General features: G+C 44.2%; 3 protein-coding genes and 4 long non-coding RNA genes across 16 annotated transcripts; 6 read left to right on the forward strand and 1 right to left on the reverse strand.

Moving 5' to 3' along the window:
* Positions 1–17,487: 17,487 nt before the first annotated feature.
* On the reverse strand, positions 17,488–77,970 carry Irak3 (interleukin-1 receptor-associated kinase 3). Of its 5 annotated transcripts, none has more exons than NR_152856.1 (12): positions 77,167–77,437; positions 58,366–58,548; positions 54,536–54,639; positions 53,908–53,962; positions 52,071–52,222; positions 46,158–46,222; positions 42,245–42,359; positions 40,881–41,051; positions 22,271–22,469; positions 21,738–21,800; positions 21,486–21,650; positions 17,488–19,031 (listed from the first exon to the last, which is right to left on the reverse strand). NR_152856.1 is itself a non-coding variant. In NM_001359184.1 (12 exons), exons 2-12 carry the CDS (start codon positions 58,403–58,405, stop codon positions 18,555–18,557), a joined length of 1,554 nt encoding a protein of 517 aa, NP_001346113.1. In that variant the 5' UTR covers positions 58,406–58,548; positions 77,849–77,970; the 3' UTR covers positions 17,488–18,554. The 5 variants fall into 5 exon arrangements, 4 of the variants coding, with proteins under 4 accessions (NP_001346113.1, NP_082955.2, XP_006514291.1 ...); NM_001359184.1 differs by lacking the exon at positions 77,167–77,437 and adding an exon at positions 77,849–77,970 and having other exon boundaries at positions 40,933–41,051; NM_028679.4 differs by having other exon boundaries at positions 40,933–41,051.
* Gm34545 lies at positions 50,321–64,901 on the forward strand. 3 transcript variants are annotated; one of them, XR_001779654.2, is made up of 4 exons: positions 50,321–50,458; positions 58,915–58,961; positions 63,803–63,879; positions 64,746–64,901. It is a non-coding gene; the product is annotated as a predicted gene, 34545 (long non-coding RNA). The 3 variants fall into 3 exon arrangements; XR_872116.2 differs by lacking the exon at positions 50,321–50,458 and adding an exon at positions 58,543–58,624; XR_380868.3 differs by lacking the exon at positions 50,321–50,458 and having other exon boundaries at positions 58,543–58,961.
* Positions 66,582–71,565, forward strand: Gm40781. 2 transcript variants are annotated; one of them, XR_872114.2, is made up of 4 exons: positions 66,582–66,921; positions 67,628–67,929; positions 68,597–69,256; positions 70,357–71,565. It is a non-coding gene; the product is annotated as a predicted gene, 40781 (long non-coding RNA). The 2 variants fall into 2 exon arrangements; XR_872115.2 differs by having other exon boundaries at positions 66,582–67,929.
* On the forward strand, positions 77,430–80,008 carry Gm38500 (predicted gene, 38500). Of its 2 annotated transcripts, NR_166660.1 has the most exons (4): positions 77,430–77,689; positions 77,942–78,035; positions 78,353–78,547; positions 78,788–80,008. It is a non-coding gene; the product is annotated as a predicted gene, 38500 (long non-coding RNA). The 2 variants fall into 2 exon arrangements; NR_166661.1 differs by lacking the exon at positions 78,353–78,547.
* Positions 80,009–84,665: 4,657 nt separating this feature from the next.
* Tmbim4 (transmembrane BAX inhibitor motif containing 4) lies at positions 84,666–100,737 on the forward strand. Its single transcript, NM_026617.3, has 7 exons — positions 84,666–84,782; positions 91,381–91,489; positions 93,344–93,449; positions 96,591–96,624; positions 97,846–97,963; positions 99,677–99,722; positions 100,460–100,737. Exons 1-7 carry the CDS (start codon positions 84,686–84,688, stop codon positions 100,664–100,666), a joined length of 717 nt encoding a protein of 238 aa, NP_080893.1. The 5' UTR covers positions 84,666–84,685; the 3' UTR covers positions 100,667–100,737.
* On the forward strand, positions 97,970–99,369 carry Gm40782. The gene is made up of 2 exons (XR_001779655.1): positions 97,970–99,029; positions 99,119–99,369. It is a non-coding gene; the product is annotated as a predicted gene, 40782 (long non-coding RNA).
* A 2,150-nt stretch (positions 100,738–102,887) lies between the features above and the next one.
* Llph (LLP homolog, long-term synaptic facilitation (Aplysia)) lies at positions 102,888–107,911 on the forward strand. 2 transcript variants are annotated; one of them, XM_006513954.2, is made up of 3 exons: positions 102,888–103,389; positions 103,814–104,043; positions 107,043–107,911. In XM_006513954.2, exons 2-3 carry the CDS (start codon positions 103,821–103,823, stop codon positions 107,210–107,212), a joined length of 393 nt encoding a protein of 130 aa, XP_006514017.1. In that variant the 5' UTR covers positions 102,888–103,389; positions 103,814–103,820; the 3' UTR covers positions 107,213–107,911. The 2 variants fall into 2 exon arrangements, with proteins under 2 accessions (XP_006514017.1, NP_079707.1); NM_025431.2 differs by having other exon boundaries at positions 102,900–102,963; positions 107,043–107,910.
* Positions 107,912–143,490: the final 35,579 nt, after the last annotated feature.

Below are 143,490 nucleotides of genomic sequence, written 5' to 3' on the forward strand. Positions count from 1 at the left end.
CCACCATGATGATAATGGACTGAACCTCTGAACCTGTAAGCCTGTGCCAGTAAAATGTTTTCCATTATAAGAGTTGTCATGGTCATGGTGTCTCTTCAGAGCAGTAAAACCCTCACTAAGAGAGTTGTGTTGCATGGATCAGGACTGTGGCTCACTTAGGAGGTCATGAGGAAGATGTCACCCTGGTAACTCCAGGTTCCAACATGGTCTTTCCTTGGAAACATTTTCTGTTATCCAATCTTTTCTATATTAAGCACGCAGATTTGCCCTTTTGGAAGCCTATTTAAAACAAACAAACAAACAAACAAAAAGCTCACCACTTCAAAATCTTTCTACTGTATTTCTGACAAGGGTCAGGTTCCAAGTGTAGGTGCTTTGGGTTTAGCTATCTTAGGGTTTTAATGCTGTAAAGAGACACTTTTATAAAGAAAATGAATTAGGACTGGCTTACCGTTTCAGAGGTTTAGTCCATTGTCGTCATGGCAGGAGTCATGGCAGCATGCAGGCAGACATAGTGCTGGAGAAGGAGCCGAGAATTCTACATCTTTTAGATAGATAGATAGATAGATAGATAGATAGATAGATAGATAGATTTATTGTATGTACACAAGTACACCAGTAGAGGGCATCAGATCTGCTACAGATGGTTGTGAGCTACTATGTCGTTGCTGGGAATTGAACTCAGGTCCTCTGGAAAAGTAGACAGTTCTCTTAGTGAGCAATCTCTCCAGCTCCCGAGAGTTCTACATCTTGATCCACAGTCAGAAGTGAAGAGTGAGACATACTGGCCAGACTAGGGCTTTTGAGATCTCAAAGCCTGCCCTCAGTGACCCACGACCTCCAACAGGGTCACACCTACTCCAGCAAGGCCACACCTTCTATAATGCTACTCGGTATGGGTCAAGCATTCAAACACATGAGTCTGTAGAGGCCATTCCTACTCAAACCACCACAATAACAATGGTTTTATTTTGTTTGTTTGTTTGTTTGTTTGTTTGAGCAAACTATGTCCTAGGTTTTCCAGATTTTTTTTTTTTTTTTTTTTTTTTTTTTTTTTTTTTTTTTTTTTTTTTTTTGCTGATCTGAATGCTCAGTAGTTTTTAATCCCATGGTGCTTAGGGCTTCGACTGGCCTGACTTCTTAAACTAGGACAGTGCTGTCATGCCTCTGCTGCCCCCTGCTGGTCATAATTGGTAACTACCGCTCCAGGGAAAAGGCCTGACTTCTTGGTTCTAAAAATAATCCTGCAGGATGTGGGTAAAGTAAGTTGGTTTTGTAAATGTCTGTGGGACATCATTTTAACGGTGCTGTAGTCCCTGCAAAGACTAGCCACTACTCCATGTTTCCCAGAAGATTTTAGACTGGACGGAGGGGAAAACTTGGACCTAAAGTGGATCGAATGTCTTAGGGGAAAATGGTTCTTCTACATAAAGTCTGTCACCAACAAGCTCTGCACCTTTGTAGTCCCTAGGCTAAGAGCGTCCTGTTTTCTCATTAGAGGAAATGCTAGAGCATCGATAGCAGGAAGCGAAACGCTATTTGAAATCCTGATGAGCTGCTGCCGCTTCGGGGAGAGCCTTGACTATGCAAAGGCCAGACCCAGGAAATGAGAGATTATAGAAAGTTCATAGAAGAAAAATAGGAGTGAAGCTTGATGACTTTGGACAAGGCATGCGTTTCTTTGACATAACGCCAATAAATTAATTAATTAATAAAGTAACGAAGGGAGAGAAAAATGGAACTTCATTCTCATTTCAGGTTGGGGTGTCGATAGGTATTGTCAAGAAAATGTAAAAAACAAAAATCTAGGTGAGGAAAAAAAAAGGTTTTGCAAGTCATCAGCAAGGAAGTAGTGTTTCAGGCTGGAGAGATGGCTCAGTGGTAAAGAGCGCTGACTGCTCTTCCAAAGGTCCTGAGTTCCCATCACTCAGGAGGGAGAGGCAGGCAGATTTCTGAGTTTGAGGCCAGCCTGGTCTACAAAGTGAGTACCAGGACAGCCAGGGCTACACAGAGAAACCCTGTCTCAAAAAGAAAAACAAAAAAAGATTTATTTATTTATTATATATGAGTACACTGTAGCTGTCTTCAGTCACCCCAGAAGAGGGCATCAGATCTCATTACGGATGGTTGTGAGCCACCATGTGGTTGCTGGGAATTGAACTCAGGACCTCTGGAAGAACAGTCAGTGCTCTTAACTGCTGAGCCATCTCACCAGCCCGCTGATGCACGTTTCAAAAGATGCTCACATCATTTGTCAGAAAAATATCAATCAAAACTACAGTCAAAAGCTACTTTCGCACCTAATAAGGTTGTCAGTTTGAACGGACACAGCGTAACTACTGCAAGAAGCTGGAACACCCCTGCCCGGGTGACAGACTTGCACATGATACAATCAACTGGCAAACACTTTGACAGTTCCTCACACTGCAAAACACAGAGGAGTAAATGGAAGATTCATTTTCTCAGCAATCGAATTCTTTAGTATATGCCCAAGAGAATAGAAAACATATCCACACAAAAACCTATACATAAGTGATAATCATAATATTGCCAATGATACTGAAATGGCTAAAACAACCCAACCATTCATCAGCTGATGAGTGATATATCTGTGCAAGGAAATACTACTTTGCAAGAAGAAGAAGAAGAAGAAGAAGAAGAAGAAGAAGAAGAAGAAGAAGAAGAAGAAGAAGAAGAAGAAGAAGAAGAAACTGTCCATTCATGCTACAATATAGACAGACCAAGAAATAAGCAAGGTGAAAAAAATCATCACAAAAGATCACTTGCTGAGCTGGGCAGTGGTGGCACACGACTTTAATCCCAGCACTTGGGAGGCAGAGGCAGGCAGATTTCTGAGTTAGGGGCCAGCCTGGTCTACAGAGTGAGTTCCAGGACAGCTAGGGCAATACAGAGAAACCCTGTCTCAAAAAACAAAAACAAACAAACAAACAAAAAACAAATCTCTTGCTGCACAATTCCACTAAGGGAAACAAGCGAGCACTGCTGTGGTCATGATGTCTCATCACATGTCACAGCAACCGAACCCTGACTAACACAAGGGCTGAAGAAACATTGTACATGGTGACGGTTGCCCAAATCTACACCAAAAATCTCCAACTATGGACTGTCAACAGACGCACTGTCTCATGTCTGAATTGTGTGTCAATGATGCTGCTAAAATTAGCAATTGCTTACTGGGAAACTGCAGGGTAGTTCTTTCCTTTGGGGTCAGGATGGGAAAAGAACATTGGGAACTTTCGGGGTATTAGCTATGCAGTCCTTTTAGGTGTAATGGTTGGTTGTGTGGGTGAGGTTTCACCTAACTGATTTATGGAGAGTTCCATGGGCTTGATTACACAACAACAACATTTTTAAGGTGTCCTGGGAACTGGAGAAACAGCTCAGTGGGTAAAGTTTGTGTTGTAGAGGCATGAGGACCCGAGACTGCACCCCCTGCACCCTCAGAAATGCTAGACGCAGCAGCACTGCCTGTAACCCCTGCACTAGCAGGAGAGGCTGTCTGACCCTGAGGGTTCACTGTCCAGCTGAAGACGTGAGCTCTAGGTTCAATGAGTGACCCCAGGTCAGAAAAGAAGAGGCTGCCAGGGAGTGCTTTCTGCCCTCAGTCACCATGCTACACACACACACACACACACACACACACACACACACACATTACACACACACACCACACACACACACACACAAACATACATACACACCACACACACACATATATACATACATAGATAACACACATACATACATACACACACACTACACATACATACATACATATGGGCATACCACACACATACCACACATACACCACACACACAGGATGTATGTGCTTGCCTGACATGCATACATCCTTGCTTTGATCCTAATGATGTGTGCATACACACAATTTGTGCCTACACTCGGTGAGTGTGTATGTCTACACTCAGTATGTGCCTACCCTTGATGTGTGCCTACAATCCTAGCACTTGGGAGATGGAGGCAGAAAGATCAGAGGATCATGATCAGTTTTGGACACATAATAGGTTTGGATTTATTTGGCTTACTTGAGACTCTGTCTTTTAAAAAAAAAGTCTAGAAGGGAGAAGAAGAAGAGGAAGAAGAGGAAAAGGAGAAGGGGGAGGGAGAGGAGGAGGGGGAGGAGGAGGAGGAGAAGGAGAGAAGAAGAAGGAAAAAGAAGAAGAAGAAGAAGAGGAAGAGGAAGAGGAAGAGGAGGAAGAAGAAGAAGAAGAAGAAAAAGAAGAAGAAGAAGAAGAAGAAGAAGAAGAAGAAGAAGAAGAAGAAGAAGAAGAAGAAGAAGAAGAAGAAGAAGAAGGAGAAGAAGAAGAAGAAGAGTTATCTCCTAGAGGAGTAGGGAGCATTGTTCTGAAAGGATGCTCAGAAAAGTGAGCTTCTCTAAGCAGAGTTCAAAGTCGGAGACCTCATTGCATCCTGCTGCGAAAAGCAAACACACACTTATTATCTTCTTTTGCATAACACCTCATTAGTGTTGAAACTTAAACATTTTTATTCATTCTTTGGGACATTCACGCATGTATTTGCATTATTCAGCAAATAGTTATTAAATGCCTGTCTCATGCCAGCTGCTCCTGGGGCAAAGGTGAGCTGCCTGGAGCTCTCCTGGAGAGTTTCTCGGCACCGGAAATTCTGGGACGGTTTGCTGCGGGTGTGAGGAACCATGGTCAGTTCACTAATTACCAGGAGAGCTAACTAAACAAGGACAGGTGGAAAGTATTCAGCTCTGAGGGAGCCCCTGCAATAAATTTCCCCCGATCCAAGATGTGTGGGAAGGCTCTGCTCAAAGAAAAGATGGAGCTAAAGCGCACACTTCCCTTTCTGTTTAAAGGGAGAGGAAGCTGGCTCTGTCATGCGCAGCTGGAGCAGTCCGGGCAGAGGACACACAGAGGGTTTCCCGGTGTGTGGGAGAGCTCATGTCTTAGAGATTCACAGTAGAGTATATGCAGTCCACAATTGTTCCAGCAATTCTTTCCAAAATTGAGAATTCTGAGAGAGGCACTAAAATCAAAGAGGCAGAGGTTTTCTGGTTTCCTGAGCGTCTTCTCTCCCACCCCCGCTGAGAACATCCCTAATGCAAATGTCCCCGTGAAAATCGCTGTCACCCAGAGACAACCTTTATTTAATAAGATATCCTTTCTGTGTCGCACTGTGGAGGAATTAGATCCACATCAGATAGTCCGTTGTGAGGGAGGCTACTGAGAAGGATGGACACCTGACCTGGTTGTCCCCAAACCATGGGAACACCCTTCCTCATTCATCGCCTGAAGTAGCTGCTCCTGCCATTTTTTTCTGAGACAGGGTTTCTCTGTGTAGTCCTGGCTGTCCTGGAACTCACTTTGTAGACCAGGCTGGCCTCGAACTCAGAAATCTGCCTGCCTCTGCCTCCCGAGTGCTGGGATTAAAGGCGTGCGCCACCACGCCCGGCGCTCCTGCCTTCTTACCCTATGCGTTTAACCACTGACTGGTGTTTCTGTTCCTAAAATGGTGGCCGCAAGAGCTCCAGTGTTGTGCTTTCCAAGAATAATGTCACAAAGAACTGTAGCTTCCCTTAAAAGCATTGGTGTCATGCTGTAATGGCTGGTTTTCTGTCAACCTGACACAAGCTAGAGTCATCAAAGAAGAAGGAGCCTGAATGGGGGCGGGGGGGGGGGGGAACGGGGAGACTCAATATGATCTAGCTTTAAGGCTTTTTCTTAATTGGTGATTGATGGGGGAGGGCCCAGCCCATTGTGGGTGGGGCTATACTGTTTGGTGATTCTGGGTTCTACAATAAAGCAGGCTGAGCAAGCCATGGGGAGCAAGCCAGTAAGCAGCGCCCCTCCATGGCCTCTGCATTAGCTCCTGCCTCCAGGTTTCTGCCCCGTTTGCATCACTGTCCAGACTTCGTTTGGTGATGAACAGTGATGTGGAAGTGTAAGCTGAACAAACCCTTTGGTCCTCGACTTGTATTTTGGTCATGATGTTTCATTACAGCAGTGGAAACGCTAAGACACCTGGCTACTTTGGAAACCAGGCAAAAATATTGCATCTGCAGAAATAATGAAATATTTAAAGGTTACACCTGTGCTCACGATATTTGTACTGCATTAAAGTGGCTATTCATTACTACTAAAACCAACAACTCACTGTTCCACTCCCCTTATTAAAATCTCCGCGGTATTAAGCAGAGCGACATGTGTGGTCCCAATACGTCATTGATTTTGCTACTGGGGTTAAACAAGAGTCAGTGCTCAAAACATAGGTTTGAAATAACAGGTCTTTGAGACAATCACAAACGTATTTGAGATAAACTAATTAAATATTAACTTATCTAAGAACAGTCACCTAAAAATAAAAAGAGAACCTTTTCAACGTGGGCAGTAATCTGAATTCTTAATGTTCAAAGCTAAATGCCGCATTCAGCTTCATTTTTTCCACGAGCACGAGTATTGACGTTATCCATAAAATCAGACGGCGCTGACAATCGCACAGCGCTTCCAGGCTTGTACGACATGGCAGAACTTCGGTTTCCATTAAATAAACAACAAATGACTTTAAATTTTAAACAGGAGGCTGAATTTTTCATGTAGTTGATCCACAGTATCTGTGCGGTCTTCCGAAACTGTAGACAAGGCGCCCCCTAGTGGAATTTTGACGAACCGCTTTCTTCAGCCTGAGTGTAGTAGGTACCGGTGTCAGCTGAGTGCCATGGGCTGTGGGGACCAAGATGCCATGAAATGAACAGAGAAACTCCGATGGTTGCAAAGAGAGCATTGGTGGAAAGTCTCGTCAGCGATGCTGAATGGAAGGAACTGATTTGACTATGGGCTGAGGAGGAGGAGGGCGTGCCAGTGGTCGGACAGAAGTGGATGGAGAAAGGCCAGTGTCTTCCCGCATCAACAGCAACTTTATGTGGTGAGATTTGGTGAAGCAGGACACTTAGAATAGTGTTAGTGGGTTCACATTCACTGCACAGAATCCCACCGAGACTGCCCGTGTACATGACTCCTTACCTATGGGCAACTTTCAAGACAGACTTTTTGAACTTAGCAGGTTATAAACATAAATGTATATGTATATATGTAACAGTGATAGTTAAATAATAAGAGGCCATAAATTTGAGATGTGAGAGCACAAGAGAAGCTGGAGGGAGGAGCGAGCAGGGAGAAATGATGTAAATACAATACAATACAATACAACATAACACAACACAACACAACACAACACAATACAATACTCATGAATTCTCAAAAGCAGAATAAAATACATTTAAAACTAAGACAGACTTCTTTAGCTATTTGAAAAGCTATGTCTGACAGAGCAAACATTGAGCTGGGAAGCTGGATAAACTAAAACAAGCCCATGTGCATCTTTAGTTTCATAGCACAAGTGAAGAGTCAGAGGCTAAATTTCCCAAGCCCACTTAATGGGAGCCTTGTGGGTAGCTGAGCCTGCATTGCTCCTGGCCATTAGTCCAACATGAGAGGATGCATCTGAAAGCAGGGTGGTTAGAGTCACAAGATGAATTCATAAAAGGAAGATGGGACGGAGAGAAAAGGGAGCAGATGGAGGGGGTGGGGCGGTGCCTGAAGAGTGAGAATCTCTGAAGGACAGCAGAGGAAGATGGAAGGCTTGGAGGGGTGTGGTCAGGAAAGGGCTTTCCTTCCAGGAAGGAGGACCTGAGCAGATCCCCAGAATCCACTTAAGAAAAAGCTGGGGGGTCTCAGGGCTCAATGGGAACAGTGCTTTGAAAGCATGGAGACACAAGTTCAGATCTCCAGAACCCATATAAGAGCTGGGTGTGGTGGCATAGAACCACACCCTAGCACTGGCTTGGGGCTGTGGCCTAACACTGGGGGGTGGGGATGGGGGACAATGACAGAGAGATCCTAAGCCTCACTGCTAGCTTTGTGAGTTCCAGGCCAGTGAACTATCTCTCTCTCTCTCTCTCTCTCTCTCTCTCTCTCTCTCTCTCTCTCTCTCTCTCTCAAAAGAAAAAACCTGTAGATAGCGCATTCAGGAACGTCAGCTGAGTTTGTCCTCTGACCAACACACCACACACGTTCACACACACACACACACGTTCACACACATATACACACATGCACACACGCACACAAACACGTTCACACACACATACACATGTATACACACGCACACACACATGCACTCACACACTCACATGTTCACACAGATACACACACTCACACACACGTTCACACACACACGCACATGCACACACACACTCACATGTTCACACACATACACACACTCACACACACGTTCACACACACATATACACACACACACACGCACAAACACATGCACACACACACACACATACACACACACATACATGCACACACACACACACTCAGAGAAAAAGATAGCAAAATGCCGTAGATGTAGCAAAGAGAGGATATTCTGGAGAAGAGAGAAATGTAGGAGGTGAGGAAGGAAAGAAATTGGAGGGGAGAGCAGGACGGGAGGATGAGCAGCATCTGATGGGGCAGGGAGCTGAGCAAGGCAAGACCTGAGTGCCGACACTTGCGCTTATCCCAGGAGGCCACTGCAGGACTGAGCGAGCAAAAGGTTTAGAGGGAAAACCCTTTGTCACAGGAGCAGAAAAACAAAGTGGAAAGAATAAACCAATATGGTCACTCTCAAAAGCTGAGCGACAAGACAGTGAAATTAGGTGATGATAGTGTTTAAAGGGGGAAGTTTTAACTCCCAACACTGAAAGGCTGAGGTGTGGGCTGGAGACAGACATAAGAAGTGAGAGGGAACGTTCACCTGCAAAGGGAAAGGTGAGAAGCAGAAACAAGAAACCGTCGGGACTGGCAAGACTAGGTAGATAGATGATAGGTAGATTATAGGTAGATAGATTGATTGATTGATAGATTGATTGATAGATAGATAATTGATAAATAGATGACGGATAATAGATGGCAGATGATAGAGATAATAAATAGATGATACATAATAGAGATAATAAATAGACAATAGATAGAAGATAGATAGATAGATAATAGATAGATAGTAGATAAATAGATGATAGATACAGATAATTGATATGCTAGAATAGATGGATAGATGAATAGATATGATAGGAATTAGATAATTGATGGGTAGATGGATACATAGATGATGGATGGACAGATGACAGATAGATGATAGTTAGGTGATGGATGGACAGATGACAGACAGACAGACAGATAGATAGGCGACACATTAGTGTGCCTCTGTCTGCAAGGAAGAAGAGTGAAGGAGAGCCCTGCCCTTGCATACTTTTTGCGTCTGGGTTTGAAAGTAGGATCTACTGTGTGCCAGGAGCCAAGAAGGAAGCTGAGGAGGCTGAAGAAGCCTCTAATAACTGCTGGGCTGTGCGAGTGAAGAGTCAGGGAGAGTGGCAGGGTGCTGGGAGGATGAATCTGGGTGGAGGGACAGGATGTAAGGTGGCCTGAGTCAGCACAGTACCTCCTTGCAAGTGAGGCACTACCCAAATGCAGAGGGACTGCCAGCCTTGGAAACAGAGTGGTGCTACGGTGTCACTACCCTGAAAACACTTCAGAGCCTTCAGATTCCATGTCTGCCTATCCACGATTGTAGGCAGACGTCTGGGAGATGCAGAGCCCTGTGTTCTAATTAAGGCGCCGTTTATGTCTGGCAGACTGTGTTTACGGTGGGTTCACTGTATTTGTGGTGGGTTGACTGTGCACGGTGTGTATCCTCTAGTGCTGGCACGCAGCCTGCTCTCCCGCACTGAGCCAGACGTGATGGTTGTCCCAGCAAGGCAAGTGCTGTAACAAATTAGGCCTCATTTCCTGAATTCTTGCTTGGGGGTCATTATCTTCAATATCTTATAATAATCTCTCCCAGAGAACAACGACCAAAAAGCCTTGTCTGCATTTTTTATGGCTAGCAATACCAGCAGTTAATAAATGTAAAGAGCTACAGTCGTGAACTATTATTACAGGAATTAATATGTTAAGTAGAGAGACAGCAGAACCAGGCTCCTTACATGGGAAACTGTCAGACAGATACGGTCCTCACTGCCTCATCAAACCCCTTCACAGAAAACCACGAGAATTAACCTTTACGTTGTTCTAGTAATGACAGTCATTTTAGGTAGGAGTAACACATGCCAATTATACAGAATTTAGAAATTACAGGTAAGCAAAAGGAAAGACATCTCTACACCCACTTTCTTTGAGATAGTTATATTTTCTTCTAGTCTTCCTCTACTGTCATGCATTCATATGTTTTCTTTTTCGCAAAAATAGACACTGATTTTACACTGCAGGGTGCAGGCAGACCTGGTGCTGGAGAAGGAGCTGCGAGCTCTGTCTTTGATCCACAGGCGGCAGGAAGTGAACTGATTTGAGCTTCTGAGACCCCCAAGCCCATCCCCCAGTCATGCACCACGCACCACGCACCTCCTGCAACAAAGCCACACCTCCTCTAAGGCATTTTATCACGGTAATGGGAAAGTAACTAAGACGTAAAGTAGTAAAATATTGTGGCTCCCCATAAAGGGCGCAGACCTTCTGGAAGGAAAGCTCAGCGCCCTCCCACAGGGGAAGGAGATGAAATAACTGAAGGTTAATCTTGTGTGGGCTGGACAGTGATAGCTGGCAAGCCCTCCAGCCATGCTTGTGAGGAACTTTCTAGTAGACACTGAAGTTGAACGAGGACACCATGAAGAGGCGATTCCCCTCATGAATACAGATAGCCATCACGCCGACGGCCATGATTGAACGGAAGTAAAGGAAGGGGAGGGGCAAACTGCTGAGTCTCCTCAGCAACGGGACAGCCAGCCATCTCTCCTGTCTTCAGGTGGAGTATTTCTATTTCTCTGTCCTTCTGAGTCCGGGACCGGTGTCTTACCTGTTCTCAGAGCCCAGACTGAGTTACTCCACTGGCTTGCGAGCGTCTCACTTTACAGATGTCAAATGATGGGGCATCTTAGCTTTCCTAATCATGGAAGCCAGCTACTAAAGGCCTTTCCTCTTATTTATCTATAGATACTCCATTGGTTCCGCTCCTCTGGAGAGCACCGACTAATATGATATTGATTTACCAGCTGAGAGAGAAAAGGACCAGGAAGGGCTGATGAAAGGAGCCGGCTAGAAGTAGAATTTTCAACCAATGACAATGTAGTGATGTTCTGTAGCTAGAGCAGCCAGCCATACATGCTTACTTCTGATTTTCCTTGTACTTACTTGCAAAAATTAATCTGGAAGATATAACTTAAAAAAATAAAAGAAAAGGTAATGCCATCTAGAGGTAGAAGCTAATGAGAATTTGTGTCACGTTTTTCATATATATATGCATATATATATGTGTGTGTGTATATATATATTATATGTGCATGTATATGCATTCCCATCCATAGGTGTATGTACATTGCACATGTATGTGGAGATCAGCGTTCGATACGGGGTGTCTCTCTTGATGCTCTCTGTTTTATTTACTGAGGCAGTTCTTTTGTTGAACACCTATGTCCCTGATTGATGTGCTTGCCCAGAGTCCTCCTGTCTTTGCCTTCCAGTTGGACTACAGAGAGGTCAACCTCATTTCTGAGCATTTTTATGGGTACTTACTAACACTCCAGTCTTCAGGCTTGCAAAAAGGTTTTATCCACTGAGCCACCTCTCCAGGTTCATGTCACCTATTTTAAGAGAACGTGAGCCTCGTCCTCATTCAAAATTGCATAATACAATTACCACCCCTGGAAATTTAAATATGTGGTAGACAAGCACATTTGAGTGCTTAATAAGTTAAAGGGCCGGAGTTGTCTGTTGGGCCATGTGATAGCTGCTCTTGGTTGTCAACTTTGCTACATCAGGAATTAACCAAAACCCAAGCTATTGGGTATACCTGTGAGGGAATTTCTTGACTGGTTCATTCCAGGTGGGAAGACACGCCCCCCTCCGCCCCCTTTAGCCAGGCCACACCTTCTACCGGCAGCCAATGCAAAGAACATGGACCAGGAAGCTCTTGTTCGTTCCCCACTTCCCCACACACTTGCCAGCGCGTTCCTTCCTTCACTGGCACTGGAATTACTTCTGGATTCCAGCCAGAGGCTCCCCTAGGCTAGCAGGGAGAGGCACTGTTAGGAGGCGTGGCATTGTTGGAGGAAGTGTGTCTCTCAATTCACTTCCTGCTACCTTCGGATCAAGATGTACGACTCTGAGCTCCGTCTCCAGCACCATGTCTGCCTGCGTGCCACCGTGCTTCCTCTTTGAGAATAATGGGCCTCTGATCTGTAAGCCAGACCCAATTAGATGCTTTCCTTTATGAGTTGTCATGGTCATGGTGTCTCTTCACAGCAATAAAAACCCTAAGGCATAGTCTATACACATAAATGTTAATCAGTGTTTGATTCATATGATCTAGAGCCAGTGGGGACTACGATGGCTAAAGAAACTCCATTAATGCTAGGCAGCCATCTTGGTACCCATCAGCCATTTGTCTCTGACTTCAGTCCCTGGAAGATAAGTTCCCAGTAACCTGGCCCAGTGATCCCACCCAGTCTTGTCCATGTATAAGCCTTGACTATCTACTTGCTACAATATGGCTAACTGCATTTTTGGCTTCTGTAATTTGCTTATACAGACACCCAATGGTCATTTTGGGGTCTCCTTGATGGAACAGACCAGTTTTTACTTGCTTTCATAGATAGTGAAGGTCTTCTTGTGGTTTTTGCCTTTAAAAGACCTTTTCCCACACCCTCCTTCATGACATGTCTGAGATTCAGCTTTAAGCCTGTCATCCTGCTAGGAGCTAATCAATAGATCCCTTAATTATAATTGAATTGAGTCTGTGGTCTTTTCCCAGGGGTCAGGACATGACATCATGACGTCCAATTGTTTCTGCTCATTCCTGTTCCTCCCTTCTTTTGTACTTTAGGGAAGAATTCTATTTCCTCCATGAACTTGACAGCCGGCTTCTCCTTAAGAACATGGAAGGGATGGCGATACCTTTTCTTCTTCTGCTTCTAAATGAGCCCTAACAGCGATGATAGGGGCATAAAGAGCGGCCAGTTCTTGCTTCCTCCTCCGCAGAAGCATTAGTAGTTGGCACTCAGCAACACAGCAGCCCCCAGCTCTTAGGTCTGCCTATTTCCTGTCATCCTTAAAAGTAGAGAAGTGTCAATAATCTCTGGGTAAATTCATATCCTCATTTCTTCTAGTTCTAGATATTTTACCACTTTAATAATTAATTCCTAATCTTCATTTCCTGTTTGAAATACCAAGTAGGTGTACTATTTCTTTGAAAGGCCAACCACTAATCCAGACAAATGCAAACCCCAATTCAGGCAAAGGGAAACTTAGAATAGGAGGGAATCGAAAGGGACTGTGGGTCCTCGATGAGACCTTTTCCCTGGGAAACAATGAACGGTGCCGTTCAGCTCATTCAAATGATTACTGACGCCCAGATGATAGCGCCGGGATGCGAGGTGGAGAGAAAGATGGGGTAGCGCCAGCAAGTTCTTCTAAAATTCAGCGGTTATTTTTTCATTAGGTAAATGCATTTTAATAGCCTATATAGGCTGTGAGTAAACACATAAATTATTTTCCTGTCTTCCGAGTGCTAGACAAATGCATGATGAAAATGTCAGTGATTGCTCTGCCTCCTGTCTCCACCAAAGCCTTAGCGCTGTCAGCAGGGGATTAATATAAACAGGCATATTGGCTTCGTACCCATGGCCTGCTGCAATCTTATATTTTTCTGAAGGCTATATAAAATAGAAACGGTAAGAGGTCAGAGATTAATATTTACCCTTGGCTGAAGTCAGTACAACTCTTTTTTTTTTTTTTAATCTTAAATTAAAAACCATAAAAGAGAGGTAAGACAAGATTCCGTGTCTGGCAGCCCCACTATACAATTTGCTGCTTACTTTCAGGATGACATGAAATTATCATCAGTAGTAGGATAACCAGAGACTATTTATTTATCCCATGCTTCAGCACGCCATTTGGAACTGGTTCCATTATGAATTACATTTCCCTAACTCCTCTCTTGGGGACATTTGCCCTGATGGTGCAGTTGGTATCAAGGGGCATTTCCCTTCCAGGAAATACAAAGTAACGTTGGCACATTAATTTGCTACAGGAACAGCATAATTTGTGGCTGTGTTATACTCTTTACAACTAGAAACAATTTATCTTTTAGCTAGCAGCTGCTTTGATCACCTTTACACATGAAGTAACTTACTTATGTCTACAAAACTGCCCCTGGAGACAGGACTCCTTAGACCTGGTTACCTTCCCCTGGGTTTAGCTTGCATTTTCCCTTTAGAATTAACGCTTCACTGTGGCTCCATCTGCACTGTTCCAAACGCCATCTCTTCCTGAGGCACATAAGCACAGTACTCCCTCTCAGTTTCTCTTCACTGTTGCAAGATTCCCCACCCCTTGCCACCCCAATTGATAACTGCAGCCTAGAGTCTACTAAATTCAGTGGTTAAAATCCTTATGTCGACTAAGAATGGATAGTGTATATCACAAGTCTGAGGAATGGGTACTCTGTGCTGGAAAATGGATCTCTAACGATCTTTTCACTCATCTGTGAGTAACCCTCTGGAGTGGAGTGCGGGCCTGCAAGTAGCGGAGATCTGTGAACGCTCCTGTCTAAATCGGCCACCACTTAGTCACAAAAAATGCTCGGCTGTGCCCTGCGAGCTGCTGCCCACTCTCGCCTATTTCAAGTTGCTGGCTTTTGTCTCTGAAAAATATTCAGGAGATGGGCGATGAATCTATTCAGGAATTCCATTGCGAGGTGAGACATTAAAAGCAGCTTGACATGGTCAGCTCTTTCTTAAATATTATGTTATCAGATTATCAGTTCATATAATGTATTTCATTATTCACCCCTTACCCCGACTCCTTTCAGATCTGCCTTCTTTTTCCTATGCACCCACCTCTCTGTGTGCTCTTTGCCCCCCTTTCTTGATCTACTGAGTCCAATTTGTACTGCTCAAACATTCTTGGGTGTGAGGACTACCCCAGCTTGGTTGACCAGTTGGTTACATCCTTAAGACTGATGCTTCCTCTCCCAGAGATTTATTACCACCATTTCTTCAGTGAAGAATGGACTTCATGCCTACACTCCCTCCACGCTGGGATTTCCTCTGACTTGAGCTTTGGAAGGTCTTAAGTGTGCTGTCACAACCGCTGTGAGTTCATATGTGCAACTGTGCTGTCATGTGGAAAATCCACTGTTTCCCTGTAGTCAGCTGTCACTACCTCTGGCTCTTACAACCTCTCCCTCCCCTCATCGCCAAGGATCTCTGAGCCTCAGGAGGACGGCTCTGATGTAAGGGTCCCATTAAGGCTAAGTATTCTGCAGCCTCCTGTTCTCTACAGGTTGACTAGTTGTGGATCTCTTCATTACCTGCCACCAACTGCAGGATGAAACTTCTTTGCAGACAGTGAGGTGCACTACTCTGTGGGCATAGAAAGAAGTCACTGGGAGTCATTCTAATAACATAGTCAATTCCTTTTTATTATTATTATTATTTTGGGTTTGTTGTTGTTGTTCTCCGAGATAGGGTTTCTTTGTGTAGCTCTGGACATCGGGGAACTTACTTTATATACCAGGCTGGCCTCAAAATCAGAGATCTGCCTATCTCTGCCTCCTGAGTGCTGGGAATAAAGATTTGTGCCACCACCACTCCAAAACATAGTCAATTCTTAATGATCTCTTGTGAGTTGTTCTGCCTTCAGGCTCAATCTCTGAGGTAAGCCAAATCAATCTCAGGATGGCTTGAAATAGGCAAGGCACAGGCTGAAGACTTTTGATTCTTCTTGTGGGGAAGTGGAGAGTAATGGGGATTGAACACAGGGTCTTGTACATGCCGGGTTACTGCACTTCCACTGAGCTATAACCCCAGCTTTCATTTTGCTTTATAGCCCAGGCTACCCTTGAACTTTGTGATCCTCCTGCCTCAGTCCCCTATTGGCTCAGATTACAAACTTGTGCCACCAGGCACAAGTAATGTTTTTATACACACACACACACACACACACACACACACACACACACACACAATGCACTTTGCAAGTAAGTTGGAAAAACAGCTTGGGGTGCTCTGGGCAGGCAGATATGTTCACATCGGCCTGGGAGAATAAATTCTTCTAAGTGCTCTCCTGAGGTCTGTTTCAGGCTTGTCAAGCAGACTGAAGCTTCTTGTGTTTTAACCACACCCCCTGCCTCTTTAGGGAGACGTAGCTGTGTGTGTTTTTAACTTCTTTATTTTCCTGTCCTGCTTCTTATTTCCAATTACTTCCTCCTTCTCCAAGTTGCTGTTCTTCAACCTCGACTCCAACCATCCTGCCTCTCCAAAGACAAAAAGAAAGCTTGGTGCTTTCCTCGAAAGGGCAGACTCTGCAAACCCACTGGAAAAGGGTTCTTTGTTATTTCTATCCATAACCATAAAAAAAAAAAAAAAAAAACAAAAACAAAAAACAAAAAAAAAAAAAAAACCTTTGCTAATTTACTAAGCAATATTTACTACAGTTGGATTTTTATTATCTAAATCTGTAGTTATAGCTTCATGAAACACAATTCATAAGAAAGCACCAGCTCTGTGGAAGCTCTCGTGCTAAGTCCTGAAGAGATAGCCCCTAACACGCAGGAAGTGTGATGGAGTCATGGCCTCCAAAGAAACCTATGCTCCAAAGCCAGAAGAAACCTGTGAGTATTTTATAGCCCAATAGCATAGGAGGTTTGGGGTCAGAAGTAGTGATAATTTGCGGATCTTGAGAAAAAGAAAATGTCATCACCTCTTTGAATGGACCCAATGCAATCACTAGGCCCTTTATAAGAAAGAAGCAGAGTGTCATAAATGAAGAGAAAGAAGAGGAAGACCCTGGAAGAGAGGGGGAGGAGCCAGAGGGAAGACGAAGGGGGAGAGCCTGCAGCCTGGAGATATATACACTGGTTGCTCTGGTGGAGAAAGAGTCTACAGTCTGAGCAGTTCAGGGATAAAGGTGGCTTCCAGAGCTGCAAAAGACAGGCAAAGATTCTTCCCTGGAACCTCCTCGAGAAACACTCGAGCCTTCAGACCTCCAACGGTGTAGAAGTCAGTTGCATTACACCGCTAGCTTTGTGCTCATTTGTTACAGCAACAGGAAATGAATATTAAGATTTCGCAATCCAGTAAGTGGGGTGACATGAGCCATTCTGATATAATTCAGGAAGCAGACAGCACAAAATTAATACAAAGAAACCGCTGAGATCATTTATGCAGCAAGTCCTTCACTGAGGAGGTGAAGCTGAGGGGAGAAAGGCTCCCTGCAGGAGGGCTCCTTCGCAGAGCCTACAGCTGAGCGCAGAACAGGACCAACTGCAAAGTGATCCGGACTCTTATGATCACTTCTTTACCCCAGGGGAACAAAGAGGACTTGATTTAAATTTCCCACGTTCTACTGAGGATGTAGCAGGTTTCTGAGTTAACAAAACAACAACAGTGCTGTAATTCTTTAATATAATTTTTTTATATAACAATTGGAATGCCACAGGCAACTCTTCTAAGAATTTAAATACAGAGAAGCAGACTTTGGACTGGAATTCCCTCTCTACACAGAAAAAGCCCTAGCAAGGATGACTTGGCTCACTTCCGGACAGACCGGTTAACCAGCGATAAACAAGAGTAGCAACTGGCTGTAAAAACACAATTCCTTCCAAAGGCACCCGACGCCATTTACAAATTAGACATTCCCTACAACCTTTGCATTTGAGCAACTTCCCTATGACCATGGGAAGCAAATAGACTGTCAGTATCCCTAGCAGAAAGACTAGCATTAAGTGCCGGTGGTAATGATGGTGGGCTTTGTTGTTGTTTATTCGTTTGTTCTTGTGCAAATGATCTGACAACCAAGTCATGCCACAAAGTCACACTACGCAACAGATATCATATGAGAGATATAATTGGGGTGGGGTCAGGGAATGTATACAAAAGGCTGCCTCTGAGCAAGGATGGAAAAAGAAAGGGGTGGGCCCTGAAGACCTGGGTTTTATAAAGGACGTAGGGCATGCGCAGAGGGAGAGTGACACTGTATCATGATTGGCTGCTGGTGACTACTGGCTGCTGATGGTGAGTGACTGACTGCTGGCTTGGGGAAAAGGTGGTTCTGGTTCTGGAAGGTGGGTGGTTCTCTGTTCACCTATACCAAGATCTCACTCGGATGATGAGAGAGAGTGAGAGACTTAAGAGAGAGACTTGTCCTGCTACTCTTTGCTAGGTTTTGGTTGTCAGAACCCGGAATCTTGGATAATTCTGATTGGCTCCAGTTTAGCTTCTCAGGTTTGACTGAGAGGCGGTCACTTGAATAAAGCATCTCTTGAAATTATTCTGTTTGGAGGAAGGAATAGACTTCCTTGCTGCTAATCTGCACCATTCAAATTCTCCATCAGTTGGTCCCTTGGCTGTACTCACGGAGCTCAGAGCTCGTGTCTTTTCACGGGGATGCTATTTGCTCAGTGCCTTCAGTGACGTTTGCTTTTATTTTTTGCTTGATCTTCTGGTGGATTCACTGCTTTTTGGACTGTTCATGCTCACTGCAAAAGAGCCCAGAGGAACACCTCTTCTCCATTGGCTTGCTCCCATAAGAATGGCCTGGTACTTCCCAAGACGAGCCCAAACTGATCACAGTAGGACTTAAGTCCTGGGATGGCGCCACAAGCTCTGGGGACCAGCATTCCTCATGAGAAGAACTGGGCACGTTGCAATCCGCTTCACTTCCCCTGTTCCCTCTGTTTCGGTCCAAGCCTAGAAAGGTGACCTCAGACTGGCTGCATTCAAAGGGGGTTTTCTGAGTCACTCTATCTGTCCCCAAAACTTCCTTGGGAGGTACTGAATGGTTATTCTGGTTTTCATCATCTTCTACTGGAATACTTGGGACATTATCCAAGAACAGTGGAGAAGGACACCTGAAGGACTTCAAGGACGTGGGAGGGTCTTCTGCAAAATACAAGCTAGGCTGGGTGCTCTCCAGAGAGGACAGGACCTGAACGGCAAGGAAGCAAGCACACAAACACGGAGGGAAACTTCAGTGACAGTCCCGTTTACTTTTCTCTCTCTACATCATAGAGAATGTTCTCTCATTTTCCTAATAAGTAAATTAAGTAAGTAAGATAAAAAACAATAAAGTAAGTGCAAACATAGAATTACGAATTAGAAAAGATATTAGATATTGGAGAAGCCCCTTTATTCCGAGAGCCACATCAAGGAATTTGAAGGAAGGAATAAAAGAAACTATAGACTATCAAGGCACCTGACTTCACCCGTGAACTAGCCACTGCCTCTCTCTAGGCTGTCAGATGGGAATGGGTGGATTTTCAAACACAGAAAGTAGAGGATTCTCATGGGGCACACCAAGGGTGACCTGGCCTCCAGGTGCCAAATGCCATGACTCTCCAGTACACTTGGGATAAAACCCAACTCCAAGCAGAGAATGAATGTCCCTCTCTCACCTGGAAGCTCCTAAAGTTTTATTTCCTCCTGCTTCCTTTACCTCATCTTGCCTACATGATGCTGGATTTATAACTAAGGCTCTCCTCCATGATGCTGGCTTCCCAGAGTCTTACAGCTAAGGCTCACCTCCATGATGCTGGCTGTCCAGGGTCTCACAGTTAAGGCTCACCTCAATGATGCTGGCTGTCCAGGTCTTACAGCTAAGGCTCACCTCCATGATGCTGGCTGCCCGGTGTCTTACAGCTAAGGCTCTCCTCCATGATGCTGCCTGCCCAGGTCTTACAGTTAAGGCTCACCTCCATGATGCTGGCTGTCCAGGTCTTACAACTAAGACTCACCTCCATGATTCTGGCTGCCCAGGGTCTCAAAGCTAAGGCTGACCTCCATGATGCTGGCTGCCCAGGGTCTCACAGCTAAGGCTGACCTCCATGATGCTGGCTACCTAGGGTCTTACAGCTAAGGCTCACCTCCATGATTCTGGCTGCCCAGGGTCTTACAACTAAGGCTCACCTCCATGATGCTGACTGCCCAGGTCTTACAGCTAAGGCTTGTGACCTCTGAGTCATCCCTCAGGAGTGCTGATCACCTCTTCGGAGGATGTCCTCTCTCCTTACTGTTACCCATATCTGACCTGTTCCCAGATCATAGCTAAGCCATCACCTTCAGTAAGGATCTTCTGGTTGCCACAGACTGGCAACCCAACTCTATTCTGACTCTACCCTTCCTGGTCATCCTGGAATTCTGACTGCCATCATGCCTGCCTACTGGACTGAAATATCATGTCTATTGATCTGATTTCGTTGTATTGCAAGCTTGAGAATGGTCACCATATCTTGACCGCCATGTGTAGCAGGATTTCCCCTGTCCAATTAATTTAATTATTTATACAACAAGAAGTCTGTGATTGGACAGAGAAAAAGGGAGGCAGCTCGAAGAGCTGCAGAGATGGGGACAGAGAAGACAGGTAGGGACAAGGAAGCAAGATAGAGGGAGATGAACAGGGTGATACAGAATCCAAGTAATTTTAATAGCCCCAGGTAGATGTGTTATCATATAGGGTTAAAACAATTGGGGCAACTTGTCTAATCTAGGTGGGCAGCTTGTACCATTATCAATTGGTCCTGAATTGATTGTGCACGCATCCTGTGAATTGAAAATTTACTGAGATATAAATCTGACTGATTAATTATAAGCTTCTAGAGTTTTGTTTCTACCAGGTTGCTAGGTGTTGTGGTGGCTGACCTCAGTGTGGGCAGTTGTTGCGCGGGACTGGCATGGCCACGACCTGCCAAGGGAACTTAGTGAGTCTGGTACATTTCAGGACATTTCAGGAGCTCCAGGTCAAAGAGATCACCGAGTTCAGAGCACCCCACTGGAGCCATGTGTCCCACCAGTCCCTGGTGTAGCATGAGCTATTGATAGTTGTTTTAATATTTCCCACAACAGCTATGTATCCCTGGTACCCCAAATATAATATTTGCTTATAAATGAACAGATCACATCTATGACAAATACATTTTAAAACAATGAAAACAAATATGTACCCTTTAAGGGGTCAGACTGTTAAATAAAATGCCCCTTTCAAACTACTTTTCATTAGATTAAAAAAAAATTATCAATGGAGGTGGGAGTGTTCTGGGGAGCTCACCGGGAGGTGACAGGATAACTTATTGTTTGCAAGCATTCTGGGGGGTCAAACTCAAGTCAGCAGGCTTGCCTGGTAAACATGCCTTTACTTACTAAGCCACTTTACTGGCCCCATATTTGATATTTTATAACACTCTGGTTTTACCTAGTAATGGCTTCTACAACCACAGCAGGAGTGTGAGGTGTTTGTTTGTTTTAAGCTAGAAAGGTTATCTATTAGTCTAGAATTCTCTGTGGGAAGCTGAATTTGTCACACTAATGAAGAATTCACTTGGATGCACAGTTTATCGGACTCAGATTCCCCATGGCTCGTCTTTCAATAAAACCTCACATATCTTACTTCGTCCATCGTGGGTCTTAACTTGGCCTTCGTTGCCACACACCGGCCCGCCAGAGAGAAGAGCTTTGCAGAGAAGTTCCGAGGACAGGGTGGTATCTTCCTGTCTAAGAAGGACAGGCAGGAGTCTAGGCCTCTTTTCTCCATCAGTTCCATGAGGAGGTCCCGCTAGGAAGAGGAAAGGACAGAGTTGATTCCTGGGACTCTATCAGACAACTAATTGGCAAACGGTGCCCGCATGAGCGCAGTTCTTACCAGCTGAACGTGTTTCGGGTCATCCAGCACCACTTTGCAGCCCGTTAGAACCTCCATGATCACCTACGAGGAACATCCATCCACCAAGTCAGCCACAGAAGTTGAGAATGAATACAGAATTAGTTTCAACTATTTGACATGACAATGGATTTGGTTCTAATTAATGTGCATGTATTTTGTTACTTCAAGGATTATGCGAAAATTAATGTGTCGGGTAATGAGTAACAGAAAATCAATAGGTGTAAAAGTTAAAACTCTTAAAATTTTTCCTCTAAGCCAGTGGTCCTCAACCTGCCTAATGCTGTGACCTTCTAATACAGTTCCTTGTGTTGTGGTGACCACCAGCCATAAAGTTATTTTTATTGCTACTTCATAACAGTAATGTTGCTACTCTGATGAATCTTAATGTAAATATCTAATATGCAGATGACCTTAGGGGATCCCTGTGAAAGTTTGAGAGGCACTGCTGTCGGGATTTAGAGCCCTCATGGCAGTGAATACTCTTCCGTAGCTAGCCAGCAGGCGACACTCACGATTCCGAAGCTGTAGACATCAGTTTTAACGGAAAGTCTTCCCTGTCTGATGTATTCTTCTGGCATGTACCACAGATGTTTCCTGCCACCGCCGGTCATATTTATGGTAGAACTCTGCTGCTCTAGATTGGGTCGGAAGTGCGCTGCAGCAAAATCCGTTAGTTTGGGTTGGAGCTGGTCATCCAAGAGTATGTTTGCACTGAAAGTGTGGACAAAGACAGACAGGACAAAACATCACAGAGGCTGAGCTACGACATGGCTGAGTGATTCAGAACACTGTAAGATGAAGTCAAACATAGATCCCCTTGAGCGAGTACAAATTCAAACCTTTTTCTTCAAGCATAAACATAAATTTAAGTGAAACCTAAAGAGAAAAAAATCTGACCCATGAACAGTGGGTATTTCAGATTTTGAAACATGTGTAGATGCTGTGCCAACAGGACAAACTAAGATTAACCACATCAGGTTGCTTGTACTCTTATGGGGACCATGAGCTCAGTTTTAAGCAGCTAGTAGTGGAATCTGTTATATGCAGAGAGGTGTGTTATGGAACGCTAGGCTTCCTAGAACCATTACCCTAGAAAGACTTGAGGAGTCTTTGACAGCCCCTATTTCAATGGTTCCCAACCTTCCTGGCACTGCACCCCTTTAATACAGCTCCTCGTGTTGTGCTGACAGCCGGCCATAGAATTCTTTTCATTGCTACTTCATAACTGTCATTTTGTTACCGTTATAAATTGTAATGTAAATGTCTGATGGGCAGGATACCAGATATGTGACCCCAAAAGAGGTCACGACCCACAGGTTGAGAACCACTACCTGATTTTACTACTCATCCCACCTCAGAATTCCATCTCTATGAGTTTCATTTTAGCTTTGAGACTCACTCGAAATGTGGAATATCGAGGAAGCAAAGGCAGAGAGCATAGAATTCATTTAGGGGGACTGTCACATTAAAAATAATCATGTCACATTTTAGATGGGATTAAGTATTGGTTTACATTATGCCTCAAAAGCCTGTCATAGGACAACAGGAGAGGAGAAGCCCAGAGGGACATACATTCCACACAGCAGAAGTCCTTCCCCAAGTTCTGAGACCTTCAGTTCTTGCATTTGAGGCCAGAACAGCAGAATCCATGACACTGCTCATGGAATATAAAGTCCATTGGCTGTCTGGGATGGCTGTCTGGGATGGCTAGATACACTGTAGCAGGAATGGCTGGATACATTGTAGCAGGGATGGTTGGATACATTGTGGCAACCATGAAGACTGTCAATCAGCCATAAGGGAGCAGGCAGAGGCTGCCACAGTGGTTGGAGGCCTTGAGTAAGTAAGTGACCTTCTGTTTCAGTTTTGCTTAGGGCTCTTCAGACCTTGTTTGTATCCTGATGTTGAGACATTTTCTACTTAGCTTGCTCATCCAAATGTCAAGGCACAGATTTTGCAGTACTATGCGCTATTATCAAATGTAGTAGCGGCCAGTGGGTAAAAGGTTCGTAAGCCTGAACAAACACCAAATCCTACAAATGTCCCAAAGGCCTCTGCTGTCCCAGTACAAGAACATGACTAGGCAGGGCAAATTCTGAACTGTTACCCTCCAGAGGAAGACAGGACTGAGAGACTATGGTGGGATTCATAGTGGATTTGAGCACATTAGTTCTGTGTTTGTAACTAAGGTTTCATTCCAGACTTTGCTAGGACCAAGTTGACAACAGATGAAATGAAGTGATGTCCTAGGTTCTTTTAAGAATAAAAACGTGAAGAGGAAGGAAGATGGCTGCTGACGTCAACCAGTGTTACCAGCCACAAGTAGCTGTAGTATCGTAAGGTTAGATTATTGGGATAAAGCTTTTATCATTATCAATTGGCTCTGAAATTATTGTATTGGCATCTTGTAAATTGTGATATTATTGGTACATAAATTTGATTGGTTAATTTTAAAAAAGAATTAAAATGTATTTTAAACTCTGGCTCTTCCCTCCACAGAGTGGAATAAAGAAAAACAGTTAAGTGCCAAGGGCTGACTTTATTATGCCCTGTTTGCTCCGTGTGATAGTCTCAGCTGTACGGGAATAAGCCAGGGGCTGTGTCCCCAAGGTTTGTACCAGTGATCACAGTCCTTAACTTTTTCCTTCCCTGCCTTTTCTTGAGTGCCCAGCAACTGCCAGAGGCAACTTGTATCTCCCCCATGACCCACCTCTGTGCCATTCCCCACCCATTCTTTCATTGTCTCAGTTGGAGAACAGCATTGGGCATCCTGCCATTCCTCTGAAGATGCCTGACAGGCGAGCATCAGATCCTACCTTCTCTCCAACACTAAGTAAGAAGGCATGCTTAAAGCCGTGCAGTGGTGGCGCACGCCTTTAATCCCAGCACCTGGGAGGCAGAGGCAGGAGGATTTCTGAGTTCGAGGCTACCCTGGTCTACAAAGTGAGTTCCAGGACAGCCAAGGGCTATACAGAGAAACCCTGTCTCAAAAAACCAGAAGAAGGAGGAGAAGGGGGAGGAGGAGAAGGAGGAGGAGGAGAAGAAGAAGAAGAAGAAGAAGAAGGAGGAGGAGGAGGAGGAGGAGGAGGAGGAGGAGGAGGAGGAGGAGGAAGACACGCTTAAATCTCCTGTAACTGCACACTTCGGTTGCTCAAATCTGGGGCTTCTGGACCTACCCTTATGCTTTCATAATTTGGGAGAATATGAACGTGTGGGTTTGTCAGTTGAGTTAGGAGATGAGACAGACAGAGATATCTCCAACCCTTATGGCAGGACTCATACGACAAGATGGAGCTGAGGGTGAAGTCCGGAATGCCTTGGGGAAAATCTGCAAATTTCTACGAAAGAAGCCAGAGGCAAAGGGGGGCAGTAGAATCCCCTACCCTGTGCCTAGTAAATCTGTGACACAGGCACACATGCTCCCGTGTGTCTGAAGGGGACCTACGGCTCATTATAATACTAAAAGGCACCTCCCTGGGTGGAGATTTAAGATGCTGAAGGGACACATGAAGTTGTTTGTAGTAGAAGTACATGGGAGGTTGTTGGAACTTTTGCCCCTTTGCCTGCCATGACCAGCTTCCTCCCGTAGAAACATAACTTCTTCTTTTACCCAGTTTATACTACTTTCTATGTCTCTGTCCATTGCCTAATTCCAAAACACAAAATAGTAGGAAACTCTCAGAAGTGACCAGCCAACTCTCCTATCCTATGACATCATGAGTTACTCTCCCCCATCCCCACCCCACCCCCACTCCAGTTTTTACTACTCTGGGAGGCACTTCTGAGTACCCCTGTGTCATCTCTGCACAGAGGAAGATGTCAAAACTCTAAACACCACTTTTTTTTTTGGGGGGGGGGGATATCTGTATAGCCCTGGATGAGGTTAGCCTCAGATTTAGAAATTCATTTGCAGCCGGGCGGTGGTGGCGCACACCTTTAGTCCCGGCACTTGGGAGGCAGAGGCAGGCAGATTTCTGAGTTCGAGGCCAGCCTGGTCTACAAAGTGAGTTCCAGGACAGCCAGGGCTACACAGAGAAACCCTGTCTCGAAAAACCAAAAAAAAAAAAAAAAAAAAAAAAAGAAAGAAAGAAATTCATCTGCCCTGCCTCCCAAGAGCTGGCGTTAAAGGTGTGTACCATCACCATCTAGCTGACTGCCACATTTTCAATGTCTTCCTCCTTCACCCCAGTTCTCCAGCAGTCATGGTATTCTGATTAATATGTTAGGCAGTTGAAAATGACAAACCTGAATCTAAACACCACATAGGATTCCCTGGAGGGTTTTTTTTTTTTTTAAATATGGGAAAGATGTGTGGGGAGAGGGAGAGGGACAGCAATAACAACAAAATCCATAATCCTAGCCATGAACTTGACCTAGAGCAAAACAAGTTGGAAGCTTGCCGCAGACCCTCTGGGCCCCTTTGTCTGTGTGGAACGGGTCTCTAGTCTCAGGTGGACAAAGCGTAGGATGAGTGACAAACAGACACACACAGGAGAGGTCATGTGGAATCTGAGTGTAATTTTTGAATCGAGCATCAGACTTTTTATGCAGAGGACAATAAGTGAAGGAAGATGGAATATTGTAACTTGTTTAGGAGCCCACAGCCCCGGCCTGGGACTGAGAACAAAGCAGAACAGCCCTCAGGCATGCCAGGGCAGGGCTGTTGTTAAGGCATTCCTAAGAACATCTTGGCTGTAAAGATGAAAAGGTATTCAAGGACAAATAGGGCTACATTATCTGGGTTGACACCATCTGGCCGGAACCTCCCCTCAATCCGAGGACTAGCAGGGCTATCTTGTCTGAGTCAGCACCACCTGGCCGGAACCTCCCCTCTGTCTATTACCCCTTGGTGTCCGGTAAAGCCATACATCAATTGATTATTGGTTGTTATGTGAACAAAGATAAGCCCCAGCCCACAGGATCAAAGCCCTGATGCCCCTTTTTGCTGACCTGTAATCTTTCTGTTAAAGAACCAATCCCATGCCTTTGTCAAAATTCCTTTGCTTCTAGCCCTTTGCTTCTTTAAAAACCCCTAGCTTCCGAGCCCCGGGGTCGACTCCCCTGCCTCCTGCGCGAGGTACGTGTCGGGCCGGAGCTCTGCCAATAAAGCCTCTTGCAACAAGAGAGGATTCTTGTGTTCGTGGGTGCTTCCTGTCCCTGGACTAGAGTGGAGGTCCCCATATTTGGGGTCCAACATAAGGAAGTTGGGTGACAAATTCGCAAGGTACAATTGAGGTAACCAGAATCTTACATAAAACAGAGCAATGCAAACACAAAAGGTCTAACGGGAACCACCTGGGATAGAATACATTGATAACAGCTGGGATCAACAAGGGCTCTGCCTAAGATTCACTAATCTTAGAAGCCAGGGTCAAGGGCTTTGCGCCCTTTCCATAGTTCCTATTTTAGTCTCTTGTATAGTCCACCTTCCCCTTAAATTTACACATTGTAAATACGTGTGTATGGGTGTAACTGCTATAGTTTCTGGTTTTTCCTTTGGTCTGAAACTTCCTTCTTCCTTAGTGATGGTAAATTCCTGTGTAAGGGAGTGACTTAGCTTTTACAATCTTACTAAATTCCAAGCCCTTGATCTTGGTCAAGGACCTTCTAGAACTGTTGGAACACTGGCAGAAGGCTTTAGCCATGTCAAAATTCAATTTTAAAAAGCACTTATAATAGAAAAATACTGAAAGAGAGCACGTGGATCCATACACTAGGCTAACTCGGTAATGGAACGCGGGAATGAAAAATTAATGTATGGGTAGAGAACACTAGACTCCAGGAGGAGAGCTTCCTTAAAACTCTTTTGCCTCATAAGTGACTTTTAAGCCTTTCGGCTTGTCCAGCTGACTCAACCGGAGAGCGTAACAGAAGCTGACAGCAACGGGTGAGTCACATGACTCTGAGAGCAGAGGTGATCTGGGTGACCACAAACCATGCCACCCAAAACACCCATGGAGGTCATGGGGTCAGCGAGGGGGCATGGGTCAGACAGGATGACCTGAGGACACTTCCCTTACACATTGAATACTGACATCTGGTGAAGAGGTGAGTTCTTGCCAGCAGGCCTTAGGGCTGAGCGCACATTTTGAAACCAGTGATTTATTTGGTTCAAAAGAATGGTTACAAGGAGGCGAGAAAGAGGAAGGCTCAGGTTTAGGAAAGTGGGACTTGTAAAAACTTGTAAAACCTTGTCAGGCTCTACACGAATGCTTTCCCCTGTCCCCTACTTCAACCTAAAATAGAATCTTCAGTTATCAAGTGCCTCTAGCTACCACTCAGTATGTTTGTTCTGCAGCGTGAGAAGGGACTGACAAAAAGAAGAGACAGTTGAAGTCGCACCAACACAAAGCCAAAGCGCAGCGTGCTGATGCTTCTGGCCGTTACAGAGGCAGGCAGTGCAGCTTTGGCCCACACCTGCACCTCATGTTTCTACTTCCCATTCCCTACCCCTTACTCTAAAAGTATTTGCTGTAACAGAGAGGCCAATGGGATTTGTAATTCTTTAGATAGAAGGATCCCCGACCGAGACCTTGGGGCAATCCTGACCAGGTGGTGACATTGTACGTTACTCAGGTGTAGTGACTTAACACTATTTTTTCTTTAAGGAACATGACTCCCCAAACATACTCATACTAAGAACATCTTTCTCTGCTCATCACTAACTTTCCTGGTTTAGTAGAAACAGGCCTTAAAAATTAGGATGATGTATATAGATTAAAATGTAAGATTTGAATGATAAGTTGTGTCTAACAAGGTTGCGTTTGACCCAGAGGATAAGAACTGATCTTTAAAGACATTACATATATTTAGAGGGACTTTTTTGAGGCTCGGTCAATTGTCACATTCTGGAACCAGGTTTCTTTTCAACTTCAACAACTCAGTGCCTATAGGGGCGGGTATGAGAGGATTAAAGGATCAATCCATCCAGCTGGTCTTGCATCCACGAGGTGTTCTATTAAACAGTAAACTGACTCTCAGCCTTCACAAGTCTGCAGCTCTCAGCTGACTTGCCCAGGAGGACTGGGATAAAGACTGAAAGAGGCAGAGTCACCAAACAAGAGTGTCCTGTGGCCGATAGACCAACCTGCGGCTGTCTATCCACCCTACCGGCCTCCTCCCATACTTATAGACCGGCATATAAGAAACGCTGTGTGTGCTCTCTCCCGCACTCTAATCTTGTGTCTCTGGTCAGTTTCCATTGTTCAGACATCCCCGTTGAAGCTTCCTGTCTCCCTCCTCTAATGCAGAAGCCTGTTTCACCAATGGCAACACCATCCTAGGACCTGAGTTTATAGGACCTGTTGGAAACACTCACTGAGGTTAAGTTCCTGATTTGGAGCCATTAGCAGGAATGAACGTCTGGGATGGGAACTGCTGTGGGTAAAATGTCTCTCAATGTAAACTTATCTATAAATGTGAACACGCAAGGTCTAGCGCTATCAGATGCTTTAAGAGATCCTGTAATTGGAAAATATCTTCACTTCCTAAAGATAAATGTGAGTCTTCTGCCAAAGCTACAGGCTGCATTCTGGATTCTCTCTTTGGATCCTCTCCTTCTCAACTCCCCACCATCTGGTAGTGGGTTTTGTTTTTATAACATCCTCTTAAAGAGTTCAGATTACTAAGATATTTTTTGGGCTAAATGAACTGCCAGAGTTGCTGAAAACACCTCTGGAATGTGGGCTTCGCTTCCTCCTGTGGGTGTTCCTCAACCGCAAGCCAGACATTTTGTTTGCTTGTTTGTTTTGGTTTTTATTGTTTTTGTCTTTCGAGACAAGGTTTCTCTGTATAGCCCTGGCTGTCCTAGAACTCACTTTGTAGACCAGGCTGGCCTCAAACTCAGAAATCTGCCTGCCTCTGCCTCCCAAGTGCTGAGATTAAAGGCGTGCGCCACCACGCCTGGTGACATTTTCCTTCTTAGAAAGAGAAATCTCTCTCTGCTGGAACAAACCAGACTAATGGCATGGATCTTCAGAACTAATCTCTCTCCCCACAAGAGTCTGACATCATCATCTCAGAGAGTGCCCATGGTGCTTCTCTTTCTCAATTCCTGTGTCTGTTGATGAGGCCAACACACCCCTTGTAAGCCCAGGCCTTTAAATTCCCTAATAAGAGCATGGTTGTTGGGAATACAGAGACATAGAAAGGCACCTTCCCTTTCTCATCTGTAGCCATGTGACAGGCAAGTCATGTGACAGACAGGTCACATGACAGGCAAATGCCTGGTTTTTCTAAGCCTTAGCTTTCCTCCTAGAAATTCATTTCAACTACAAATGATAATGTTCAGACCTACACTCGGGGTTAGTGAAAGACTGACAAGGGTTTCTGTGGGATTCTGTATGGGAGCTGAAGTCCTTGGCTTAGACTGAACCCCGCAGTCCACCTGCAGTCTAGCTCCAATCCTTCGCGGATAAGTATTTACCAGTGCCATAGGACGAATCGCATGCGGCTGTCTCTGGTGACCTTTGTGCTGCTCCATGCAGAAGGCCTCTTCCCGTGTTATTCTTACCCAACACCTCTATGTGCCACCAGAATCACTGTTGCCATAAATTCTCCGCTGAACCTCTCTGAAGCCCACTGTGCCTCCTGCCTTTTTTTTTTTTAATTTATCTATTTAATGCATGTGAGTTCACTGTCACTGTCTTCAGACACACCAGAAGAGGGCATTGGATTCCATTACAGATGGTTGTGAACCACCATGTGGTTGCTGGGAGTTGAACTCAGGTCCTCTGTTAGAACAGCCAGTGCTCTTAACCACTGAGCCATCTCTCTAGCCCATGCCTCCTGCTTTTAAGTTACTATTGGACACCTACTGTATGCCATTTGGTACTTAATGGAGCCCACCTTGTATTGTTTGCACAAGCGTAATGATGAGCCTACAACAGATACCAAACATCTATTCGTGTAACCATTTCCTCAAGGGGATGTGAAGCCCTCGAGTAGTTTAGACTACCAAGCACGGGAATGATAACTATATGACCCAGACGTTGTTGAGCATCCTCCTGTATTACCTACGGACATCGTTAATTGAATTCCAAAAGCACTCGGACAAGATTCTCTCTCTCCCCTCTGTCCTTGGGAAGTCATTACTAATCAACCAAAGACAGAGTGTGAGTTAAAACATTCCGTTAGCTATCTGCAGCCGTGACTTGTTATGGCTGCTCTAACACACCGATTCTTGGACTTATTCTTTGGAAAAAAAATAGTTAAATAGTAGAGCCAGGACTGAAAATTAACCTCCCATTTCCATGTTGGGTACCGTTTTGATTTACAACAATCAACTGAGAAAAGTGTTCATTCAGCTATCTGAACAGAAAATTAAAATCTATTGATTACAAGGAGACAAAAAATGAACCTCTCCCCCCCCCTCTCTCTCTCACACACACACACACATGTGCGCGCTCATGTGTGCATGTGTGTGTGTGTGTGTATGCATGTGCATGTGTATGTGTGTGGCCCTAAAGGCTTAGCGACAAGATTTTAAGTCAGTGTACAAAAGTTTTGATAATTGGATCTCCTCTCATAGAGTTCAGGGTCTCCCCAGAAAGCCAGAGTGGAAGTGAGTCAGATGGAAGTATTTGGAGTTTGAAGACATGAGACTCACATGGGTAGAATATGATGATAGCTTCTGCCAGGCCCTAGGCTGCTCTTACCGTTTAGTAACTCACTTCATCCTCAGAGCCCTGGAAGGCAGCACCTTGGTATCTAGTTCCAGATGGGAAGGAGAGAAAGCACTGGGGACTAGGGGCTTATCCCAAAGTCTAATGCTGGAAAGGGGTGGGAACAGAGGCATGATCTGAGGGCCGCACTCTTACCCAGTGACAAGTGGCTGCAAAAAGGAGGGCATAGAAAAGTATAGGGGAGAGTTTGTAGAAAGAGGGCATTTCAGAATCACTCTTGAGTGTGGCTCCTCTGTAGGCAGAAGGACAGAGGTGCCACCCTCTCTCTGTATGAATCCCACACAATGCAAAAACAGAGAAAAAACCAAGCCAGGATTGGAAAGAATATGAAACTATATACCACTCTTCTGTCACCAACTCCTGGTTCGTGGGCAGAGCACAGAACAAATGTAGATAGTTTTACAAAGTGAAAGAAATATAAAGCAAAAAGTCAGCTCGGCTGGACTAGACATGGAAACAGGAAATGGCCAGGTAGTGTGAACCCAACCTTGACGATGGATGTCCTGGGCACTGGCTATGGTGTCATGCCTGATTTCTCTCCAGGGACTGTGTGAGCATCATTCCATTTTGTTTAAACAAAAGGAGCCAGACACCAGGCTGCTGAGTACTGTCTTCATGATCTTCACTGGGTGTGTGTGGGGAGGGGATGCTGGAGAGGCTAAATGAGGACCTGGCATTAAATCATGACCCGTGGTGTTTAAAACCATGCAGGTGGCCAGAATTAATTTTTTCTTCTTCTGTAAAGGTGAGTTAAGGACTGGTCCTCAGAAGTCGCTCAGGCTTGGGAGCCACCTCTGACTCTTCCACTATTCCTTTTGTCAGGTGTTGCATCCAGGTGGGAGCTGGTCAAAAGCTGTTTGATCATGGCTTGTTTGGGAGCATTAAGGAGATTCTTCTGAGCTGACCCTCCCCTCTGTACCATGGACATCAGTTAGAGTCTACTCAGGGGTGTCTCCATGGCCTATGTAACAAGACCATAGCAAAGGACTCAGAAGTAGGAGACAGGACATTTTGAAAGATGATCCACAGTCTCCTGGGACTTCATTGATCTTAAGGGGCAAAAATATTTTCTCTTTTAACCCCTCTATCTGAATGACAGGCCTCCAAGAATGGTTATTAAACACCCAGGAGGTCAATTATACCAGTTTGGTATAATTTCTGTGTCATATTTATATAAAGAGTGGGTAAAAACCAAATGCTCTTAAATGAATTCTGGCTAGATGTATATATTTGTTCTTTTAAGTCCGTACTTTAACTTTTACCAAGGGCAGATAAATAAGAGAATGCTGTAGATCTGAGAAGAGGTTTGGTAGCACTCTATTGAACTTGACCTTAGAAATTTAAAATCATCGGTGTATAATCACTAAATACATATAATCACATATATTATAATGTATGATATAATGATAGTGGGTATATGCAATCATATTTATTATAATGTATATGATACATTATAATAATGTATTATAATGTATAATAAATGTATTATAATAGAAATGATATAATCATATACAAATATATGATCATATATAATGGTATTGATGATATATAATTATATTATCTTTTACATGCATGTATAATTTACCCAGACCTTTATGACTTGCCTAGACTTCTCAGTTCTGTCTTTATCTTTAAAAGTCATAAGGATGAAAGATATTGAGCCTTTTAATAGTAGAACTAATTAGAGACAAGGGAATTTTTTTCATATTAGTTGGATTGAGAGAGAAAGGATGATGACAGATTGTTGGGGGTTTTGTCCTAAATTGTTAATTAATTAATTAATTAATTAATTAATTAATTAATATTTGAGACAAGTTCTTACAATGTAGCCCAGGCTGGCCTGGCACAAGGTAAGACCAGCCTGAGCTTGAACTCACAGATATCCTCCTGCTTCCTAGTTCCTAAGACTAAAGGCATGCACCATCACACCCAGCATAAATCTTATTTTCACTTTTAGAGTATAACATAATCTAGAATATTTTTGAAGTTGGGCTATTTGTTTTTTATTAGAATGTATTGCATGTACAAAAGATCAGATTTCATTACAAGTTTCCTGTATATACATGATCTACTACCGCCGCTCCATCTTCCAAGTTTACTTCCTCTTCCTTCATTTTCATGTTTTTTTAAAAATATAGATTTAACATATGAGAGAAAACATAACATATTTTATTTTTCTTAGTCTTAACTTAAAGCATGTTTTTTTTTAAGATAAAATGGAAGCAAATTATCGCCATTACAAAAATAAACCACAGCAATAAAGCCTGATAGACATTTTGGTGGGCTTCACTTTTAATATTTAAAAAAAATGTTACAGCTCTACAATTTTACAATTGTGTTCTATCTAGGACTTAGGTTTGGCTTTGTTTGTCTGTTTGATTTTAAACCATCTCACTTTTGTGCCAGGTTGCTTCATGCTACCAATATGAATTAATGTCGACTGGTCTCTGACCCATTAGTCTGCAATTCAGTACAGAAAAGGATATGGAGATTTTTTTCCATTTTCACTACTCTGACAAAAAAAAAAACAGCAGAGTTACTCATGGAAAATGATTCCATTCAACACAGATCTTCGAGCCAAATGTCAAGAACACATATGGCTTCCTTGCTAGAAACTGTCTTTCCTAATTATGACTTTTCAAACTGCATGGCAAACACAGGAGAGTCGGTGACTTGGGACCCTCCTAAGAGCAATGGGCTAAGAATCAGGGGGGTCTAATTTTGCGTGAAGGGAAGGGGTCTCTTCAGAGATGCAGGAAAGTGACTTAGGTCAGCCAACTCACTTGGCCAGGACTCCCACAGACAGATGCTGTCACCATCTGACAGATGTTTGGCGGCCTAAGTGAACTGAATTGGTCTTGTTCCAATTCCTAGACAACAGGTGTGCATATCACCAAGTAAGAGGGAGATGCCTATGGCTGAAGTTGGCACCAACGAATATTTTTGCTGGCAGCTCAGCAGAAAGGCTAAGGCTCTGAAGGGGCTTGGTTTGTGCTGGAGCAGGCAGGGATGGTGATGAAACCACCCGAAAGCATGATTCCTAAGTACAGGTCCACAGCCCTGGGATTTACATCTTACACACTTGCGTGTGTGTGTGTGTGTGTGTGTGTCTATGTGTGCATATGCGTTTGTGTATGTGTGTGTGTCTGTGTATGTGTGTATTCCTATGTATGTGTCTGTGTTTATGTGTGCGTATGTGTGTATACAAGTGTGACCCACGCTACCATCTCGCCAGCAAAACGCATGCAGGCCACTCGGATCTTTCTGCAGTACAGCTTTAATACATCTCGAGAGATAGATGATCAGCTTCAGGAGAGGAGACCCAGAGAGCAGAAAACCCTTCCCTTTTATAGGCTGCGCAAAACGGTTAGAAGTACGGTTGGAGACGTGCACCACCGGGATTGGCTGCCCACTATCAGTCAGTTAACGCCAAGAGAGAGGCAGGGCTCGGGTAATGGAAAGATACCCTGACGCCTGAGCACATTTTACTACAAGCAACGGATGTCAGCGCCATCTTGTAACGGCGACTGTGAGTGCCGCTCCTCACACAAGTGTATATGTGTTTCTTTGTGTGTGTGTGTGTGTCTGTGTATGCGTATCTATTTGTATGTACATGTGTGTATGTGTGTGTGTCTATTTGTGTCTGTGTTTATGTGTGTGTACATGTGTATACGAGTATATGTGTGTTTATGTGTTTGTGTGTATGTATGTGTGTGTTTGTGAATGTGTGTCTATGTGTACATGTGTGTGCACATGTGTATATGAGTGTATATGTGTTTGTGTGTGTTTATTTGTATGTAGCATTTGTGTTTATGTGTTTGTATGTGTGTGTATATGAGTGTATGTGTGTTTGTGTGTGTGTATGTGTGTTTGCATATGTAGGAGACACTGAGCTCCTTATTCTCATAGATTAAAACTAGGACAACTTGGAATATTAAACACACAGCATGGTTCCTTCAAAGGAGGGGATGCCCTGTGGTCCACACAGAAGGCTGGGAGCTGACGTGGTTAACAGCCTGGTGACCTTTGTACTATCTGTGTGCCCAGAGACCACACCAGACCCTCCCTCCAGATCTTTATCAGAAGCTTGCTTCTCAGTCTAGCTATAGATCTCATCTTCATGGCTATGACATGGACTTTGCAAAGTCTTTCGATGCAGTCATGTCCGATCTTTAGTTAGCCTACACTGTGCCTCAAGTTCCTCCAGCAGATTTATGTATGTTTTATCGCAAAGACAAGATCGAGTTAATTATCCACAGGAACATTTTCATCAAATCGTGCCTCGCTCAGTGATGCCTAAAACAAACTACTCCGGGTCAGACTCCTGAAGCTGGAACCAACACTGGCTACTTAAGTCATGTAGAACTGAACTGCCTTCTTGCCTCCTGCAGATCATTATTCTGCGGGCTGTGGAGGTGGCGGAGACCCCTGCAGGTGCAGCCTATGGATGGGCTGCGTTAGAATCCTCAGACCCTGGAAAATCTGTCATGGTAGCCAGCTTCCCCCCCCCCCCTCACAAAACACCCGAGAGAAACAATTTAAAAAGAGCGAACGATTTATTCTAACTCGTGGTTTCAGTCCATGGTTGGTTTGTCCCATTACTTTGGGCCCATGGCAGGAACGTACATCATTGTGTGAAAGCAGAAGAGGTCAATCCTCCCCATGTTGGCTGAGAAGCAAAGACCAGTAGCAAGGTCCAGGGTCCTAATATCCCTTCAAGGAGATGCTCCTAATGACCTGAGTTCCCATACCAGAGTCCACTTCCTAAATGTCCCAACGCCACTAATACGACCACTGTAGAGACCGTCAAATCTTCAATGTAGGATCCTTTGAGAGATATTTCCTTGGGGGAGTGGAAGATCTCATCGTACATCTCATACCTGTTGGGATAAACTTCTTGTCTGCTGTGTACAGGTTTTCTTTGTATTATTTAAATGTCGATTCCTGTACCAGCAGAGAGTGGAGAACAGGCTATCATTTTTAGGAAGCATCACCTGTCCCAGTGTTTCGTGAACACTCTTCTCCATCACCTTCTGATTGGTTTAATAAAGACCTATCACAGAGCAGTAGAGGAAAAGCAGGACTTCCGGGTAGAGCTAGGAACTCTGGGAAACAAGCAGGCATGGGTGATTCGCAGCCAGACACGGAGGAGGAAACAGGCGCAGGGACTGACGGAGAGGTAAGGGGCCATGTGGCAGACGTAGATTAGAATAAATGGGTTATTAAGTTACAGGAGCTAGCTGGGAACATGCCTAAGCTGTAAGGCCTAGGATTCATAAAGAAATAAAGCCTCTTTGTCTTTATTCAGAAGGTGGCTGGTCGAGACAGTCTGGCAATGCATACTGGCTTCAAACTCATGGCAATCTTCCTGCCTAGGCTCGCAAGTGCTAGGATGAGCCACCATGCATGTTCTTTCAGATACACATAAGATCCAAATGGTAACAGCCAGACAGGGAACAATCATGAGTTCATCCCCTAACTATAAAGTAAATAAGCGACTCGCTGTATTTCCACACACTCTGCTCTCTTACTGGTTGCTTATCTGTCAGCTTCTGCGTGTTTATCACCCAGATTCTGTCTAGCTGGGCTATTAAACAGTGTTAAATTTAGCATAGCAAGGTAAGTACCTGGGCTATTGTCTTGGAAACTACGAATCTTTCTACTCCTACTTGTCCTCAAGACAAGCTTGAGTCTCTCCTTTGAGTTTACTTATCAAACCTAGTTCTCTAACCTAGTCACCGCTTAAGCCCCGTCAACCCCTTGACCATCACGTTCTGTCTTTGTCACCTCAATTTACTTTATTTCCAAATTCCATCTGTTCTCCAGCCAACAAGCCAACCTTTTTCCCTCCCTCCCTCCCTCCCTCCCTCCCTCCCTCCCTTCCTTCCTCCCTTCCTTGGCTTCTGCTGTATGTGAGGCAGTTCTTTGCTTTGACCCCCTTGAACAAATTTACTGCCTCCACCAGGAGTATTCTCCCTGCTACTTTCAATTACTTTGTGTTAAAACAAAACAACAACAAAACCCCATAGGGCTAGCGAGATGGCTCAGTGGGTAAGACCACCTGACTGCTCTTCCTAAGGTCTGGAGTTCAAATCCCAGCAACCACATGGTGGATCACAACCATCCTTAACGAGATCTGACTCCCTCTTCTGGAGTGTCTGAAGACAGCTACAGTGTACTTACATATAATTAATAAATAAATAAACTAATAAATAAATCTTTAAAAAAAAACAAAAAAACCCATACTTCCTCTAGGACTTGGCTTGGGCTTCTTTAGCTCCAACTCAGCCCAGGCACACACTGGGTGTTAGCACTCTCTCTAAGCTCCTCCATACAGTTACCTGGCAACAGCCAGGTAGGCTTGACCCACTATAAAAGGGGCTGCTTGCCCCCCTCCTCACTCTCTTGCTCTTGCTCTCCCTCTGCCCTCTCATCCCCTCTCTCCACATGCTAATGGCTGGCCTTTATTCTGTTCCTCCCCTCTCCTCTCCTCCCCTCCCCTCCCCTCCCCTCTCCTCCTTCCCCCTCCCTTCCGCTCCTTCCCTCCCTCCCAGCCCCTTCCCCTCCCCGCCCCCTGCCTCTACTACCCTGTTCACTCCCCTCCCCATGCCCTGAATAAACTGGTCCCTCAGGAGGAAAGGATGCCTCAGCATGACCCCCCCCCCGCACCCCTTTCCCCCCATACCTGACTACACCTCCATAGAACATATCCCCCCTCTCTTTATCTTTTTATAAACACATCACTGGGTATGTGTTAATGTGACATATTTTCTATGTTTGGCCTACTGTGGTCTCCATTAAACTTTGCACACAACAGATTTTGATCAAGTAAGAACTTGACTCCCAACGTGTTCCACCTGCACTCACTAAGACACAAGCAACTCTTTCAAAGGCAGAGCTTGTCTGCTGACCCTGGAAGTGTGTGGAGGAGTGGTGAGCATGAACACTCACTGTCCCTCCCATCTCAGCCTCTGCCACTGCCAACACCTCTGGACCAAGTACAGGAGGTAGCATTTGCTGAGTGTGTGCTCTCCTTGGCACTGAGACACTATATGCCATTTAACCTTAAGAAACGAAGTTATTGGTCTATTTGGACTTTTTTAAGAGACAAAGACAGAGGCTGTGCTGTCCCCCAGGGTCGCAGCTTAAAAGGAAGCTCTGGTCCCTCAGGTCTTCCTGATTTAAACATCGGGGAACCCTGAGTTGGGAGGTAGGAGAACCCAGGTGAATGGTTTCGGTTCTCCTCTTTCAGAACTCTCTGGGACTGACTCTTCTGTGCTCCCATCATTGCTGCCCCATTCCCAGGCTAGCTCTTGCTCCCTACCTAGCTGGAGACACGAACATAACCGAGTCCCCATCTGGTACTGAGCACGGAAGAAGGGAGATGCTGCCCTCAGGTTACAGCCCTGCTCCAGGACGGGACACAGCGCAAGTCCTGGCATGCCCTGCCCTATTTGTTGGTGTCTTTGAAAAGCCACCGCGGCTTCAGAGGCTTTTCCATGACATCAGTTAGAGCCGCGATAGCGCCAGTACCCCAACAGCCCCTCCTCCCTCCTTTACCCATGTGTTTGGTTCCTTTAATTTAATTAATTAATTTGGTTTTTCAAAACAGGGTTTCTCTGTATAGCACTGGCTGTCCTGGAACTCACTCTATAGACCAGGCTGGCCTCGAACTCAGAAATCTGCCTGCCTCTGCTTCCCAAGTGCTGGGATCAAAGGCGTGTGCCACCACGCCGGGCGATGGTTCCTATTATTTTTATCTGTACTAGAAGTGGAGCACACAGCCCCACATATGCTAGGAAAGTACTTCATGCCTAAGCTGTATCTCTAGCCTTCTTTTTACTTCATCCTGACCGAGCCTCATTAAATTGTCCCGACTGTCTCACGGGATGGACGAGGCGCTGGATAGATGCTTCCTAGTCTCCTTCCCTAGTGTTACCTGGAAGAAGCCTTAGGAAGTGGGTGCGCCTCCATCTGTTGCGCTCCCTGGCCTGATGCTTCCTCTGCCTCAGTTTATGGATGCCCTTGTTTCTCTCCCCTATTGAGAAATACTCTTCTGTCTGTTCTGCAAACGCTGCTTTCAAGAAAGGGAACTAAGTGATGAACTGAGCCACACAAAGGGAACCAAATATTAATGCGTCACCATGTGAGATTTAAAATAAACCAGTGCTCACTTTAAGCCAGAGGAAGAAGGCGCAGGCAAGACTCCAACACTGCTCTCCTTCAGTAAATAGAGCAAATATTTGTATAGTTACTGTACTCATTAGTGATTATAATCTGGGGGGAAGAGACATGATTTTAGGTGTGGGGGGTGCATTCTCAGCCACATGGAATGGACCCCACTGGTGAGCCCCCTGACCCCTGGGACCATCACTGTCCACTCTATCCAGGTCCTGTGAGGAGCCCTTTGATTCTGCTCAGACTCTGGGAAACCTCTGACAACTGCAGAAGTTCCACACTACAGCAGGAACAGGCATCTCTGGGCCGTTTTCCTAGCTGCCCCAGGATTAAGGAGAAATCTACAGACCTCTTCTTTCATGTTTATTTCTCCAGAAAAAGTGAGCCATCCACTCCTTCGGCTCATGTTAAAGGTGCGCTAAAAACCTTCACGGTACTAGGAAATGGTCTGGGAGAGGCGCGGCCTGCAAACACAGCTGCCCCTGGCACAGGAAAGGTGAGACCTGGGCCTTCTGGATGAGCTCAACATAAGGACACAAGGAGGAAATCATCAGGGGATTTTACTGCAGGAGTCAACTCGGAATGTGTGTATGTGGCATTGGATCAGGGATTGCTGGATCCATGCTGGCTTCTCACAGAATGACAAGGAGAAAGGCCCAGAGGGTAGAGGAGGCAGCCTCATTGTAACAAGTAAGACTCTACTGAGTCAAGGACCAAAGATTTTGATTCACTGCTATTGTACTCTGGGAATCCCCATATACATACATTGTGTCTCTTTTTGTTAAACTTGAGCTTAAGAGGGCTGGAGAGATGGCTCAGTGGTTAAGAGCCCTGAATGCTCTTCCAGAGGTCCTGAGTTCAATTCCCAGCAACTACATGGTGGCTCACAACTATCTATAATGGGATCTGATGCCCTGGTGTGTCTGAGGAGATCGACAGTGTACTCATATACATAAAATAAATAAATAAATCTTTTTTTAAAAAAACCTCAAACTTAAGAGATAGGGCGAGGAGGTCAGTATAGGTTCCATTGCACATCTGGCTATCCAGTACAATTAATAAAATACACATAATTATTCATTAGTAGTTCATAAAGGTACTCTCAGTCTCCCCTTTGAGATGTAAATGTGATTTCTAGAAATCTGGGGAACACATTTTTGTTGAGAAAAAAAAAAAAAGTGAGACTTTCAGTACGTAGGTGAGAGGGTTTATTGCACTCCTAAGTATTCTAGGAAGAGGCCTGGCCGAAAAGAACACTCACCTGCAGGGCTGACAGGGATTTAGGTGGAACCCAGAGCTCTCAGGTCATTTACCTGGAAACGTTGCCACAGATGACGGCGCACGGCTGAGTGTTGTGCAAGTATTGGATGGCTTTGGCTATTCCTATCAATACGCTGATTCGAACGTGCCAGGAAAGCGGGGTTGTGCCATTCTAAAGAAAAACACAAGTCGGCTTAGTTGTATTTCCTTAGTGCAAATTACCTATATATTCCCTATGCAGGCATATGGTTCTGTAGCCACTGTGGGCATTTTGTCTAGGCTCCGCCCCACAGTTGCCTGGCAACAGCCAAATGTGCCTTACTATAAAAGGGGCTGCTTGCCCCCTCTCACTCTTGTTCTCTTCTCCTCTTGCTCTTGCCCCTTACCCTCTCCCCACCCCATTCCCCTTCTCATTCTCTCTCCACGTGCTCATGGCCAGCTTCTACTCCCCACCCCCCTTCTGTCTCTACTACTCCCTCAGCCCCCCCCCCCCCCATGCCCTAAATAGACTCTATTCCATACTAAGCCATCTGTGGCTGGTACTTCAGGGGGAAGGGATGTCTCAGCATGGGCCCGCAGAGGCGCCCCCTTCCCCCACATCATATCACGTCTCCACCAAACATATCCCTGGCTTCTCTTCTCTATCTTTTTATAAAACACAACAGCCACCGCTGTAGATGGCACTGCGGAAGGAGAGGCGAAGCAACATTTCAGTTTGCTACCACCTATTTTTAATTCCAAATGGGTTTTCCTCTACAGCTCAAGGGCAGTGGTTCTCAACCTGCAGGCTGCCAGTCCCATAGGGTTCACATATCAAATATAACATATATCAGATATTTACATTACAATTCATAGCAGTAGCGAAAGTACAGTTATGAAGTAACAACGAAAATAATTTTATGGTTGGGGGAACACCGCAACATGAGGAACTGTGTTAAAGGGTCAAAGCATTGGGAAGGAAGGTTGAGAACCACGGCTCTAGGGAAATACCCAACAATTTTTAACATTAGTTTAGTCAAACTGTGGCCAGTGCCCTGGGGTTACAGCTTAGCGGTAGAATCCTTGCTTAGCATGCGTAACGCACTAACCCTATGCCCATCTGAGTACCACATGCCAAGGAAGCTGAGGGTAGTGGGTATAAACTCACTGTACATATGTGTTAATATTACCCAGAACCCAGGAACCCATGTGTTCAAGCCGCCTTCTAAGGGTAAGAAATCAATCTCCTGGGAGGTCCTTCGCTTCCCTGGGAACCATTGCTGAATATACCCCGCCCACTCCCAATGCGCATGCTCAGATCTCGCCCTTCAGCTTCCTCCAGTGTCAACAGCCAAAGGACCCAAGGGACTGGTACCCACGACTTACTGTGCACTGTAATCTGTCGAAAAGCGTCCCGTTGCTCATATAGGGATAAACCAGACAAAGTTTCTCAGTCTCCGTGAAATATGCAGCCAGCTCTAGTATGTGGGGGTGACGGAACCTTGAAACAAAGTTTTAAACCATCAGATTCTCCACGTTAGACCAGATCTAACGTAACTAAGTTTGGCTGAGAGACAAGTAATTTCCTTGGGTGTTCAGACAAGCACTAGTGCCACCCTTTCTAATCAACTGTCAGCATGTAAATCAATATATATATTAAAATACAAGGCAGAAAATTTAAGGAAGCATCGGTTTCTTGAGCCTTGGGATACTGAAAATGTCATACCAAACATTCATATAAAAGCCACAATTCAATATTCACTTATTGATATGAAACTGTGTCACATCTTTATTTGTTACACAAATAATGGTTGTGCAATGGAAACCCATCTGATTAAGTGTGCAATGCAAGGAAAATCACGAAAACACAGGACTAGAGAAGACTGTCTTCATCCATCCATTGCTGGATCATTACTACATAGGGTGCTGGGCTAAGGCCCAGTTACATACAGGCAAGGGACAATTATGCCTTTACAAAGCTTGGATTACTATCTACAATCCACATAATAGCGTCTTCATCTATAAAAATATGACACTGATTTTAGATTTCAGATTTCTAGTGTACTATATATATATATATATATATATATATATATATATATATATATATATATATATACACACACACATATCTATATATATCTTAGGCTCCTGTCCTAATCAGTTATTAACCATCTAGCCCAAATAAATTCTACTCCTTAGATGTCATTGTTATATGAAGGTCAGTATAGTCCAGGCATGATAGTGGAAGGGACAAGAAGCCCCAAGACCAAGTTCTCAGAACAAAGGAAATTTATTTTTCCCAAAGGGACAGAAGGCAGGGAATAAGAGACAAAGACAGGAGATAGAGGACGAGGGAGAAGGGGAAGGAAACAGGGAGAGGGAACAGGGGTATTTGTCTGGGGGGTGGGGGTGGGAAGGACTGCCCCTGAATAGACAGAGGATAGACTGTGGCCCAAAGGTAAATGGCAGTTTATAAGGGCAAAAGGAGAAACCTCATGTTAGGCTGAGGCATTTAATTTTGATTGGACAGGCTAATTAGGGCAGCCCAAGGGAGCTTTTGATAGCTGGACCTTGGTAGTTAGCCTTAGAGGAGAAAGTGGGCAAATAAGGAACTAGGCCATGATGGCTAGCCTCAGGAACCGAACATAATGGTTTTTAGCAAGACGGAGGGAATAGGGGAACAGGGCAAGGCCTGCCGGAGCTGTTTGCTGGCTAGAATCCCCTAATCGTCACTCTTCACTGTAGCTTCAGAAAAGCACAGCTTTCGGTCAGCACCGTCTGATGGACTGATGGTCCCGAAAGGAATCGAAAGCACAGGGCAAGCTGAGCCCAAGAGTCCATCTCTCTGTGCTTCCAGACTGGACTCAATGAGACCAGTTACCTTGCAATCCCACCACAGTGACTTCTTGCCATGATGCGCTGTCCTCTCAAACCACAAGCGAAAACAAACCTTCAGCCTCTTAAGTCGTTGTTTTTTGTTTTGTTTTGTTTTGTTTTGTTTTGTTGTTTTTTAATCATGTGTCTTGTCACAGCCACAAAATGTGAATTTCCCAATACTGTGAGTTTGTAAAAATCGCTGAAGACCCCCAGACCCAGACACTATGCAAAAACAAAGAGCATTTATTCTGCAGAAACAACTATTCTTTGAAATGGGGACCCCAGACAGAGGTGCACAGGCCTTCTTGTAGAGAATGGGGTGAACTCTCTAGAAGGATTGGGTAATCTAAAATTTCATTGGTGGGTTCTAGAGGGTCACAGGTGGTCAGCAGTCTGCATTCCTGTGTTATGAGTGTGCAACTGTAGAATGAGATAAGGCTGCTGAGCACAGAGGGCCCATTCTGAGATAAGCTATTTCTCCATTTCTGTGGTTATCCCCAGGCTGTTCTTTGGGAGAGAGTTTTATGATCTTATTTATGGTCTGTTCCTGGAGCTGGTGCCTTAGGGCTTTCTTTTCAAAATTAGGCCTGGTCCTTAAATGGAGACAAATGGGGTTTATGTTGTGTTTTTCAAATTCAGTTTAATATTCTGAATGCCTACTGTGTTTTGGACATGTTTGAGAACATTAAAATCGATGAAGCTGTAAGGAATGTTCTACTTGTAAAGGTCTATTATTTGCTTCTTTTATAGTGAACTTCCTGCAAACACAAATATACTCTTCTTATGTACACATGTACAGTTGACACAATTACAGAACGAGCAGAAGGTGAGCGAGCAGAACCCTTTCTCAAAGCAACATCGAAAGGCTGTAGTAATCAAATCGGTGGGCATTGGCAGAAAGCAGCCCTTCCAGGTCAGTGCCTCAGAACAGAGGGTTCAGAAACAACCAAGCCCTAAGTACACCCTCAACTAAAACCGTGACTAGGAGGTAAGAAATACACAAGAGGAAAGAAACATCTCTTCAGTGACTGATAGTATGGAAAGATGAAGGGAAAGAGGATTTGTTTCTCACCACATGTAAAAATTAACTTGATTGACACATCACAAACGTAAACAAAAGATCTGACGCCTTAAGGTCCTAAAATGTCTTCAACGCTGGCCTTGGCAATGATTTTTTTTTTCTTTCTTTTAAGATAGCACGGGTGTTACTGCATTCTTGAGTCAAGAAAGATTATTTAAGCCTCTCAATAGAAGGCAGGTCAGCGACACACAGAACAGCAAGGCAAACAGTGTGCTACCTGTTGCTGCAAAGGAGAAAACTGAGAAAGGAGGAAACTAAGAAACCAAACCGTGGGTGTGAGGGTGATCTAGCTGGGACAGCTGTCTCTCCTTTGATTTCCAGGGCTAATCGAGCTCAACTGGCTGGGGGGGGGGGTGAGGGGGGACGGAGCTTCCTCTGCACCACTCTGTGTCAAAGATCCCGGAATATAAGGCGCACCGGTGCACCGGTTCAGGGTGTATGAGTAGCTGCGCCCAAATGTTCTTGCACACTCATAGCACACCTCCAAGAATATGTTTTTAAAAGCTGGCAATAAGGTTGCCTTTGGAAAAAAATCAGCTAGGTAGTGAGGGAAAACACTCCTCTAAGTTTACCCTTTTGGGCATCTCAGATTTTGAAATGTCTGAATCTTACCTTCATAAACAAGTAAAACTTGAATGCAAAAAAAAAATCTATTACTACAATTTCTGGATTGAGAGTTTGATTAGCTATTAATATTAGTGTCTAATATTCTAGTCTCTGGTACTGGCTATGAAAGGGACTGGATACTGTATAATGTCTGCTCTCCCTACTTCCCTCTCCACCCGTACATCACATATCAAAAGCACTAGGAAAAAGAATTCCTTTGTGAAGGGCGATGAACTTCACAGGGTTAGAGTCCCTCCGTGAGGGAGGCTGCACAGCTGTACTTATGAATTTATATAAAACTGAAGCCATCTAAATTTGTCTCCCAGGACTCCCAGACCATGAATGAATTCCCAGGAAAATCATATGCACATCAAAAGCCTTGGATTTCTTTGTCTAAAACTTTCTGAAGAGAACCACTCCGATGAAACCGCTGTCTCAACTGAGACTTCTCTGAGGGAGGGGAAGTGTTCTGATGCTAAGAATTACCATTCGGCCATGTTAGTCACACAGGATTTCACCTAACTTCTTGTGACATTTTCTTGTTTCAATATGTCCAAGTATATCACGGATTCTGTTCCATCCCAAAATACATTTTAAAATGCACTTTAAGGAGAACACCAAAGCAGATGTCAAAACTGTATTTAATGTTCTAACATCCAACCCACGCTAATTAAATGCTAGCCATGCCAATTCCTGTGCTCTAAGACCCCAAGATGAACCAAGTACACTCACAGGAGTAGAACTTCCAGTTCTGATAAAAATCTCTTCCAGTGCTTCTTTAGTTGCATTTTTTTCTCCTAAATGTCACAGAAGAAAGAAAAAGGAAACAATGTAAGAGATGGCTCTCTACTTCTGGGAATCTTTGTCTAGGACGAGTTTCCCTTTTTTGATGTAGAGTTGAGCCCCACCCCTGTAACCCCATCCCAGCCCCCAGGAATCCTTAGCATTCATCGGATTTTCAAAAATGTTTTAAACTCCTAAACAAGACTTACAACCATTACTCTTCAGTAGAACGTTCCCCTGAAATTTGCCACATTGTGATTGCCATATTCAAACTCACCAGTTTCACATTGACGGAAATTCAAAAATATTGTGCATTCACAGAAAATACCACATCCATAGAAACTATTCACTGATCTCACAGGAAAAAAATGTTATTCTACCCGTGTTCTGCAAAAACTACCACCATCTTAGCACTCAAGAGTCGGCTCATTTGCACACACATCCATTCGAATTGGTTTTTGCATTAATTCTGAAAAGATGTGTGCCTACTATGCAAGGAAGTTGTAACTTCCTACTATAAAGATTCAAATCTAGACAAATGGCATGGGGCTTTAATCTCACCGTTCAGGAGGCAGGTATGTTTCTGTGAGTTTGAGGACTGCCTGGGTCTACACACACAGTAAGACCCTGTATAATAATAATTACTGCTACTACTACTACTACTACTACTACTAATAATAATAATAATAATAATAATCTAGCCTAGATCTAGGCACACAGATATTGAATAAATTAATAACCTCAACAAGGTTATACTGAGAACTTCGCAGTAGAGGACACATCCTAGGTGCGTTCAATGTTGTATCACTGCATGATCTTGGATCTCAAGTTCCTTGTTCACCATTAAACTGTTAAATTAAGATGCTACGAGGACCTAGTTATAAGGTCCTCATTTACAATGTGTTAGAAAATGAAGGGTTTAGCGCTCATTGAAACCCAAGGAGAATTCTGGGCACCGCTGTCCAGGTTGAATTAAAAATAAAAAGCCTAGCTCACTAATCATTTCCCAGAACTATTTCTTCGCCGCCTTTGTCTTGCAAAGTCTCTCTCCGGGAAGAAGAGGCCCCTCCCTCCCTTGCACTGGCTGTCTCTAATCCTTTGTCACTCACAGTTTGTCCAGTGTTTTGTTTTAAATCTGGTAAAGAAAGAGGCTCCTGTTTGTGTCTCTGCAAACCTTGTACTTGAAAGTGGTTTACGAATGGAAAGCCTTCCTCTGGGTGGCTTGAACTGCAGAGCAGCACTGAGCCTCCTGCTGGGCTGCTGTTCAGACCTGCCCCACCCAGAGCAGCAGCTGGAAGATGATGTCCAGGTGAGTGAAGCACATTGGCATTCCCCACCTCGGCTATTTGAGAAATGGGAATAAAGGCATTGTCCCAGTGTTTCAAATTGCATTCCTTTAGAGAAGTATTCGGTTACTTCATTAAGGGGTTTTCCGAAATTTGCATCATCTTGAGTTGGGGGTAAAATGGAGTGGAGAAAAAGGAAAGAAAAGAAGGGGAGAAAAGGAAAGGGAGGGGAGAGGACAGACAGGAAGGGGAGGGAAGGAGAGAGGAGAGGGGAGGAGAGGGGAGGGAAGGAGAAGAGAGAAGAGGGAGCGGTTGTGTCACTGTGGGCATAGGCTTTAATACCCTTGTCCTAGCTGCCTGGAAGAGTTTTCTCCTGTTTGCCTCCAGGACAAGATGTAGAACCCTCAGCTCCTCCTGCACCATGCCTGCCTGGATGCTGCCCTGCTTGATGATAATGGACTGAACCTCTGAACCTGTGAGCCAGCCCTAATTAAATGTTGTTCTTATAAGAGTTGCCTTGGTCATGGTGCCTGTTCACAGCAGTAAAACCCAAACTAAGACAGATCCATTCCATTGTTTCCTTCTCACCTTCCCTGGTGACTTTGTCTTAGCTTTAAGTAACAGTTCTTAAGACCAGTTACATGTTAAAAATTTTTTACAAATGACATTGTTGAGTCATTGTTTCAACAATGACTAGCATCACATGATAACCCCAAGAGTGAAATAGTGGCACACATACCTTGGTGGTAACCAACAACTCTCTAGTTGAACTTAAGATCTGTTGAACAGGAAATCATGGCTGATACTAGAAACCCAGCCAAGTGCCCAGGGCTAGTAAAGTTGTGTCTCTTAAAGGAAAACCTACAACCACAACTTTCCCAAACCAGTATAATCCCTGACTACATCCTAAATATTTGTCCTTGTAGTCTCAGTTAAGTGAAATCCTCACCCCTCACCAAGGACACTTCTTTTTCCAACAGATGGAGACCATTACCAAAGAACACAAGCCATCAAAATGCAGTTCCACTAGATACACCTACAAAACAATTAATGCTCAGGGAACATGGTGGAAGAGGAGATGAAAATATTATAGGAGCCAGAGCATCAGGGAGTTTGCTGTGAGACTGTGCCTCCTAGAAATGCCAGAAGCTACACCCATAAATTCTCACCAATATGACTGCCAAGGAAAAGAACAATAGACGTTCCTGGGTGGGAGCCCAAGAGGCCTCAACCCAACAAAGAACCACAGGCAATCAAAGGATGCTGAGAGTTGCTCTTCCCTAGGAAAGTGGGCATCAGTTGGTTATCCAATAATAAATGGTTAGCCCTGAAAACATACTTACGAGTAACATTATACAGACTAAACTGGGTGTAATTATGAATTTAGGATATATATATATATATGTATATGTATATATTTTATAATGCATATCTATATATTACAGACATAGGATATCTTATAGATAATATATTTTATAACATATATACGTATATGTGTAATATGTGTGTGTGTGTGTGTGTGTAACAACAATTAAAGAGTCATGCATTTGAAAGATAGGGTCCATGAGAGGGTTTGAAGAGAGGAAAGGGGAGTGGGGAATGATGTAACTGTATTATATTCTCAAGAGTTTTTAATATTGATGTCTGCCACCTAAAGACATTTTACAAATGCTTATACCTGGCACCCCAGTCACCAATCTGAGTTAACCAGATGCTATGCTGCCCCTCCTCCGCCTGAAAGTTTCCAGGGTGAGTCTATCACAAGCATAGCCAGGAGTACCAGCTTAAGTCCTGTTTTCTTGACACCAGAGATAAACCTCTAGCTAGGCTTTCTTCTTCCAGTCTTTTGCCAAGTCTCCTGCTAACGTCTCCTCCACCGTCTACGCTCTAACCAAAGTTGTATTTTAAACACAGATCCAAACCTTTCACTCCCCTGCTTCATCAGGCTTCTCTCTTCTGTATTATTGTCTGTGTTTCCTTCCCACCCCCCCATATGCCACCAAATGAATCGCTACCCACAAGTGGAGTCCTGCGTCTGTTTCTCTAGCACGTGGGCTTCCGTTCCTTCACTGCTCACCAAAATCCTACGCACTGTCTCAACCCAGAGGAAAGGTCAGCTTCTTCCATCCACTTTTGAATTTGCTCCTGGGGAATGTTTATTGAAAGGGTGCTGTATGCTGAGTACTCTTCTGGCTGCTAGATTGTCCCCTCTTTAGTGTGCAGAGATGCTACGTGTCATATACTCCTGGGGCCTTTTGTACAAGCCTCTGTTAAAGTACTTGTGGCTCAGTCGTTTCATCTTTTACTGAGCTGGGTATTTGCCCTCAAAGACCATGAACTCCTGAGAACAGAAGCGGGTCCACTCCACAGGAGTTTAATAAGCAGTTCTTGATTGCCGACTAATGGTGTGAAAATGAAGGGCACTTCTTTTATGCATCTGACTCTTGCATGACTGTGATTAGCTCTACTGGCTCTCATCATCTGCTCTCGCTACTACTCGTGGCTTCAGGATGATTTAGGTACCAAGTATCCCCTAGGAAGGCTCGTGTGTTGGAGTCTTGGTTCACGATGCACCAAGGTTCATAAATGGGCCATTTGGGAAGGACTTAGAACCTGAGGGCCCAGACGTCGTGTGTGCACTAATCCCTTCATGGAGGCACACTAATGGGGACATTATAGGCTTGGAGTTAAAAGAAGGAAAGAGAGAGCTGCAGAGGCAGAGCAGCCGTTAGGAGCGTTAGGAGCGTTCGGAGCACACGGTCCTGAGTTCCGTTTCCAATTTCTATATCTATTGGGAGGTGTTGCCGGATTTTCCCTGTCCAATTACATTAGAGCACCAAGAGGCCCGTGATTGGTCAGGGAAAAGGGAGGCGGAGCTAAGAGTTAAGAGACGACAGTGTAGCAGAGAGGAGAGAAAGGAGAATAGAGGTGGACGTGAACCAGCATGATCTTAACCAGTCACAGGTAGCTATGATATCATAAGGTTAGAATAATTGGGATAAAGCTTCTATCATCAATTGGCTCTGAAATTATTGTATTAGCATCTGGCAAATTGTGATTTTATTGATACATAAATCTGATTGGTTAACTATAAGCTTTAAGAGTTTTGATTTACTTAGTTACTGGAATGTGGGACTGCCAATGGCCGAGAGGAACCACAGACCAGGGACAAGAGAGCCAGATTCTGCAGGGGGTAGCTAGAGAGAGTTGCCAGCAGTGGGAGCACTGAAGCACGGTCTGGCCCCACCGGGGAGTTAGCTGGACGTGAGAAACAGGAGCACAGGGAGCTGGTGGGTCATTTTTTAATATTTCCTGCAAAAGGGAGGCTCACAACTTCTGTTGTTCCAGCTGTAGAACACACAGACACATGCATCACACCTACATCATATACACACACATAGACACACATACTCACATATATATACGTACACATCACACACACACGTATATATACACATATCACACACACTCATACATGCACATACATATCACTCACACACATACCTATATATACACACATCACACACTCATCACACATAAGCACAAAAATAACCATATTCTCCCGATAGATAGGTATACATATATGTGTACATTATGAGTACGTGCACATCTAAGTGTATATGTATATGTTTTTAAAAGTTGGTTAAAGCGCTGGGGCAGTACTCTATAAGAATATGCCCTGGTCCAACCCTCCCTGTTTCTTAGCCATCATGGGCTGAGTGGCTGGACTCTACCAAGTTCTACCATAATGTCTTGTCTGTCTCATCACCTGCCATAGCACAGTGTCACCAATTGATGATGGACTCAGCCCCTTCAACTGTAGCTAAAACAGTCCTTTCCTACTTCAAGTTGACTCTCTCAGGTATCTGTCACCATGATGGAAGCCTAACTTGGTCCTACTAGAAGCTCCTTGCTCCTCACCTTCCTGAGCACCGATGAGGGATCATCTGTTCACCTGGGCTCCATGCTCACCGGTATCGTGGCTGCAAGGCCTCAGCTATAACACGACTATGAGACTTCATCTGTAGCATGGCTGAGAGGCCTCACCTGTAGCAGGACTATGAGGCTATGCTGAGGGAAGACACAACTGGCACTAAGCAGCTACTATGCACATTCTGATCTTCTTGGTGTTCTGATTCGTTTGAGGTCACACTGCATAGCCTTAGCTTGCCTAGACAATTCTTTGTAGACCAGGCTGGTTTTGAACTCACAGAGATCTACCTCCCTCTGCCTTCCTAGTGTGGAGATTAAGGGAATGTACCACCACTACTGGCTCTAGCTGATCTCCATTAACGTTCCTGGGGCCATGAACGGCTTTTAGAAAAGACTTTCTCAGGCAATACATCTAAGGATGGGAGAGACTTTGATCTTACACACCACATCCCTTTAAGACAGGCAGTCGTGTCTTGGTCACTTCTCAGCCACCCCCATCCCAAGGTCTTGTATCTCATTTTCATTTGTGAAATTCGATTTCCCAATATTTCTCCTATCAATGTTGATTTTTAAAAGTGGCACCTTTTAGTATGAAATAATAGTAACCAAGAGGAATGGGTGGCTATCGTGATTCTTTCCTTACCTGTTTAAACAATTTAACAGCATATGCTTGGTTTCGAATGTCCACTCTGTATACTTCGAATATCTCCCCTTCTCCAATCAGGAAGTCTTTGTGGAAATGTTTGGTTCCTTCTAGGATACTCTGGAAGCTGATAGGGGTTTTCTGCAGTGTTCCTTGAGAGAGAAAAAGAAAGACAATGAGCCGTCTCTTCCAAGAGTCAATGTCACTGTTACAAGAAGGTGAAAGTACATTAGAGTGGAAGGTCTGAGGCAAGGCCCAGGAGCCCTCAGTGAGGCCCACCATGTGTCCTCTGTGTGTTTCAGTGCCTCCGGCTCTCATCCTTCAATACATCAGGGGGCTTTTTAGATATTTGAACAGCAGCCTGATTTTTATCTCCAATGAGGTTAACCAAAGAAGCTCAGCCGAGGCCATGATTCTGGGGACCTGTCTGTCCTTAGGTCAAGCAATGCCTTACTTTTGACCGACTGGAACTCTTGGGGCAGTTAAACAGTGCCCCCCCCCTCCAAACTTTACTGATTGAGAAGCTTTTGAGGTGCCAAAGCCTCTGACTGTCACTTAGCTGATTTTTTTGAAAGATTTATTTATCTATTATATGTAAGTACACTGTAGCTGTCTTCAAATACACCAGAAGAGGGCATCAGATCTCATTACGGATGGTTGTGAGCCACCATGTGGTTGCTGGGATTTGAACTCAGGACCTTCGGAAGAGCAGTCAGTGCTCCTGACCGCTGAGCCATCTCTCCATCCCCCACTTAGCTGATTTCCTCAGAGTAAATGAAGACACTTCACCTCTGAACAGATCACCCAAAGGAGGCTGGGTGAAGACATTTAAAGATAACCAGATGCAGATTTAAGAAGATGGGAGGGCCTAGAGCCAGGACTGGGTTGCAGAGAGCTGGCTGAGCATCTCAGAGGTTCTACACACAGAACTACGCAGGATAGAAATAAAAGATAAAAACCATAGGTAAAGCAGAGCTTAATTTTAACTATATCTCAATAAACATCCTTTAAGGACATTTATGGTTTCATTTATAGATCAGGGCTAAAGACTGAAAACCTCAGCTGATGTCCTAACTCTCCCGTAACCAGAGAATCTGCAGGCTTGGGGCTTGGGGCAAATGCTTAGGCAATTGGCCTTAAGTAATTTTTAAATTTTATCAGAATGACTCGTAGGTGGAACTAAGTCATTTTCCCTATTAATAAAGTACAGAAGCTAATCTAAAATACAAACAGCTTTTCACAGTGACCTTCAGCATTACGTTATAATCATCTCAAAAGGTCTGTGCATCTATGAAAATTTCTGAGGCTATGTAAAACTCAATACAGGTTTTTCAGTATTTTCTTATGGCACACAAAACCTGCAAACTTTCGTAACAAAGTCCCTGGATGTGAAATTCCTCCATGGTATTCATTAGTGCCAATGGATAATGACGATGGTGGTGGTGGTGATGATATGTTCTTCTCCTCTTCCCCCACTCTTCCTCCTCCACTTCTTCCTCTTCCTCTACTTCCTCCTCTTCCTCCTCCTTTTTTTCTGTTTCAGAGGTTCCCTGAGGCAAACTCACTTCTTATTTTCCTTTAATTAATACACTAGTATTGTGTTTTATAAAGACTTCAGCCAATGGATTCTTATATTACAATATGTCATCTACCACAACTATAAGTGTCCATCAAATTTTAAAAGATTATTTCATACCTAAGAAAATGTTATAATAAATTTGGAATAGAAACAGTTCAGTTAAATCATTACTTCCCCCTGCAAAGTCACATATATGAATGTGTGATTTAATTAATTGTGATGTAATTGCTTTTTAATTGTTTCCCTTTTTTTCCTTACCTTTTTCATTATGTTCAGGAACAAGAACATTATCCACTGTGACATTGGCTGGTTCCTGAGAGAAGAAATATATAATAAGTAATTCCATTTTATAAGCCTGGAAAGAGCAGAGCTCAACAGAAATCGATAGCTCCCCATGAGACTCTACACTGCATCAGAGCAGAGTGGAGTTTAGAAAAAAGCTGGAGGAAATCTAAGTTATCTCACTTTGTTCAATAGTATTCACTTCCTTACAGACATGGCTTCCATGCCCACTGAGAACAGCAGAGTACCAATGCCATCACTGCCAGTTTTAAGTGGATTGTTACGCTTTCTAAACAGTGGCCACTGGTGATCTGTTGTGATAAAAGCTAGCAATTCCATAAAATATCACACAGGAAAGGGTAATAACAAGCTAAGGTGAGAAGAGTATGTAATTCCCCCCCCCCTCCACACACTCCCGCATCTTAATTCTATGCCTCAGCTCTGCTGGATCCTGGCAGCAAAAACCCCTCACTCCTTGAGCATTTACAGACTGCAACTAAACACAGACAAAGCGAGAGGTAAAGCGTTTCTAGTTTTCAGACGCTGCCTGTATGTCCAGCTCTTTCCCGCCAGAGAATTTCAATCTTTATGCAAGTGTGCGCACCAGAGGTCCAGGGTCGTTTTCTCTGCACGCATGCTTCACCTCAGGTGGGAAGCTGGGGAATGGAAGCTCGTGATGCGTCTGCACTGAAGGAGTCCAGCTTACTCCTGAAAGAGAAGCAAAGGGAGCTGGGTATAAAAGTGTTTACGTCCCAAAGGTTCGCTTGCCTTGAGGCCATGGAAATAAATATAACACTAGTAATGCTCATGTCTAGAGTTCATCTTCATTCAACTGGAATCGATACATTCACACCTGTGAAATGTTTCCTGATGCTGAAGTACCCAGTCAAACCTGTCTTCGCTTAATAATACGACGAGCTACATTGAAGCATTCTTAGTTGTCATGAAGACTAATAAAGCCTGAAACACAAAGCAGAAAGCCAAACATCATGCTTTCACCAGGCTCTGCAGGCATTTCAGTGTCGAGGTTGTGAGACCGGACTCCCTGGGTAGTTAATTATGTTGTGCTTTTTTACTCTTTTCACAACAAAGTATCAGAGATTACTATGTGTGTACAAACACACACACACACACACTATCAATCATCAATACTCAAACCCTTCCCAAATATAAGCTATATTTTTACTTTGTAGAAATCTGTCAGAAGTGAGATGCTCTGTGTTGTGTCTCACGAAAGATTAAAATACTTCTGTCTTTGCTGTTCTAGGTAATATTTTGATTCAACCTTAAGGATGTTTTTGTTTTTATGATCTAGTTACTCTTATTTTCTAGCATTTATCAAATTATTTGTTTACAAAACTAGCAACAAGACACCATCAATTAATCTTTCAAAACCCTCAAATATTGTCCAAAAATCAACCAACGGAACCTATTTGATATCTATAGAACTTTCTTTTCAAACACATAACTCACATGTCCTCCTCCAGAGGACACCAAACATTCTCCAAAACAGGCCACATGTTGGATGATAAAATGAGCCTCAGTATACTTAGAAGACTTGAATTATACAAAGTACATTTCCTGACCACTGGGAAATTAAAGTAGAAACCAGCTGTGAAGAGAAAATTGGAAAAACTCACAAAAATAGGAACAGTAAAAAAATCATGATTAATGAGTCTAAAAATCATGACTAATGAGGTAAAGACAATGGTTGAGAGTAAATTAGGAAATAATCTGCAATAAGTCAATAATTAAAAAAAAACGGACAAAAACTTAAGGTAGGGAGCACAGAGCAGGGCTGAGAGGGGAAACTGTAACTGTGGAGTTCTACCTTAAGGTGGAAGAAATAGCTCAAACCAGTAACATGCTTTCACTTTAAGGAAAGACTTTTTTTTTAATGGCAAAATAAACAAAAGCAAATGGAAAGAATTCAGGTCAGAGTGGAAAAGGGGAATTTTCAAAAAGGGGGATTCATAGGAAAGTAAGAAGTGCTTTGAAAAGATAATCAAAACTGGCAATAGTTTGGATATGATGAAAACAGAAGGGAAGAAGGAAGGAAGTAAAGAGGGGAAAGGAAGGAGAGAGAGAGAGGTCAGGAAGTGGGGAGGGAAAAGGAAGAAGCAAGGGAGGGAAGGAAGTGGGGAGGGGAAGGAAGGAGGGAGGAAGAGAGGAAAGGAAGGAAGGGAAGGAGAAAAGAAAGGAGAGAGACACATTATTAAAATTAAAACCAAAGAAGAACAACCTCTACTGATTTCATGGTTTTACTGAATCATTGGTGTTATAAAGGAATACAGTGACATCAAGAAAATATAATGCACATGAAATTAGATAACTCAGATGATAAGAACAGATTGCTAGGGTTCTATCTACTAAAATTAATTCAAAGGATAATCTGAATGGACATGTGATAAGTAAAAAAAGTGAATAGTGTTTTCTAATGTCTCACAGAGAGAAGGTCCAGTCCAGATGACTGCATTGGTTAATTCTACCAGCCACGAATTGACAGTTTAGCACAAACCATGCACAGACTCTTCAAATGCAGAAGAGGACAGAACAAATCCTGGATCATTCAATGGGCCATCGTTATTTTGATACCAGTACCAAACACAGGAGGGTGCAGACACTAGCCTGTACAAGTATAGGTGCAAAAATCCTCAACAAAACACCAACAAACCAAACCCACAAAGATGCAAAGCACCACATGTCACAACTGAGTGGGATCTATCCTAGAAAGCCACGATTTGCTTAACACTGAAAGTCAAGTTATATAGCAGTCACACCAATAGAATCAAGGATACAAAACCACAGGTTTAGCTCAAGAGTTTGAAAAATAAATTGAAACCCAGAACTCTAGAAACAGGGAGTTTTCTCAATTTGATATAAGGTATCTATGGGAAAAAAACATAGGTCATGCTTAATGGTAAAAGACAGAATGTTTTTTGCTTAAGGTCAACAACAGGGCAGGGCTGCTTGGTCTGACTATGACTGCTCATTATTACGTTGAAAGTTCTAGCCGGCAGAGCCAGACTAGATAAAGAGCTAACATACCCTGAAACAGGTATTGCTACATGCAACATTTCAAGTCTGGGAGCTATAAAAGCATTAAATTTCATTATCTGTATGTTGTTAAAAGAAAACAAAGGTAACATTTCATTGTCAGAAAATGATAGCTTTAAAATGGTTCCTCTGAGAAGCCCATAAAACTGTATATTTTCTGTTATTGAAGATGTTTAAAAACTAAAACAAGAAAACACTGGTTTGGGAGATCACACAACTGGTGAGGTGCTTCCTCTGCAAGTGTAAGGATCTAAATTCAATCTCCAGAATCCACACGATGAAAATAAAATCAAAACAAACAGCCAGGCAATGTAGACATCAATAAAGACCAACACAGAGGGGGCAGACAGGCTGATCTCTCGTGTTTGTTAGGCCCTCACCCTGCCTGATACCTGAGCTCCAGATCAATGAGAGACACTGTCTTGAAAAACAAATTGTACGTCTTGAAAGAACAAAACAAAATGAAACAACAACACAAAGATTCAGGAAGTAAACAACTCAGATGGTTTAGGAAGTCCCTGAAACTGAGCAGATGCACAAGCCTCCCACTCCCCAAGATTATACGAAGGTAGAAGGGAGGTAAAGACATGAGAATCATCATCCTATAGGTTCACATACTAGCTATCCTGGAATATGGAGTGCAGCAGAATCAAAAGAACCAAGTCCTAGAAATTATCCTTGACTGGCACACCTGCACTGCAGTGTGAACGCAACATGAACGAAAAGAAACAGTGGCACACGCCTTTAATCCCAGTACTCAGGAGGCAGAGGCAGGAGGATTTCTGAGTTCAAGGTCAGCCTGGTCTACAAAGTGAGTTCCAGGACAGCCAGGGCTACACAGAGAAACCCTGTCTGCAAAAACCAAAAACCAAAAACCAACCAACAAACAAAAAACCCAGAAAGGATAAACTTGAGTGAACGGCAGGTAAGTAAGGCATAATTAAAGGACATGATCTAAAAAGGAGAATCACAACTTTATTCTGGAGGTATCATTTACATTCAGAGAAAACCCAATTATTGTATTGTCTATAACTGGGAGATCCAATGTTGTTGCTAGCTTTTAATATTATACTAAATAAAAATAACATTATATGTATTTTATTTTAATATTTTGGTTCTTATTCTGAGCTTTAGACAAAAAGCTGATGGTTTTAGTTGCTGAATGAAACGTTAAAGTCCTATAGCAACCTGGGAAGTGAGGCATGTCTTTAATCCTAGTACTCAGGAAGGAGTAGGAGGCAGACATCTGTGAGTTCAAGGCCAGAAGGGTCTCCATAGAAAGGCAGGCCAGTGTCTGTGGGAAGTACACTACTAATATTTAGAGATGATAAGTCCCCATCAGATGGATAGAGAGCCTCAATATGAGAACATGCTTACCATAGTTGATGATTAAGTGGATAGCTCGTTGATGCCCCATGTCCTGGAGAACCTCTAAAAGGTCGCCGATCGTCTTGTTTTTCTGTGCCCAGGACCAGAGCAATTCTCTTGTTCCACTTTTACCTTGGTTTACGTACTTTTCAATATGACGAACATCCAGCCAGCTGTTTGAAAGTCGCTCCGCTGTGGAAATTGCAACAGAAAGAAGACAGGAATAGACTACCTTTATTCATATACTTGGGATTTGTCTTGTCACCGTGTATGTTTTATTCTATTTGAATTGTAAGCTTTTATTTGGAGCTAATGTATTATATACTCTTGCCGTGCCACCTGTATCCACAGGTCTAACCAGGACAAACTTGTGAGAATTAGTAACAACTGAACCTTAGTCTCTCTCTAGTCTCTGCCTGCTGTCTCACTAGTGGAGCTGTCTCCTCTCCAGTTCTTGAGTTTCTGCATTGCATTTCTTCACCTCTGAGTCTGCTCTGCTCTCTGGCTCCTTGTCTTTCAGGCCAGTGGATGACAGTGTATCTTTTCCTTATCTTTCAGGCCAGTGGATGGCAGTGTATCTCCAGTGTACAAGGTCCAGGGCTGTGGTAAGAGTATCTTATTTCTAGGCCTGCTTACTGCAGTACTTTGTTACAGTGTTGCCTGCAAAGTCTCTCTGTTACAGGTTATCCTTTTACCAACTAAGGAGAAGACACTGCTCAGATTTTTTTTTTACGCTGCTCAATAGATCTTGTTTATCACAATTACTACTACAATATGTTTGCTTAATGATGATCTTTTCTGTCTGTATTCATTAACAATATTTTTTGCAACAAAGTATGCAGTCTTATTTATTTATTCATTCCACTCTTAATGTATATCAGTATGGACTTATGGACATTTTATTCTAAAGGGTAAAATCTAATAGTATTATGTTGCTGCTGAAGCTGTTTTGTGTGTCCATCTAAGTGGGTTCTTGTCTTCTGGCAAGGTCTATAGGTTTTTTATCACTTCCTCATTTTCTGGCTCTCCACAGTGTTCTCAGTTCATTTGTTTGTTTTCCCCTTCTGCAAGGCTGAAGTTAATCGCTCGCTCAAAGAACTGTACTTTCTCTACCAGGAATGGTGTTCCAAAGCTAAGGTCTACTTGCTAGATAGGACTCAAGTTTTGTCTCTGACAGACCCTAGAAGCAAATATAGCTGGCAAATGCTTTCATGTGCACTGATCCAATGTCTATATTCTCAGCCTGTGTGCATGCACATAACAAACTAAGTGTCTATTCTAGTACCCCTGGTTTGAATATAATACCACAGGTTACATGTTCTTCCTTGTTTGGAACTTTGTTCTTGAACAGCAAGAAACTTTGCTCCTGTTACTGACACTATTTCTACTTATTTGGCCTTACTGTAACCATCACGTACTTTCCAAATTGTTGAGACACCTTTGTGAGAAATATGGGAACTAAAGTGAAGTACAATAGCTCTTGCTGCCCTGGGCCAAAAAGCATCCAGTTAAGATGTTGTTTACCACCAGCTTAGGTTAATCCCTTCTTACCTCACCTCTTCTTTGTGGTTATTACTCACTTGTAATACATTAAATTTATACTTATGCAATATTTGTTTAAATATTCGCTCTATACTGTCTTGGTGTTGAACATTTGGGTAACTGAGAGCTAAGAGCTGGGTACCAAAGTACCGCTTTTATGGTGCCTGAGCTTAACAGGATTTACCAAATGAAAATTTGTGCCACCTCACTGCACAACTGCAAAATATTAACTGCATTGAAAAGCAGAAAGAAGGAAGAGAGAAGGCAGCTGAGGGAAGGGGAAACTTATTTGTTCTTGTGGGAATAACCCAGGTTAGCGCAATCCCGCTGAGTTCTAAGGTAAGTGGTTTGTTTGGAGACGGCAGATGATCATGGTACCACCCCACCATGCCTTTTCCTCCAAGAAAGACTATAAAAGCTAGGGTCCTATACATAGGTCTGTGAATGAAAGTCAGTTACCACCTGAGAATAATCGTGGGCATCCTGATACACTACCATGACCAGTTATTGGAACTCACGACATTTGCTTTCTGCCACATTCAAATGTGGAATAAACCCTCCAGCATTAACAGCACTGAAAAAAAAAGATGATATTCTTTACCAGGCTAACAGGGACTCAGATCTGATAACAACGGTAAACTTTATGAAGACTTCTTCTGTTTAAAACCAATTTTAGGGCTGTTAAATTTTTAGGGAGTTGCTCTTTTTCGTTTATAGTGTTCGAAAATCATATTAAAGAGATAGGTGTTTCTGATTTAATATGGTAGCCTCTGCCCCCCGCGTTTCCATTCCAGTGAGCCTTTGCCGGCATACACAGCTTACTTGTACTTTATAGCCTTGTTAATATTCTCAGAAAAACCATAAAGCTGAGGGAGATGATACAAAACCACGACTCCTCCCTGTTCTTTGAGCCCAGACTGACTTTGCCCATCACTAGTCACCAAAGCATTCCCGATTCTCTACTCCATTGCTGAAGACTGAATTTCACTGCCTAGTACAGTTATGAATGGCCAAATGTCATTTCTACCACTGTGGAAGATTCAGGGTACAATTCACCAGGATTTTATTCCAGTCATAGCACAGTACAAGGACATGCCAACTTTGGGTGATTCAGGATTGGCACAACGTGGCATGCTGGGTCAGCACATGGGAGTACAGATGTACTGGACCCTCGGGGCTCCTCTTGGTAGCTGAGAAAGCACGGTCATGCTGTGCTAAGCCGCTGAGGTTTGAGTGTTGCTTCTTACTGTAGCACAACATAGTCTATCCTGACTGATACACACAACTTTGCGCCTTGAATCTTCTTGTCCTTTGAGTGATGTCTTGTTTCGAAATAGAGTGAAAGATAGTGTCAGCTTTTGTGATTACATATTAAGTGGTGGGTAAGTGAGACATTCAACTTGGAGGCATGAGTAGTCTGTAAGGAACAATATATACAACTATATATATATATATATATGTATATATATGTGTGTGTGTGTGTGTGTGTGTGTATGATTTTTAAGGGTTGGTGTCTTACAAAGAGGCCAGAACTACAGATCTCAAATATGTTTTAGATGTATGACCATTACAGGAAGAAGAAAAAAAAAAGATGGGGAGGGGTCTTCTAGGCAAAACTTTGGCAAGAGGCAGTAATACTATTTTAATATGCAGTTGGCTCTTCTTATCTGTGAGCTCTGTACCCGAGAATTCAACTAAGTAAATGTAAAAGTATTTTTAAAAGTTGTGTCAAGCAATTCACGGCAAGACTCTCTATTGCTGGTACATCACATACTTGAGTCATAAAACAGTGAAAAGCCAAGCTGGTGATTATCTGGAGGCTTCATTCCTTCTGGCTTAGCTTTCATAGTGCTGCGTAGCTGCCAGATTAACACTCAACAGGCTTACCCACCTGGAGCCCTAGGACCTACAGTAGTGAGTGTGGGCTGACAAGTACACGCACTGGTTCAAGAGTAAGGAGAGTGTTAGAGGAGTGAGCAAGCACCTTCTGATTGGATTAAGGTTCACTCCACAAGACAGTATTCATGCCTGGTACCATTCAGAACCAAGAACCCCATGGTTGGGCAAGCAATAGACCCTAGGAAAGACCCTGAAGCTATTGTTCTGCTAAATAAACATAATAAATGTCCTTGTAGGTTCTTATTTTTATACCCATAGATTAGTGCATCTCTCAGCCCCATCAGAGAGGCCTATTTCTCCAGTAGATGCTGAGTAGCAACACAGAGACACTCAAATGGACAACATGCAGAGAACAGAGACTTATGAAATTGAGTGACACTTATATCACATCCCCCCGCCCCCAAGGTTCAGGGATCTTCGCAGAAGAAGGGGTGGAGAGACGGTAAGAACTAGACTGAGTAGATAACTGTAGCGAACCAGTGTCGTCCAAACACAACAAGGGAGCTGAACATCGGAATTTAGAGTGGCTGTAACTCCCTGCATGCACAAGACTTGTACAAGATCAAGCCAGACCAACTTCCAACAGGGATGGGGGGGGGGGGAGGGACTGGCAGAGCTCCACATCTAGCTGAGGAGGTATGAAAGAGAGATGAATGCAGGGAAGCATGCACAGGGCCCCCAGAAGCCACCAGTAGATGGCCCTTCACCCAGCTACACACTGGCCTCAATGAAGGCACTCATCCAGTTTAGAGATAAGATCTCACGAAGTTTGGGGGGACTCAGGATGGGAGGCTAGGGGAGAAATTGGAAGGGAGGAAATTTGGAATGAGTTCATAAAAAGAAGACACATTATATGCATTATGAAATTCTCATATAAAAAAATTTTAATTCTACCAGGAGCTGGGGATATAAGCCAGTGGTAGTGTCTGCCTGCTCTGCCAAAGCCCAGAGTTTGATCCCTGACTCTACAACCAAAGCCAGCATTAAACATGTTCAGCTGTGTTCTTACTTCTGTCCCTAAATCATACAGTGCGACTGTTTACTTATTTATGTTGACTTGTGTATTATTAATAATCTAAAAAAACAGGTGTAAAGCGTAGGAGAGGGCTGTGTGTTTTATAGGCAAATTCAATGCTGTCTCACATAAAGAAACTGATGGGTGGGGCTGGAGAGATGGCTCAGCGGTTAAGAGCACTGACTGCTCTTCCAGAGTTCAATTCCCAGCAACCACATGGTGGCTCACAACCACCTGTAATGGGATCTGATGCCCTCCTCTGGTGCGTCTGAAGAGAGCGACTCTTATGTACTCATAGACATAAAATAAATAAATATTTTTTTCTTTCCATTTTTTATTAGGTATTTAGCTCATTTACATTTCCAATGCTATACCAAAAGTCCCCCATACCCACCCATCCCCACTCCCCTACCCGCCCACTCCCCCTTTTTGGCCCTGGCGTTCCCCTGTTCTGGGGCATATAAAGTTTGTGTGTCCAATGGGCATCTCTTTCCAGTGATGGCCGACTAGGCCATCTTTTGATACATATGCAGCTAGAGTCAAGAGCTCCGGGGTACTGGTTAGTTCATAATGTTGATCCACCTATAGGGTTGCAGATCCCTTTAGCTCCTTGGGTTCTTTCTCTAGCTCCTCCATTGGGAGCCCTGTGATCCATCCATTAGCTGACTGTGGGCATCCACTTCTGTGTTTGCTAGGCCCCGGCATAGTCTCACAAGAGACAGCTACATCTGGGTCCTTTTGATAAAATCTTGCTAGTGTATGCAATGGTGTCAGCGTTTGGATGCTGATTATGGGGTGGATCCCTGGATATGGCAGTCTCTACATGGTCCATCCTTTCATCTCAGCTCCAAACTTTGTCTCTGTAACTCCTTCCAAGGGTGTTTTGTTCCCACTTCTAAGGAGGGGTATAGTAATAAATATTTTAAAAAAAGAAAAGAAACTGATGGGTAATTTGTCTCTTTCTCAAACTGTTGCCTGTGCCCTGGACAGCTCACCACCTGACCCTACCTGTCCTTGGGGGTTGGAGGTGAGATGGCTCGGAATCAAAGACACAGATCTGGAAGCAGGTGAGAAACCCCACAGCAAGCTCATCTGAGTGCTGCTGCAAGCTCCTTTAACACCCTCCATCCCTGCCCTATTGGTCCCAAGAAAGTATCTCTTCTCAACAGCAGTTTCCAATTGGCTGGCCTTGTCTATGTCAGCAACTCTTGGTCTCTCAGGTAGTCCTCAATTAGGTCATCCTGCAGGAGATGTTTTTGCCGCTGCACTGTGTGGTCCTTATGTTTACATAGAGGTGGCCACTGCTGTTAATCCTACATCAAACTTATCTGTCCTTTTGGTTAAAGCATGATTTTCCTCAATAGTTTATTTAGCTATCTCGACAAGCTCTTAAGAGCAAATTACTGTCATTGAAACACTTGTTCTTCTCTTCATTGTGCCATTTATTATAGTAACTGCAGGGTCCAAGTAGGAATGGAGCAGGGGAACAGGTCCCTAAATAAAGATGGAGACACCAGGGATGGATCTTTACACAGGGAGTTCCAGGAACCCTGATTTAGTTTAAAGCAATTATTATTTCTAAATAAGTGCTCATTCTTAAAGAGGCATTAGCCAGTGGATGCTGCCCAGGGGAATTTCCATTGGAAAACATGACAAATCAACTGCAAACTCTGTACACACTGTCCCCGGCTTCCAGGGACAATATCTCCCATCAAAATGGAGCATGACTATGTACCTTGGGTTCCCACAGGAAGATGAGTGTTTAGTGGCAGCTTTGCCATTAGCACACACGGCTACTTCAGTGAGTCATGGACTATGAATGATTTCAAACTGCTACCTAACTAAAATGTTTACACAATTTGGCTGCACTTTCTCTGTCTGCTTTTAAGATTGTAATGAGCACTGACTTCAAAATCCCCTTTGTTTTTTGAAGGTGGTCAGTGGCAGAGCAATCACCATGCTCAAGACCCTGGGATAAGAACCTAATACTGAACAAGAATAAACAACAACAACAAAACCCCTAAAGCGAAAGAACTACTTCTAGTCTTTAGAAAACTTCCTACTCTCAAGAGTAACATTCCAAGGAAAGTGCTCCCAGTGTGTGGGATTCTTCTTCAGCCATTAGAAAGTTAATTTTCTAAATATTACCATTTTCAGGGTATTGGGCATAGCGCACCACACAAATTAATAATGTTATCTCTAAAACTCATGACAGGTTTTGCATTTTTTCTTTAAATAAATAAGGTTGGTTCCCTTGTACTTTACATCTTAGGGATATGGCCGAGGGCATAATTTTCTGGGGGCAGAGAAAGAAAGACCCTCCCTTGAGCCACTGCAGTTAGGGAAGGGATGGGGAGTGAGTGCCAGGCTCAAAGCAGGAGCAGCTAGGGCAAGGTTAGCTAGACTGAGGGACGAAGACAAGGTCTGTGGGAAGGAAACCCACAAAGTTCACGAAGGAGGAAGTGTCACCGAGTAAAGAGAAGGGAACACTTAGAACGTGGGTTCAGAGAGAAGCGGCCCAGGAAAGTTTTCATCACCTTTGTATGTCACATGCCAGTACCGACGATGTTCAATTCACTTTTGCCAAATGACAATGTAAGAAACCCCGAGTACAGGCACGAGAATTTGAGAATTTATCCCACCAGCAACGAGACCGACCTCAAATGTCTAGAAAGTAGCAGTTGGTAACTCCAGCTGTACACACAGAGACTATGCATTATTTTATTGCTCACAGTTCTCACAAAGAGCAAAGAAACAACTTACAGGGATTAAGGAAACCGGCTAACTTTCCAAAGCCCAGAGACACCGGCTTTCCTAAGTTCCATTCCTCATTTCCCTTCCTCTTTTTTCTTCCTTTCTTTCTTTCTCTCTCTCTTTTTTTTTTAAACTGCTAGATTTCCGTTTTAAAAGGGCATCAGAGCGTGACCCTGGGCTCTTCCCTCCTGCCAAGCAGCCCTTCCTTCCTTAAAGTATGCATCCAAGACTCAGCTGAGGCGTGAGTGAACTGATATGTTTCAGCTACATAACACCGAGCTGGGCAGAGTGTAAGGAGAGCTAGATTAGGGAGGAAGTGTTTTTCTGTAGAAGTTCTTGGTAAGAGACTAGCAACGCTGTTAGAATCAATACTGCCTGCCTGCCTGCATGCATGAATGGCTTCCAGGACTAGAAATTAAATATGTTTTCTCTTTCTCTTACCGGTGATTCATGGTGCAACCTTAATAGCTTTTCCCTAAAGATAATGAATTTTGAATAGAAACACCACTAAAGAAAGACTAATTATCCACAACCGTAAAATGTATAATTCATTTAAATCCAATTCTATAAAACAATAACTCGGATTTGTTGCAACAGGAATGCAAATTCTTGGTAGGTTAGCTACATTCTGCAATCTTGCTTTCCCCCAATACTTCCTTCCTTCTCTTTTTCCGAATGCAGGACTTTATTGCTTCATAAATCAAAGAGGAAAATTCCCGATGCTTAAATGTGCTGTTAAAGAGCGTTCTAAATTAAAAATACAAAGTAAGAAAAATGGGCCGTACTTGTTGAAAACCATTGTCTTGGAAGGTGTGATGGCTGTTCCCAGTGGTCAACTTAACAGTATCCGCTGGGAACAACAATCCAGAAATAGAAGGCTCACTTGTGATCCAGAGCTTGAGGCATTGAAAGACACGGGCTTTTGATGCAGATTTTGAAGGATAGTGGCCATGAAAAGCTTAGGCCCAGCAGGCAAGGTGGTACAAACCTTTAATCCCAGGAGACAGAGACAAGCAGATCAATGAGTTCAAGGCCAGCCTGGGACAGAGCAAGTTCCAAGTAAAGAACAATTTAAGTCCAGGAATGGTGGTGCATACCTCTAATCTGGGCCATACCTTCTGCTGGAGGCCTACATAAGAACAATGGGAAAAGAAGGCGTTCTTTATCTTTGCCTGCTTTACTTATTTGCTAACACACCTCTTGGAACCTACTCCTTCAGGATTCCAGCTTATACAGAAGGCCAGCGGAAACACCTAGCCTCCTGGGACTGAGCAGTTAGTGACTAGATTCTTGGCCTTTCCCTTCACAGCTGCCCATTGTTGGGTTAGCTGGACTGCAGACTGTAACTCATCCAGGTAATTTCCCTTCATCTATAGAGGCATTCCTTAAGTTCTGAGATTCCAGAGAACTCTGACTAATACAGAAGACAAATCTTATTGAAAGGGACCTGGATACTCTATAAATCACAAGGATGGGCCTGAGAAGTTGATAACTCTGTTTACCTGGAGAAGACAATTATTACAAACGTATCACTAGATGCTCAGAGGTCGCAGCAGGCCATTTTGAGCAGGCAGAATTGTCTAGATTGTGCTAACCACTGGGGAATTCAGTTACAGAAATCGTGTCTCCATATGCAAATATGTTTCTGGAGGGGGGTTTTTAGAATAACGCAACACACCCCAGTTTGCAATCTCTGTATTTGCATGCAACCGCTTGCCAAAGCCCTAGGAAGTTAAGATAGTGATCTCAATGTTTGTTTTTAGGCAACCTAATGGGAAAACAAAGAGGCTTCTTTTCAGGTTTTCTACAAAACACACTAAGAAATAGGTTTGGTTTCGGCAACAGCAAGAACAGCCAGCCTTAGAATCTTCTTAAATCCCCAAGCAATAAAAACAAAATCCCAATGTGTCAGTTACCTATACATTTCTCATACCAGACAGTGTCAACGTGAGTGTATCAATTTTGTAAGAAATAGTACTTATCTACACATAAGCACATGTGCACTTTTTATTTTGTTCCTGAGTAGGATTGTCACCACCACAAATGTCTCTCCATCTGTAGGTTTTGCTAGACCCACATAAGGACTTGATGGTAGCGGCCCTTGGGTGCTCACAGGAGAAGAAGCCATCTTAGCATGTCAACCTGAAATTTAGAGTCTAAGTAACATCAGCCAGGCAACGTGGTGCACACCTTTAATGTCAGCACTCCTAAGGCAGCAGCAGGAGGATCTCTGAGTTTGAGGCCAGCCTGGTCTACAGAGCAAGGTCCCGAACAGCCAACTCTGTGTAATGTCATTGACTGATAATGACCAATACTGCTTTCCCACACGGCTTTCCTGTGCTGGTCTTCCTTACGGCGTTTATGTAAGTTTGCTCTAGACTAACTTGGAAAATCTTCTCGAGCCGGTAACAGTACCATTCTAGCACCGTCTTTGTTGAACGTTTTACCTAGTAAGGATTTTAGTTGTTTAAAAATGATCCCATTGACTCGGTTTTTGACACACAACATAATGTTCTGTTCCAGCTCTTGTGTTAAATGCTAAGAGAGACAGTGGGAGATAAGACAAATTAAAAATACAAACAAACAAACAAAAAACCGGAATAGTTGCCTTGCCTGGGGTGTGCTGCTCAGACTCTGTGATGTTATGACAAAGAATCTGAGCAAAATAACCTAAGGAGAGAAAACATGTTTGGCTCACAGGCTCAGAGATTTCAGGCTAGCACTGTAGGGCAATGATTCTCAACCTGTGGGTCACGACCCCTCTCGGAGTTCTGCTGCCAGAACCCATAGGAAAACACAAAGGTTTGCATTTTGGTTCATAACAGTAGTAAATTTACAGCTATGAAGTAGCCAAGAAAATAATTTATGGTTGGGGCTCACTGCAACCTGAGGAACTGCATTCAAGGGTCGCTGTCTTAGGGAGGCTGAGAACCCTGGGGTAGGGTGTGGTGGAGCCCGGCAGTTCAGTTCAGGGCTGCCTAGGAGTATAAGGAGACGAAATGCCTGACTCCAGCCCTTTATTCCGTGCAGGCCCTGCTGTGGTACTGTTTGCACAGTGCGAGTTCCCTCTCATAGTTAACATTCTCTGGAAACACACTCACAGACAGTCCGTGTGGACCTACTAGTCCCCAAGGCGCTTCCCAATCCAATCAGGTTGACAATCAAGAAGGACCATTACTATGAAGCGTATTTCTGGATGGACAATGAAGCGAGACGTGGAAGAGATGAGAGTAAAAAGGAAGAAAAGAGCATAAGGTAGGCTCGAGTTTACGGGGTTTCTCTGGGGAGCCCTGGCTGTTCTAGAACTCACTCTGTCGACCAGGCTAGCCTTAAACTCACACCGATCTGCCCGCCTCTGCCTCCCGAGTGCTGGAATCAAAGGTGTGCGCTACTACGGCCTGGCTTGGGAGTCCAAGAAGCAGCCAGGGAAGCCGAAGCACAGAGCAGGTGAAGAGAGATACCTCAAGGCTGTCCGCAGGACAACTGCCCTATATGTTCAAGAAACAAAGAGTCAACACTGAAGAGAGACGGGGAAGAGGATTCATGGAGGAGCTGCAGGTTCACCCAAGGTGAGGTAGAGACCTACCACACGGTTAGGATTGAAGAGGCCTTAGTTGCATGTGGAAAAGGCTCGCGGACGGCTGTTCTGAAAAAGGATCTGAGGACTCAGAAGACAGCCACCTGACCCAGGTAAGTGACAGAAGCTGTGGTGGCTGCGGTAAGTGGTTATATTACTAGACAGATCAAAACGGCACAAACCAACAACATATCAGTTGCTTAGAGACGGGATGTGGTTTGGGGGTGAGAGGGGGTGGTGAGGAAATGGAGAAGTTACAAAATATTAATCTTTTGGCCTAAATAAATGAAAGGTGGGGGTTGCTATTCATTAAAATGGGAATGCTTTGGGGGGTTAGGGGGAGGAGAGACAATTTTTGAGTGTTAAGTTGAAGACATCTATCCAGTAGGTGAATAGAAGGGTGGAGCCGACATTTAATAAAGACCCAGGTGAGACAGTTGGGAGTTAGCGACATCTTAATAGACTTTGGTAGAGAGTGAGCCATGGATTCGGCCCAGAGACGCCACAAATAATAGAGAACCATCTGTAACAAAGGGAGGAAAAGAAGACTCTAGGAACACAGAGCACTCTGTGGAGAAAGGACAGTCCGTTGTGTCAAAGAATATGGAGCCTGGGAAATGAGCACTGCCTTCTTCCACGCTAGGGAGGAGTGGCAACAGGACCAGGGAGAGATGGAAGCCAAAGCAGAGAAGGTTCAAGAGAGGATAAAGGCAGTAAAGCATATATAGCCCTTTTGAGGGAGAAGAGACAAATGGGCTGGTAGCTTAGAGTTGAAGTATGATGTAGTAAAAGCTTCATTAGGTGTGGCGAGACGGCTCAGTGGTTAAGAGCACTGACTGCTCTTCCAAAGGTCCTGAGTTCAATTCCCAACAACCACACGGTGGCTCACAACCACCCATAATGAGATCTGACGCCCTCTTCTGGTGTGTCTGAACTCAGCAACAGTGTGCTTATGTATAATAATAAATAAATCTTGGGGCTGGAGTAAATAAGCAGGCACTGAGCGAGCAGAGTTGACCGGAGCGAATGGGAACGAACGGAGAGAGCAGAGGTTCTAAAATTCAGTTCCCGACAGCCACATGAAGGCTCACAACCATCTATCTGTACAGCTACCGTGTACTCATATACATAAAATAAATAAATAAATCTTTTAAAAAGAAGTTTTAAGATGTGAGAAATGACACTGAGGTCAAAGGCTTTATTCTGTCTTCAGGAGGGAATGCTTGGCTGCTCCTGACGGAAAGAGTACACACAGCGCCTCCTTCTGAAAGAGACAATGTGGAAAGAGGAGGAGAAAGAGAGGTTTTATGATGTGGGTACCCAACAGACACTGCCTTCGTCATGGTAAATGTAGGCAGAGATGCATCAGAAGTATGGACCCGAAGGAATGACCATCCAGAGACTGCCCCACCTGGGGATCCATCCCATAAACAACCACCAAAACCAGACACTATTGCAGATGCCAATAAGAGCTTGCTGACAGGAGCCTGGTATAGCTGTCTCCTGAGAGGCTCTGCCAGTGCCTGACAAATACAGAAGTGGATGCTCACAGCCATCCATTGGACGGAGCACAAGGTCCCCAATGGAGGAGCTAGAGAAAGGACCCAAGGAGTTGAAGGGGTTTGCAGCCCCATAGGAGGAACAACAATATGAACTAACCAGTACCTCTAGAGCTCCCTGGGACTAAACCACCAACCAAAGAAAACACATGGTGGGACTTGTGGCTCTAGCTGCATATGTAGTAGAGGATGGCCTTGTCGGTCATCAATGGGAAGAGAGGCTCTTGGCCCTGTGAAGGTTCTATGCCCCAGCATAGGGGAATGCCAGTGCCAGGAAGCAGGAGTGGGTGGGTTGGTTAACGGGGGGAGGGGAAACTAGGAAAGGGGATAACATTTGAAATGTAAATAAAGAAAATATCTAATAAAAATTTTAAAAAATAATAAAAAGAAGTATAGGCCCTTGTTAAGCTGTGCTGAAAATGGCCGTTTACCTCCGTGATTTTTATCCCCCCAGACTCATAACCTTACTGTAATAATGAGAAAGGCACTGATAAATCTCAATCGAGGAGCACTGTACTGGCTGGTTTTGTGTGTCAACTTGACACAAGCTGCAGTTATCACAGAGAAAGGAGCCCTCCCTTGAGGAAATGCCTCTATGAGATCCAGCTGTAAGGCATTTTCTCAATTAGTGATGGGGTTGGGGGAGGGCCCATTATGGGTGGTGCCATCCCTGGGCTGGTGGTCCTGTGTTCTATAAGAAAGCAAGCTGAGCAAGCCAGGGAAAGCAAGCCAGTAAGTAACATTCCTCCATGGCCTCTGCATCAGCTCCTGCTTCCTGACCTGCTTGAATTCCAGTCCTGATTTCCTTTTGTTGATGAATAGCAATGTGGAAGTGTAAGCTGAATAAACCCTTTCCTCCCCAACTTGCTTCTTGGTCATGGTGTTTTGTGCAGGAATAGAAACTTTGACTAAAACAAGCACTAAGCATGCCTCAGAACTGTCAAGGTCATCCAAAAGCAGCCTGAGATGAGACAGTACAAAGGAGAAAGAGTGTGTGTGTGGAATTGTGACATGGTAACTCAGAGGGAGGGCTGGGATGGAGTCCAAAAGAGGAATGGGAGTCTGGGAAAAATGAAAGGAGTGTGAACGGAATATGGACTTCAGTCAAATGATTACATGTCAGGGTTGTAACACACATACCATGCTCATGTGAAATACTAGTAATGGGAGATTCTGGGCCCAGATTTCGTGGTAGAACTTCTATGCAGGGGATACGTGGGAACTCTCTATCATCTTCTGTACCCTTACCACAAGCATAAAGCTGTTTGGTTTTTAAAAATTAATTAATTAATTAATTAATTATTTAATGTATGTGAGTACACTGTTGCTGTCTTCAGACACACCCAAAGAGGGCATCCAATCCCTTTACATGGTTGTGAGCCACCACGTGGTTGCTGGGAATTGGACTCAGGACCTTTGGAAGAGTAGCCAGTGCTGTTAACCACTGAGCCATCTCTCCAGCCCCCACATAAAGCTGTTTTAAGAGGTAAAATCATTCGATTTTTGAAGCTAAAGGGGGAGAAAAAGATGAGTTCAGAAGTGCGATCATCTCACCAGAGTCCCTGCTGGTTGCTAAGTTCCCTCAAGGCAAGTCACTTAGACTCCCCAGCAATCCATTCTTTTTTCTATCAATAAAATGGGAATGGCGTCTACACTTTTACAGTAGGTACATGAGACAGTCTATGTAAAGTACTTAATACAGGGCCAGGCAACATCAAATGCTTGAGAGTGGTAGCTGTTAGTATTACTGTTCTTATTGAAGACCTTTATTAGATATTCAAATGCGATTTGTTTATTTTTTAAGTGACTATTTTGCATAATCTATTTACTTTTAAAGTTTTTTTAAAAAATAATATTAACTATGTGGACATGTTGGGGGTTATGTACACAGGACCACAGGTACTCAGGAAGAACAGAGGCAGGGGACTTCAGGTCGTTACAGGTGGTTGTGAGTCACCTGAAATAGTTACCAGGTCCTCTGGAAGAGCACTACACACTCTCCACCACTGAGACACATCTCCTGCTCCTTACTTCATTTTAAAAGAGAAAAAAAAATGGATACAGTCTTGCATAGAATCTATAACACAATAACAATACAAGTTTTCCCAGGAATATCTTAGGTGTGGAGAGGTTTGCCTGTGTGAATTGTCCTTGATCTACTTTAACTGGCAATCTATGGTAATGAAATAAATGAATGCTTCCAAGAGGCTCTGTGTGTCCATTATGACATCACTATGACTGCAAAGAAAGCAGTCATCGCCATCAACCAGATATCATCTCGAAATTATACTAACTTTGAGAACAACACTTAACCAAAGTGCTTTGAGGAATCTGGTCTATGCAGTGTGTTAGGCTTTCCACCCACACATATGAATCAGCTGCTCCAGGAGAGAGACCAAAGCGTGTGTATATTAAAAGTCTTGCGTGGGTGATTCTAGCAGGTGAGCAAATAGGCTACTTGATCCCACACACACTTAACCCATCACAGAGGCAGCCATGAGCCCCACCCATGTCTGAACTGTCTTTGCTAATGTAGCCCAATCACATCGTCACTGCCCTCAGAAATCATGATCAGCCTAGGACAGGGTCCCCATCATTACAATAATTGTTTTCCATTTGAAATTGGGGCCCTCTGTATCTTCAGATTCTCACTTGCTTTGTGCATAAAAGGACTGCCCACCCATGAGTGTGTGTGTGGGGGTGTGTGTGCGCGTGCGCAAGTGCACATGTACATGACTGTGTGCTTTCTCTCAATGCACATTTACATGCACGTGTACTGGGGCGTCAAACTCAGAGCCTCCCATATAAGAGTTTGCTCAGCTACTCCTTCAGATCTCAGCACAGCTTCGAGGCTCAGTGCTCCATCTTTCTTCCCTGTTGTCTCACAGACCTAACTTCCCCTTCTGCACCTCCTCCTTTTCTGTCCTCATCCGAGCAAGGCACGGGATGTGCCCAGGGCGCCACTCACTTGCCCAGGCAGTTACAGCTACATCAAGAGTAAACACGGTAGAGCTTGCCCCAGGAGAATCACTATGCAAACGCATTATATCCATACTCCATAGAGAGAGAGTTTTGGTCCACAGCATGCATCAATTCGAGCCTAAGAAATCAACCTGCTATCTCCAGTAAGCATCCCAAAATTACCTGTGACAGTGAGTCCAGGGAGCCTGCAGCCATTTGTCCTATACTGCCAAGACTTGAATTGGAACCCATAGGTGCCTAGAATTTTACTCCAACTAGAGACAGCCAACTATGTACGCCTAAAATCTCCCACTTAGTTGTAAAGCCTCCATTTTTATCTCCCAAATTTAAAATCTCCCACCTAGCTGCACAGACCACCTAGATATCCCTGGCTTGTACTTGCATAGAGTATCTTCGTTTATTTCCACAAGGGCAAAATAGAGTTGTGTATATAAACAGCACACTGAATTGGTTTTTTTCAAGCCAGAAATGCTACAGTCTTAGGGGCCTGTGAGATGCACCAGGAAAGCAATATAGCAGTTGGGGGAAGTATGCAGTGTGACTTGTAGTTCAAAGCATGATGCTTGGATACAGACTTAGTTCAAGTCCCGGCTCTGCCACTTCCTACTGTATGAACTGCAAATTACTTAAACAATTTGTAGCCCAGTGTCCTTATCTGTAGAATCACTTGCAATGATTTCAACATCTGACTCACAAGTGTGTGTGTGTGTGTGTGTGTGTGTGTGTGTGTGTGTGTGTGTGTAGGAGGCAGGTTATGAGGCATAAGTATTTGTAATTTAGTGCTATTGAGAAAGACAGGAGGTGAGAGAAAAGAAGCCAGTTATTGGAGCTGGGCTTCCTGACAGGCAGCAGGGACCAGGTCCTGATGTGCTGATAGCTCCCTTTAAATAGGACGCATGCTCTTCCGAATTCATGACCCACACCCACTGGCTTCATTCATCTATGACATGACCTGGCCCCATCCGCACTTGAGCACTGTACCAAAAATATTGTTCTTGAAAACGCAGTAGCCTTACAAATACACAGGTGGATGCTCACAGCCAACCATTGGACTGAGCACAGGGTCCCCAATGGAGGAGTTAGAGAAAGGACTGAAGGAGCTGAAGGGGTTTGCAACCCCATAGGAAGAACAACAATATCAACCAACCAGACTCCCCCTCCCCAGCCCCAGAGCTTCCAGGAACTAAACCACCAACCAAGGAGTACACATAGCTCCAGCTGCATATGTAGCAGAGGATGGCCTTGTCAGGCATCAATGGGAGGAGAGGTCCTTGGTTCTATGAAGGTTCTATAGATGCCCCAGTGTAGGGGAATTGAGGATGGGGAGGCAGAAGTGGGTGGGTGGGTGGAGGAACACCCTCATAGAAGCAGGGGGAGGGAGGAGAGGAAAAGGGGTTCGGGGGGGCAGGGACCGGGAAAGAGTATAACATTTGAAATGTAAATAAAGAAAATATCCAATAAAAAAGATGTATTAAAAAATGCAGTAATTTTAGTAAGTCTATATACGCAAATACTCACTATGCCATGATCTAGCTTGAATAGGGAACAATCTGATAGGAGAGGAATCTTCTCTCTCAAATGAAGGCTGGAAATGGAAACAGCTTCGTCTTCCTGAAGTCGGGAAGACTTGATTCCAAGTAGCCTTTTCTGAGATGTTCACTGAAGAAATTGTTTAGGAGCCAAGGATGGAGCCAAGGACTTTCCTCATTTGAAGAAAGCAGTCTATGACTGAACAATTACCCTAAGCCCATTCTCCAAACCATTTTTACATAACTGTTACAGTTTCAGAAATTATAAGCATATTGTTTGCCAACCACAAAGGAAAAAAACCACTATTTTAGATAAAGCTGCTTTAAAATACTCATGTGTATTTTCAAGTAACATTAACTACAACAGCATGAGTTATCATCTAACTCCAAAGAGAACACTTGTATTTAACAAAGCATAGACTTTGCCTGAGCTTTTTGTTTGTTTGTTTGTTTGTTTGTTTTTCGAGACAGGGTTTCTCTGTGTAACCATGGCTGTCCTGGAACTCACTCTGTAGACCAGGCTGACCTTGAACTCAGAAATCCGCCTGCCTCTGCCTCCCAAGTGCTGGGATTAAAGGCGTGCGCCACCATGCCCGGCTGAGCTTTTTTGTTACTATATCACCACTTTACAATATGTAGTTGCTCAGTTTACCAAATCTGCATAAAATGGATATTTGAAGATAACTTTTGAGATTAATATGAAGAGGCTTTCTTTACAATTTTATTGCAGTAGATTTGGCAAATAAGCAAAAAACATTTAATTAAGAAAAGTGGAAATCGGGGCTGGAGAGATGGCTCAGTGGTTAAAGAGCACTGACTGCTCTTCGGAAGGTCCTGACTTCAATTCCCAGCAACCACATGGTGGCTCACAACCATCCGTAACGAGATCTGGTGCCCTCTTCTGGAGTGTCTGAAGGCAGCTACAGTGTACTTACATATAATAAATAAATCTTAAAAAGAAAGAAAGAAAGAGAGAGAGAGAGAGAGAGAGAGAGAGAGAGAGAGAGAGAGAGAGAGAAAGGAAGAAAGAAAGAAAGAAAAGTGGAAATCACATCCACCGCAAACAGCATTTCCCTTATAGATTATTGGAGACTTATTGGAAACAGCGAAGTGGGTTATGCATGCCATCTGAGTTCTGTCCCAGGATCCCGTGGTGGAAGGAGAGAACTGGTTCCTGGAATTTGTCTTCTAGATGCGGGAGGAGTGTGGGATACACACACAAAAAACACCAAAGAATAGATATCTTAAAGTTCTAAAAGAAAGGAAGGAAGGAAGGAAGGAAGGAAGGAAGGAAGGAAGAAGGAAAGGAGAAAAGAAAGAAAGAAAGAAAGAAAGAAAGAAAGAAAGAAAGAAAGAAAGAAAGAAAGAAAGAAAGAAAGGAAGGAAGGAAGGAAGGAAGGAAGGAAGGAAGAAAGAAAGAAAGAAAGAAAGAAAGAAAGAAAGGAAAGAAAAGAAAGTAAGTTTGCTTTTTGTTTTTGAGATGGCGTCTCATGTTTCCCAAGCCAGCTAGGAACTCTCTACAAGGAGAGGATGCTCTTGAGCATCTGTCCTGCCTACTTCTACCTCTCAATGACTGGCACTACCACTGTCTGTTTTATTCCAAGCTAGGGAATCGAACATGCAGCTTCATACATCTATAGGTAAGCACTCTAGCAACTGAGCGGCATCTCAAAAAAGAAGTTATAATATTAAAAAAATCTGATGTAGGGGTTGTAGAGCCAGTAGCCATGCCCTGCATACGGTAATATTTGCATACTGCTGCGCACACTGCAAACCGAGTGAAGCGAGAATCTCTTCCCAGCACGGGATGCTTTCTTGACATCTGACATACCCAATCCCCTAACTTGATACAGCAGTACCCCACTGTCAGAGAGGGAAGGAGAGTGAGTGGCAGGTCCCCGGGTTTGCTGAGTCCCTCGCGGGGGAGGACCGGCAGGTCTGAGTCGCACTCACCCAGGCCCCGCCAGCCGAGCGGGCCATCGCAGCTGTCCAGGATCCCGCAAAGCTCTCCCAGCAGTGCGGGCGGCAGGTCGAAGAGCAGCAACTGTGGCGACAGCGCGCCACGGGCCCCGCACCGGCCGGCCATCGCGGAGTCCCGGGACCCCACGCAGAGAAGCAGGGAGGTCGCCGCTGTCACCGCCTTTCACAACCGCGGAAATTCAGCTCCACGACGGCTGCCCGGAGCTTGCAACACGCCGTCGCAGGGCGGGCCCCACGTGACGTAGGGAGCCGCTCCCCAGGGATGCGCCCTGCGAGACCTGGGCTGCCCTTGCTCCTAGCCGCTGTCCCGCGACCCTGCGCGCCGCACCCCAGGTCATCTTTGTTATGAACCGTTCTGTCCGTCCCCGTCTTGGGACATGACCCAGGAGACCAGCCAAGAAAATGAGGGCGGGGAACAGCGGCTGGAATCCGGGAAAGCCGCCACCCCTCTGCTGCTCTGGGACGGGCGGCCTCCTGGCCACGATGGATCTAAGAGGTTTGTGTTACATCTTTTAAAGTTTCTCTTTGTCCCGTCAGGAAAGAAATGCGTGCTCACCGAGAAACACGTTTTTGCCAAATAACTTTAAACGGAAGGAAACGTGTACACGCCGGGCGAAATGGACATAAAAAGAAAACCACAACAAACAGGCCAAACCTGGGCAAACAAACTGCTCATCCTTGCTGCAGAAGGCAACCCCTGCCGTCGTGCCGCTTGGTTTTACTACAGTCTCCCTTTCTTTCCTCGCAGTGCTTCAACGAGTTTGCAAAATGAAGTTTAGGAAACATTGGCTGGTGTGTTGAAATATTCTACCGTTTATGCTGTAATGACCACCGCAGGAACGGTACGGATACTACTGACAAAGGAGGTGGGAAAATGAAGTGGGAGATTTTATGATAACCAGGCACTGAAAAACAAACTCCTGTTTCAATCCCCTGAGCTTGTCTTTGGAATGGCGCCCCCTGGCGGTCAGCAGCAATGGTGCCTGGGCATTCAGTACCCACAGTGGCAAAGTTAGAACTGTTTGAGCAAAACTTCTTAAGTCTCCTCATTCTAAGGACTACGGTTTTATCAGGCTACACCCCAAAAAGGGTCTCTATGCCACCATGCTGAGCATCAGAGGGAGAGAAGATTGATACAGGGTTCTTTTTGACTTTCTAGACCAGACAAAAGCAACCTGAGACGTGTGCCTGCACAGGAAATCGCCATGTGTGGTTGTGTTAGCTTTCTGACAAAATGCCCCCACCGAGCAGCTTCAAAAGAAGAAGTTGTTTGGTACACAACCTCGGAACTTCAGTCCATGGTTGCTTGACCCCAATGTCTTTTGAGGTCTCTGAGAAGCCAAAGTGTCATAGCGTAAGTGATCCATGGCGGCAGGAAATGAGAGAGAGGGAGGGAGGAAGGGGGACAGGGCCAGGGTACCAAATTCCCTTCAAGGGATCTGATTTATTTGCACTAAGACCTATCTGGTTCCGGTTCAGTCGCCTATCAGCACTGTAGGCTGGCAAGCAAGCTTTTAGTATATGGGCAGTCAGAGGATGTTTAATATCCTCACTATAACAATAACAGTAACACTCAAAATGTTTGCATCACCAGGTCTTCTAATGCGGCATGAGGCAAGGAGAAAGAGATTGGGGGCAAGATACACCCTCCAAAGCCACGCCTCCAATGACATAATCCATCCGTGAAGTCAGTGTCTGTGAGCTGCTTACCTCTACACTACACTACACTACACTACACTACACTACACTACACTACACTACACCAGCTGGGAACCACGTGGCCAAGCGTGCACTCTCAGTGCTTCCTGTCCACGCCATAATAAACGTGTTTCTCATCTCTAGAGGTGAACCATCTAGACCCCTAGATAAGTCTCATCTTTTCTTAGCGGCTCTGGATCCTAAAACCCTTTCCTTCTAACAGAAGGGTATGCGAGCAGCCGTTGTTGTCTGTCTCTGAGATTTTAACTTTGCTTCACTCGCCTGGCTCATCTCCATCACAATTTAAATACGATACTAATTTTTCGGCCTTCAAAACAAAATGTTCTGCATCTTTCTTCCTCATAGAGTTGTGTAGTCTCACCATCACTTTCTCTTACCCTACTCTCAATCGGGCCACTTTGCACCCCTCAAACGGTTCTCCTCAGTGCCACCCAAGTCTTTCTTGCACAGCATTGGCACTCACATCCTCTGGGCAGCCTCAGTCCTATTACTATCTGTCGCTGTCAATTGAAAAACGAAGCTTGAAGAAAGATGCCGTCATGAGCTAGGAGAGCTTCATTCTACAAAGGGAGACTGTGATAAGAAGGGCTCGGCTCCCTCAGTATGTTGCTTGCCTTCTTTCTTGCGTTAAGATCCCTTCAATGCAAGCTGCTTGACGCTCTCAAGTAACTTCTCAGTCGCATTCTGAGGCTGGCCAGACATGGCTACTCGATCTTCGATCTTCAGATTCCAAGCTGTGTGCTAGATAAACCTCGGTAGCTCTAAAGTAGCCCAGTTTTAAACGCAAAGGAATCTAGGACATCAATTGTATGCTTGCATGCATGTAAGGCTCCCTCGGTCTCCGTTTTGTTTCCTGTTTCTGGGTTAAAACACCCTGATGGGGCTGGTGAGATGGCTCAGTGGGTAAGAGCACCCGACTGCTCCTCCGAAAGTCCGAAGTTCAAATCCCAGCAACCACATGGTGGCTTACAACCATCCGTAATGAGATCTGACTCCCTCTTCTGGAGTATCTGAGGATAGCTACAGTGTACTTACATGTAATAAATAAATAAATCTTTAAAAAAAAAATAAAAAAAAAAACACCCTGATGAAAGCAGATTCGGGAGAGAAAGGGTTTATTTCAGCCCACGATTCCAGGCCACAGTCCATCATTTTGGAGAAGTAAAGGCGGCAGGGACTTGAAGCAGCCAGCCAGTTCCATTACATTTCAGCCATGAGGAGAGAGAGAGAGAGAGAGAGAGAGAGAGAGAGAGAGAGAGAGAGAGAGAGAGAGAGCAAGGCTGCAGAGATGGCTCAGTGGTCAAGAGCACTAGCTGCTTGCTACTCCAGGAGACCCAGGTTTGATTCCTAGCAATCACACAGCAGCAAACCAACATCCATAACTCCACTTCCAAGAAATTAGAAGGCCTCTTTTGACTTCTAAAGACATTGGGCATGCACCTGGTACACAGACATATATGTAGGCAAAACACCCGTACACATAAAATTATTTTTTTTTAAAAGGAGTGGAGAGCAATGAATTAGTGCTCATCTAGCTTCCTATTGTAAGGTTCAGGATCCTGGTTCCAGGTGACAGTATTGACTTGATAGTTAAGTAACTATCGCACTCTTCAAGTTTTCTGATTCATTAGAATGAGTCACAAGACCCAGGAGAGGTCTATGAGGTCATCCCTCAGTGCCCCCCACCCCCACCTCCCAGGGATTAGTAACAGGATTCAGTTTTAGAACATGAGATTGTACTAAATATGAAGAGGGTGTGGTTGACAGTTCCAACGTGTTACTCATGCTCTTAGTCGTTCCGGCACGAGTGTCATGCACGTTTCTTCAAACTGCCTAAGGACTCAGCACATATCACCTCTGGAGGCAGATTCAACTGTGGTATAAGACAAAAGGCCATCCCGCCATTCCAGAAATTCCAGCAAAGAGGGAGAAATGCAGTGTTTCTTATGCCACGCAGTCACAACCACAGGAGGACTCCTTGGCCTAAGTCTCAACGCTACCTGCTTTTTATAGACAGGAACTGAAGCCTACGGATGTACAAACCTATGCTGCTCTTCCGGCTCAGTTTCCTCAGAGTTCTTATCTCCAAGTGTATCCATGTTAACTCACCGGGACCTCTCCATCCGAGGGTGGAATGTCACAGGGGTCTATTTTTTGATGGCTATGTTCATTCTTCTCTCTCTTTTCACACCCTTCTTTACCTCCCTCCCTCCCCTTCCTCCCTCCCTCCCCTCCCTCCCTCCCTCCCTCCCTCCCTCCCTCCCTCCCTCCCTCTGATAAGCTCTTCAAATTCTCATTAGTTACCAAACCCTACCTAGCCTGTGGCAGCCAGTGAAGAGGAAGAGTTACCCTTAACTTATGTGTGCTTTGTGTAGTGTCACACTTTGTGTAGTGTCACACTTTGTGTAGTGTCACACTTTGTGTAGTGTCACACTTTGTGCAGTGTCACACTTAATACTCTAGCGACTCCAGTGTGGGGTGTTCTAATGTTTATTGAACACTGGAGAAAAAAAAAAATCACGCCGAGAGAATTTGCTTCGGACGGTAAAAGCTAGGGTGCTCTTTTCAATATTCTGCCAATCTTACAAACTTTCACAATTGTGCCCATTAAAGCCAAATTGTCACCAAGATTCCTTAAGTTTAAAAGAAGATGTGAACTGGGTATGGTAACACAAGCCTTTAAACCAGCACTTAGAAAGGCAGAGCTAGGTAGATGGCCGTGAGTTTGCAGCCAGCATGGTTTACATCGTGTGCTCCAGGTGAACCAGAGACGTGTACACAGTGAGATACTGTGGAAGGTGGAGGAGGAAGAGGAGGAGGAGGAGATGCAGGAGGAAGAAAGAAAAATTAAGAGAAAGAAAGAAAAAAGAAAAAATGTAAAGTCTTTACTGGTTTTAGAATTGAAAAAAAATAATATGTGGTTTTTAATTGTGTTGTTCTAGAATTAATGTGTCTTTCCACTGAGAAGTTGCTCTATAACATTAGAGATTAATTTTTAAAAAGGCTCTTTAATATATACATGCTCAACCCTGGCTAAAGCCCAAAGAGAAGCTGGCTTGACTCGAAGATTTTGCTAACTTACGTACATACACCTTACATTTATGCAGTCTACATATGCTATCATCTTGAAATCTCTCTCAGGTTCTGGCTCTAGGTTACACCTTGAACAGTTTAAACACAGACAGAAGTCTGGCCACTAAGGCAGGAGGCTGCAAGTCTGGTCGCTAAGGCAGACGGGATATGTACATGGCCAAGATTTTACATATTGTCAGAATGATTTTAAGTATACCAATGTTGTTCTTTTTCAAATATTGTTACCCAGAGTCATCATGCTCGCCTGGTAAAAGTATGCTTTTCTAAAGAAGAGAGCTAGGGGCTTTACAGTAGGCTAGGAGATCAAGTCAGCTAAGACCCTGTCTCTCCTCCCCTTTCTTTCCATGCCTTTCTGTTCTGAGCAAAGCCTTTGCTGATACCAGAAAGGAACACCAGTGGAACAAAAGGATGTAGTGAGATTTGTTGGTGGTCCACAGTTTTTAGAACGTTGTACCTTTCTACATTCAGAGTCAGTTCTGCCACCATCCTCCCTTCCTTCTTTCCTTGTGCTCAGCAACAATCACCACTTGACTGTAGGTTAATTCCCATGCATTGTATATACAACTGGATTCTCTGCACATCAGACATCCTGAATGCTGAGATGCAAGCTTTGGCAGAGGTGGACGCCATTGTTGCATGTGCCTTTCCCATGTTGCATCGTGCTTTCAGGGTTCACTCTTTTTGTTTGTTTGTTTGGTTTTGGTTTTTGATTTTTTTCAAGACAGGGTTTCTCTGTGTAGCTCTGGATGTCCTGGAACTCACTCTGTAGACCAGGCTGGCCTTGAACTCAGAAATCCACCTGCCTTTGCCTCTCAAGTGCTGGGATTAAAGGCGTGCACCACCACGCCCGGCCAGGGTTCACTCAGGGTCCTTCTGAGGGCGTGATCTCTGCAGTGTCCTAGGCAGCGCCTTCTAATTTGTGCTGGTCATAGCTATGTTACATATGTTACATCTGGTTTTCCCAGAGTGTGACATTGTCAAGCCTTTAGTTTTAGCCACTTGATGAATGCTTAGCAATGTTTCCTTTTGATATTTAGCTACATTTTTTTCTGATCATTAGTGAGAGTAAACATCTCTCCCTGTGCTTATTACCTAGTTGGCTTCATTCTATGCATACAGTGTTACCTGATCCAGTCTCTTGCCCCGTTTTCTATTAGCAGTTTGCTTTAGAGAGTAAGTCTGGATTTGTGGTCATTCTTTTTATGGTATGGGATGGGAACTTTATATAGATGTGTATATTAAAAATATTTCCCAGTCCATAGTTTGCTTTTACTCTTTTATAATGAAATTTACTCCTAGGTGTTCTCAATTTTATATAGTGTGTCAATCTTTGTAGATTAAATAATCTTTGCTTTCTTCAAATTATAAAGAGATTATTTTATATAACTTTAAGTTCTAATATTTTGTCTTTCACATAGGGGGCACAATCTAGCTAGAATTATTTTTTTCTGAATGAGATATTGGTGTTGTCTTTAGATAATAAAAAGATGGTTGCCAATTCTTCTCCAGTTTGCCTTCTATAATAAATACTATTCTTACCTTTATTGAAGTGAGTAACAACATGTTTAAAAAATAATAAAAAGCTAAGCATGTTTCATTCTTGTTATTGTGGAACATATCTGAAAAAAGTTTCCTGAAAATATTACATTTTTAGTTTTAGAATAGACAGTTCTTCAATATTTTGAATCCCACTTGCTGTCTTTGGGATGAGTCAAAGTAAACTCATAGAAATAATTACAAGTGGGCCGGTTGGTACGCCTTTAATCCCAGCACTCATGAGACAGAGGCAGGTGGATCTCTGAGTTCAAGACCAGTCTGGTCTACATAATGAGTCTCACGGCAGCTAGATGCATATTGAGACCCTTAAAACAATAAAGATAAATAAAGTTAGTGGTGTCCTGGAATATTTCTTTGGCGAGTCTACACCTCATGCTTGCAATAGTGTCATGACAGATGCATTTTGTTATCGCCACTTTCTCTGTCCTTCTTCCTTTGGTTTTGGTTTCGGTCACGAATTCTATATTTGGCATTCAGTGGTCTTGCCTTTGTTCATCTGTCCAGCCTCATTCTTTGGCACTTGTCCTGTACACCACCACGATGACTTTGCCCTCTCAATTCACAAACATCGAATCCGTGAAAACCTGAATTACGCCCATGGGGTGGGGGTGGGATGGGGGTGGGGGTGGATTCCTACTTGTCTTTCAAGATGAAGGATTATTTAACTTTAAAAGCAGGGGGGGGGGTCTGTTTTAAAAGAAATGGTCAATAAATGAAGGCCTAAATGTTGCTTTAAAATAATTTTACTTAAAAGTGCATTCCTGGACCAAGTATTGAAGTGAATTAATGAGAGGTTGTTGATTGATACCGTAATCTTTCTATCTTGTTTAGCACTCTTTCTGGAAGAGATTCTCTAGAGGCCTAGAGGAACTTTTAAAGAAAATCCTAGAAAAAACTCCCTTGCGATGACGTGGGAGAGAGCAATCTGTCTCCTACTAGAAAGCAACCTCCTCTCCTAGTGGAGACTTTTCCATGGGAGCGATCGACTGGTTCGGCGCTCGCTGCAGAGAGGCAGTTCGGCTAGTTCTGTCTGGCGGCCATCCCGGAAGTGGGTGAAGGCGGTTGTGGTCAGTGTAGGCTCCCACTTCGGCCGGGGCAGGTGCGGGCGGGCACTGCTGGCGACATGGCCGACACGGACCCGGGCTATCCCCGCTCGTCCATCGAGGATGACTTCAACTACGGCAGCTGCGTGGCGTCGGCCAGCGTGCACATCCGCATGGGTATGTGGCGGGGGTCAGGGGGACCAAGTGACCAGAGGGAGACATAGTTGTCTTCTAGAGGTGTGGGCCGGGTCGCCTAGGTCAGCGGTCCTCAACCTGAGGGTCGCAAGCGGGACCCTTTCACAGGGGGTCGCCTAAGGCCATCTGCACATCAGATATTTACATTACGATTCGTGACAGTAGCAAAATTACAGTTCTGGAGTAGGGACAGATATAATTGCATGTTTGGGGTCAGCACACCAGGAGGATCCATATCAAGCATTGGAAATCACGGGCTGATGCCCTCATTTATTTGTTCCCCGTGCTGAGACCTTACCATCCTAGTCATTACTGTCTCCCCGTGGGGTACAGAACTCGGCATACGTGTGTGTGATGACTGAGAAGTTTCCCAGACCGACGCATAAAGTCACGGCGACTCAAAGTTATTACTTTGAGTTTAGGCTGTTCGTTGACGCGTAACGAAGCGGAATTCACTGTCCACCAAAGGTCACTTTACAGAAATGGACCTGCCTGGGCAGCTCAAACCGGTTCTGGATTTAAAAAAAAAAAAAAAAAATGAAGGTGGTTCTGACGCATCTAGAATCTTGGTACTTACCTAGCCCGATATTCCTGTAATGAATTTTGAAATTATTTTGACAAGTGAGCTCAGCTTTTAAAATATATTCATTATGAAAAAGTACTGGTAGCCAAAAAATTGCTACCCTAGACACCTTTGAGGTACCAAGCAGTAATGTTTTGTCGCCCTGTGGTATTTCCTATCCAGCCAGAACTTAGTCATCTTTCAAAGCAAAAGTGAAATTGTATCCATAAGTAACTCGCCATTGCCAGCCTCCTCTGCCCTGGGCAACTCCCATTTCTTCAGTCTTTATGAAACGGTTAGAACTGCCTCAGTAAAAAAGAAATCATACATGTTAGCCGTTGTGACTGGCATGTTTCTATTAATGTCTTCAAAGCTCACCCATGTCATAGTGTATGTGTGTCCGACTGTCATTCTTCCTTTCTCTCAGGCCTAGTCCAGAATGCCACGTAGTTAAGATCATGTGTGTTGGGTGTTTTATTTATTTTTTTCCTCTTCAGATCTACATTATTCACTTGGTACTGCCGTGTGTACTTACGATTCCCCACCCCTATCCTCCGTGGCCGGATTGCTGACTAGCCCTTGCTATAGAAGCGTCCTCTGCTTTCTCTTTGTGCCTGAGTACTTTTCTTTCTTCAACTCAAGGTCGTTCTCTTGAATGCTCAAGCATTTGGGCAGTTATGGATAAAACTGTTTTGCAAACTCCCCTGGGTTTTGTGTGTGTGTGTGTGTGTGTATTTGTGTGTACATAGTTTCAACTCATTTAGATAAATACCTAGGCGCATGGTAGCTGGGTGGTACACAAGAGTGGACTTTGTACTGTAAGAAACCACTAGACTGTGACCCTGCATTCCTAGCAACAAAGAATGAATTCTTCTTCATCCATGCCATAATTTGGTGCAGTCATTAATTAATTTGGATTTGGGCAATTTTAATAGGTTTTCTCTCTTTCTTTTTTTTTTTTTTTGTTTTTTGTTTTGTTTGTTTTTGTTTGTTTGTTTTGTTTTGCTTTGCTTACCGGGTATATCTTTTGCAAATATTGTCTCCCAATCTGTGGCCTGTCCTTTCATTCCCTTGATAGTACCCATTTTGAAAAGTACTTTGTTGTTTGAGCATTTAGCACATGCACTTGATGTGCGTTGATCACATCTATCCCCCCCACCCCAGCCCCTCAGTTCCTCCTTATCCCTGCACTGCTTTTCCCTCTGAACTTCATGTGCTCCTTGTTAAAAACAAAACCCACTGAGTCCAGCAGGGCTGCCGCCATGAGCATGGTGGTAGGACATACAGCATGGGTAGCCACATAGTGTTGTAGAAGGAAACTGGCTCTCCCTGTCTTAGTCACTGCTCTATTGCTGTGAAAAGACACCATGACCATGGCAACTCTTACAAGGGAAAACATTTCATTGGGGACATGCTTACAGTTTGAGAGGCTCAGTCCACTATCATCATGGCGTGGAGCATGGCAGCGTGCAGGCAGGTGCTAGAGCAGTACCTGAGAGTTACACCCTGATCCATAGCAAAGAATGAGACAGACTCAGGGCTCATTCTGGGCTTTTGAAACCTCAAAGCCCACCCCTAGTGACACACTGCCTCCAACGAAGCCATGCCTCCTAATCCTTCTAATCCTTTCAAATAGTTCCATTCCCTGGTTACTAAGCATTTAAATATAAGAGCCTATAGGGGCCATTCATACTCACGCCACACCCCCAGGAGTCATCAACTGCTCATAGCTTCTCTGGTGATCCATTTGAATCCGTTTGAATCATGGCTTTTGGATTGCAGGATTTCATTTTTTTTTTAAGCCAATATTTCAAATTTATTCTTTGACAGTTCCATACATGTATACAGTGTATCCTGCCCAGCCCCACTCCCTCCAACAACCTTTTCTCACCTTCCTATCCATTTGTTTGTTTGTTTGTTTGTTTGTTTAATACAGGGAATCCACTCAGTACTACCCACTTTCGCATGGGAATGGGACATCTACCTAGGCCACTAGGTAGGCAACTTACTAGAAGCTGTGGGGGAAGAAAACTGACTCCCACCAGTGGCCATCAACTGCTCCTTGCCCCTTGGTTTTCAGACCCTTGAGTCAAGGTTCTTTCTACAACTCTGCTATTCTCTAACCTCACTTAAAAAAGGCACGTGTCCCACCAGTGCTCTTAACCTCTCTGCCATCTCTCCAGCCCCTTCATATATGTTCTTTATCGTGGTGAATTGGTTTCTTTTGATTCCTAGCTAACACATGATTGTAGAATTTTATCACATGGTTTTTCTGTGTCAGTTGACAGTGACATGACAGCATTTCCTCCCATGTCTGTCATTCTATAAATGTAGTATATGACATTTGATTGACGTTCATGTATTGAACCATCCTAGCCTTCCAGGAGTAAATCCCACTTAGTCGTGTTTAATGTACTAATATGCCATCGACTCTTCTTTGCTGTTTTGTTGTTGTTGTTGTTGAGGACTCTGTGTCTATTCATCAGGCATGCTGTGCTGTAGTTTCGATACACTGTTAACTTTGCTGCTCTTCTTAGAAATGCTTGAAATAAGACGGGAGCTGGCCTATGTAGCAAGTACTGGGTAGTACTTGAGTGGGTAGGACTGAGAGGTTCCTGATGACATGAGACAGTGGATGGGCTCAGGGAAGGACAGGGACAGAAGGTGACAGACATGACACTACAGGAAACTATCAGAAACAATACGTGAACACCAATCAAACTATAGAGGTGGTCCTGAGCGTGTCCGTGAGTGAGAGAGGCCTCGGTGAGGCAAGGTCAGACTTAAGGAATAATTTAAACTATTAAGGGATATTTAACAAACACATTTGATTTTTTTCCCTCAGCAACTCTGTACTAGATGCAGAGATAATTAACAGTTGCTGTTCTGAAAACACTGACTTGGCCAGCCCCTAAAATGACTTCTTTGTGGCACCTTGGCTAAATTCTAAAGTGCCAAATGCCAGGTTTAGAGGGGCTTTTGGGAGGAATGACGCATCTGAGAACTGAAGTAACGTAAGGAGGAAGCGGGATTCCGTCCCTCGGAGCTTACACTTTACCTGTGAGGTAAGCTCATGGGGAGAGGACGTTTCTGCTGAGCTACTCCGTGCTGGGAGCAACACACCAAATGTCACCGTGGGAAGCGTGCCTATTTAAAGTGAGGTTAGGAAAATAAGATTGTGTTGTAGAAAGACCCTTGACTTTAAGCGTCTGAAGATTAAACACAGCCTGCCTGGTAGTATGCAGGCAAGCTTTGCCTCTGTGATCCCTCGTCTTTAAAGCAGACGATTGCTGCATGGAACCGGATGCTTTAAGGGCCAGACAATTATTTAAACATTGAAACTTCTCAAATTTGGGAGAGAATTAGTTCGGCATGAGACTCAAAAGTAGGTTTCACAGTCCCTAGAAGAACCTCCCCCTCCCTCTTCCCCCTCCCTCTCTCCCTCCATCCTGGCTCCCCCCCCCCTCCTCTGCTTTTTTTTTTTTTACATAGTTTTATTTTTGATTGATTTCTGTGTAGTACACATGGCTATAACAGTATGGATCTCAAGCACTCAGTAAATTTGTTTGTATGACTAGCTAAATATTCAGGAACATTTTAGTTAGGAACCCTGGAAACTGGGCTGATAACTAAGCTGACCACTTCTGTGTTTATTAAGTGATTCTCAGCTGTTTCTTTGTAATTAGAAGGATACACGAAATGCTTCCTTTAAAAATAAACAGAGTCCCTCTCTTTTCCTCCTCCTCCTCCTCCCCCTCCCCCACTCCTCCTCTGTGTGCACGCCTTTTCTCCCAGCCCCTGACCCCATTTCCCCATGACGACTTTCCTGGCCTCAGTCCTTGGAGCCAATGATCTCGCCCACCTGAGAGCATCTTCCCAATAAATGTGCCTTTAATATAAAAATAAACAACAGAGCTATTTATAATGTAAACATCTTCTGAAAGATACTTTTGGAATGCTGTACTTCTAGTCAAGATTCTCTGGTGGAAAACAGCAAACCCTAAAGTTATAATAAAGAAATGATGTAAGAATCAGTTTCTGAGTGTGGTGTTCACCTTAAATTCGTTCACAGCAGTGAGTAGTCACTATAACTAGTCCACTGTAACATACACACCAGTGTGTTAAACTAGTCTCTCTTATCAGCATGCTATGTGTTTGGAAAAATTAAGATACTACTATTTTGGACACGCGTGAATACAACCTCATAGTTCACAGGTGCTATCTACAGACCTGTCTCATAATTTTATATTGTTCACTTACTGTATCTTACATTTGAAAATAGCTATTCTTATAGTTCATCAATCTTGTAAAATGTGGTGCTCTCCCATAGTGTATATTACCATGATTTATTTAACCATCGTCTCTTGAGGGTCACCTTTCTTCATTCATATAGATATAAAGGTTAAATGCATTTTAAATTTGATTGACATTATCACCTGTTGACTTCAGCAGACAATACAGGAAGCTAACCTTTTCTGCATCCTTACCTTTTATGAAGACTTATGAACTGTCAATCTGATAGATCTGGGAGTGGCCAAATAATAAATATTTCCAGCTTTGTGTGTGTGTGTGTGTGTGTGTGTATATATATATATATATATATAGAGAGAGAGAGAGAGAGAGAGAGAGAGTCTGTATAAAACTGTTCAAAAGCAGTTGTAGAGGCTATCTCAAGGAATGAGTGTGCCTGAATTCACTTATTCACAAAGCCAAGTTATGGGCTAGAGGGCCATAGTTCTAATAGTCTTGGAGTAGGTTCAAAATGTATCTTAAGTCGGATGTGGCCCACACACTTATTATCCCAGCATTTTGGAAGCTGAGGCAGGAAGATCATGAGTTAGCGGCCAGCCTGAAGTATAAAGAGACCTTGTGTAAACAATTGAATGAGAGAGCGTGTGATCTTGGCTTTGGTTTGCATTTCTTTGGCTGTGTGAGTGAACACGAACATATCCCTGTATTTAGAGGTGGGCTCTATACTGGATGTTACATCTATATACTAGATGTTCGGATGTAGCTGTATACAGTTGACATGTCAGTCCTCAGCCATCAAGAGTTGTCATGTGGATGGGAAAGCAGGTGGTAAGGACCTTAAGTAAAGATGCTTAAATAAGTAGAGGAACGAAACAGATAAGGGGCAAAAGAGTCCTAAGTATGGCCTTAAAACTATAGCTAGGAGCTGGAGAGATGGCTCAGCAGTTAACAACACTGGTTGCTCTTCCATAGGACCTGGGTTCAATTCCCAGCAACCACCTAGCTGCTTACAGCCTTCTGTAACTCTGGCCCCAGAGGATCCAATACCCTTTCCTGGCCTCTTCTGGCATTGCGTGCATGCGGTGCACAGACATACGTGCAGACAAAACACCCATGCACATAAACAAGATAATCGTGGTGACAGCCCTTTTACTTATGGAATGGCAAAGAGCTTTATATTTTGAAGGCGTTTCATCGTAAAGAAGCATTTCCATTATATCTAGCTATATCTTACTCCTGTTTGTCGTATCCAAAGTGGAACCGTTCTGTAAACTGCTGCCTTTTTCCCCCCTCATTTAATGTTTTATATACAAATGGGCATTTCATAGTTTCTTTTTATTATGATGAAAGTATTTGAACTATCTGAACCACTAATTTAGTCTTTTTAAGCTTTATGGTCTTTGGGGAATTAGATATCCCTTCTAATTTTTTAATTATTTCTTTCCCTCTAGGTTTAGTTACAGGTTTTATTATTTAAAAGTGCTCACTGCCAAGCCTCACCATCTGAGTTAGATCCTGAAACTCACATGGTGGAAGCAGGCTGACATTGGCGTCCGTTCTCCTCCACACTGGAACCATGGCTCACGCCCCTCTCATCCACCAAAAAAAAAAAAAAGAAAGAAAGAAAAGAAAAAAGAAACAAATCAAACCAAACAAAACAATGACAAAGACAAAATCAAAAAACCCTTATTTTTCAAGAAAGTTGGTCTTGACAGAAGGGCAGATATTTTGAAAACTGGCCACGTGACTATTTCCCCTCTCTTGCAGCCTTTCTCAGAAAAGTCTACAGTATCCTCTCTCTGCAAGTCCTCCTGACTACAGTGACCTCTGCCCTGTTCCTGTATTTCCAAGCTCTGCGGACATTTGTCCATGAAAGGTAAGAGAAGAAGACAATTCTAAATCATCTCCAGATATCTCATCTGATGAATTTATTTTTCTATCATAAAAGTCCATCATCTAACCCCTGTGAGCCCGACTTATTTTTGACAAAGGAGAATATTTCACAACACATTATTCTACCTCATCTTAATGTATAGTTTTATAGGGTTGAACCATATAGAATTAATTAATGTCTGAACTGCCTGATTTCTCATCCAGATGGCAGCTTTTGACAACTGAGGACTGACAAGCCAACTGTATACAACTACATCCAAACATCTAGTATATAGATGTAACATCTAGTATAGAACCCACCTCTAAATAAAGGAGTATGTTCATGTTCCATAGTACTGCAGGCTGCTGAGGTGGGTCAGCCTGGGAAGACTGTGCCAGGGGTAACAAGCCACAGAACCCGCGAGGTAGAAAGAAAAAATCGACTCCCACAAGTTGTCCACTGACCCTCCACACATGTGCGTTGGCACTCAAACACCCATGTCCCTTCTCATACAGCGTACAAACAAAATAAGTAAAACTTCAAAAAAAAAAAAAAAAAAAGAAAAGAAAAAATATTTTGCTGTATACATCACAATTGTTTCATTTCAGTGTATTTAATTGTACCATCCGTCTTTTTACCGTCTTGTCCCTAAAGCCTAAGACTATACTTGCAAAATAAAGTTATGTGAAGAATATGTGGTCGTGTTAATCTTGTTTCGTTGACAGGATTATTTTACCAAGAAGTTTCTAGAGGAGCTGCACCTGATCTATCACTTAAGGAAGATTTTCCTCTCAGCATAAATATTTAAGTGGATAAAAATAAAATGGTTTCTTTATTTGAAAGAAAAATAATAAAGAATGGCTATTTTCTAAGAAGTAGATTGTCTCTCTTACCAAAGGAGATCTTAAACTATTGGTTGGCTGTTCTGTGATATAATTATTTAAATTATAGCCCTGTGGTAAATACCCTAAACGAGTAGCCATGTGTAAAATTCACTTCTAATTTAATATCTTTTGCTTAATGTATTTTACTTAACAAAATACTATGCTAGTTACAAATATTACTGTACTGTGAAGGACATCAGTAAAGGAAAGATGGATAAACAGCCCCTCCCACTCTCTTACAGCCCCTCTCACCCCCTTACAGTCCCTCCCACTCTCTTACAGCCCCTCTCACCCCCTTACAGTCCCTCCCACTCTCTTACAGCCACTCCCACCCTCTTACAGTCCCTCCCACTCTCTTACAGCCACTCCCACCCTCTTACAGTCCCTCCCACTCTCTTACAGCCACTCCCACCCTCTTACAGTCCCTCCTACTCTCTTACAGCCACTCCCACCCTCTTACAGTCCCTCCCACTCTCTTACAGCCACTCCCACCCTCTTACAGTCCCTCCCACTCTCTTACAGCCACTTCCACTCTCTTACAGTCCCTCCTACTCTCTTACAGCCACTCCCACCCTCTTACAGTCCCTCCTACTCTCTTACAGCCACTCCCACCCTCTTACAGTCCCTCCCACTCTCTTACAGCCACTCCCACCCTCTTACAGTCCCTCCTACTCTCTTACAGCCACTCCCACCCTCTTACAGTCCCTCCTACTCTCTTACAGCCACTCCCACCCTCTTACAGTCCCTCCTACTCTCGCACAGCCACTCCCACCCTCTTACAGCCCCTCTGTATTCCACAGTCTTCAACTTTTCCAGTTGGCAAATAAGTTTTTTTTTTTTTTTAATTTGGTATGGATCCAGATTTTTTTCTTGTAGTTCTAAGAACATAGAGAATACATAGATTTTACTAAGTTGTATACCATCATCCCAGCTATTTTAAGCTTGAAATGCTTTTTAATGTTATGTCTTTCAGCCCTGCCTTAATTGTGGTGTTTGCTCTGGGATCTCTGGGCTTGATCTTTGCACTGACTCTGCACAGACACACGCATCCTCTGAACCTCTATCTACTCTTTGCATTTGTAAGTACTTTAATACTGTCTACGCCATTAGCATATAACCTGGGCTTCTAAAATGCTATTGTGTGTGTGTATTGGTAACAATGGGAGAATAAAACTGAATTGTGTGTACATGTGCTTGTCTGTGCTTTAGCATGTGGGGGTCAGAGGCTAGCCCTAGGTGTCTTCCTCTTTCGTTGTCCACCTCCATTTTGAGACAGTGTCTCCCCAAATCTGAATGTACCATTTCAGCTAGACTTGCTGAGTGCTAAGACGCAAGAACCTGGCAGTCTCTGCCCTCCAGCATGGGGTTACAAGCATCCCACACCACACCAGGCTTTACTTGGGCTGCAGGGATCTGAACTCAGGGCCTCATGCTTGCCCAGCAAACGCTTCACCCACTGACAGGCCCATCACCCAGCCCTGAAGCTTTAGCTAGACTACGTTAGGAAATGATTTACGCATGGATGCTTGCAGCAGTCATAGCCTCCTCTGCTCTAGTGGTTCTTCTGTTCTTAGGATTTAGTGGCAAACACAGCAACCTGGGATCAGATGGCCAGGCCTCTCAACCCTCTGCATATGCAACATTTGGCAAGGCCTTTTTGTACACACATAAAATGAAAATTGTAAGATATGTCATCTGTGTGACACTTTGTGCGTCTAGATTTCGGAAAGTTGGAGCAGGAGCTTGCATTGTGCCTTTAACCGAGAGAATCCAAGCTCATGGTGAATTCTATGTTACTTTCACATCTCCTCTCGGTTCTCCTAAGGCCATTCTTTGTTTTTTAACTTGTTAAAAATTTATAGATGGGAGAACCTAACATTAGGTTCTATTTACTTGCTGAGACAGGTGTTAAAATTAAAATCCCAGTTGACTTCTATAAAAACTTCATTCTAATTCGAGTAAGGTTGGTAACGCTCTGTGTAGTTTTATATTATCTTGTCTCCTCTCGTGACGCGTTTCCTCCAATACTGTCTCCTGACAGCTTTCTCCAAGGCATTGGAAAAGCAATATGTGTTGTCAGATCAGAGTATCGAGGCCAGTGTTATAAGTTAGACGCTTCAAATAAAGGCGTGTGTGATTCTGCAAATGGTTCATTGTAAAGTGATGCTCATGACTTTAATAATTATTCATTTAAGTCTTAATTTCTGTAAGTGTATGGGCTCCAGCCCAATCTGTCTCAAACAGGGAGTTCATTTTCAGTGTGTAAGAGCAGCTCACATATCCCAGCTCCTAAGAACTAGAGGAAGGTTCTGGGCGACACTATTGGATAACTGAGTGTGGTCTGTGGTCTCTGTGCCCCCTCTCTGTCCCACGCCTGCCCTTGCCCACCATTTCCCTTCTCACTCTAACCTGTCATCAGCCCACACAGTTCATTCTTCTGCTGCTGTAGCTCCCACTGCCCCTGCCTCACTCCTTCAGATGCTGAAAGGAAGTGTCTGGCTCTGCAGATGACAGTGCAGATGTGAATCAACATGTAGTGTCCAGTCCTTGGTCAGATCCCAGTTCCTGTCTCATCTGTGCAATGGGAGACGAGGAAGAAGCAAACAAGCAAACAAACAATGAAACCTAAGGCCACGCACTTGGGCCAGCAGGATGACTCGGTCAGTAAAAATGCTTGCAAGTCTGATGACCTGAGGCCAATCCCTCGAACGCACGTAAAAGTCGGAATGAATCAGCTCCACAAAGCGCTTTCCTCTGGCCTCCGCTGGTCTCCATGGCCCTGGCATGAGGACCCTGCACATGCACATATATTAACAATCAATTTGGGGCTGGTGAGATGGCTCAGTGGGTAAGAGCACCCGACTGCTCTTCCGAAGGTCCGAAGTTCAAATCCCAGCAACCACATGGTGGCTCACAACGACCTGTAATGAGATCTGATGCCCTCTTCTGGAGTGTCTGAAGACAGCTACAGTGTACTTACATATAATAAATAAATAAATAAATAAATATATATTGTTCATTAAACTCCATACATATACACATGGACACACAACCACAAAAACAGTGCACACATGCACCCACACACAAGTGTGTCCATAGTAAAGAAATGGAATTCTTTTTAAAAAAACCACAAAACAAAAAACAATCAATTTAACACCTCGGCAGTGATGCATGGCTCAGGGGTTAAGAGCACTGACTGCTGTTGTAACTGAGCAGGGTTCGGCTCCCAGCATCCACATGGTGGCTCCCAGCACTTTAAACTCTAGTGCAGCTCTAGGGGATCTGACATCCTCTTCTGGTCTCCATATGCACATGGTGCACACACAAACATAATTACATACAGGGTACGTACAGGCAAACACTGTACACATAAGATAAAAATAAACCTTAAAAAAGTCATGATCTTCAACTCTGTTGCAACCTCTTTTTAAAACAAACAAACAAACAAACAAACAAACAAACTGGTTTCTTTGTAGCACAGGATAGACCCCATTTTGCCCAGCAGAGAGCTCTGACTAGAAAAACCTCAGTCAGTGGTGTCATGAGCGAGATGGCAGTTGTCATTACGTGACCCGCTCCCTCCCCGTGGGCTTCGCTAAAGCTGTTTAACAAACAAGGAAGTGCGGAGAGCACAGCTCCTTCCTCCTTGCTCCAGGAACTCCTCCGACTCGGTTTCGTCATTGTTGAGTTTTGTTTTTTTCTTTTGTCCTTCTGCGGCAAATTAAGAAAGGAAAGGAATTTATCCAGCTCATGTCTGGGTGTGCATGTACACGTGTGTACTTATTATTTCAAACAGTGCTGTTTCAGAGTGACACAACACAGGGGGTTCAGTGTGACACTGTTCTCATCCCTATTAGTGTTTACCATCTCCTGTCTCCTTCAGGTACTTTACTAAAGGTCGTCATGTTACACATATCTACATATAACAAGAGAAAAATAATCTCCTATGTTAATTCCACGGTTTAACCTTCCTATTACAAAACTTTGGCTAAAGCTTAAAGAGCCACAATGAGGACATAAATATTCACAATGCACAGGGGTCCCTGGAATTATACTGTCCTGGCCCATGCATGCCACAGGTTCCCCTGAAACTAGCGTGAGACCATTCCCCTGGGACTACTGGACTGCTAGACATGAGAATCTGTGTGTGTGAGGGTGGGGGGGGGGGGTAGGTAGAGTCCATTTTTCATGCCTCCCTTAATGAGAGTTTCTTTCCTTAGACACTGTCAGAATCCCTGGCCGTGGCAGCTGTTGGTAAGTCCCTTTACGTGCCACCGTTTTACTAAGGATAAAATCTTTCAAGTAACAAGGTATTTGGGGTTAAACTTTAACATCACGTGATGTTATATTCAAAACATGACATTTATGAAGATTGTCGGTAAGCACAAGTCAAATATTTATACTTTATGTAGTTCAGCCAAGCTGAGAGGAAACGGAAACAGAAGGAGTGGGGACCAGCTTTTCACTTATGATTTCCTGTTGACAGAAACGAGATACAAGAGTTGATCACCCTACTTCCAAGGTCTCTTCTGTCACACTTCACTCCCTAAGACCTGCTGGAATTAAGTTGTGGCTGCTCCATCCTCCTGTTCCCCAAATGGCACACAGGATGCAGATTCATTTCTATTCTGCATTTCACGTGTTTCCTGGCCAAGTGTCTGCTATAGTTTTGTGATGTCCCCTAATAATGTCTCAAATTAAAAATTCAGTGAGCCATAATAAAAATTCGCAGGTGGGTTACTGTGGGTGTCCCACAGAGATCCCCATGAACTGTTTGAGTACCAGCAAGTCGCTCCCTATGAGAAATACATCTCTCTCTTTCTGCTCTGCCTTTGCTGCTTGTAACCATTTGGTCCTCTGTACCGTGGGTAAATGGCAGGCCATCTCAGACATCCTCCTTGTTTTCCTCGCTCAGTTGCCTTGGGTTGGGCTGCTCAACTGATTGGGCAATCTAAGTGATGGTTAGCATCACTGCCCCTGTCTAGGAACACACAGCCAGAAGTCCCAGGCAGGGCACGGCCACGCCTAACCACGGGGACCCGACAAAGACCCTGATAAGTGCTAGTGGAGCCAGTCCTGGTCATCTATAGACTAGCTCTACAGTTTGGTTAACTCTAAGATAATGTCACCTACTTATTTTGTATAAATAACTATTTTGGAGTTTTTAAAATTTTCCTATGTGTGTGGTTTTATGGTATCGGTATATTCAAGGCTGGGTGAGGAATTTTAATTGTCTGTATTGGTAAGTGGAATAGAGGAGAGCCAGAGTGGAGGACCAGAGAGGAGCGGGGTGGATCTGATTAAATACGCGGTGAACACGTGTGGGGATGCTACAGCAAAACCCTTATGTCTAGATAATTAATACACCATCAAGAACATTTAAAAAACTAAAACATAAGAGAATTCTTTTGTGGATGTAGGCAAGGCTGTTTGTCTTGGCTATTTATGCGCGTTTTAACAGGTTTATTGTTGCAGTTACCTTCTATGATGTATATCTGGTTCTGCAAGCGTTTATAATGACTACTGCAGTCTTTCTTGGCTTGACTGCCTATACTCTACAATCAAAGAGAGATTTCACCAAATTCGGAGCAGGGTAAGAACTAAGTCTTGGGACACACACACACACACACACACACACACACACACACACACACATTGTATTACAAGTAGTTAGGAAATGCTGTTGTGTTGGTGTCTGCATCTTTAACTTGGAGGTTAATACAAAGCCATCTCTGAGTCCTGGGACTAGGCCCTTCTCTCTGAGTGCTGGGACTAGGTAGGCCCTTCTCTCTGAGTGCTGGGACTGGGCCCTTCTCTCTGAGTGCTGGGACTGGGCCCTTCTCTCTGAGTGCTGGGACTAGGCCCTTCTCTCTGAGTGCTAGGTCTAGGCCCTTTCTGAGTGCTGGGACTAGGCCCTTCTCTCTGAGTGAGTGCTGGGACTAGGCCCTTCTCTCTGAGTGCTGGGACTAGGCCCTTCTCTCTGAGTGCTGAGACTGGGCCCTTCTCTCTGAGTGAGTGCTGGGACTAGGCCCTTCTCTCTGAGTGAGTCCTGGGACTAGGCCCTTCTCTCTGAGTGAGTGCTGGGACTAGGCCCTTCTCTCTGAGTGAGTGCTGGGACTAGGCCCTTCTCTCTGAGTGAGTGCTGGGACTAGGCCCTTCTCTCTGAGTGAGTGCTGGGACTAGGCCCTTCTCTCTGAGTCCTGGGACTAGGTAGGCCCTTCTCTCTGAGTGCTGGGACTAGGCCCTTCTCTCTGAGTGAGTGCTGGGACTAGGCCCTTCTCTCTGAGTCCTGGGACTAGGTAGGCCCTTCTCTCTGAGTGCTGGGACTAGGCCCTTCTCTCTGAGTGAGTCCTGGAACTAGGCCCTTCTCTCTGAGTGAGTGCTGGGTCTAGGCCCTTCTCTCTGAGTGAGTGCTGGGACTAGGCCCTTCTCTCTGAGTGAGTGCTGGAACTAGGCCCTTCTCTCTGAGTCCTGGGACTAGGTAGGCCCTTCTCTCTGAGTGCTGGGACTGGGCCCTTCTCTCTGAGTGAGTGCTGGAACTAGGCCCTTCTCTCTGAGTGCTGGGACTAGGCCCTTCTCTCTGAGTGAGTGCTGGGACTAGGCCCTTCTCTCTGAGTGAGTGCTGGAACTAGGCCCTTCTCTCTGAGTCCTGGGACTAGGTAGGCCCTTCTCTCTGAGTGCTGGGACTGGGCCCTTCTCTCTGAGTGAGTGCTGGAACTAGGCCCTTCTCTCTGAGTGCTGGGACTAGGCCCTTCGCTTCAGGAGCATTCACGGAGAAGGGCTGAGGAAAGGAAGGGGAATGTGTCTGCCCCCCCCCCCTGCGTCCCCCAGAGGACAGTGCTTAGAGCACTGCTGTTTGTGTGCATTAGGAGCAGGGTTGGGTTTACTGACGGTTCAGCCTTGGTTCTAACCTCATTTCTGTTGCGCTAATCAAATGTTTATGAATCCTTATATTTTAGTTATTCTTTGGCAAAAATCTGGAGATTTTTTTTCATAAAATAATATGAAGAAATAATGAAGAGAATGGGCTTTAAAAGCATTTTGGGGTCTAGAGAGAGGGCACACTGGTTAGGAACATTTGCTACTCTTGCAGGGACCTGGTTCTGTTCCCAGCATCCTCATGGAGGCTTTCAATCATCCCTCAGAGAACCTGGCACCCTCTTCTGACCTCTTCAGTTATCAGCAGGGGTCTGGTATACATGCAACATGCTGACAAAACACTCATACACATAAAACATTTTTTTAATTTAAAAAAAAGTGTTTTAGTAAGGAATATTGTAACCTGTTAACCTTTGTTTTTTTCCAGGTTGTTTGCTGGTTTGTGGATTTTGTGCTTGGCAGGATTCTTGAAGGTGAGTTGTTTTAGAACAGCTAAGTGAAATATAATTCTGCCTATGTCAGCATAAGTCACCTAAAAGTCCCTGAGTGCCATTTATAGAGGACACTTAGTTGAAATTGTCTAGAGTACTTATATATAGAATATAGAATAATTTCAGTGAAAATCAGTCTTAGGTTAATCATTATCCCCAACTGAGAAAAAGATGCACGCACAAATAAGAGAAATTGTACACAAAAGGCCCTGGCTTACAGCTGCCAACCTCCAGGTGGCTCTCTTTACTCTGAAAAAGATGGAGCTGATGAGAGAAAAAAGATGAGAGAAAGGGTTCTTGCCCTTAAGCCTGACGGCCTGAAGTCGGTCCCTGAGACCCACAGAGGGCAAGGCCTCTTCTGATGTCCACATTCATACATGTCCCCCCCACCCTACCCCCAGGAAATGACTAAATGTCACAAGAAATTTAATTCTTAAAAAAGTAACATTTAAAAACAGTTCATGTTTCGAATGTTACTATTCCAAGTCAAGTAGTGAACTTAACCGAAAGATGACTGCTTCTCCACACGCCTGCTTCCATGAAACAAGTAAACGGGAGTTTAGCTCTGCCTGCCATCCGCCTGCATCATCCATCTTCATCCGTCATCGTTGTGTGTCCTTGTCACACTTGCCACTGGCAGGAGATTGCATTTGAAGTCTCTGAAGTGGGTCTGGTGTGACTCCTGAGGCTAAACGTATTCCTTACTCCCTTGTCTGTAGCTGTTTTTTTACAGTGAGACGATGGAGCTGGTCTTGGCCTCTCTAGGCGCCCTCCTCTTCTGTGGGTTCATCATCTATGATACACACTCGCTGATGCACAGACTCTCTCCCGAAGAGTACGTGATCGCTGCCATCAGTCTCTACATGGATATCATCAACCTCTTCCTGCACCTGTTGAAGTTTCTGGAAGCAGTTAATAAAAAGTAACCGAGCAGTGTTCAGAGACAGTTCTATTATGAAAGACGCTTGAATTAAACTTAAATGTTAATATTAAAAGCATATGTGATCTTTAATGGCATTCTGTGTTCTTCTATAATTTAGAATCTTACTATTTTGGTTTTCTTCTCATTTCCAAATCCTTGACTTTAAGTCTCAGGCAAGAGCTATTAAAATGTCTTTCCCTTTTTCATAAACTGAGGCAGGGTCTCTATGTAGTTCAGTATGGCCTCTAACTCAGGGCCTTACTGTGTCAGCTTCCGATGTCCTGGGAATACACGCATGGTGCCACCTGCCTGGCATATATATATATATATATATATATATATATATATATATATATATATATATATATATATATGTTTGTGTGTAGCATGTGTATATCTGGGGTCTGCAGAGGCCAAAAGCGGGTGTTGTATCCCCTGGAACTGGCGTTACAGATGGTTGTAACATGGAAACTGCACTGGAGTTCTCTAAAAGAGTAGCAAGCACCCTTCAAAATCACTGAGCCATTTGTCAGCTCATTCTTCACCTCTAAAAATGTCTAGTTTATAAGTGGAAAATCACTGGTGTAAAATAGATTTGATAAAAATGAACGGTGTTTATATTTAATGGCAACAAATTTCATATGGTTAGTTTTTATAAGAGCTTTTTCATGCCAAATTGTGGAATGTGTCTTAATACATAATAGGTTGATTTTATTTTCCAAATTTCTGTTCAAAAGCCACAGCCTTTTGGTACATGAAGCTGCCAATTTAGAGCATCTGTAAGGTTGATTTTTCAAACCCAGGGCATGCACGCTTCCTCTTGTTATAATGCCAACTGTATTTTTCCTGGGTTAAAAATCTCAGTGCTTGCTCCACTATATGCATGGTTTCTTCAAAAAGACACAGCTCTTCTAGCAATTAAACAGGGATTTTATAAGTCATCACTTATAAAGGGGGCTGGAGACCTGGTTCAGTGGTTAAGAGCACCTCTTGCTCTTGCAGAAGACCTGGGTTCAGTTCTGTGGTGATTTGGATATGCTTGGCTCATGGGAAGTGGCAATATTGGGAGGTGAGGCCTCATTGGAATAGGTGTGACTTTATTGGATGAAGTGTGTCACTGTGTAGGTGGGCTTTAAGGTCCCTAGTGCTCAAGCTCCAGCCAGTTCAGAAGAGAACCTCTGGCTGCCTTCAGATCTGGGCTTCTCCAGCGCCATGTCTGCCTGCATGCTGTCATGCTTCCTGCTATGACGACAATGGACTGAACCTCTGAAACTGTGAGCCAGTCCCAAATAAATGTTTTACTTTTTAAGAGTTGCTTTGGTTATGGTGTCTTCACAGTAATGGAAGTAAAACTAAGTAAAACTGGTTCCCAGCACCCCTGTGGTGACTCACAACCAACTGTAAATCCAGTTCAAGGGATGAGATGGCCTCTTCTGGCCTCTTCTGGTACCAGGCACACATGTGGTACACATACATGCTTGAATGTGGTGATCTGTTGAAAACACTGTTTCCAGGTAAGTCTGGGTAGTTAACGTTTGTTGCCTAATCACCCACTGAAGATCAATGAATGAGGTACTATCTAGGCCCTAAGACACTCTTCTTATCTTTCACAAGTGTTAAAGAGACTTGCGTATCGCCCATAGCTTGTGCAATATTAGAAGCACATGCAAAAACCACACCTTTTTTTGTAAACTCATTCACCCTAGGTTAGCTTTGTCTCAGGTATGTAATAGTTTGGACAGATCAACATTGGTTGAAATAGCTTGTTTTACCCTTTAAATTCGTGGGGATAAGGAAAGATTATTCTGTTGGGTGACACTTTGAAATATAACTGGCATGCAGTCGACGTGACGTATTTAAGTTGTACAATTTGATACATCCTCACAGCCGCGTACCTCCTAGGATCCTCAGCCGAAATGAGAAAATTTCTAGACTGCAATTAAACAAAAACAAAACTCAGAAAGGGCTCCAGGATGATCAGAGCTGAGCAATCCCTTTGGTATCCTTTCTCGTGAGGCTGTCACAGACAGGGCCCCCGGCCAGGCTTGGCCCATCCAAGGCTTTGAGATGCTTTGATTTATAATTTGCCACTCCCGACAGGAAATTCCTTAAACTTTCTCCTGTAGGTGTAGGGGTCAGCCAAAGCCTCGGGATGACAGAGACAGCTGGTTGACCACGCCTCCCCAAAGACCACGCCTCTCAAGGATCCCGGCATGCTGTGCGCTGGCCCCTGAACGGAAGCCGGAAGCGCCTGTACTTCCGGTTGGCGTCCCACGCGTGGTGCGCGGTGTTGTCTCTCAGGTGAGTTGCGTGGGCTTTGGACTCAACTCCGCGGCGTGAAGGACTGGCTCGGACCCTGCCTCCGCGGCGAGACCTGACCGCATCCTCGCTCGGTGCGGGGCTCGGGAGGGCGAGGCTCGGGGTCCCGCACACGGACCACTGGTGATTGCTGACGCTCAGGGGACCTCACCCAGCCACCCCACGGTTCTCGTGACCTGTACGGTGTGCAGCAGAGCGGTGGCCCCGGGGGATCCGGCTCAGCCCCGCAGTCCGCAGACGGGGACGGTAGCTCCGGGTTGAAGCCGAACTTGGTAGAAAGGAGCTGACAGGAGTCGGAGGATCAGAGCGAGCCTTAGGGAGAGCCATTTCCAGACCTAGATCGGAGATGTGACGGTCCTGAAGTGGGCGTTGTGCGGACTGGAGCTTGCGTGCGTGTGGGGCTAGAGAGTAAGTCGGAGGCCCGAGAGGAGCGGGATGAGCTTTGATACACGAGGGGAGGAGTCTTTAAAAGGCAGGGAGCTATGGTTTAAGCTGTTAAAAGTTCACACTAAAGATGTGGTGACGGATATTGGATAAGAACAGCGCAATAGGTGATTTTAAGGCGGAGCTGTTCGCTTTCTGTGTCTACTATGCATAGCTGCTCTTTGAGAACGGCTTGAATTAACGACTTGTTCCTACTTAAAGGGGCCTGACGTGTCCGGACTTAGTCCTTTCATGCTCTGCGCTGATTATTACATAAGCTAAGCATGAGGGCACAGCACAACTTCTCTTCCATCTGTCCCAGTTCTGAAGAGAAGGCTGCTTGGCCACGTCCTTGCCAGTCAAGGGTGTGAGCAGTAAACCTTTTGTTTGTGTTTCTGTTCACCGCCAGGTGAAGCATGGCTAAAAGCCTGCGGAGTAAGTGGAAGAGGAAGATGCGGGCCGAGAAGAGAAAGAAGAATGCGCCAAGGGAGCTCAACAGACTGAAGAGTATCCTCAGAGTGGACGGGGATGCTCTAATGAAAGACGTTGAGGAGATAGCAACCGTGGTGGTAGCCAAACCTCGCCAGGAGAAAATGCAGTGTGAGGAAGGGCGGTGTGACGGCGCAGATGAGGAAAAGGGTGAGCCTCGGTCTTCATTTACATGGTTTTTCTAAAAAATGATCCACTTTTCTCTTAGGGGTCGGTCTCTCTCTGTCTTTTTAAAGCCGTCTTCTACCCATTCTACTTGTCCCTAGTGTCAAGTCCAAAAGAAACTGGGGACAAATGGCTAGCTGTGGAGCTTATTAGATAATAAAGTACATGCTGGCACCCTGGTTCCTCTCAGCTCCTCCCCCCAACCCCCAAGTGTCTCCACTTCACAAGCCTCCCTCTCACTCCCATATAACACTGCCGTCTCGGCCGTGCTTCTCTCGGCTCCTGGATCCTCTCGTTCCTCTCAGTCGCCTTTACCCCACTTCTCTTCCTCTCTTGCCTCCCCAACCCCCACCCCACTTTCTCTCCTCTCATGGCCTGGTTCAGTCCACTGGCGATGTTTTGTCTTCTTTCTCTCCTGCTCTGGACTCTTCTGACTGTACCTTCCCTCATTTCGACAGTAAACACTTCCTCTTCAATCACACTTGGAGCTGTCCTGTGCTCACTGTATGCACCTCACATACCTGGTGTGTTCACGTCTTTATCCTTTGGAAGCTTACGTTTCTTTTAGAGACTGTGCTAAGCTGTTTCACAGTCAGTGTTTGTGAATAGCATCGCTGAGCTGTTTAGAATGGATCTTCAGCAATTACACAGCAGCTTGAATGCCCCAGGCACTGATGGTACTGCGGGATGGAGCTTAGCATCTAGGCAGATGTTTAATTACCCTGGAAAGTCACAGAATCTCACTTTTGTTTGCATCTTTTTAGAGACCCCTGTGTATTGTTACTCATTGGAGGCTCTGTATAATGCTGGATTCAGCAAAGAAAGGGGTGTTTGTTTTTAATGCCCCTGCTTGGCAGCTAAAGGAAGCACTCATATGAGGGGCATTGACTACACTTCCAGAGGACCCAGGTTCAGTTCCCAGCACCCACACGGCAGCTCACAACTGTCAGTAGCTCCAGGATCTGACATCCACACAGACAGACATGCAGGCAAAGCTTCAGTGTAGGTCTTTTTTTAAAAGGCACTCTTAAGGTAGAAGTGTGTTCATGTCTTGAAGGCCAAGGACCCCAAAGTTCTTAGTGCTTAATCCGAAGTGTTAGCGTCCCATTCTTCCAAAGAGAAACCCTCCTGTCTGGTTTCTGTTGGTCTGCTCTGCTTCCGCTGCCCCTGAGAGGTTTGAGACTTGAACTGGCTGTGTCCCTTTCAGCACACACAGCACCTCTGCAACTCTTTTCTTGGCTGCGCCCCCCTAGGAGTTTCTCTCCCTGTCCTTCCAACCCCGAGACGGACAGCTGCTGATGCCGTTGGTCTTCTATGGCTTGCTTTGTAGCTTACTGTCTCACTCTAAACTTCATGTTTTAGCAGATATCAATTTTTCCCTTTAAAGGCAATACTGGTTTGTCGTATGTGCCACGTTTTATTTGTTTGTAGTTGGCATCTGGGGCATTTCCGTGCTTCTGTGGTCTGATAAACCTTAGTGTCCACGTTTGCGTGCTTGCTTGTGTGCTTGTTTTTAATACCCAATTTCAGTGCTTTGGAGTATGGGCTTAGAGATGGAACGTGGCTCATACAGTAATGCTTTGCTCTTCTCTGCACCTGCCAGACATTTATAGCCACCTAGCAGTGCCTCAAATATCTCACTGCAATGGAACTGCCTGTTTTTAAGGTTTGGTTGTTTCTGTCTGTGTGGATTGTAAACATTCTTTATAAATTCTGGGCATCTTTGAGTCTCTTGGCATAAAGCCCCCTAATTTTCTTAATTTTATCATGTAGGATCTTAGTATACTGTTCTGTTTTTCTATTCCGAAACTTTTATTTTTAACTTTGACTATTCCCTTGAATAACTTCCTGCTCTTAGTGGATAGCTATCGTATCTTGTCGGGGTGTTGTTTGCTTCTGTAATTTGATCAGATATTTCTGCGTTGTTTGTTACATTCTCTTGAGTTCTGCTGCCTTGCTTTCACCCTTGTTCCCTCCACGCTTGTCTAGCCCTTTTCCCAAATACCTGGTGCATTGTCGCTGCAGCGAGGCGCTGGGGTGGAAACTGGGGGTGGAGGAAGCATCAGGGTGTGAGGAGGAGCCGTCCATCAGCGTGGAGGCTTGTAGGGTAAAAGGGGGGCTTCTGGCTTTTTTTTTTTTTTTAAAGGATAATCTCCTTTTACAGTCTGTGCCTCTTCTTTTTTTTCCTCAGCATCCTGAGAGAAGAATTCTCTCAATTTCTGCCTGGAGACTGCCTTGGTGCCCTCACTTGTAATCTTTCAGGAGCTAAATGGGAATAGAAGTGGAGACGAGGGGAGTCCTTCGGTTTAGTCATATTAGTAAAGCTTGCTCCTTCTGCCCTCAAGTATGTTCCTCTTCATGTCCCCGTTGCAGCTGGGGACTGTGCAACCTGCATAGTTTCCTCAGCCAAAAAATGCAGCTGTCTCCCCTGTCTTTGTCCCCTCTGTCTGCACCAAAGCATTACTTGTTACACTAAACCCCACGGCCAGAAGTTGTCGCCCATCCCTTGATCCCAGCCTTTCTACTTTCCTCTCTGTGCTTCCTTTAAATGTAGACCAGACTCACTCACTCACTCACTCACTCACTCGCTCGCTCGCTCGCTCACTCACTCACTCACTCACTCACTGCTTACGATGTTAACTTTCAGGGCTGGAGAGGTGGCTCAGCACTTGGCGCTTTCACAGAGTTCATTTCCCAGCTCCTGTGTCAGGTGGCCCACAGCCAACTGGAACATCAGCTCCAGGGACCTGACTGCACGCTCTTCTTCCTCCGTGGGCACCCGCACACACACGTGTGCACACATGGATTTAGGAGCATGCAGCGGCACGTGTGGCTTATGTCTGACTTTGCTGTAAGGGCTTCCATAGAGAGTGGTCTCTTTGTTTTGATTTCAGCCTCCATGTGGTTCTGACGCTCATGCGACTCCACGGGGTTGTCACGTGTGAATGTAATAACTCCTCATTTTATCCTTGTTTCTAATTTAGATGACATGAAAATGGAAACTGAAATTAAGAGAAACAGAAAGACTCTTCTAGACCAGCATGGCCAGTACCCAGTGTGGATGAACCAGAGGCAAAGAAAAAGACTGAAGGCCAAGAGAGAAAAGAAACGAGGGAAAAGCAGAGCAAAGGCCGCGAAGGGCCTGGCCTGGTAGACCTTAAAGACTGGCAAGGGAGACAGGCGTGGTGGTGCACCCCTTTCATCCCAGCACTCAAGAGGTGGAGGCAGGTGGATCTCTGTGAGTTCAAGGCCAGCCTGGTCTACAGAGCAATTCCAAAGCACCCAGGGCTCCATTACACAGAGAAACCGTGTCTTGAAAATACAAGCAAACAAACAAACAAAAAACCCAGAAACTTTGTTTTCAGTTTGTACTTAGTTCTGTAATTCAAACCAAAATAACTCATTTGTGTTAGAAACTTGAATAAAATCTCTTTGGTGATGAAAGAATGTTATGCTGAAGTTGTGATTGGATACTGCCTGGCACTGAGTATTGTAAGCATTGATGTGGTTATAACTATTTGATCTTACAGAATGGCCATTGTACTCAGTTCCTCAGATTAAACATGCTTATATCAAAATAGTATAGGCAGAAAGCTATTACATTATCATATTCAAAAATAGGGTATCAAGAGCCTGAGGAAGAGTCAACTTCTGTTTCTTGTTGGGTGGCTCAAAACCAACTCCCAAGGATGCGCCCTCTTGTGGCCGTCACTGGCACCGACATTCTATGCACACCTTCCCACGCACTAATAACTAAAATAGTCTTAAAAAGGCCATCAGTGGATCTTACCAGTAGTACTTACTTGAAGTGTTTATTTTTTTATAATTCATAATAAATGATATTTTGCGTGGAGATCTTGGAGTTTGACATTTTCTTTTATATATCATTAGGGTTTTCAGACACTGAGAAGACCACCAGCCTTTAGCTCAGGTGGACTATTACATGTATAGATTATTGTGTAAAACAAGTGATCCTCAATTTCAATATTGTGTAGCTTAAAATAATGATAAAGTCTAGGGCTGGTGAGATGGCTCAGCGGGTAAGAGCACTGACTGCTCTTCTGAAAGTCCTGAGTTCAAATCCCAGCAACCACATGGTGGCTCACAACTACCTGTAATGAGATCTGACACCCTCTTCTGGTGTGTCTGAGGACAGCAACTGTAGTTATTTATAATAAATCTTTGGGCCAGAGCGATCGGGCTGACCGGAGCAAGTGGGATTGACCAGAGCAAACAGAGGTCCTAAGTAACAATTCACAACAACCACATGATAGCTCACAACCATCTGTACAGATACAGTGTACTCATATACATAAAATAAATAAATCTTTAAAACAAAATAATAAAGTGTAGCATTTCCCAGAGTGCATTCTCAGAATCGGTTTCTCGGGACGCTTAGTTTATATATGTATGTATATATGTATGTATGCATCCATTTGGCAAGTGCCCCATATGTAAACACTGATGGGCGTTAGCTAACTTAGTACTGTTTTATGAAGAAACCTAGAATTAGTCTGGCTACATACCAGTGAGATGAGTGTTAGTTGAATCTGCCTCTGTACGCTTTGTTCATTCCAACTATTTAAATTTAGCGTTCCATCTGAAGTTTTATTCTAGTCATATCCACCACCTTATTGTGCTGAATAAAACCAGGGACTTTGCAGATACTAGAAATGTATCTGCTCAAAAAAAAAAATGTATCCCTCCAGGAAAGAAAAATGTATAAGAGTAAAGTTACTTGGCCCTGAGACCTCAAAGTACCAGGCATGCATGTGGCCAAATGCTACAGAAGGAAGCACAAAATGATGCCAGGAGACGCTTAAAATCAGTGTAATGGTCCCTCCTCAATCCACCCAGTAGCTCATTTTAAATGTATTTAAAAAATACATCTTTCTGAAGGGGACAAGATAAAGCTGGTCACGTAGCTCAATAGTAGAACACTAATCCGCAATGTCCACAGGCCCTGGGTTCAATCCCAGAATCAACAGGTGAAAGGGAGTTGGAGGTGGATGGTATCCGAGGTCTCTGCTTTTTGCTGTGGTTGTCAATAACAGTGTGAGAGGTAGCTGATAAATAGGTGTGTGTGAAATAAGAGGCTGCAGAGACCTTAACCCTTTTACTGTGGGCAGCCTTATGTTGACGCTATGCCCTTAGTTTTCATTTCAGTTTTAGCAGCATTGCTAGGTTTCTGAAATTGAACACTTCCAGGGATCTATATACATTTTCCCTGTAGCCCACAACCGCAATTTGATACCAGTAACAGACGGTTTGAGCCTCTCTGTGGTGTTAGGTTGTTCGTTTAAAGTTTCTTTTGGCATTTGGTCGCTCCGGTTTTAACTTAAAAGTTAGATTGGGAGATGGCCCCATTGCTATGGAAGCGTGCAGACCCAAGTTCGGATTCCCAGCACCCATATACACAGGTAGGCCCTTGAGCATGTGTCTCCGTTCTAGGAAGGCGAGGTTTCCATTGGGGAAGGTCACTAGTGACCAGGTGACTACTGATGAGAAGGAATGTGACCTGCTGGCCAGCCAGTCTATACACGTGAAAGAGCTCAAGTTCAGAAAAAACCGGAAGTGATATCAAAGAGCAGTTAAGGAAAACGCCAGACTTCTGACCTCCGCATCCACCCATCCGCCCTGCCCCAGGTTACCGGAACCCCTATGGGAAGTGCTTTGAGTCAGGCTTTAGTGTGTCAAGTCCTCACAGCTTTTGAACAGTGACTGCCACGAGTGAGTCTCAGCCCTGAGTTCCCAGACAGTACTGCTGGCACGGTGGGTCTGTCTGTCCATCTCGGGATTTTGGCAGAATATCTAGAGTGGACTTTTGAAATCGGTTCAGGGGTGTGATAAGCCCTTTATCGCTTTTAACCCATCGAATACGTGGGGAAGCACTTTAATCTTAGTTAAACACAGCTTCTCCAAGTTTGTTTTTAATGCTGTCCAGAGAATTGCTGTAAAACCACCAGAGGGCGCTCAAGCCAAGCAGGAAGTCACTTGGAATCACACAAGGACGCTTTAGAAGCAGAATGGAACAATTTTTGTTCCCTTTAAAAATATTAAATATACGTAAGACTAATAAAGATATAAATTTAAAATTATTAACTCATCTAATTGATCCAGAGGCCTATGATTATGCTGCTAATATTATCTACACTTGGGGAAACTGAGGCACGGGAGTCAACGTAGCTAAAACCAGGACTGCTTTTTCAAAGCATGCATTCTCACGGAGCCTATACAATTTCTCCAAGACAAAAGATGATCTTGGGGCTGGAGAGATGGCTCAGTAGTTAACAGCACTGACTGCTTTTCCAGAGGTTCTGAGTTCAATTCCCAGCAACCACATGGTGGCTCACAACCATCCTTAATGGGATCTGATGCCTTCTTCTGGTGGGTCTGAAGACAGCTACAGTGTACTCATATACATTAAAAAAAAAAAGTATTCTTGGAGTAGGCTTCTTGTTTTAATCTGTGATGAGATTGGGTTGAAGCAGGCTCAGGGTCAGGTAAACAACTCGCTTAGTAACAAAATGACTTAGAGAACCCTTCTCAAACCTCTGGGTGGAAACCAGAGTGGATTTCACAAAGTAACACTTCATCAGAAATGTGCCAACGAAGGATAGAAATGTGTCCAAACACAGGGATAGGCCGAGGTTATTCGTGACCAGACAGCTGAGTGGAAGCCATGTGACTGTCAGCTGAAGCTCTCGGGTAGAACCCAGGGAGATTTTTATTTATTGGTTTGTTTTTGAGACAAGGTCCTGGCTAGCCTGGTACCCGGAGAGCCAGCTGGCATCAAACTTGCAGTCATGCAACAGTAACGCCTCAGCCTCCTGAGCCCCCAGACTTAGAGGTGAGGCCCACCATGCCTGGAACTTTGTCTTTGACCGCATTTTGTGTGATGGCTGTCACATTCGTGCAGATACACATTTTTCCCTATTCACACATGTACTACACAGTGATATATATTGCCTGTGAAGAAACTGAATGTTTTCAGATTTTGTGTCCATGTATCTGGGATATGAATATTAGGAGTCGGAGAAAGATTTATAAATGATTTGATTGGACGACTTGAAGTGTCCTGGAGGAGAAAGTGGGAGGAGAGGGTGAAGGAAGATGCGGTTTGAGTAATGAAGGCACAGGCTAGAGCGGAAGGGGACTCCAAAGACCTCGAGGAATTGCCAAGTGGAGACATTCTACAGCTGTAAGGCAGATATTGAGCTGCTGACTAATATTACTCTGGAAGGACAGTTAGCAAAACAATTCAAACTAGTGCCAGGCACATGCATTTACCACCACCACCCCATATTTTCCAACATATAGAAATCTTCACTGCAGCAGACACACACCTCTTTTAGAGCAATGTGTCTGAGGGTGACAGGAGACTTTTAAGTGCTTACATGACATCAAAAGCCACCCTGCATCCCCAGGACTGTATCAGTCTCAGACAGGTCAGGTCAAGTCAGGTCAGGTCAGGTAGGATTTGGGTCTATTTATAAAAGGAACCATAAAATCTACCTTCTTCTGGATAGGGAAATGGTTAACAAGTAAGGCCGTTTGCTATGAACCATGAGGACCTGAGTTCAAATCCCTTGTGCCCATTTCAAAAGCCAGGCCTGGTCTCGAGTGTGATAGTCTCAGTGGTGTGGGAGGTAGATCCAGAGATGGATCGATGGGGCTCCCTGCCTGCCACCTAGCTCTACGTTCAATGACAGATTCATCCCAAAGGAAACAAGCAGGGGATGAGAGAACCTGATGCCCAGTGTCCTTCTCTGGACTTTGCTCATGCCCACAGCATGTGCCCTTGTGTGTATACCACATAGACACACACACACATGCACATGCATATGCATGCACACACATTCTGTACATGGATGATTGCCAAAAGTTTGTGTGTGTGTGCCTACTTTAAAGCAGAGGAAAATACAAGGTGATGTCAAATAAGCCTCAGTTAAATAGGATCATTGTAAAAAACAGAAACAAAAACAGCATTTAAAGAATATTTATTCTGCTAAAGACTTCACGTTGATTATTGACTCCGTCAAAAGACATGGAGACATTAAGATGGTTGTTGCCCCTCATCTCAAGCGAGCAGTTTTGAGGATGCAACGTTGGAAGTCAAGCAAGTGTGAGTTCAAGCACAGACGCTCACCTCGGGAGACAATGCACATCGAGAATGGAAAACTGCAGACAGGCTGATTCTGTCTACAGAGGAGCCCGCATACAGGATACCAGGGGACTGCATGGTCAGCTGGGGCTGGACGGCCCACTCACTTGAAATGTAGCCGAGGGCTTAAAACACTGGACATCCAGGTTGAAAGCAGTCACCTTCATGCCTAGAAATACCAGGTAGAAAGTAACGCTTAAAATGTTTTATACTTACTTTGCTCTCTCCAGCCTTTTGGACCTCCATGGTTATGGGCTTCAGAGTCATTTTTAGTGAGAAATCGCAAAAATCTGAAACCTCCTTAATTTTGTAAATGTTAAATCTGCTATCCATTCAACTAAGCTGCAAATTAACGTATGGAAAAATGCTATGGACATCTGCTTTAAACAATGGATGGGGTAAAAGACTTTCAAATTCTAATGTAAAGAGTGGCATGGCTTTCTAATACATTAGGCTTCTGCGCACTGGCTTATCCTGAAGCAGCGTGTTGACTTGGCGTTGTGCTATCTTATGAAACACTTTCTCGCCCTCGTGGTGTGGCTTTTTAGTTTTCAATATCAGCAAAATCTTGAAGTGGTCTTGGTCGGGTGTTGTGTATCATTGTACAGTAACTTCGAGTCCATATGGAATCTCTGATCCGTGTAATAAAGTACATTTGTCATGGATCTTGTGATCTGCATGCCTTTCAGCTGTCCCTCCATAAATCTGTCCCATCGGAGGGCTGCTTTGTACAGCCGTGGTTGAAGCTGCTTTTAATAAACTAATATTTTGTGTCTTTTATATGTAATCAACAGGGAGTATTACAGCCTTGTGCCCCTATGGAGAAACATTCCACTAAACTTCTTTTCTCTTGACAATAATGAGAAAGAAAAAAAAAATAGCTCGGGAAAGGCACAGATGTTCGTGAACATCTGTTGTTTCTCCTAAAACACAGCTGAAGATCCTTTGTATTCTTCCAGATTTAAGAGAGAGAGAGAGAGAGAGAGGGAGAGAGAGAGAGAGAGAGAGAGAGAGAAGAAATGCTTTCAAGAAGAAAGAGTTTGAGAAGTGTGACGAGGAGAAGACAGTTACAAATTTCATCGAGAGTCCGACATGGGGTGCGATTTGTCAAGTTTCTAAGATGCCTCCCTTTGCTCTTTCAAAGAGCCGGCGATGGGGAGCAGAGCTGTAAGCAGCTAGGCAGACACCAGTCACTCTCATGCCTTCCTCTTTAGTTACAGGCACTGTTTTATTCTCTGTCCCACCCCAAACTTCAAATTAGCAGTGTCTGCACACACAACAGATATTTGATAATTCAGGCACGAGGCACTTAGCCCCCCCCCCCCCCCCGCCCACTTCCCTTGGGTTATCAAATAGGGGCGGTGTCTTTCCCAGCACAGATCCATCTGCGAGGTGTGTCAGATGCCCGAGTACTGGGCAGTTGGTTGTTGACACGTGTAAGGGAGGATATTATTGGGAAATATCTAAGAAAGGGAGCCGTGAGCCTTAGGTGAGGGTGGTGTGAATGTTCTTTATGAGGCTATGAATCTTTAAGAAGAGTTGCCTCGAGGAGAACGGGAACCAGCTGCTCCAAATCTCCGCTAAGGAAGCCGGTTTTCACTATAGCAGAAGGAACCCAGGTTAAAAATAAAGAAGGCCTTTCTGAACGTGAGTGTTGCTTAAAGCCAGGTATGTATTGAAAAGAGGCAGCTGGGTTATCTCTGAAGGAGAGCTAGGACAAGAGAGTAAGACATAGAGGTGGGTAAGGAGAGAGTGGTCCTGGGTAAATTAAGATGGCTCACGGGTAACTCTATCCAAGGGTTCCGAACCTCTTGCTCTCCTTTCCCACACCCAAAGAATCATAACGGAGATACTTTGTGTCCCAAGAATGAATGTGCTGGGGCTGGAGGTCTGGAGATCCTCTGGGAGTCTTCACTGAAAGAGAGCGCTAAGGTAGGACCAATAGATGAAGGCGTTGCCTTGTGGTTAGGTTTCCACCATTGTCATTAAAGAACAAAGAGTAAGCTACGCTGGGTTGGCTTAGACCATTGTCCCAGAGCGAGTGGCAGGTTAGGGGATTGGAAACACAGGTCTCATCTTAGCTACCTTCTTTGACGACAAAGTCCCCAACAAGGCTGAAGGTTTCAAGGAGAGGCTCTAGGAGAAGCAGGCTTTTCATTTATCCTCCTGTCTTATTTTGTACGTTTGGCTCTTGGTTGTTACTAAGCTCCTCCTACCTTCACTTGAGCTTCTATCTCCACCTCGCCTTTCACTATCGCTCTTTAATTTCCCTTTTCCTCCTTCTGTTTCTCTTATATCGATGTGTGTGTGTGTATATACACATGTATATATATATGTCATTTTAAAAAAATAGATGTAAAGCTGAAAGTCGAACCGTTTTTCTTTTTGTTTGTTTGGTTTTTTGTTTGTTTGTTTGTTTGGTTCTTTTTTTGTTTTGTTTTGTTTTTCAAGACAGGGTTTCTCTGTATAGCCCTGGCTGTCCTGGAACTCACTTTGTAGACCAAGCTGGCCTCGAATTCAGAAATCTGTCTGCCTCTGCTTCCCGAGTGCTGGGATTAAAGGCTTGCACCACCAGGCCCGACTACGAACAGTTTTTAAGGCAACACATTTCCTTTTAAGTGTCTTTGTTTATAAATTCCCCATAGCACATCTCCTTGTGGTCCAGTGACCGCGATGGTAATAGGTTCCTGGCTTCTGAGTTGCTTCTCTTCCTTGCTGACCTCTGGGTTCTTCTGCGTTCTCTTTGCCTTCCTCCCTTCCGGTCTGCACTCTGCAGTGTTTCTGGTCCTCCCTGGGTGTTGCTTTTTGTTCTGGGATCGACTATGCCACCCACCCTCACCCGGTTCTGCTTTGTACTACCTGCCTTTGGTCCAGGAGGTGACGCACTGTCAGCTCCCTCCTGGGACCCTCATATCCAGGAATAAAAGTCACACACACAGAGAAAGAGGAGGGGGAGGGAGATTGTTAGTTTGCAACTTGCCTTCTAGGTGCAATGAGGGGGCGTTACTATCTCCTGCCTGGAAAAGTGTGCCCTTACCAATTTATTATCTCCGTCTCTCCACCTGCTCTAAACCTCAGTGGCTAATCCCACCTAGACCCCGCCAAACATCCTTAGCCAACCGCCTGTAGCAGAGGCCCCATCTCCTCCTGAGACCTTATATGGTTGCTATGTTCTTCCTCTGAAGCATGGCAGAAAGACCCTCCTTCCTTCCTGTGTCTCCTTTTCCTCATGGAACCTAGAAGTTTAGCCTGTACCGTCTGCCCAGCAATTGGCCCCCAGCCTCCTTTACTGACAAATCAAGAACCAATTGGGGAACAGGACTTTCACATCAGAACCGCCCCCTTCACCTGGACTCCCCCCTCCCCCTCCCTCTCCTTCTCCCTCTCCCAGTGCCTTCTCCTTTCCACCCCAGTCTTCCCGCTAGCTACTGTTTCTTATCTCTCTTGTCTCCTCTCCTAACACTAAATAGATGCAAAAGGAACGGAAAACATTCATTCCGACAAAGATAGGCAAGTAGACTGGATGTGTGTATTTACAGATGAAGTTTTATTGGCATCTAGTCACCCTTCAGTTGTTCATGTAGTATCATCGGCCATTTTGATGTTATGGTAACAGTCGAACAGCTAGGACAGAGAGCTTTCTGCGGATTGCAAAGCTTCCCTTACAATATGGCCTTTAAACAACAACAACAACAACAACAAAAAAGCTTGCTGATGTCTGCTTTAGTCTAGGCTCTGGGTTTGTTAAATAAAGATTTTATTCCTTATTGGGAAATTGAGGTGAGTTAGACCTGGCTGTGAGTCCCTATGTCACCTGTCAATCCTTTCAGGGATTTCTGGGGGTTTTTTTGTTTTTGTTTTTTTGTTTTTCTCATTTAGATTTCCACCCCTTGCCAGCTGCTTAACTTGCCTGTTTGAAGGCATTCACACCCCACAGAGAAAAAGATCCTGGCACTTGCCATCAGGAGAGGTGGCACCACATGCTGTCTGTCAGCTACACTGTGCTTGTTTTAAGTGTGTTCCCACCTGACGTCTCCAACTGGATTCTCCCCACTGGACTCCACTCAGCCTTTGGATTAAACAAACAAACAATAAATGAGGTTCTGCCCGTTAAACTTTTCACAAATCCCGCAGCTAATTTTCCTGCAGGTTTACAAACCATTTTTGCAAACGCTAAACGCCAGATGAGGGGCTCTGTTTTAATTCAATACGGCACCTAGAATGCTGTGGCGGGTAACAGCGTTCCAGCACAGCGGATTTGGTGGGTGGTCTCGCTGAAAATAGTTTACACAAATTCACTTACAGGCTGGTTTCATTAACACGAAATTAATATGGACTAAAGTAGTCATAGCACCAAGAGCTTGAAATGTTTCTGAGATCACCTAATTTAACCCTATGCTTTTTAACAGATGAGAAAGTGGAAGCTGATTTCCCCAAGATATTAGGAGTTCCTAGGAAAAGCCCAGGGACCCTGATCTCTATAGTTTCAGGCCAATCATTTTCTAAGCCATAAATCCATGACAATATCGTACCAGCAAGAACATGGTGACTAGTGTCAAAATAAGTTATATTCTTTTCCATAAAAAGAGCAGCCGCTCGGTGAACCTCCTCTTCCTTGCAGGTCTGTTTCTCTTGCAATTAACAGTGAACCCTTTCCCGGAGGTGATAGGACCTCTTTGCCTCGCAGACAGCACAATTTCCTTTGATTTGAATAAAATTAAAATAAGCTAAGCAATGGTAAGAAGCCATCTCTGACTCTGACTCTCCTTGTTCCTCCAGATCAAAGGCTAAATTTTTTTCTTTACTTATAATTTATCTTTTTTTGCTTTTCAGGTGTTTTCTTTTATAACTTCTGGTATATTTTCTCATAAACATCACACATGTATATTGTAGAACACTCAAAAATTCAGAGAAATCTAAAATGAAATACAAACGTTTGTAACTCCAGCCACTCACCAGTTATGCCAATGTTTCTATGTTGTTATAATTGTCTTAAGACTTTGTATGTTTGTATCTTGCATTCTTGACAGGATGGAGTGAGTATCCCCCGACTCTCCATGCCATAGGGAATTCTCCAGAAGTGTTGTTTGAGGGCAGAGGAGACAGCTTAATCTTTAAGGTGTCACTTTGCCAGGACAAGAACATGCATTTGATCCCCAGGGCCCAGGCTTAAAAGTTGGTGTGCAAAATGCCCAAGTTTGTAAGCCCAGTGCCCGGGGAGGCAGGGTATGGAGAAGTGATACCTTTGAGCCTCAGTGGCCAGTCAGACTAGCCTGCTTGACACCTCCAGGCAAAATGAGAAACCCTGTCTCAAAACAAAAGAAGAAAAGAAGGTAGAAGTTTCCTATGGAACAATACCTGAGGTTGTCCCTTGGCTTTCACACGTGGGTACACACACACACACACACACACACACACATATGCACACACACATGTGCACACACATACACACACATGTACACACACATGCATACACACATGCACACACATGCACACACACACATGCATACACACATGCACACACATGCACATACCCATGCATACACATGCACGTACATGCACATACACGTGCACACATGAACACACACACATGCACACACACATACTGCCTCCCCTACATCCAATGTGTTATTTGAAAAATTACATTTTGACTTGAGACTGTACATTGTATTTGCCTATCTTTGAACATTTCCGTTTTTCTCTCCTAAAGTTGTGTTTGATTTTTGCTATTAAACTACTTTCTCTGTAGCATGGATAATGCGCTGTATTAGCATAACCTTTAGTGATATTCTTATGAGAGAGTTCTAGAAGTGTCCTTACTTTGCATCTGTTTTTACCAAACTGATTTCCTAAAAGGCTGAAGCACTTCAGGAGCGCCAGTGTCTATCGGGGCATGCGTGAGGTGCTGTCATTCAAACCTTGCTAAACATTCCTTTCTTCATGCCACTGTCCTGTAGTTAACATCCCATAGCTGCAGGATCAGATCTAAGCTTCATAATATATTTGCTTCCTACTCTTTTTTCCATTTCCAATTGATATCCTAGCCACTGTAATCTGGCATCTGCCCCCATCTGCCTACCTGGAGGGATCAAAGAAATAACCCTCGGTGGGATCAAGTGTCAGGAAACGAGGGTTCAAATCCCAGCCCTGACACTACTAGTATGTGACCTCGGGTGAGTAGGTCAACTTCTTTGAGCCTGCTTCTCCAGCTTTAAAGTGGAAGTAGTGAAACAGAGCTTGATGTAGGAGGCTCTCGGGAGAGATGTAAGAAATGTTTTTAATCTGTAGAGTGCCGTGTGGGGGGTGTACTGTGATTGAGACTTCTCTCGAGGGTAGTGTGTGTGGTAGTTATTAGGGCTGTCCACCAAATATTTCTGAATCCTTTCATGCTAGTGCTTGAATTTTACATCCCCACCCTGTTCCTTTGGCTGTGGCCCCGTAACTGGCTTTGACAAGTGTAATATGAGCGGAAATAGCATGAGTCCTACAGGGCAGAATCTTCCTGGAACCCAGCCTCTTGCCTAGCCTCTGCTCATGGAGAAGGGAAAAGCTACAGACGGCTGTTGCTCTTGAACTTAGGACCTAGAGACACAATATCCACAGCAAGAGAGGTTCCCCCCACCAACCGTGTTCCTTGAGAAAGAATTAGAGCTTAGTTATATCTGAGATATGGGCTTGACTCTTGCTAAACTCTAGCCTGACAGTTTCGTGGCATTCAGTGGTTTTAGACTTCTGTACACTCTGGGATATGTACATATGAGAAGAGAAGGGACTTTCCCCAACAAATCACTTCCAGGACAGACCAGATGTCACTGTACTGGTGCCCAGCACTGATCTAAGCTGACTGGCTTGTCTGTCTCACCAGGATGTTCCTGACACAAATTACCCACAGGAGGGAAGGGCTGCATCGCACCCTACTGAGAAAGGGCAGGCATTTTCTTTCACTAGGAGGGACCTGGGTCACTGGGCTGTCCCTTTCCAAGGCACTGCCATGGCTTCAGTGCTTGTTTCTAGCCTGCCTCACCCACTCCCTTTTCTTCTCATAAATAGTCTTCTGCTTTAGGTCAACCTGCTCTATCCACACTAGGTCAACTCTTAGACTGCAGACTCCATAGCTAGTACTATAGAGTAGTGGCTACTTCATCTCTTCTTCCTGAGAAGGTATACACACACACACACACAAACATACACATACACACACATGAACATACACTCATATACATGCATACACAAACATATAAACATACACATATATATGTGCACACACACATATATACACACATTAAACCACATATAGACATACACACATATACACACATATAGACTTATATATGCAAGCACATTGCATATATACACATAAACACACATATACACATATATAGCTATACACTTATACATGCATGCATACTTACATAAATATCACACGTATATACATATACATATGTATTTGAGTTAAAATGTTTCTAATGAACTTTCTCACTTAAGGTTACAGCTGGTGGCATTAGGTGTGTACCATGTTGTTGTCTTAGTTAGGGTTTTACTGCTGTGAACAGACACCATGACCAAGGCAACTCTTATAAGGACAACATTTAATTGGGGCTGGCTTACAGGTTCAGAGGTTCAGTCCAATATCATCGAAGCAGGAACATGGCAGCATCTAGGCAGACATGGTTCAGGAGCTGAGAGTTCTACATCTTCATCTAAAGGCTGCTAGAAGAATACTGACTTCCGGGCAGCTAGGATGAGGGTCTTAAGGCCCACACCCACAGTGACACGCCTACTCCAACAAGGTTTCACCTACTCCAACAAGGCCACACCCACTCCAACAAAGCCACACCTCCAAATAGTGCCACTCCCTGAGTCAAGCATATTCAACCCACCACAGTTATAGAGCCATCACCGCTGTGGATTTCCACAGCCTTTTCTTCCTCTGAAAGAGAAACTGAACTCATTAACACTCCATCCCCCTTCACTCCCCACCCCTTCTCTTGCCTGTCACCTACTTACTCTCTCTGAATCTGCTTATCAGAGGGTAAGTGTCCTGTGTGCCTGCGCCTGCCTTCTCTCACTTAGCACATGCTTCAAAAAATCCATCCTCCTACTGGTAGCAGGGAAGGACATCATTGCTTCTCAACACCAAATGTTACACCAAACACCAAACTCCCCTGCGTGTGTCCACGACGGTTGCTTTGTCCCTCTGTCAGTTGATGGGTGCTTTGATTGTTCCCCCAAGCGTATCTTGAGAAGCCTTGTGTCGGCTAATCTGAGGGCCCCAAAATTCTCCCAATGTCTACCCCTCGTCAGCTTCAAAGTCATTTGCTGAGTGATGAACGGTGGGAGGGAACAGGGGTCCCGAGACACAAAGCGTGCGTTCCCAGACTCTCTGGGTGTGGTTCAGATCCTTGTGGGTGCTTTAAAAATTATTCTTGGTAAATTATTGCAGTGCCATAGACTTCAGATGTTTGAGTAGCTGATTTCAACTGCTACATATTGGGGTTGCATGTGGAAGGTAGGTGATACAATGTGTTCAAAGACACCGGGTGCCATTCGTATGCCATCTCTTTTGCTATTTGATGGCTTAGCTTCTGGATGTTTGAAAGGTGGCATATTTGACGTCTTTGGCAGTAAATTTTCATTTTCCTCAAAAAGGGTGGCATTGTGTGATTCGGTATATCTTACATCAGAACCAGAGAAAGAATGCACATGTTTAAAGAACTCGGTGCATATCTGTCACTCCTTATGCCATTCTCTGCCTCTTCCAACACCAGCCAACAAAATAGGATCATACCCGCGCTTTCGCTTAGGACCTTACAAATTGGCTAGTCTATTGCTTCCAGCTTTGCAACCTGCCTGCTCTTTTTAAAATATATTTGATACTAGAATATTTGAAATAGTATCTCCCTTAAAACCATGGAGATCGTAATTATGCCTGCTCACTGCTGATATAAGTTATAACACATATGTATCAATTTATATCAACTGTTGATGTTTAAGAACACTCTCCAGGGGCAGAGTATGAAGTTTTATTCTCTCAGTACCCTCTCTCCATATGCCTGTTCTAGTTGGCATCTTGTGTTTAAGGTTCAACACATTTTCATGTGTGCTTATTGTAGTATCTTAATTCCCGGAGATTTACAAAGCACACATGCAACCTTAACGCTGCCCTTCAATCTCACGAGTTTGTTTTATAACCTCGATAGTTATTTCTAGTTGCAATTCTGTTTCCTTTCTAAATGTGTTAATAAAATGCTTGCATTCGAGTTGGCTGGGCTCCAGAACCGGATCCGATCCCACTTCAAGGGAGCGGTAAAGCCTGGGACACTACAGGACTTGGAGCTCTTCGGATGCAGCCTTACCTCTCAAGTGAGGAAACTCATGGTTCCTTATAGAGTTAAATTAAGGTCAGACCTGGTTTCCGACACGAAGTTCAGATGTATTGGCAGGTCCCCATGCTTGCATTTATTATACTGTAATTTGGGGCTTAAAGAGCTATATGCAGTCCATCCCCAACATCTGGATAGTGTTTATAACGATCACATTTGATCCTAATGTAATTTTGTTGGGGAATTCACTAGAATTCCTCTGTTGGCTACATTACAACTAGACATGAGATCTGCTAAAATATTACCAAAAGTGAATGAATATCCACAGAGACTCCAAAACATAGCTCCATTTCAACCTTCCTATCTTTCCCCAGCCTCTGGCTGCTAACCCATCATCTCATCTCTCTGGGCCTTCTTGCCTCCATTGATAAAATGAGAGCGACCCCTTCAGCAGCGGCCAATGTTTGTCCAGGGTTGTTGTTGTTGTTTGTTTGTTTGTTTTTTCCTTAAAGAGCAGAGGAGGCAAAAAAACAAAACAAAACAAAACAAAACAAAAACAAAAACAAAAAAACAAAAAACAGCCACCTTTCAAAGGTAGTGACAGCGCATGCGCAGCCACAAGGGGACCATCACAGACCTTGCTGATGGGGGTTGGCATGAGCTTGATGGAGATTTTTCTCCCCTTCATTTTCATTTTGATTTAGGCGCTATTCCTTGGGGTCAGGAAGAAGTTATTTGGGAAGTCGAGCCAAAGGATTGGGTTTAAACCGCCTGCCCCATCAATGGAAGCCTCAGATGAATCAAGTCTAACCTTCTAAGGGCTGTAAAGGGAGCCTTTAATTATATGAGATTGGCAAGGGGGACCTTTGGGACGCTCAGCGAGGCAGCAGCAGGACCTCCCAGCCCTGCCCGCAGCGGGGAGATTATTAGCATATTTTATGTACCCTTCCCATGAAATAATCTTAACATTCAAAAAGAGACAGATGGGAAGAAAGAAAGACAGATAGGAAGGACAGAGACTCTAACGGTCTTTAGAGAGGGGAAATTATTTCATTAAAAGTAAAGAGCATATGCTCTTCTGATGCATAGCATGTGCAAGCCTATGCAAATTAGCAAATAGCGGTGCACTCTGAGTAATTTTCATTTCCTTCCCAGCCTGTGACGAGGAATATTCCTTTTAATCAGATTAGATGACATCCTCCTCAAACTTGTGGGGGTTTCAACTTAATTTACCATGCTAAGTAGTTAGGATAATTTGAAATAAAGCAATCAGTGGGCTGAAAAGAATGAAGCCAAACCTTATTTCTGTCTTTATGATGAGGGGCTTCCTGGCTGCCTGAGCCCCACAGGGCTTCTCTCTTGTCCTCTCCTCTCCCTGAACCCCCAGTACCCCAACCTCAGCTGCGTCTCCAATGACCAGTTGCCTTCTTTGATGGCACCTACTTGAATCTGTTTCCCATCGTTGGAGCTTGTCTGAAATGCTGCATTCCACCAGGCCTGCCCGAGACCTTTGGAATTTATGGCCCTGCCTCCAGAAGTGATGGAAAGTTGAATTCACACTCCTTAAAAACCATTTCCCCCAGAGAGGGTCCTACACTGCTGAAGGGATCTTTGCCGTGGCCTGCAGGGACCTCCAGATACAACAGCAACATTCCTTCTCGAGACCTGGATGCAACAGGCGTTTGCAGGAAGGCAACAGCAGGAGAGACCTACCTGAAGGACTCAGCCGTTTATCAGTGATGTGCAGACAGGAGCAGTGTCAGCCTTTGGAAGGACCCAGAAGTCTGTTTGGAGGCATTTCTCACAGTCCTGTAGGCCACGGTCCCTTCTCCCCACAACCCCCTAATTCTCTATTGTCTTGAAGTCAGCAGGGAGTCTGGGCGGTAATACCTGTAAATGCCCCACAGATGGCAGTAAAGGGTCTTGAGGAAGCAATTACTAAAACTGCATCAAGTTTCAGTTTGGACTAGAAGCAGCTAGTTGGCTTCTTCTTTCACAGCCCTCTGTTTTATGGGTGGTAGGGGGAAGGGGAAGGTTTTAATTGCTTAAACTAATTCCCTACAAAGTATTAGCAGATGAGATGTAAATATCAGCCATATTTAAACTGCTAGGGATGCCCTAGCCACCAAGACATAGAAGAGGGAAATTTAACGGTGCACTTTCAAGTATTAAAGCAGAATTCACTTTCTTCCTCTTTTTTCTCTTCCCCCCCCCCCTTCTTCTTCTTCTTCTTCTTCTTCTTCTTCTTCTTCTTCTTCTTCTTCTTCTTCTTCTTCTTCTTCTTCTTCTTCTTCTTCTTCTTCTTCTTCTTCTTCTCCCTCTCCTCCTCCTCCTTCCTCCTTCTCCTCCTCTCCCCTTCCCTGTCTTCTTCCTCCTCCTCCTCTTTCTCCTTCCTCCTTCTCCTCTTCCTTCTCCTCCCCTTCTCCTCTTCCCCCTCTTCCCCCTCCTCCTTCTCTTCCTCCTGACACCGCCATACAGGGTTTGCAGTGGGTTCTGGTTACCAAAGCTCAGGTCCTCTTGCTTCCAATCTTGACACTTTACCTGCTGAGATAGTTCCTTTCTATTTAACATGCAAAAGTACACATGATGAACTCAGATACATATGACGTTTCTCTCCTTCCATACCAAACCCTGACCACTTTCTCATATACGATCAACTACAGGTTCTTGAATGTTCTTTTATAAATAGTTTGGACTTTTATAAATGAGTTCTTTTTTTTTCCCCCCCTTCCAATTGGAAGTGGTTGACAATGGTTCCTTGTTTGTTTGTTTGTTTTGAAGAGTTGTTTTTTATGTGTGTTGGTGTTTTTCCTGCACGGGTGTCTGTGTAGTCCAAGAATCAAATGCCTGCAGAGGCCAGAAGAGGGCATCAGAATCGCTGGATCTGGAGTTACGGGTGGTTGCGTGCACAGTGTGGGTGCTGGGAATTGAATCTGGGTCTCTGCAAGAGGAGGCAGTGGGCTGACATCCTGAGTCAGCTCTCTCCCCCCCCCCCCCCATAATGTTTCTTAAACTGAAGTAAGTAACTGCAGCCGCCTCAGACCTGGGAATACTTGCTATGGAACACACCATGGCTTTATTTAATTGAAATCAAGTGGTTTAACTTAAATGTAGGTGAGTGAGACCAACCTTACAGAGATTATCTCTAAGTGTAGCCAGCTTTCAAAAAAAAAACTTCTTTATAAACAAACGCCCCACACCTGGATCAACATATGGCCTCCCAGAGAGACTTAATTATCAGGTACAATTTTCAAAAATTTTGTTTTGTTCTTTAAAAATAGTCACTGTCACTTCCAATATATGTCTCCCAGCTGCCCCACCACCACACACACATTAAACTAAAACCGAAGGTTACAAAAGACAGATACCAGAATCTGAGGATATTCAAGAGAAGTTAAATAGTGCACAATGAAGCAGCCTGTGTAGCCTTGTCCACACCTCAGTCAGACTTCCTTCAGGTAGTGAGATGGGCCAAGAGGAACCGTTCCAGCAGGACTAGGAAAATAATTGAGAAGAGAAAAGGAAAGGTTGACAGAGAATGGGTTCTAGCACCTCCGTAGGGAAATTTTGCTCCAGTCCGGCCAACTTCAAGTTCTTTGGATTTAAAAAATATATATCACGTATCCCTGGTGTGAGTAGTTGTGTGTCTTCTCTGTTGATGCCTTGTTAAGATGCATTACAATTCTCAAAAATACTTCCAGAGTTGTACAAAATATGGAGCTTATATTCTACCACATTGGGGAACTATTCTGTGCTTTTGTAGATGCTGCGGTATGAGAGGAAGGACTGGGGGGGTCGGAGAGGGGGGACAAAGGGCAAAGAAATAAGAGAGGCACAGAGAGAAACACAAACTCTTCCCTGGATTCCCAGATACCTGTGGCACCCAGCCCTGTCTGGGAACTTCCACAATGTCCATGAGTTATTCGTGGTGATCACGCTTTCAAATAGTCTACATATTCTCATTGTATTTTCTCATCATACGCCATCTATTCAAATAAGAAATGTGTTGGATACCTGTAGACTGTATAGAACACCTGTACCTTTTTTGAGGATGGTGATTTTTATCCCTACATTTATGCTAGTCACCAAATTCTTCCCTATTTTTGAGACATCCCCCAGCCCCACCCCCCTTTTCGAAAGCAGGCGTTTGCTCTGGGAGCCTGGTTACCTTCAGGCTGGCAATGTCCAGCTTCACTGACTTTACTGTCTGTAAAGTTCCTCCTTCCTGGTCCCACTCATGTGTCTCCCTGTGTCTTAAAGAAGTGATGCCAGCTTCCTGGATGCCGGAGGTCTCAGACCTCAGGAACAATGGCACCAAGACCTACAGGAGATGTTGATCTTCACTTAACTTGAAGCAGGAGCTACCAGGATAAAGGAGCTACTTACCAATGTCTACAGATTCCTTCATTTGAATTTAAAACACACTAGATCACCGAAAGAATCCCGTGAATACCTCTGCAGAGCCTGACGTTTGAAAAATCTCACCTCGAGGAACAACCATTCCCACGCATATTCCCAAAGCTACCCAAGGAAAACACCACAAAAGCAGCTTCCGGAATGTTTCAAACACGGCTATGCGTTCATCTTGAGACGTAAAACCCAAATCGTAGATGAGCAGGTTGAAAAGAAAAAGGAAACTCCTGATTATTGATCATCTGATCAACGTCCGCTCTTTTACCACCTCGTTCACCATCCAAACCAAATGGCTAAAGCCCTTTTCTATCACTAATCACAAACTCTGGGCAGTTCAGTCCCCAACCCCCACCCACAAGCTCCCAGAGAAAGTGACTGGACTTCGCAAAGATATATTCCTACTTGCCAAAGTTCAAACTTAACAAAGGATTTGTAAGAGAGATAGATGCAAAGGCGCCATCTACTTCACCCAGATAGCGCATTCACACCCTCTCAGTTCCCCAACCACAAACACACTCGGAGGCACCTCTTGTACAAACTGTTTTGGGGCGAGTCCTCCGTGTTTTCATCAGCTCGACGTTTTGCATGTTCTCCACGTGTTTAATCTTGTAGCGTTGTCCCTTCGACTTTGCTTTTCTCCCTGGATTTTCTAGTGTGTGTTTAGAGTCCAGCATGCTTGTTTGGATGAAGGGCCACGGATGCTGCTTCTGCGTTCATAGCACTGCATCTTAAGGACCCACGATGTCTGTTTGTCTTGTTATCAGAAGGTTAACTTTGACGTCTTGAATTAAGACTGGGGTGCCTGCCTGGTCTCTCCACTATAAAAATTGTTTTCCCCCTCTTGTTATTAATAAATACTTTGTAGGTACGTTGAGTCTATAAAAATCTTTTTCCAATTGCACCCGTTAGGTTTGGCTTCCATTGAGGTTTCTTATCAGAGCCAATGATTGCTCCAGAGATGGCCATATGGTGGCGCTCTAACAGTGTTATTCTTTCTGTATTTATTGGCTGGCTTTTCACCTCGAGGAGCAGCTTTTTCTCTTCTCATTCATTCATATCCGTGTAGACTCAGGAATTGCTCTTTATCCAATGGGTTGTAACTTGGCAGTGTTATTATTTCTTTGGGTAGCCACATTGTTGATATTTGAACAGCTGGAAGCCCCTTTCAAATTGTTTTTTAATCAGTGTTTTGTAGATTTGAGGGTTTTGTCATTATATCATTTAGACTACTTTTTAAAAAAAAACATCAAAATTTAAAAAAGGAATGAAAGTAGGTTCAGTGTCTGAGACAGACTCAGCGTTCAGGCGGCAGCGACCACTGAAGTCTTGGGTGAAATCTTGGCTGTCTATTCTGATTTGAATGACGTTGGCCAGGTCCTCTGCCTTACTGTGCTCTCATTTTCTTGCTTGTAAAGTGTATAGGATAAGATTTAATCCACGAGGTTGTAATAATTACAAAACACAATGTGTCGAATTTAAATGCCATGACATGGTGCCCAGTGCCTAATTAGTATACAAGAAGTGGTAGCTATTGCAAACTGGTCATAATTATGAGCCATATTCTTCTCACCCCCCAAACGAGGCAAACATCCTCTGCTAGACTGTTGCAAAGATCAAACGAAGTAGCATGTGTAACACCACTTAGCATGTGCAAGTGCCGCAAACGTAATGATTGGGACTGACATTATTATTCTCCACCCCAAAGCTTTATCATCCTAAAAAAGGCAACAGTATCCATACCACATACTTGTTGTGAAAGTTAAATGAAATTACATATGCAAAACTGCCAGCCAAGCGCCTGCCATTCAGAAAGCTCACCACAAATAGTTCACTGCCATTGCAAAGCAGACTCAAGAACATCTGGAGAAGTTTTATGGATGCAAAATGCCACATTTCCTGGAGGGGGGGCGAAATCATGCGTGCAATTGGATGCCTGTATTTGTGTCTTTCTCTCTGTGTGAGAGCCTGTATGTGTGTACCCATGTTTGTGTGTGCTTGTGTGTGACAATGTGTGTGTTTGTGAGTGTGTACATTTGTGCGTGTGTGTGTGTGTGTGTGAAAAGAGAAAAAAACTATGTATGTATGTATGCCTGTACTTGTGTCTCTCTCTCTGTGTGTAAGTCTGTGTGTGTGTACCTGTGCTTGTGTGTGCTTGTGTGTGTGTGAGTGAGTGTGTCTGTGTGTGAAAGAGATAAAAACTATAAATGCCTGTGTTTGTGTGTCTGTGTGTATGTGTGTTACACACACACAGAGAGAGGTGCCTGTGTATGCCTGTGTTTGTGTGTCTCTAAGTATGTGTGTCTGAGAGAAAGACTGTGTGTGTGCCTGTGTTTCTGTGTGCTTGTGTGTGAGAGTGTGTGTTTATGTGTGTGTGAGAAAAAGAGAGGAAAAACTATGTATGCCTGTGTTTGTAAATGCATGTGTGTAAGAGAGAGCCTGTATGTGGCTGTGTTTGTGTGTGCTTGTGTGTGTGTGTGAGAAAGATGGGGGGAGGGAAAGATGCCCATGTATACTTGTGTATATGTTCCTGTGTGTGAATATGTGTGTCTGTGTGTATGTGAGAGTGTGTGCTCATGGGTTTTTTTGTGTGTATGTGCATGAGAAGTGCCTATGTGTATGTGACTGTGTGTGAATGTGTTTGTGTGTGTGTGTGTGTGTGTGTGTAAGACTGTATGCAAAAAGCCAATATCTATTGCTGACCTCTCTCTGTGTGAAACCTCTTTTTTCTGGCTCTCTGCTCACTGCTGTGAATTGAAGGAGGAAGGATACTTATGTGTAATGGGTTCCGTCAAAGGCAGTGATTTAAAGACACACTCACATTCCCTAATCTGATTTCTAGCCACTTGGCTCTAACAGGAACTCTAATCAGCCTCCCCACTGATCTACTTCACTTCCTGTAATAAACGAGGACTCTGAAGTGACATGAAAGCCACCAGCGTGGTCTCGGAGGGAGCAGTGCCTCACTCACGTGGACACAAAGCTGTTTTCATCGGAAAAGCAACCAAGTCAGTTTTCCCACAAGTAAACTTAAGGAGACGGACTGGCGGCTAAATGTTCTATTTTTCATTTAGAAAGAAATAGCACTTAGTGGGGCTGCTAAGTGTATCCTTCCTGAGACTGGGAGCCAAGTATCTAGGTCTCAAGAAAACGTAGGTAAGCAATGCTGGAAAAACCTCACTGAGTGACTGAAGGTCTCAGAGGGAAGCGTGAAGTTGCCCGATGTTGGGCAAGCTCCTACGATCCCCTCTCCTTCATTCACGCCAAGAGCATCTCACAACTGAGGAGCTTAGGAGAACAGAGAAAGCCAGGCCACTGCTATAAACAAGCTGGGGTAGCACAAATGGCCCCACAAGCCAGCAAGGACCATACAAACTCTGTCGATGTTTGGGTGCCTGGTGCTGCACTCAACACTCCACCCAGATTATTTAGTTTAATTCTCACAATACTACTGGGAGCGAAATACTCGTTTCCATTTACAGGCTGGGAGGCTGGGAGGCTGGGAGGCTGGGAGGCTGGGAGGCTGGGAGGCTGGGAGGCTGGGAGGCTGGGAGGCTGGGAGGCTGGGAGGCTGGGAGGCTGGGAAGGAAGACATGCTTCTGCAGGGTCATACAGCCAGGGGTTCAGAGATGCCCCCCAACCCCAGGCGGCTTGACCCCAGAGTTCAAGCTCCTACTCTCCTCTAAATACCAGAGGGATTAGGTTTTGTTATTACTGCTCTCTTGATTTTGATACTTGTATTTGATTATGAAGCTGTCAGTTGCACTGGGAGTTCACTTCAAGCCAAGTCATGACATCAGGGGATGCTCAACAGGGATTGCTTCCGAATTCTTTCTAGACGCAGACCGCTTCCTGACACGGTGTGTCCACTCCCAGCACAAAGACCAGAGCAGGACATCAGAGTCTAAAGCATAGGGTTGCTGGACAAACATTTTACTTCAAGGGGCCACCCTTGAGTGTCCGTTCGTCTTATTTCTGTGCACTTTCTTCTCACATCTCTTTAGTTATTACTTTTCCTAGGCTGCTGTGTTGGGAGGGACCTGCACTCCAAAGGTTGATCAGACATCCTGGGCTTTTTCCCCCCTCACCTCTGACCTACTGAGTTTCTGAATAGCAGGATAACAATTTTATTATTTCCAATCCCCAACAACTTCAGGAGTCCGCTCTGCCATAATCCCACCTCCTTGGGGGGGGGGGGAAGCGTCCATTTCCCATCTTCTCTATTTCCCTATTCCTATCTCTGCTTTCTCTCTTGCTTTTCTTTCCTTCTCTTGTTTTATCCTCTTCTCTCCTCCCATCCACCTTACATTTCCTCTCTGCGCTCCTTCAGTTCGTCCCCTTTGTGATCTCCTAGGCCGGCTCCTTTCTTCTGCCCGCTCCTCTCTTCTGCCGCTCCTCTCTTCTGTATCCTTCTTCTCCGGGTACTCCCTGCCCTCCCTCCCGTGTTTCCTGCCTTTATTTCTTCAATGAGTTCAAAATGTCTCACTGTTCAGATGCAGAGTCCTGGGATGTAATAGGAGTGGTAGTCAAGGGAAAGTCAGAGACTTAGTGCATGTCCTTCAAAGCCAGCGTTGGCCTCTCAGGATCTCTCTCTCTGCTGCATAGACATTCTGTGGCCGGCCATTACAAATGCGATCGAGGCCTTGGCTCCGGAGAAGCACTGGGTCAGCGCCCTTTCTCATGCTCCAGTGGGACAAGATGGGCTCCTTCCTGTCAAAGCAACACTGACCACAGTTTGGTTTCTTTAGGACACGGGAGACATGGTGAGGGTCTTCAAGGGATGCAAATCGCAACCCACCTCTCTGTTGTGTTGACGGATTGGCTCGAAAAGACACAGATCCTATCAACTGGAGTTGGGCCCTGACCCGGCGAACCTGTAGATGGAGACGTTTTATCTCGCGTTCTCTTCTCCATAATTTATAATTCACAAAACCTGCCTTGTTTTCCTTTGTTTGGGGTTTGATCTTGAGAATTTAATTTTTTCTAACGGGTTACCTTTATAGCTCAGACATCTTAGGTAGAAAAATAAACCGTTTCACTCTGAGTCATGGATTGTCCGTCTACTTGATGACTCTCGTGGGCTTCAGACAAATTGTAACAATCTTGAGTATTGCAGAAACTCCCCCCCCCCCCCCCCCGATCACTTTTGTACCACTGGACATATTTAAAAAAAATAAAATGATGTTGTAAAGCTTTTATTATTTTTATGATTTGAATTGATTAGTTCCTCTTTTAAAAACTTTCTGTCTTTTAAAAATATATTATCTTATGAATTCTTAAGGAATTTCATACAATGTGGTGTCCTGGATAGTTTTATATCAACTTGCCCCAAGCTGAAGTCATCTGAGAGACACCTGTGGGTCATTTTCCTTAATTAGTGATCGATGGGGGTGTCCTCCCATTGTGGATGGGGCCACCCCTGGACTGGTGGTCCTGGGTTCTCTAAGAAAGCAGGCTGAGCAAGCCAGGGGATGCAGGGAAGTAAGCAGTCCCCTCCAAGGCCTCTGCATCAGCTCCTGCCTCCACGTTCCTACCCTGCTTGAATTCCTGTCCTGACTTCCTTCAGTGATGAACAGTGCTGTGGAAGTGTAAGCCGAATAAACCCTTTCCTCCACAACGGGCTTTGGTCATAGTGTTTTATCACAGCAAAAGCAACCCTAAGACATGTAGTTTGATCATATTCATCTTTCCCCTGCACACACACACACACACACACACACACACACACACACACACACACATACAAGACTGGGGATTTTGGAGGTCAGGACATGCATGTAGAGGTCAGAGCACAATTTCACAAAGTTCTCTCCTTCCAATTGTATGTGAATCTGGGTCTGTGAGTCAGACTCGGGTCATCAGGTGTGCACATGGGCCGCCTTTACGGCTTGGACAGTCTTGTAGACTCTAGGACCTGTTGTTTAAGGTTTCTGCCAGGCCCCAGGACTTTATAGTACACACTCTTGAAAACACCTAACTCCTTCCTGTGTCTACTCTCGTACTTCTAAGAAGAAACTTGCTGCTGAAATGATTAGTATCTGACTCTATTGCTTTCACAGGCCGCATGAGTATTTTAAGGACATGCAAATTGTCCTGGATTTGATGTAAAAAGTGTATGGATCGTCACTGATCCGCAGTGTCTGCCAATGTCTTTACATAATCATTTTTATTTTAAAGACTTCAGAAAACCACAGAACTTACAAGGGGCTGAGCTGATATTTGATTCAAGAGAGACCCTCTTCTCTCTCAAAAGTTTGGATTTTAGCTTCAACATGCACACTGGTTTGGAATTCAATGTGATTCTGGGAAAATAGATTTTTCTCTATAGATTTTTTTTAAATAAAAAAGAGATTTCAGAAGTACAATCAGATGGCCTCCACTCAGAGACCTCTAGGACACTTTCTGAACTGTGAATGACCCCCCTGTGTGAAAGATCATTGTCACTCCATCCTGGCTTAAAAGCCAGCTGGGGTAGCTCTGAAACCAGTCCGCTGCAGCCTTTTACACTGCAGAGTACCGGATGTGGGGGTCTTTCTCCCCCTGCATCACAGGGTTACTGCAGCTGTGGGAGATGTGTGCATCCTCAAAGTCTTTCTAGAAAGTTCTTTCTCGAGGACCACTTTCAAAAACACCAGGTTCACAGCCTTCCTCCTTCATCATCCCCCCATTCAGAGTGCATTCTTTTTACAACATCTTTTTTTGTTTGTTTATTTGTTTGTTTGTTTCTCGAGACAGGGTTTCTCTGTGTAGCCCTGGCTGTCCTGGAACACTCTCTGTAGACCAGGCTGGCCTCAAAGTCAGAAATCTGCCTGCCTCTGCCTCCCAAGTGCTGGGATTAAAGGTGTGCATCACCACTGCCCAGCTTACAACATCTTTTAAAACATTGTTTGCTTTTCATAAAGCTTGCCCCTTCCTTAATTGTTTTCTGTGTCTCAGCCACAAAAGGCTCTGTGGACATTTCTCCAGTCACTTCTAACAAGCCTATCTGTCATCCTGCCCCAGACCCCCCATGGAGCCCCCTCTGAGTTCTGGACTTCTCTTTGTGGTTTTTGTAAAGAGGTACCGTTTTGATGCGAGCACCTGACATCTCTTTCCACATCGTATTTACTGTGCTTCGAGCACTAGTCTTTAGATGAGATGTTCACAAAGATGTAGTTAACCAGGCCCCGACCTACTTCCTCATTCTGTCATTCTAACCTGCAGGAGGTGCCCAACTGCAGAAAAATGTGCATCTGTTGTTGCTAATGCACAGTTGTGTTGAGGGAGCTATCTCAGCTCAAAGATGAGGTGCCTGCCGGTCAGCTGAAACAGCAGTTCGGATGTGTCCTGGTAGAAAGGAATCCTGAGCATTACAACTTTCTACACCAGACCTCGTCGTCAAGAGTCATTTGACAAATGGCCAATAGGTGGCACCGTGAGCATCTGTATAACATCTAGGGCCGTGAGAATTTATCTTCACAAAGCTCTTCTCAAAATATGAAGCAGAACACTGTCCGAAACGCAACCGTATTTAGACAAGCATGTTTATTTGACTTCAATGCCTTGTGATTAGAAACACACAGATGTGTGTAGATAGATTTTTTTACTATCAAACCCTAAAGTTATGGAAAATATCCTAGATGGTTAGGATGGACTGTAAACTTTTACAGGACTATTTGCAGGCAGAATTCTCAATTTCTCATTGAAGCTAACATTTTCTTCATGTACAAGTCAGTTATGTCGTTGTTAAGTAAAACCCAGGAGAGCAGTTTCGTTAAGCTGTGCATTCCTCTGCGAACAGCACATTCGTACAAAGTGGAGTGCAGGCACTGTGGAATAGACTGTATGCGCATTTTTAAAAGACGATGAAAATTTTGTTTTGTTTTCTTTTTTAAGATTTATTATTTATTTTTATGTATGTATTTTTATGTATGTGAGTACACTGTAGCTGTACAGATGGTTGTGAGCCTTCATGTGGTTGTTGGGGATTGAATTTTTAGGATCTCTGTTTGCTCTGGCCCAAAGACTTATTTATTATTATACATAGGTACACTGTAGCTGACTTCAGATGAACCAGAAGAGGGCGTCAGATCCCATTACAGATGGTTATGAGCCACCATGTGGTTGCTGGGATTTGAACTCAGGACCTTTGGAAGAGCAGTCAGTGGTCAGTGCTCTTACCGGCTGAGCCATCTCTCCAGCCCTTTGTTTTGTTTCCTTGGGAATACATACTCTTGCCTTGTCTGCTGCTTCCTATGTAGAACAGGCTGCTCTCAAATCTGCAGTGATCTTCCTACCTCTGTTTCCTACATGTTAGAACTACAGGCATGTAGTTGAGGGAGCTATCTCAGCTCAAAGATGAGGTGCCTGTCGGTCAGCTGTTCTGGTTTTAAAATTTACATCTTTACACAGAAGTATACATGAAAAGTACAGCATTCATTAAGATTGGAAATTATGTAGAATTCATGTAAAAATGTAGTCTTACCTCAGATTCCTTTCCAGCCCTAGTGCTAAAGGTTTTAAATTAGAAAATGACTGCTAGCACTCCTGGGTAGATACAACCTCTAAAGAAGAAACTGCCCACTAATCAAAAAAGCCATGGCCTGGGTGAGAAGTCTGAACACAAACCTCTGCTTCTCTTTGTGGCTATTCTCTTACCAGGTAAACACAGAGGACATGGTAAAGACTGGTGGGCAGACAAGAGAACCAGAGACCCGGGTCAAATGCCAAAGGAAAAAAATTAGGGTCTGGTCGATGATCAGAAGTGTGTCAATGTGGCCCATGAATGTGTCACATGAGGGCCCCAGGAGGATACGAGGGAGGGAAACTGGAAACGTTCAAGACCTGAGACTCAAGCTGCACCCACGTGGTGACTATGGGTGAATGGGGTTCAGCTTCCCAGCGGGAACAATGCTTGCTGATAGTTCTGCAGAAGATGAAAGGCCTGACTTCAAGTCCTCAAACAGGCCTCTTTGCATACCGTGAGGCTCTTTCTTCTTTTGGTCCGACGCCTCGGACAGAGCTAGTGATCTCGTTTTTCTTTCAAGTCACCAGTATTGGCTTTGGATCGTTTATATCATTTATTGTCAGTATATTTAGTGGCTGACATCGACCTTGCAGGACATAATCCTTCTTTGAGGCAAATTGATACCCAAGGGAGTAAGGAGAATTCTGGGAATATCCTGAGTGGATGAGCTAGGGTTGGGTGTCTGGAGAGATTTTCATCGTTTGGATTGCAAGTTGGTTTTGGGGGAAGTGTCTCCGGAAGTGATATGGGAGAGGCGACAGGCTGGAGCTGCAGAGCGATCTGATCAATAGCTGTTTGTGTGCAGCGATGGAAGTCCCTCGTTGGGAAGACTGGCCCGTTGCAGGGAGATAACTTAGCTGGAGGTTCTAGGAAACAGGATTAGATGCTGTCCCTCAATCAGAATGTGTAATAGTGACGTTGGGGAGAGAGCTGGAGGCATAGTCACGGGAAAATGGATAATAGGTCCCAAAATAAAAATACAAAGACTAAATACTGCCATTGGACAACACACTGGGATAGTTACAGTGCACAATAACATGCATGGTATTTTATGAAGAATTATAAGGAAGAGCTCAGGGCTGCAAACACAGATAAACGAAAAGATGGGAGTGTTAATTATGCTCATTTAATCAGAAAATTATATATATATATATATATATATACATACACATATATATACACATAATATATACATATATGCACACACATATGCATACATTATACATATACACATATACACACATATATCATGCCCACAAAATACACATAATTCTTCTATGATAGTATGGCAGTCAATAGTAAAATATAAAGGGCTAGGTTTGGTTTAGTCACCAAAGAGTTTTCCGTTCTCAGGCTGACACAGCCTTCCCTGTTATCGATGAAGTACGTAACTTATCTCTCTCAAGCATCTTAGGTTAGGAAAATCTTGAATTCTAAGTGCCAAACGTGCTGAGTTTGGGGAAGATAGTGTTCTTTTAGTGCAGACTAATGATTTTAAAACATACAGGGGAAAGTTTTGTTTATCTGATAAAAAGTCGCTTTGAAGGTCGATGTGTGAGGGAGGCCGCCAGAGAGCCAAAGTGTCTGGGAGACACAGACTTGGACACTCAGGACAGTGTCAACTAATCCATGGGAAATCAATAATTCAGGCCTGTTCTTAACGCACGTGGTTTCCCACACAGGGCTTCTCGGAGCGCTTCTGGAATTCTTTCACAGAGGTCCCTTGAAATCTAGTTTTACAAGGTTGTTAGCAGTTTTGATTCATTTTAAACGTGCATTACATGTGAATGCAATGGTAATACAAATACCCACTAATGTGTTTCCTTGAAGCCCCATCCTCCGGCGGACAGTGCAGGAGCAGTGGGCTTGCTGGGTTCATTCTCACCCGGAGCGCAGCAGGGACAAGCATATCGCCCAGGCAGAGGTGGAGGACGACTCAGGGGACGTCAAAGTCCCCCACGCAGGAGTCATGTGAATCATTTTCTCGTCTGTGGTGGCCTGTTGGTCTTGGGTCGGGAATGGGTGGGGTTGGTGACGTCATTCCGCTAACAGTACCTACGATTAAACCACAACAGTTCAAATATTTTAGAAGAGATTTAAAGCGCTCAGCTATTTTGCAGGCAGTTCCAGGTGTTAACAATTGCCTCCTAGATTAAAACCTTCCACTTCCTGTTGGAAGCTCCTTAAGCAAGAAGGTAAACAACTCAAACAGCTTCAGGAAGTCCCTAAAACGGACCAGGTCCACAAGGCCCCCTGCTGCCAGAAACCACCTTAGCTTAAGAGGCTTAAACCAGAGCCACTTGGAAGGGACACTCTGCAACCTGTTGAGCTGCCTGCAGGCTGTGCTGTGTGCCCCAGGTTCCAAGCTTTTGTGAGTGGTCGCCCGCCCGTGTTGGGGTGGGCTTTGCTGAAGCAGCTGCCTTTGAGTCCTTTCCGCTCCTGTAAGTAACCCCTCACCCATACTTTTTAAATTACCTCAAAAGAGCACTTTGGTTCACCAAGTTGTACTTTGGAGGTATTCATACTTGGTCTGTTGTTGTGGGTTCCCTTTGTGGGCGAGTGGACCTGTGTAGCATCTCCCCAGGAAAAGTTTTGTCACATGGTAACAGGACCTTGTGTAGGCTAGGCCAACACTCTACTTGACCTACCCTTCTATTTAAACGTAAGACTTATTGATGTTTATCTCAATTGGTGTATAGCAAAGTGGTTTTTTTGTTTGTTTGTTTTGTTTTGTTTTGTTTTGTTTGCTATAACTGGCCAGACTTTCTTCATAGACAACATTTTCTTTAAAAAAAATTCTTAAAACTTCTTTTTAATTTCATGTTTATGTATATGTGTGCTTGTCTGTCTCTTTCTGTCTCTCTCTGTGTGTCTGATCTCTGTCCCCACTCCGTGTGTGTGTGTGTGTGTGTGTGTGTGTGTGTGTGAGTGTGGTGCACATGCGCATGTGTTTGAAGGTTTCCCAGGAGGCCAGCAGCATTAGCTCTCCCCAGGAGCCAGAGTTACAGATGAGAGCTAGCTTCCTGGCTTAGGTTTTAGGAACAGAATATCAGCCCTCTACAAAAGCAGTATGCATGCTCAACTCTTAATGGCTGACCTATGTCTCTTGTTCCCAAGACCACAGCTTGTAAGGTTTTTAATTCACTTTAGTTTCTCTTCATGATTTGGGGTTGTTGATGTTATGGTTTGAATGTGAAATGTTCCCTGAAGGCTCATGTGCAGTATCTTGCCAACTGATGGGGGATGGGATGAGAGACGGGCCTGGGGCAAGTGTTGTGTGAGCTGTCCCTGAGGAGACACGAAGGCATGTGTACTCAACCCAAATAGGACACTAATGACAGACCAAAGTACCATTTCCATCTTGGTGTGGCTTGGAGAACCAGTTTACTGGGCTTACTTATATAGTATATATATATATATATATATATATATATATATATATATATATATATATATATATATATAGTATGGCTTGTTTTCATGAGCTGGAGTGGCCCCATAGCGTTTGCACCACCAAAAGTCTCACCCCAGTGTGGATGACAACTTCTCTATAGCTATAAAGACGGAGTTCCTGTTCCAGTTAACCATACACATGCTATATAGTCTATCACCTCCCATTCAGTCAGGATGGAATCACATTCAGCTACCTGCCTCTGCAGTAGGAAGGAGTGGCTGGGATGTTGTGTGAAGGTTTGAGCCCCTTCCATACCAAGTGTTCCACAAGGAACCATCAATGTCGCAATCACCCAGGTAGTCACAGCTGGCCTGATCAAGAAGGCAATGGCAGCAGTGTTCAGAGGGCTTCATTCAACACCGGCAAACGACTGAATCCTGTGTTCATAAACTGATGGCGTTGTAGAGAGGTGATGGAAAATGGAAAGCAACTTAAAGAAAGTAGGTTACTGGGGCAGTCCTCTCTGTCTCTCTCTGTCTCTCTCTGTCTCTCTCTCTCTGTGTCTGTGTCTGTGTATATGGTATAAGCAAATGTGTGGTCTATATGCATTTGAGTGTGCTGGTATGCTAACCATGTACACTGGGGGAGACCAGGGGAGGACATCATGTGTCTTCCTTTGTCACTTCCTCTGTCTATATCCAGCTTATTCCCTTGAGACAGGGTTTCCAAATGAAACCAAAAAATTGCTAAGTATACCATTGAGGGATAATTGAATTTTCAATCTAATCTACCAGAAACTGGGAATGGTACCATGTGTTAGCTGGGCACAGTGAATTCTTGAAGTTTATTTGTTTGTTGTTTGGTTTTTTTTTTTAATGCCATAATATCAGGTCTAGGAAGGTAGGCAAACATGTTTGTGTTCACATATTTGTCTGTGGGGAAACAAGGAAATTTCTGACCATCTATTCAGCTTTACACAAACGTGTGTAGCTCTCCCACGCAAGGTGGAGCTTCACAATAAAATTCAGCTCCGCGCCTTCAAACAGAGATTATCTTAATGGTAGGACTGTATTTCTGGTTAACATCATAAGCATTCCTAACCTTTGTTTATTTCAGGTGTCAATTATGCGGCTTAATTACAAGTTTGGTAGCATCTAATCCCTAATAGGTGTGTGTTAGGGGGAGAAACGGTGAATTGCTGTGTCTTCTCATTAGCTGCACTGCCTATTGAGTATCAGGAAAGAGTCCTGAAGTCCTTGCTATTGCTCCTCCATGCTCAATGGATGTGCTTCCAAGTTTCAACAAAGCTTTTCTGAATGGAATTTCACTAACAACTCCTAGAAGGTTCAATAGGTGATATTGTACTTCCATGCTAAGCTGGCAAACCTATGATAGGGATGCCACACAGGTCAAAGGAAAAGCTTTGAGTTCACAGGACAAGATGTGCTTGACTCAGTTCCTTCTGGCCTTGCTCCCCCCCCCCCCCCGATGATTTGTGATGAATGGTTTAGAGATACTGACATCAGAAGAGATGGGAGCAATGGACAGGGATGGCCAGCTGATGGACGGACGGTCCATGTGAAGGCTGAACTCACTGTAGGCTGTGAGCGATTCCCCAGGTGAAAACCATGGACCATTGCTATGTAAATTAAGGACTCAGGAAAACCCACCGATACTGGGGCCTAATAAAAACAAGTTGGAAGCCACTTACGCATTTTAGGAAGGTTCGTGGGGAGGCTTACAGACTGCAGTAAGGTAAACGCCTGGTAGTAGGTTCTAATGTTTGCCTTCTTTTTGTTCAAGGGCCCTAGAAAGGAATGGATTTTTGCACGGTGATCCCCTTCCCATTAGAATGTGTAGACAAAGCTCATCGGTCTTCAAGACTATGGGCTTGTAACTAACATGCTCCTAAATATTGATTACATATTCATGGCCTAAATACATGAAAGGAACAAGTGAGGGGAAAGTATATCTTAGCTCATGATTTCAGAGGTTTCAGCCTAACACAACAGGGAAAGCACTGCAATAGTGGGGAACACAGCATCTGCTGTCACACCGGCACACAAGAGGAAGCCTGCAGAGCCTGAGCAGGGGGCAGGTTTAGCTTTCCAAAAATTGGCTCTTAGTGATTCCCTTCTGTAATTTGGGCACCACCTCCTAAAAGCTCCAAAGTCTTCAAAATAGCCCAGCAAGCTGCAACCAAGTGTTCAGAAGTGAGCCTGTCACGGCTGTCTCTGTTTCAACCATAATATTCTGCCCCTGACCCCTAAAGGTTCATGGTCATCTCATAATAATTAAGATGAATTCAGCCCAACGTCAGGAGTTCCCCGTGTTCTAGACAGTAGCCACAGTGTGCTGAGGTCCAAAGTCTCTGCTGAGATTCAAGGCAATTGCATAACTGTGAGACCCTATAAAACACAAACGCAGGTTGCAGACTGCCAGTACACAAGGCTGAGAGTAAACATGTTGTTCCCAAACGAGCTGTAGGAGCAAGTGAGAGATTAGAGCCAAGCAAGTCTGAAATCCCAAGGCAAGCGTTGAATCCAGAAACTTGATGCTCAGTATCCGGGGCGCACAGTGTCATGATGGGAACTCAGTCACCTTGACAGCCCTGTCTGTGTGGTCACTCCCCTGCAGGATACACGATCTCCCCTGAGCCAGCTCTACTCACTGCCTAAACCTTATTTCACAGATATCCCGGGTCTCCACCCCAATGCGGGCTCTCCTCTCAAAACTTCATGGGCAGCCCACTCAGCGGGTCTGTCTTTGTGAAGGTTTCTAGTGAGGTGATAAAACATCGTGACTGCAAGCAACTTGGGGAGGAAAAGTTTATTTTCAGTTCCCCTTCCACATAAAAGCCCCATCACGGAGGGAAGTCAAGACAGGAACTCAAGCAGGGCAGGAATCTGGAGGCAGGAGCTGATGCAGAAGCCATGGAAGGATGCTGCTTTCTAGCTTGCTCTCCGTTTCTTGTTCAGCTTACTTTCTGATAACACCCAGGACTATCAGCTCAGGGCTGGCACTGCCCACAGTGGGTGGGGCTCACTGACATATAAACCATCAGCCCAGAAAATACTCCACAGGCTTGCCCACCGTCCAACCTGGTGGGGACATTTTTTTCAAGTGAGGTTTCCTTTTCCAAAATGGCATTCGCTCGTGTCAGTTCCACATAAAACTAGCCAACATAATTTCACTGCAGGGAATTTGATCTGGCTACATGCTGCCCAACCTGGTTTTTCTGAACAAACAAAAGCAAACTGAGTGTAGGCCCTCATAGCTCCATACCTCCTACATCCTGACACCTGTAAAACCAATGCTTTGAACAACAGGTGTTCCTGTCAGCTTGAAAACTAGCCAGTCTTTGTTGGCCCATGGCTGCGGTGACCCCTGAGGATCTGCCCAGATAAACGTGGGAATGCATTTCACTAAGTGGCCCCATCAAACAGAACACAGCAATTAATGTTTTTAATTATAGGCACTTAGCTTTTGAATGAAAATCTTTTAAGTGACTGGATATTTATACGCCAGTGCTCTCAGTTGGGGGAGGGGGTACTTCCTGTTGTTCCAGTGTAGACTGTGCAGCCTCACATCCATGGGGTCAGTGTCTTCAATAAGGATAGTCGCGTCATCAGACCCCTCCCCCTTTTTCCATCAGCAACCTGAGGCATGTTTACAGTCACTTTCTCACTAAACTGAGCGTCTCTTCTACCTTGAGGCTCTGCTGTTTGCTCTCAATTCTTATTGCAAATCTGGTTTAAGGCAGCAATAATCCCACCATGGCCTGAGTACACAATCCTCTCCCAAAGGAAGAAATTAGCCCATTACTTTTGAATTAGGCATCACCCAGATTTTAGGGCAAGGACAAAATGTGCCCATGTTTGTTGTATGTGTTCTATGTATTTCTTGGTAACATAAAGGCCTCTCCCAATTCTGAACAGAGTTGTTGTTCCATTTGGAATCTCAGGAGTGAAGGACCTCAAAGTTGGCACAAGACTCCCCAAGACTCAAGCACAAGGAAGGTTCTCGGCACAAGGGAGATTCATTTGTCCTAGGGGGACAAAGGGCAAGGAATAAAAGACAAAGACAGGAGATAGAGGATGAGGGACCCAGGACTGCCTCTGGATAGAGAAGAGACGGATGTGGCCCATAGGAAAATGGCGATTCATAAAGGGAAGGGGGACCCCGTGTTAGGATGAGTTGGCTAATTTTTTTTTTTTTAATAATTTATTTATTGATTATAATTAAGTACACTGTAGCTGTCTTCAGACACCAGAAGAGGGCATCAGATCTCATTACAGATGGTTGTGAGCCACCATGTGGTTGCTGGGATTTGAACTCTGGACCTTAGGAAGAGCAGTCGGGTGCTCTTACCCACTGAGCCATCTCACCAGCCCCGAGTTGGCTAATTTTAATTGGGCATGTCAATTAGGTGAGCCAAGAGGGGATTTTTGATTGCTGGATTTCAATACTTTGACAGCTGCACCTTGGTATCAGCCTCAGGAGGAGGAAGTGGCTAAATAAGGGACTAGACCTCAGCGGCTAGCTATCAGAATGTGATCTAATGGTTTAGCAAGGTCAAGGGGACAAGGGCGAAGGGTAAGTGGCAGAAACTGTTGGTGACATGTTTACCATGCTTGGGTCTGCTAGTGCCCGAGCCATTGCTGTGGCATTTTTACCACATTCTGGTCTTCCAGATTGTTACCAAACCCACTATTAAGTTTATAGCATTTAAGGGCTCTCTAGCCCACATCTTTAATCTCTTCCACATTTCTCCCACAAATCACTGCGAATGGCCCCAGAACCACGTTCTCTGGTTTCTCAAGGCAATACCTTCTCTCTGTGATTGATTGATTGTCTCTGTTGACTTTTGTTTCACTGTGGTGGGTTTTGGTTCACTGTTTCAGGGAGGTCTCAGTCCTCTATGGCCAGGGACATTGTGGCACATGGAAGTCCACCCTTGGCCCGTGACTGTCACCGTGGCACACTAGAACAGGAAGCAAAAAGTACAGGGGCAGAACTAGATACAGGGTTTAAAAGACCCCGTACTGCTACTGGCTGGGAACCAGGCATTAAAGCACAGGCCTGTGGGAGACCCTTTGTATTCAAACATCATATCCTACAGATTTATTTATCTTAATCAAGCTCTGGATAGATTACCTTTCTTATTTCTCTGTTGTAAAGTAAATGTGTTAGAATAAAAGAAACTTCTAGTGACTCCTGATTCTCTATAAGGGACCTTATCTTGGGCATATTTGAGGGATGGGATAAGACACAGTCTTATTTTAATTATCCTGGGGTAATTTCACTCCTGGTCCTATATTCCCCTGAGAATATCCTCACTCTGTGTCACTATCCTTTCTTATCTGAATAAAACATTTAGAGAAGCAGCTTCCAGCCTGTGGGTCACGACTCCTTTGGGGGTTGAGTGACCTTTTCACAGGGATGACCTAAAACACAGAGATTTACGTCATGATTCGTAACAGCAGCAAAATTACAGTTATGAAGTAGCACGGAAACTAATCTCGTGGTGTGTGTGTGTGGGGGGGGGGTCACCACAGCATGGCAAACTGTATTAAAGGGTCACAACATTAGGGACGTTGAGAGCCGTAGACTTCGGACTCTCTACAGTCTTACC

This window comes from Mus musculus, chromosome 10 (assembly GCF_000001635.26).
Source record: "Mus musculus strain C57BL/6J chromosome 10, GRCm38.p6 C57BL/6J".
NCBI classification, from domain to species: Eukaryota; Metazoa; Chordata; class Mammalia; order Rodentia; family Muridae; genus Mus; species Mus musculus.

What these genes read in the sequence shown, in the direction of transcription:
- Irak3 (NM_028679.4), bottom strand. Translation starts at nt 77,299, where the DNA reads ATGGCCGGCCGGTGCGGGGCCCGTGGCGCGCTGTCGCCACAGTTGCTG. An exon ending in AAAACGACCCTGGACCTCTG is followed by an intron (nt 53,963 to 54,535) that starts GTGCGCACACTT and finishes TTCTTCTCTCAG; the next exon opens with GAACCAGCCAATGTCACAGT. An exon ending in CTGTTAAATTGTTTAAACAG is followed by an intron (nt 46,223 to 52,070) that starts GTAAGGAAAGAA and finishes TGTGACATTTAG; the next exon opens with GAGAAAAAAATGCAACTAAA.
- Tmbim4 (NM_026617.3), top strand. Translation starts at nt 84,686, where the DNA reads ATGGCCGACACGGACCCGGGCTATCCCCGCTCGTCCATCGAGGATGAC. An exon ending in CAGCGTGCACATCCGCATGG is followed by an intron (nt 84,783 to 91,380) that starts GTATGTGGCGGG and finishes CCTCTCTTGCAG; the next exon opens with CCTTTCTCAGAAAAGTCTAC. An exon ending in TTCACCAAATTCGGAGCAGG is followed by an intron (nt 97,964 to 99,676) that starts GTAAGAACTAAG and finishes GTTTTTTTCCAG; the next exon opens with GTTGTTTGCTGGTTTGTGGA.
- Llph (XM_006513954.2), top strand. Translation starts at nt 103,821, where the DNA reads ATGGCTAAAAGCCTGCGGAGTAAGTGGAAGAGGAAGATGCGGGCCGAG. An exon ending in CGGCGCAGATGAGGAAAAGG is followed by an intron (nt 104,044 to 107,042) that starts GTGAGCCTCGGT and finishes TTTCTAATTTAG; the next exon opens with ATGACATGAAAATGGAAACT.